The sequence below is a fragment of the Scyliorhinus torazame genome, chromosome 26 (genome assembly GCF_047496885.1).
Source record: "Scyliorhinus torazame isolate Kashiwa2021f chromosome 26, sScyTor2.1, whole genome shotgun sequence".
Lineage (NCBI taxonomy): Eukaryota > Metazoa > Chordata > Chondrichthyes > Carcharhiniformes > Scyliorhinidae > Scyliorhinus > Scyliorhinus torazame.
This window is the reverse complement of record NC_092732.1, coordinates 11,861,731-12,005,909: the sequence shown is the minus strand read 5'-3', so window position 1 is coordinate 12,005,909 and position 144,179 is coordinate 11,861,731. Positions and strand designations below refer to the sequence as shown.

The following is a 144,179-nucleotide window of genomic DNA, read 5'->3' as shown; positions in this document are numbered from 1 at the left end:
ATCTCCACCTCGGCCCCGTTGATGCTGACAGTTGTGTGTAAAGTACTTTGCTTCCTGAAGTCAATTACCAGCTCTTTAGTTTTGCTGGCATTGAGGGAGAGATTTTTGTCGCTACACCACTCCACGAGGTTCTCTATCTCCCTCCTGTATTCGGACTCATCGTTGTTCGAGATCTGGCCCACTATGGTCGTATCGTCAGCAAACTTGTAGATGGAGTTGGAACCAAGGTTTGCCACGCAGTCGTGTGTGGACAGGGAGTAGAGTAGGGGGCTAAGTACGCTGCCTTGCGGGGCGCCGGTGTTGAGGACTTTTGTGGTGGAGGTGTTTCATTCTTACTATGGAAATGGTGTCTGATGTGGACCGGTTGTAGCGATATGCGAATTGCAGTGGATTTGATTGAACAACAGTGCAAAAGTTTCGTGGGTGGAGCTGGGTTGTCTGTCCGCTTTTTACTTTCGTTTTAGGCTGTTTGCTGCAGGGTGTGTTTTAATTTCGTTTGCAGTGTTGGAGCTGAAGCCAGACCAAGCAGGTGTACGGCTGATCCCTCTGCCATCAAAAGACTATCTGTTGATCATTTGGTGATTCAGAATTATACATTGTATATGTTGTGTTGCCCTATTATGTATTTTATTTTATTCCCGTTTCTTCTCATGTATTTAATGATCTGTTGAGCTGCTCGCAGAAAAATGCGTTTCACTGTACCTCGGTACACGTGACAATAAACAAATCCAATCCAATCCATAAATGTTCTCAGTCGTGAATGTAAACCTAATGTGCTTCTGTTAAAAGGTGTTTCTCTTGTCTTCTGGATGTTGCTGGGAAGTTATTAAGCATTACTTAGTGTTGTATTCTTTGGGGTTGTATTTGATTTGATGATTGCTAAGATGTTCATTGTATGTTTTAAGAAGGGTAACTTGAGTACAGTGAGTAAACATTGTTTTGCTTTAAAAAATACTTTTCCATTTATGTTGTACCACTCCTGTAGAGTGGGCCGTTTGCTCCCCATACCACAATCTATTTAAAGTTGTGGGTCAGATTAACTCCATGATACACTTTGGGGTTTTCTAAACCCTGGCCCATAACAGGAGGATTTGCTGGTAGCGCATGAGGTAATAGTACAAGGCATTTAGGAGTAATACACCTCAATAAAAAAGACAAAAGCATATTTAATGGCCTGAACTGCATAAAGATGCAGCTGGAGCTTGTCGTACATGCCAGGTGCTAGTAAACCGTCAAGCGATAACCAAACCAACATTCAGGAATTTGAGAAACTTATTTTGAGTGTGCTGGTCGATTGAGTGGGATTCCTTCCAAAGATCAACATTTGGACACAGTATTTGTTGATCATAACTGATGTGTCCACTGGATTTCTGGAGGCAATTGCATAGCGGGATATTGCAGCTAAGGTTTTTCGAGGAATTAACTAAATCTTTCACCAGATAAGGATTCCCAAATAAATCCAAGCAGCTGAAGGATCAAATGTTATGTCGCTGTTATTCAGGGAACCTATGGAGAGCTTATCAACAAAGCAATTACAATTAGACGTGTATAATCATGATTCCCAATGAATGGTATAAATGTGGCACCCAACGTTCAAGCGGAAGCCAGCATTTCATATACCTGAATCGTTTCTTAAGGGGGAGGTGCGGTGGATGTAGGATTTTCAAAAATACTGTACTCTAAGTTTTTCTGTGATGTTTTTCAAATACCCTGGTTTGAAAACACATAGGCCGTATGTCAGCTAACGTTGGGCTTCTGGAATCGTAAATTTGAGAAGTTGTTGGATTTTTAAAAATGTACTTGTTTACATAAAGATGGCTACTCGACTATTGTTTCCGTTTACGGTGCTCACTCATAGGTAATTTATGAGGGAAAGTGGTTATTCCCAGTTTAGCAGATGATGGGACATCTTAGTCGGTTCAGACTGGAGAATGTACTATGCTGGGAAGAAGATGATGAAATTAATGGGAGGCCCAATGCCTGTCTGTAGTTTTACAGTTTGCCATAGAATTTTAAGTTGATCAGAAGTGTCTGACACGATAGAAGGATTTTCAGTTTGTTCCTGAAGCGGATTCTCTTCGATGGTCTGCACAGACAATCAGGTAACACTGATTGCGGCATTTGGCAGTAAGCAGTTTTAGAACTACATAACTGCTGGGTTGTTTTACTCGAAAATACAGTAGCAGGTGTAGATGGTGGGTTAAACTGTTCTCCTTAGAACATAGAACATTGAACAATACAGCGCAGTACAGGCTCTTCAGCCCACAATGTTGCACCGCAACAAACGCCATCTAACCTACACTATGCCATTATCATCCATATGTTTATCCAATAAACTTTTAAATGCCCTCAATGTTGGCGAGTTCACTACTGTAGCAGGTAGGGCATTCCACGGCCTCACTACTCATTGCGTAAAGAACCTACCTCTGACCTCTGTCCTATATCTATTACCCCTCAGTTTAAAGCTATGTCCCCTCGTGCCAGCCATTTCCATCCGCGGGAGAAGGCTCTCACTGTCCACCCTATCCAACCCACTGATCATTTTGCATGCCTCTATTAAGTCTCCTCTGCACCTTCTTCCCTCCAACGAAAACATCCTCAAGTCCATCAGCCTTTCCTCATAAGATTTTCCCTCCATACCAGGCAACATCCCGGTAAATCTCCTCTGCACCCGCTCCAAAGCCTCCACGTCCTTCCTATAATGCGGTGACCAGAACTGTACGCAATACTCCAAATGCGGCCGTACCAGAGTTTTGTACAGCTGCAACATGACCCCCTGACTCCGGAACTCAATCCCTCTACCAATAAAGGCCAACACTCCATAGGCCTTCTTCACAACCCTATCAAACGGGGTGGCAATTTTCAGGGATCTATGTACATGGACACCTAGATCCCTCTGCTCATCCACACTTTCAAGAACTTTTCCATTAGCCAAATATTCCGCATTCCTGTTATTCCTTCCAAAGTGTATCACCTCACACTTCTCTACATTAAACTCCATTTGCCACCTCTCAGCTCAGCTCTGCAGCTTCTCTATATCCCTCTGTAAACTGCTACATCCTTCCACACAATCGACAACACCACCGACTTTAGTATCGTCTGCAAATTTACTCACCCACCCTTCTGCGCCTTCCTCTAGGTCATTGATAAAAATGGCAAACAGCAACGGCCCCAGAACAAATCCTTGTGGTACGCCACTTGTAACTGAACTCCATTCTGAACATTTCCCATCAACCACCACCCTCTGTCTTCTTTCAGCTAGCCAATTTCTGATCCACATCTCTAAATCACCCTCAATCCCCAGCCTCCGTATTTTCTGCAATAGTCTACCGTGGGGAACCTTATCAAACGCTTTGCTGAAATCCATATACACCACATCAACTGCTCTACCCTCGTCTACCTGTTCAGTCACCTTCTCAAAGAACTCGATAAGGTTTGTGAGGCATGACTTACCCTTCACAAAGCCATGCTGACTATCCCTGATCATATTATTCCTATCTAGATGATTATAAATATTGTCTCTTATAATCCCCTCGAAGACTTTACCCACAACATACGTGAGGCTTACCGGTCTATAGTTGCCGGGGTTCTCTCTACTCCCTTTTTTTTGAACAAAGGGACCACATTTGCTAACCTCCAGTCCTCTGGCACTATTCCTGTAGCCAATGATGACATAAAAATCAAAGCCAAAGGCCCAGCAATCTCTTCCCTGGCCTCCCAGAGAATCCTAGGATAAATCCCATCAGGTCCCGGGGACTTATCTATTTTCAGCCTGTCCAGAATTGCCAACACATCTTCCCTACGTACCTCAATGCCATCTATTCTATTAGCCTGGGGCTCAGCATTCTCCTCCACAACATTATCTTTTTCCTGAGTGAATACTGACGAAAAATATTCATTTAATATCTCGCCTATCTCTTCAGACTCCACACACAACTTCCCATCCCTGTCCTTGACTGGTCCTACTCTTTCCCTAGTCATTCGCTTATTCCTGACATACGTATAGAAAGCTTTTGGGTTTTCCTTGATCCTACCTGCCAAATACTTCTCATGTCCCGTCCTTGCTCGTCTTAGCTCTCTCTTTAGATCCTTCCTCGCCACCTTGTAACTATCCATCGCCCCAACTGAAACTTCACACCTCATCTTCACATAGGCCTCCTTCTTCCTCTTTACAAGAGATTTCACTTCTTTGGTAAACCACGGTTCCCTCGCTCGGCGCCTTCCTCCCTGCCTGACCGGTACATACTTATCAAGAACACGCAGTAGCTGATCCTTGAACAAGCTCCACTTATCCAGTGTGCCCAACACTTGCAGCCTACTTATCCACCTTATCCCCCCCCCCAAGTCACGTCTAATGGCATCATAATTGCCCTTCCCCCAGCTATAACTCTTGCCCTGCGGTGTATAATTATCCCTTTCCATCATTAACGTAAACGTCACCGAATTGTGGTCACTGTCCCCAAAGTGCTCTCCTACCTCCAAATCCAACACCTGGCCTGGTTCATTACCCAAAACCAAATCCAACGTGGCCTCGCCCCTTGTTGGCCTGTCAACATATTGTGTCAGGAAACCCTCCTGCACACACTGTACAAAAAACGACCCATCTAATGTACTCGAACGATATCTTTTCCAGTCAATATTTGGAAAGTTAAAGTCTCCCACAATAACTACCTTCTATGTAAGAACTCATTAATTATTAAATGAAGAGCTATAACTTCATTGTTATCATCGTGAAATCTGTGTATATATTCAAATTTGTTTGACAATAAAATATACCTATTGGTCATGTATCATGACTCCTGTGGTGAAGCAGTCTTCTCTTTATGTCTGCAGATTACATATTGTTGGGACTCACGTGCGGAATACCAGCAACACACACACACAGACACAGCCACAAACACACACAGACACATAATCGCAGGCAGACACACACAAACCGCGCACACAAATACACCCCACATTCTCCAAACCCAATCCTTTTATTGTCGTCTTACAATAACGGAAACATTTTTCGAATTATGTACAGTACGCCTGACAATCACTTCATTGTAACTCGAGTGGCGAGTATATTTCGCAAAAACTGTCTGGCTCTCACACAAGCACATAGACACACACACACACACTCATACGCCCAAACTAATTAATTATTTGCAACTTACAACAATGCAAATATATCTAGATTTAACTATCCTAGGTTTGGCCATCTCTTTATTGCAATTTCATTGCATAATGTAAATACCAACAACAAACTGGTTGGATGGAGGGGATTAAGATTTACCATAATGATACAAAAAATGAAAAAAAAGTCAGAACACAGAACACATAACACAGAACACAGAACACAGAGGGGAACACAAAGTGGGGAATATGAAATTAAATCTGCTGCAAACGCAATCTTTGAATGGGAATGCCTCAGCGGAACATTACAGCATTATTTGCATACGGATGGGAAAAGGGCTGAGGAATTTTCTCTTATTCCAGTTAGCGTGACAAGTGATATTTGACACAAATTTAGCTGATCTGGGCAGTGGGCTGTTCCTTGTTCACTGTTTGAAATATCCGATAGCATGTACCATAGGCCTCATCCCAAAATTATCTCTATTTTATTACAAGGGTTTCAATGCACTCACCTGTGTATCCTCTTGGGTTTCACGTGTGGCTGCTGTTTGACGGTGATCTCCTGTGTGTGTAAATTGTTACGGTATGAATTGAAATGTCATCTCAGTTTATACAATCAAAAATACTTACTGAAACATTGTGGAGTAATGACCAGCAGTTAGCCAATGGTTCCAATATTGTGGGGTGGAGATCAATGAGCCACTATTCTTGAAGCACGAAGTATAATTGAAATAATGTTCCTCAGTGCTTCAGTAGAGCCCAATTCTCCAACAAGCTGCTTGTTTACTAAGACCAGTGCTTGCCGTCTATTCACCATCTGTTACATCACTGATATTACAATTCTCAAATATGTTTTCATGAGACTAATAAGACAGTGATTGTAGAGCGCGTTAATGGTGCAAAAGGCATGTCTTGGACAGAAAGAAATTGTTCACATTGTGTTTTTTTTAACTCACTCAACAAAAGAGGGGACAATCATTCGCTGGTTCATTCCCCAGTGCAATACCAGACCAATCCGTCAAACGACGTCTTTTGAATGCTACAAAATATGGGCAGTGTGGATTATTCATGCAAACGCTTAACCAATAAGAACCCAGTTGCAAAAAGGTGAATTATGTTGTCAGGAAGAATGCGCAATTGTGTCGCTTACATTTTTTAAACTTTTCTGAATTTGGCTGATTAACAGAAAACAAAAAGTTTTGGTCAGATATTCCCCCCCCCTCCCCCAGCAGTACTCAATTAATGCCTTTATTAAACTTTTGAATATCCCCATTCTGCCGTTTAATTTCCACCGACTTTTAAAATAAACTTACCCATTTGTCGCTTATTTGGGACTCCACTCTCCGTTCTCCCCTTCAAACTAAAACTGGTGGAAACAGATATACCAAACAAATGTTATACCTTAGAAATCCTAACTTACATGAAGAACATCGTTGAAAAGAGGATTGACGAAGATCTAAGTATAAATTTTAAAATATCATAGAAAATTACTAGGTAAGTTTGTGTTGGTTCGGGGGGGGGGGGGAGCGGGGGGCTGCTACACTCAGCGATCTTGCAGATGACACAAAGATTGGCCGGGCGGTTAAGAGTGAGCTTGACTGTCTTGTGTCACAGGAAGAGATAGACGGGATGGCCCATGGGCAGGAACGGAGCAGATGACATTTAACGGTGGAAAGTGTGAGGTGATAGACTTTGGAAAAAGTAAATCGACAAGAAAATATTCAATGAACGTTATGACACTGGAGAGTTCTGAGTGTCATGTGAGAGTACCTTTAAGAAATCGGTGTTCATCAAATAGCTGTAGTGGGTGTACCGTTAAGAAATGGGTGTTTATCAAATAGCTTCAGTGATGTCAGAGTGTGGGTGGAGCTGGGCTGCCTGTCTGCTTTTACTTTCGTTTTTGAGCTGGCAGCTACAGTGTGTGTTTAGTTTCGTTTTCAGCGTTGGAGCTACATCCAGCCAAACAAACTGTAACGTTGATCTCTCTCTGTATAAAAAGAATGTCTTCATACCACTTGCTAATTTAAAAGTGACAACTGCTCTCAGTAGAGAATGTAAACCTGCTGTCTTTGTTAAAGAGAGTATTTGTCTTATGGATGTTGCTATGAAAGATTCAGGGTTACTTATAGAGTACTGTAATCTTTGGGGGGAGTATTTGAGTTCATAGTTGCTAAGATGTTTACTGTCTGTTTATAACATTTTAACTGGATTCATATAATAAACATTGTTTTGTTTAAAAGTACTTTAGATCTCTGTTGCATCACACCTGTAGAGTAGGTCCTTGTGCTCCCCACAACCACAATCGATTAAAAGTTGAGGGTCACGTAAGCTCCATGATACACTTTGGGGTTCCATAAACCCTAACCCGTAATATGAGGAACAAAGGAACCTTGGCTTGTTTGCCCGTTGACCTCTGAAGACAGAAAAGCAAGTTATAGAGTGGTGCAAGATTCATGTTGGTCACTTGCCATTAGCAATCGTGGTATAGATTACAAATGCAGAGAGGACAGGGGGTCACGGTAGCATAGTGGTTCGCACAGTTGCTTCACAGCTCCAGAGTCCTAGGTTTGATTTCCGGCTTCGGTCACTGATTCTGCGACGTTTATACTTTCTCCCCAAGTCGCGTGGGTTTCCTGCGTGTGCTCTGGTTTCCTCCCACATTCCAAAGATGTGCAGATTCGGTGAATTGGCCATTCTAAGTTGCCCTTATTGTCCAAAAGCGTTAGATGGGGTTACGGGGATAGAGTGGAGGTGTGGGTTTAGGTAGTGTGCTCTTTCCAAGGGCCGGTGCGGACTCGATGGGTCGAATGGCTTCCACCTGCACTGTAAATTCTATCATCCTATGATTCTATGTTGGAGTTGCTTTGAAATTTAGTGAGCCCACAGCTGACGTAATGTCGCCAGTTCTGGTCAACACATTATAGGAAGGATGTCATCGCACTGGAGGTGGTGCAGAGGAGATTCACCAAGACGTTTCCTGGGTGGGAACATTTAAGTTATGAAAAGAGATTGGAAAGGGTAGGGTCGTTTTCGGTGCAGTCGTGAAGACTGAGAGGCGACCTGATCGAGGTGTACAAGAGTATAAGCGGTATGGATAGAGTGTGCAGGGAGCAGCTGTTCCTTTTAGATGAAGAGACAGCCACGAGAGGATACAAGTTCAAAGTGAGTGGCAGGAGGGTTAAAGGAGATTTGAGGGAAAACCTTGTTACCCAGAGAGTGGCGACGGTCTGGAATGCACTGCCTGCAAGTGTGGTCGGGGTGTGTTGCCTTTAAAATATTTGTCGCTGAGCACTTGCAAACCTGATAACTTTGAAAGCTTTGGACCAAATGCTGACAAAGGGGATTAGGTGCTTAGATCCTGTGTCGGTGCAGACTCGATGGGCCGATGGGCCTCTTCCGCTGTTTTTTTTTTGTAGCTCTTTGAAAATACTGGCAGATACTTTTGTAATCATTATTTGAAATAGGTTTAACACCTTGCAAAACAAAGAACTTGGGTCGGTAATCCACTTAGTAACTTATTTTGTGACTCACCTTTCATTCTGGCATTCTCTGCCTCTGCCCCCTGAAAGAAAAAACATACATATAACTAGCTAATCAAAACGTACGAGGAGGAACTTCAGTTGGTAAACAAGTATTAAAATGTTCCTGGTAACTATTAATCCTCACCGGATCTGCCACTTTTACGAAGCCAAATGGAAATAAGAATCAAGAGTAGAACCAGTATCACCAGGACAGGAACACCAACAGGAAGCGACAGACTGCACCATGCTATAAAAAAAACCGATTAGCCATTGCCATTGTTCAAATCATTCTTTACAGGGATTCTCAGAAGGCGAACGTGACCAAGATAAAACGTTGGAGTCACAAACTCGGAGGTCAATGAAAATGAAATCATTCTGACCGATAAGTCAACAGACAGAATGAAATCAATTGCGCAATCTTTGCGAGTTAATACAATGGAACTGACAACACTATCAGCGTTGTGCCATATCCACAGCACAGTAGGTATGATGAAAACATCATAGAAACGTCTTGTTTCAAATCTGAATCATTGAATGATAATACCCAGACAGAACCTAGTCGGTTCGCCGTTCCTGTTGTCGCTCATTGTTTGCCACACTCCATCTTCTCTTTCACCCATAACCTTCCAAACTGATCCCAATGGAGAATAAGTCCCATTCTTCTTTTGAAACTGTCTATTGAATCTGCTCACATAGCTTTTAATTGTGTTCCAGATCACAAACCCCACAGTGGGAAAAAATGATCTGGTCACATTTTTTTAACCAATAATCTTCAATACGTGCCACCCTAGTTTTTACGTGGAACGTGTTTCTCTTTATTTTCCCTCCAGCCGATAAAAATCAGGATTCTGAACAATTCGAGTGAACCTCTTATTGTCTACTCGAAGAAGAAGAATCCCTGCTTTTACCTTCTCTCCACATTAACTAATATTACTCATTCCCGGGGTGCCATTCTCATAATTCTACTCCACATTCTCTCTGAGGCCATGCGTCTCAAAGAAAATAGTGCCGGCAGCTGAAGTCAACGCTGCAAACATGGCCAACCAGTGATTAATTTACCCTCACCCTAATTCCCTAGCACGTTTCCCCAATTAATGAAGGCATTAACGCATTTTAGGACCTTCAGAAGCCATTTCAGTTACTCCTTCTATCTGCAAAGCTTTATGTAGTCACCGAATGATTACAGCCCAACCGGAAGTCATTCAGCCCATTCGCCGTCACTCTGCTAGACCAACTCACTTAATCCCATTTCTCTGTCTTTCCACTCGATTGTGAATTACTATTTCATTTCAAATAAGTTTCTGCTTCGCTGTTGTCAACTTCGAGTGTATCTGCCTCAAGTACAATCACAGATTTTGCATTTCGGATCGTAACTACTCGCTTCCCAGAAGTGATTATCAACCTGTCGCTGACGCTTTTCTGTCAGTTTATTTGACCCACCACCTATGGTTCTCTGTCCCTTTGCGATTGAAAATGGTTTAGTCCTATCTGCTCCGTCCAGGAAACTAGTTATTTTCAACACATTAATCAATTCTCCTCTCAACCTTCCCTTATGTAAAGAAAAAAGCTCCAGTTTCTCAAATCTATTAATTTCACTGAAGTTGATCAACCTGTGGGCCATATTCATCAATGCTTTACATAGATACAAAGAAGATAGGAGCAGGAGGAGGCCTTTTTGCCCTTCGAGCCTGCTCCGCCATTCATCACGAACATGGCTGATCATCTGACTCAATAGCCTAATCCTGCTTTCTCCCGATAGCCTTTGATTCTATTCTCCACAAGTGCTATATCTAGCCATCCTCGAGAATATATTCAAAGGTTTAGCATCAGCTACTTGTTTTCTTTCCGCAATACGCTCACATTGATCTGAACATTCACCGTGTTTGTAACTGAACAGGTTGAAACGTTGCTCATTGGTTCATTATATGGACCCAGAGTCGTTATTTCGAAAGTCCAGGATCCTCTGTGAGTTATTACCTGTCTTCCATCTTCAACTATTTGTGCAGGTAGATCCCCAGTTGCCCCTCATTTATTTCACTCGTGCTCAATAGAACAATTTGTTCCAATCCCAATTCTGTAAAGCTTCATTTTCTGAGGTTAATCGATGAACAAAGGAACAAAACACCATCCACCCTATTACGCAAATCCCTAGGATCGTAGCTGATCAAGAATGCGATATAAGGTTACTATTATCAGAAAGCAAATCAAACTTTCAAAAAAAGGATTTGAGGCAGTTGTCCATTGACAAATAAGCTTCCGGCGCTAAAAGGGGAAACTGAATAGGTTGTGTTTCTCAGCACACTCGTCCATGTAACCTCCTGTTTGGATTTATCTTTGCCTAAAGGCGCCTGTAGTGCAGAAGCAACCTCAACTCAATTACAAGTTATACTGCCTGAAAACAGCGGTGGAAAAAGATTCAATTATACCTTTCAAAAGGGAAATCACAAGTTGACTTGAATGACAAGTGATCACAGGGTTATGGCAAAATGGCGGTCCGAAAAGCAGAACACACTCAAAGAGAAAGCCGAGGAAGGATCGGCCAAATGAAATCGTGTTGCGTGCATCGCTCAATACGTCTGGGATATTTTCAGAAATATAAGGGCAAACAAGGAAGTTATTACCAGACACCAACCTGTTCTGGGCAGAGCGAATCCTGTTTTAATGTAACCGATTTAACAACCTAACGTACACACACACATACCCAACCTCACCAACGATATACATGGTTTCTGAAGATGCCTAAAATCTAAATATTTAATCCAACTGAGTTTAAACGCAATTCGCAATTTCACAGATCACGCACTGACCTGTCCATGTTCCTGATTCTTTGGCGAACGACACGCTCTTTCCCAATGTTTTGCCGTGGGGCCCCAATTGAACAACACACGTGCATCTACTGCCGTTTGTCCATGTTTCCGTAGACACCATGATGTGATTTCGGATGCTGTAGGTTCCGTCCGCCTCCATTGGACCGGGATCACTCAGACCCTCGGTGACCAGGCCGGAAATATTCCAGAAAACAACAATCTGGCTGGAAGAAACTCCACTGATCAAGCACACCAAGGGGATGGTTTCCGTTAAATTCAGTTCACTGGGCGGAACGAGAACCAGCAGAGCCGTCTTGTTGGTGGAAATTTCTGGACCGATAAAGGGGCAAAATTAACAGTTAATTTACACAAAATGATAACGTTGCTCACGATCTCAATTCATTTAACTTGTTCTCTTACCTCCAACCAATAGTGTAGCTGCATTCTGGAGGGGTGCGTAGCCATCTTTATCAGCACAGTAATAGGAACCCGAGTCATTCACCTGGACATTGCGAAGTTCCATTATCAATTCATGTTTGTTGTTGCCTTTTTTTAAACTGAAATTACAATCTTTCCCCTCACAGGCTGGGATATCGATTAGTTTCGGGATTTCGCCCACACGTTGCCTGTACCAGAAATAGGTAGCTTCCAATTCCACTTCGTAAATGTGGTGACAGGCTAAATACACCGTCTCGCCGACTTCAGCTGTCATTGGGAAGGGGGTCTGACAAAGAGAGGTCTCGGATTCTGTAACTAGAAAGATAATTGTCACATCACTACTAATTATCGGGATAGAGGAAGCAAATGTTGGAAGAACGTTCCCTGTAATTTAAAAACAATCTCATTAATGTCGTTCATTATTCTTGGTTGCATTTATTCTCCAATTGACCTTTTCTTCCCTTGAAAATAAGAAACATAAAAATGAATTAAACTACCTGGTCCATCCCTTTCATCCGATCACTGGGTCACATTTTGAGAGCTACAAAGCCTGATTTTGGCTGATTCCAGTATAACATTCCTAGGCGTCACTTACTCACCATAAACCCGCAGGAGTTGGAAAATCAGGAAGAGGCGTAAAGATTCCATGGATATCTTGATATAGGTGATTTCACTAGTTTGCTTCTGCAGGCTGAATGGTCGCAGACTGACCTGAGCTCAGTCCCAGTGAATTGCTCCACTTTCAGATGCGGTGGAAACAATTACGAAACATGGGGTGCAGTATCCTGTCGAAGACCACATACATTTGACATACTTTGGTCACCGTCTGCGCTTCACAGTGGTTAGGCGGCCAAATATAGATGGAGAGGCTGACTGGGCTATCATTTAGAGGTTTACATAGCATATCAATCATGTGAATGTCTGGTGTCTATTGAAGATAGTGTTTAATTAATTCTCAGAATGTGAGCTACTGGCGGGTGTGCTAACCATCCCGATGGGGCCCTTGACCGGTGGTGATGAGGTGCCTTCATCAAAAATGGCAGCCCATGTCCTACAGTGACAGTGCTATGATTGAGTGAGTTCCAAGAATGTTACACCCTGACAGTGAAGCAAATGCAATGCAGTTCCAATTCAGCTTTGACACTGGCAGGTAGGGGAGCTTTCAGGCGGTGCTGTTTCTATGCGTGTGGTGCCTTGTCCTTCTGGACGATAGACCAATGGATTTTCATGATTATCGCTAGGAATTAAGACGGGAATGTAATTGTCCACTGTATGACTATTCTGAAGAGATGATCTTCACAATTAATGACACGAACTGTGTACATAGATACTGGAAACCTGTTGGACGAATTGTGCGTGGATAGAATTGAAATGTGTGCTAGCAGCCTCAGTGCGTTATGGCAGTGTTGCGTGTGGATATATATTGTACGCAGCATTTACTGTGAGACACAAATTCTAGGAATACATCACGAGTGGGACGTGCGCATTTTCTTCAAAATGGGCATTGCTGAGTGACCTGGAGCTGCAGTCACATTTATGAGAGACTTTAAATGAGGTGAATATTACACCAGCCTGGTCTTTACAAGTTGCATCAAAACTGGGCGGCACACTTACTTCTGCTTGCGGTTTCTAGTTCTGTGCCATTGTGTAACATCTGCAGGCAATTCTGAATGCGAAGCACTTCCACTGTAAAAACAGGAAAACCACTGAGAGGTACTGGCTCAAATAATTTTCCATCACCGGCCTAAAGTGGTTAGAATCTTGACAACTATTTCTGCCCTTGTACTCTTGCACGCTGCTGAATGGGCTGTGAGCAAGCCGTCACTCTATGGTCGACAGTAGACAGGCATGGTCACAGCCAGTGGGCCTCTTTACTGCGAACACCCGTTTGACGGTGCAGGCTCGACTGACTCTCTCTCTTGTTATTCCAGGATGCGGAGATGCCGACGTTGGATTGGGGTGAGAAGAGTAAGAGGTCTTACAACACCAGGTTAAAGTCCAACAGATTTGTTTCGATGTCACTAGCTTTCGGAGCGCTGCTGCTTCTTCAGGTGAATGCCCAGGTCATGCACTTCTGATGACGAGTTCAGACCTACGTTGAAGCGCAACGCCGTCTGCTCAACTAAGAACCTATTCGACTGGAAAATCATGCTCCAAGGTTCCTCATATGAAAGACGCATGAACTCAGTATTTTGTCCCAACTTGCATTCCTCGTCATTATCCTGAAGATTGCTTGAAATGCGCTCCTGAGGAGTGTTGTGGAGAATTTGCCCCACGTGTTTCGCTGCTTTGGCCATAAGTAGGTAATTTTTCAGCAATGCAATCCCAAAACACGAATGTTTTTTTTTCACATCGGCAGTTCCAAATGTGTTTTCTCGTTTAAGACGAAACAGTTTGCTTCTTTGCGATAACTGCCAAGCTGATCCGGTTCGACACGTCATTGTCATTCTGCAGTCATTAAACAGCCTGTGAGGTCAGGACTGTTGTTTAGCGGACTGGTTTTTAAGAAACATTTGTTTAACGTGAGTTGATTTTGAATACTCGTTTGCTTTACTTGAGAAATTTGAATGAAAAATGTGTAACTGACCCATTTTCTATAGCTGGCCAGTATAATTTGCACTGTATTTAGATCTATGTCCTAACTAGTTCATCCAATACAACACGACCAGAATATTTATGCTTCGGTGCGTTCCATTGTATCTTCAAAAGGATTCTGAGACCTGTTCAGCCAGGGTGTGTATATATCATAATCAAGACCGTATTGTTAACAATTAAAAGCATTCTGATTGCTATGATGTCGAAGGGGAACAATGGCTGTTCTGCTGAGTCAGAGTTTGATGTTTCCAAATGCAATCTTCTTTTGCTAATGCTTGCTAATGTTCTGAGGTGTCAAAAAAGCAGTAAGATCGGATAGGCTATGACTTACCACAATCAATGATTAACAATCTTTCGATGTGTCATAAAATGTAGGTACAATGAACATGCAATAAGAAGGACATCTTTAAATAATATTCCCCCTTCATGAGCAGTCCAGATGGCATAGCTAATGCTATTAGCTTGGAAATGATTGATTGATTGATTTCATTTATTGTCACATGAAATGGTACTGCTCTGGTCATAAGTGCGGTTATGTAAAAATAAATCCCCCGCCCCTTACCCGTCCCACTCCCCTCTCCTCCCCAGAACACAGGGTTTCAGCTGTCTCTTTGCTTCGGGACATGACAGGACGAATTTTAAAAGAAACTTTAAGAGACTTATAACATTCTAACAGGGTCGATGCAGGGATAATGTTACCAATGATGGGTGTGTCCAGAACCAGAGGTCACAGCCTGAGGATTCAGGGTAAACTATTTCGGACAATGATAAGGAGACATTTCTTCACACAAAGAATGGTGAGCCTGTGGATTTCATCGCCACAGGAAGTAGCTGATGCTTAAATTTTGAGTATATTCAAGAGGCGGCTGGACATAGCACCTGGGGAGAATGGGATAAATGGCTATGGGAAAAAATAGGATTAGGATATTCAGTTGGATGATCAGCCATGATCGTTATGAATGGCGGAGCAGGCCCGAAAAGAAGGCTCCTCCTGCTCCTATCTTCTATGTATCTAGGTATGTATCTATTTTCATTTCATTCTGTAGGCAAGGCAGTCACATCACGCCCACGACCGTTCACTTTCTGCAGAGGGACTGGCGTACGTAAATGATCTCTCTCTTAGCAGACCGAGTGAGTTCGGCAACGGTTGTATCTGTCAAATCTTGCAACAAGTGGCCGTAAATATTTTGGGCTGAATCAAGGGACAAATAAAAGCATCAAGATGACAGTTCATTAAATTAATAAATAGTTGTGTTTTCGCAGATGTCACGATCACAGCAGGGGTAATGTTACTGGCGGCAGCAGAAATGCCTGCAGGAGACTTATTGGACGCGAGGATGCCATAGCAGAGCAGGACTAAAACTACAGTTCAGCACGCGGAAGCCTTGCAGTCAACTGATAATATTCATTTGGAAATTGTTGCTCAGGGAGATGCAATGGTGGAGGAGGGAAGGCCAATGATGGCATGTGCTGGAGGAAGAAAGTTCGGATTCAGGAGGCGAGGAGTCTGTGGCATTGGCCCTGGAAGAGCCCAGTCGTCCTGAATGGCAACTTCCACATCGTACAGGTGATGATGTCACTGATGACTTGGTTACACAGGGTCAACGGCAGGGTTCTGAGGAATGTGGAGGAACAGAGAGATTTGGGGTTCATGTCCACAGATCTCTGAACGTTGCCACTCAAGTGGATAGAGCCTATAGTGTGTTAGCGTTTATTACAGGGGGCTTGAGTTTAAGAACCGCGAGGTTATGCTGCAACTGTACATGATCCTGGTGAGACCACATTTGGAGTATTGTGTGCAGGCCTGGTCACCTCACTATAGAAAGGATGTGGAAGCATTGGAAAGGGTGCAAAGGAGATTTACCAGGATGCTGCTTGGTTTGCAGGATAGGTTTTATGAGGAAAGGTTGAGGGAGCTAAGGCTTTTCTCTTTGGATTGGAGGAGGATGACAGGCGACTGAATAGAGGTTTATAAGATAATGAGGGGGATAGATAGAGTGGACGTTCAGAGACTATTTCCTCGGGTGGATGTAGCTGTTACAAGGGAGCTTAACTACAAGATTCATGGTGGGAGGTAGGTCCGAGGTAGGTTCTTTATCCAGAGAGTGGTTAGGGTTTGGAATGGACTGCCTGCTGTGAGAGTGGAGTCGGATACTTTAGGAACTTTCAAGCGGTTCTTGGATAGGCACATGGAGCACATCAGAATGACAGGGAGTGGGATAGCTTGATCTTGGTTTCGGACAAAGTTCGGCACAACATCGAGGGCCGAAGGGCCTGTTCTGTGCTGTACTGTTCTATTCATCACCTCTTCGTGTTGAAATGGAGACGCCTGAGGATAAGTGCAAGGGCTCAAGATGATGCTTGAATGTCGTCTCCCATGAGTTTGAACCCTTAGTTGAGGTCAGTGCTCAACACATCCACATTTCTCAGCAGTTGCATGAACTTCTGAGACATCGCAACTATAGTTCATTCCACCGACATTATCTGAGACAGTGATTCGAGTCTCTTCGCGAGATTCTCAATTATTTAAGACAAATGCTGCTGCACCCTCTAGTCAGGAGCCACCTAGTTCAGAGATGGATGCTGCTGGGCAAGATGAAGAGCCAGAAGGGTTACCTTATGTTTACGGGGAACAGCAGCAATTAAGGATCCTCTACTCACTGTCCAACACTGCTAACTCTATCTCATCATGTTATGCATGTTATTATGAAGTTGGGTGGGGCAGTCCACAGACTTGATGTGTTTGATGGCAACCCTTTTCTTTGTGATTTGTGTTCATCATTAGAACATTTATGTCGTGTTTACTTCAATTATATTAGTCTTTTGCAATTATCTTATATTCAAATGAGGTATTTTGATGTTGCAAAGAGATAGTTGTAACTGTCCGGAAAGTTTAATGGAAAAGGTTTATGAACAAAAATAATGTAATAAATACAAAGCTTTGGTATAACGTTAACATTTAACTCATCGTGTAACGTTAGCCGCTGTGTAACACATTTAGTTTATCAACCAAATCATCTTTTGCTAATTTTGTTCAATGACCTTTGTTTTACTTTGACCCAACGGTCACTTTTAAAATATCAACACAGCGGTTCTGTTTTCATATTCTTTCGTAAATACGTGGCTGGATGGGGGGACGGAAGGGAAGGAAGGAAAGGGGAGGAAGGATGGGGAGAATTTGAAAATAGCGTTAATTTTCAAACTCAGTGTCCAAAAGCAGCAGCTGTCAGGGGGTTTCGACCTGCCCTTGCGCCAACTGGAGCCTGGGCTTAAGCAACTGCTCCAGGGGGTATGTTTGCGTTATGGTGCCAGTCCACCCCCCCAGCATCCCCCCCCCCCCCACCCCAACTCCACCCCCAGCCCCAGCTCTTCCGTTATGGTCGCAGGTCATCTTCCGGTTAAATATTGAGTCTTTCTGAAGGGCAAATGTGTGCAATGTGCAAAATGCTACAGCAGTGTTTTCGGCTTTCTCAGATGCATACTGGAACGTGCCTCCTGACATGTCCAGTCATCGAACACAAGACTTCTAAAAACCAGTTGTCCTCTCCACTACCTGATATATTGGTACGTGTCACCAGTTGTATCGTTCTTCTGCTTTATTGTCCATCCTCAGGGATGAGTTAGAAGCCCGATTGCCAGTAGATATCCACATAACGATCCAGTGACCATTGTTACTACCCTCTGGGATAGTGTCCCAGATTACAATTACATCCCCATTTGCCCCGAAGGCTAAACACAATTGAAATTAATAAATAATTCTTAGAAAAACACCGAAGTCTTTGGCCTTTGATTGCCCAATAATTTACGTCATCGGGTATGTAAAATTCAAAAACAGTTAACTTTATTAATAACAAGAAACATGACTAACTATGCAGTGAATACAACAGGTTAACTATGATCTAATACTTGACACCCCCGCACCCCCCCCCCCCGCCCAAATCGTTAACTCACCTCCAGACTCTGAAGACACACAAGGCAAGCAAACAAATACAGAGGAGAAACATTGGGTGTACAAATAATAAGAAATGTAAAAAGAAAAGTCTCTTCCTGCGGTTTCGGCTGTCAGTTCGAGGTTTTCGCTTTGTATTCGTTCAGGTCTTCGTAGTTTCAGAAATACATCAACTTCCCTGCAGGGAACGCGACGGAGAGAGAGCGAGTAGATCTATTTTCTCTGAGTCCAGGTCTCTAACCTCCTTTCCCTTTTCCGGCTGTCGAAAAATTCTCCCAATCGCCGCCTCTTATCGGGCAGAACACGGCCTCATGTCGAATCCCTCGACCACCAGCCAAACTATCGAACCAAGTCCCACCGATCCCTCCGAAAGTCTTGGTTCTGCAATGCAAAGCCAGCAGAGTGTTCTCTTTGGTAACTTTCCTAATTTCCCTTGCTCGACTTAAAGAGATTTGTCCAAGGATGAAAGTGACAACAACAAAAATAAAGAAATAGGGAAACGGGAATCAACAGGAAGGCCACTTGCACCATCCTGCAATTCCTCGTCTTGTTGTCGTGTCCAGGTATGTAACAATGAGTTTTCAAAGACGAAGGTCACATCACCGTTTCATTGTATTTATACTGAGCATCCTCTTTTGTAGATCACACGTCAACAGAGCATTTGAAGTATGAAACCCATTCCTGTTGATAAACGAAGATTGCCATTTCTTGGCGTCCACTATGGAATGTGCTTTCCATCGAGAGCCCTGATTATTTTCCTGGTACCAGAAATCCCGTGGACTGGGATGGAACTCTCGTTCAACGAGAGCATGTGTCAAACATAATAGAACATTGCAGCTTTCGGAAATCGCTCGTCCAGAGCTTGGGAGCACAAGCAAATGGTACGGGTGGAAGACATCATTTTAAAAAAGGAGAAAAGTCACAGAATCTGAAACATCCAAGCTGACAAAGATTAGCATCGACTTCAACGAAACTGGAAGAATATCTTTGTAAAAATAAAGAGCATTTAATTCATTGTGGCATTGATTTGATCAAAATATGCTTTCCGATTCTAAAAAGCTGAAAACAGTGAATGAGGAAAGGAATCCGAACATTTTTATTAGATTTATGGCGTGGCATGCTGGCAAGTTGACTAAAGATTTTTCCTTTAAAACCATTGAATTTTTCTGTTCCTGCAGTTTAATATGTTATAAGAAAAAAAAGTCTGACGAATTGAAAATATATGCAAATCAACTCTCTACTGACAGGAAGTACGTGCCTATTTAGTATTTGTGAATTTAGGGGGAGGAGGTGGCATAGTGATATTGACCTGGACCAGTAAGTCACAGACCCGGGATAATGAACTGGCACGTGTTGGAATTTAAATTCAATAACACATCTGAAATTCAGCACCGTGATTACCACTACTGCTTCACAGTACCAGCGGTCCGGGTTGCAATCCCGCCTTATGTCACTGCCTGTGTGGAGTCTGCACGTTCTCTCCGGGTCTGCATGGGTTTCCTCCGAGTGCTCCGGTTTCCTCCCGCAAGTCCCGAAAGAATTGCTTGTGAGGTGAATTGGACATTCTGAATTCACCCTCTGTATACCCAAACATTGCCGTAATATGGCAACTAGAGTATTTTCACATTAACTTCATTGCAGTGTTAATGTAATCCGATGCGTGACCCAAAGAACAAACAAAGAACAAAGAAACGCGCAGCACTGGAACAGGCCATTCGGCCATCCCAGCCTGCGCCAGCCATGCTGCCCGTCTAAACTAAAATCTTCTCCACTTCCAGGGTCCGTATCAATCTATTCCCACACGAAAAAATATTATTATTAGAAGTTTAATGATGACCATGAAATTATTTTAACTGTCATACAACCCACCAGGTTAACAAAATTCCTTTATGGAAGGGAATCTTCCGTCCTTACCAGGTCTGGCGTGACTCCAGACCCAGAAAAATGTGGTTGGCTCTTAAATGCCTACTGAAATGGCCGAGAAAGCCATTCAGTTGCATTGTACCGCTACAAAAACATAAAAGGGGGATGAAATCCGACCATCCGGCATCGAACCAGGGACCGGACAAAACAACTGCAAAGCCAGCAAAGTCCACTTTACTGACGTGTGGGTGCTAGTGCAAATGTTGGGAGAACTCTCTCACAGTCGATTTACACCGCAACGATTGTAGCGGTTCAAGAAGCCAGCTCACCACCACCTTCTGATGGACAATAAATGTTGGCCTAAACAGCAACGCCCACATCTGTAAATGGTTAATATATATACATAAAAATATATTCTTTTTAAAGCACAATTTAAAACCACCACTCCGGATCATAGCTGATTCTAAATTTGGAATTAAGAGAATTTATGGAAATACAATGCTATTTCAAGCAGCCACAGGGCATATATTTTAACATTTGTACGAGTAGCCCATCAGCCCACTCCTGCTAGCGGTCATCTTGCAGTCCCCGAGGAAACCTTGTCACTGAAACGGCCGCCGGCTATGTTGTCTTGCAAGGGAGACGGTCGGCGATCATGTTGAGTTGTCAGGGGATACTGTCGCGGCCATGGTGCATTATAGCGGATACGGTCGGGGGGCATGTTTAGTTGTCAGGGTAATCGGTCAGCGGTCATGTTGTGTTGTCAGGAGTCACGATCGGCGGCCATGTTTCTTTTACAGAGGTGATGGTCGACGGCCATGTTTTGTTCTCAGGGAAGTTTCGGCGGCCACGTTGTGTTATCAGGGCAGTCGGTCGGCGGCCATGTTGTGTCGTCAGGGGTGAGAGTTGGCGGCCATGTTGTGTTGTCAGGGGTAACGGTAGGTGGCCATGTTTTGTTGTCACGGAAGTCTGTCGGCGGCCATGTTTTGTTGTCAGAGGAAACGGCCGGCAGCCATGTTGTGTTGTGTTGTCAGGGGAAACGGCCTGCTGCCACACTGTGTTGTCAGGACAGAAGACTTCAGAGAGGCGGTGTTTATGCGGCACCCATAGGAAAAAAGCACGCCAGCACTGTGCATGTTATTCTTAAATGATTTAGTTAAATTTGGTATGATTATTTCCGGAATCCACTTCCGTCAGGCTATCAGTTCCCCCTCGATTCTTTGCTTTACGAATTTATTTTCGGTCCCAGCTGTTGTATTCCGGACGACCTTCGGAATTTGCGCCGCTCTGACGCTGGCATAACGTTTTCTTAAGTATTCTTTCTTTTCAAATCACCTACTGTTGGTAGTTTGGTCAGAATTTCTGTCAATTCTCCATTTATGAAGAGTTAATTCTGCCTTTTAAAAATCATATGATTTGTTTTTTTAAACGTGGGCAGGAACCTGCTGGTACAGATTTTTGGCAAGAGCCAAAAGGATTGCGTGAAATGTATGGGTAAGATCTGACACTGGCAGGAGCAACAGGAGAGCGACCCTTAGCTCCTAGGACGGGAGAAAGCTGCAGTCACGGTCCCTCACCCCAAACTCCCAGTTCAGTTGTTCAGAGAAAATAGGAGCCTGTTCAGATCGAAGCTTCAGCTTCTCGAACTCTCCCTCCCCCCCGCACTCCCACCCCCAAGCCAGAAAAACAAATGACTACGTCACTCTCTACTCTTTACTCAGAGAATGTCAGTCTGTGTTATACGCTTTCACTCGTGTTCTCTCAGATAATTTGCACTATCATACAAATGAACCTGTACAACATGCTAAATGTAATATTTATTCACGGGTACAGACAGGCGATAAATCAACAAGTTAATTTCCACCCTGAGCTATTGCGATATATTACATTATCTAATGTCACTAAAAAAACTCACAGTGAATTCACATTTTGCTAATCCTCTGCTTCTATTGAAGTCCCTGAATGACTGTAGTGGTATTGACATTCACGCTCTCTGTTTTCTACCGGTGGGAATGTGTGTGTGTGTGTCTGTGTGTGCAGGTGCCTCAGTGCGTCGATGTGTATCCGCCTGGGTGCATTGTTTGCGTGTGAGTGATGACACCATGTGTGTGCACTATGTATGTGCACGTGTATACTCACGTCTGTTTATGCGTGTGTGGTATCATAAATCAAAATCACAAATCACATTTGGAATTACATTAACCAAACTGTGCGATCAGGAATATTCCACTTCCCTGTGTCGGTTAATCTTTATCTGTTTCTTCCAGGAACATGTTTCACTGGAATCCATATTGATTGATGAAAGTTAAACTTCCTTGACAATTCTGTTTTCGCTGTTTTGAGGTTTTTAGCTGGCGGGAAAATGGCAGGGGGATTGGGGGCAAGACTTCAAAGTAATGCATTTGGATTCGAACTGAATTGGTCTCTCAGTGCTTCACCACAACGTACAGGATTGCAGAATAACAGCTCCAATTTATTGCGCTCCAGAACTGACACAATGTGAATAAAAGCGTGACGACTTGAATGTAAGTATTGTGCATATAGAGTCTCTGGATTCAGCATTTATTCCCAGCACAAAGAATACGGCGTGAAATTGATCATATTCACTTGGAACTATGTAAACATAATTTCCCAGGATCTACTGTACAGGATTGAACATTGGCAATATTTGACAGGGGGATTACAACAATTTTACCAAATGTGCACATTGCAATTCGAAATAATCTTTAGACCATACCTTCATAGGGCTACGAATATGAGAGTTCATGTTTAGTATTTGTTGAGAAAAGGTTGAATGCACCACGAGAGAACCCGCTACAAACTCTAATGCCTTTAAATGTAGTTCGATATCCAAATGTCATCAGTCGGACCCGAATGTAGCCACGTCGTTAGTTACTGAACTTCTCCGAGACTGACAAAGTCCAGCGCCTGCAGTACTTGCGAGATGCCAGCAGTGGTGGTATTATATCATTTATGTCACAAATTATATTTAAAGAGAAGAGGCGTTTGACTCTTTTTATTCATCAATTGACTGTCAACATTTCAAAGAACAAAGAAAAGTACAGCACAGGAACAAGCTCTTCGGCCCTCCAAGCCTGTGCCGACCATGATGCCCTTCTAAACTAATATCTTCTACACTTCCTGGGTCCGTATCCCTCTATTCCCATCCTAATCATGTGTTTACCCCTTAAAAGTCACCATCGTCCCTGCTTCCACCACCTCCCCCGGCAGAGAATTCAAGGCACCCACTACCCTCTGTGTAAAAGACTTGCCTCGTACATCTAGTCTAAACCTTGCCACTCCCACCTTAAACCTATGCCCCCTATTAATTGAGCCCTCTACCCTGGGGAAAAGCCTCTTACTATCGACTCTGTCTATGCCACTCATAATTTTGTCGACCTCTATCAGGTCGCCCCTCAACCACCGTCGTTCCAGGGCGAACAAACCGTGTTTATTCAACCGCTCCTCATAGCTAATGCCCTACATACCAGGAAACATCCTAGTAAATCTCTTCTTCACCCTCTCTGAAGCCCCCACATCCTTCTGGTAGTGTGGCGACCAGAATTGAACACTATACTCCAAGTGTTGCCTAACTAAGGTTCTATACAGCTGCAACATGACTTGCCAATTCTTATACTGAATGCCCTGGCCAATAAAGGCAAGCATGCCGTATGCCTTCTTGACTACCTTCTCCACCTGTGTTGCCCCTGTGGATCTGTACACCTCGATCCTCCTGACTTTCAATAATCTTGAGGGTTCTACTATTCATTGTATATTCCCTACCTCGATTAGACCTTCCAAAAATGCATTACCTCACATTTGTCCGGATTAAAATCCATCTGCCATCTCTCCGCCCAAGTCTCCAAACGATCTAAATCCTGCTTTATCCTCTGAAAGTCCTCGTCGCTATCCTCAATTCCACTAACCTTTGTCTCGTCTGCAAACTTACTAATCAGACCAATTACATTTTCCTCCAAATCATTTATATATACTACAAACAGCAAAGGTCCCAGCACTGATCCTTGCGGAACACCACTGGTCACAGCCCTCCAATTAGAAAAGCACCCTTCCATTGCTACTCTCTAACTTCTGTGACCTAGCCAGTTCTGTATCTACCTTGCCAGCTCACGCCTAATCCCATGTGACTTCACCTTTTGTACCAGACTACCATGAGGCACCTTGTCAAAGGCTTTACTGAAGTCCACATAGACAACATCCACTGCCCTACCTGCATCAATCATCTTTGTGATCCCTTCGAAAAACTCTATCACGTTCGTGAGACACGACCTCCCCTTCACAAAACTTCGACAAAACACACACCCCGACATAATTTATAACACATTTTAAGATAGTTGTGTGCAGACAATTGACATACAAGCTCGATAATTCTGATTTGTGACATGGTAAATGCCGTTGGAATCGGAGAATTAGAGAATTCCTTCAGTGCAGGCGGAGGCCATTCAGCCCACCGAGTCTACACTGATTCTGATTAAAACGACATGTAATTGCACGATATTGACATTGCAATCTCTTGCTGACCGATAGAGCATCCGTAACATCATCCAGAAAATGGAAAGTGAATGATAGGTTGTTCACGTCATTAATAGGCTGTCATTGACTTCTTCGTGGCATTGATATGTAATAGATTTTCCCGAGGGCATTTAATTTTCGGTCTGTAATCATCTGACCAGTTTTCACACGCCTCGACGTGAAATTTTGCTTTAGGCAATTGGTTAACTGGTCAGATCGATTTCATGTTTTTGACCCCAACGCACCTATATAGAATTTCTGACTATCTTTCAATCACATAATAACTAAAATAATCTCTTTGAAAGCACAGTCTAGAAAATATCCACTCATTATTACAAGTGTTTCTTTTAAGATTGTGTGATTTTTCTGAGCATCATCCTGATATTGATGTTTTAGAACAAACTCTTGTGGGAAACTTAACACACACTCTATGTATGGCAACGATTAAATGCCATCGAACTATGCTAGGTTCTATCTTTGACGTCATGGAACAGACTCTGGACATTTGTGTTGGTATCCTGTCAAGATGATGCAAAGCAAAACTTTCAACATGCCCTCTTGCGAACCAGAAGCGTGTTCTTCCTTCATCTATAAGACCATAAGATCCAATGCTCAAGTTTTACTTTGTTATTTACGTCTTGATCTGTACCTCTCAAACATACTGTCTGAGCTTAGCTCCCCACTGCCCGGACCAGTTAATCACTCATTCGATGTTAATAGTTATAATTCATAGATATGACTTCCGGTCAAACGATTATTGACTTTGCCAGATTGGGAGAAAATGACGATGAACGCCGATTAGATCAGTGTGTCTGTGCTGGCCTTCGTGTTGCGCATGGTCCAAACTATTATCTAGATGCAGTAGTTTTGATCGAATGAGCTCCAGATGTTGTGCAGCGTTGACGCCACTTGTACTTTGTGGTGCAGTTACATGTAATGACCACGTTTACAAAATCTCGGTGGTGGCAATGGGGAATGTCGCTATTGCACGTAGTTTTGAAAATATCAAGTAACTGAATCATCGATTAGTGGCAAATGATTGCCCTGCAAGATTTAATTGCCCTGCATTTGTCATCACTTCTATTCTCATTCGTTCATGGGATGAGGGTATCGCTGTCAAGGCCAGCATTTGCTGTCCTATTGTCTCTGAACTCAATGTTCTCTTCGACCTTTGTGGAGGTCCATTACGAGTCAGCCAAATCGCTGGATGATTTGTAAGAATAACAAGGGTGGTGTTAGGGGATCTAGGTTTGCATTGTTGAATATTAGAAGTAATGAAGTGGGTTTATTTTTAGTGGTCCTGTAAAAGAAAAGCAACATCCTAGTTAAATTCATTTGCGTGGGGCTTTCAATTCAAACTGTGCTTTTATTGTACTTAGAGAGGGTTACGACGCAAAAAGAAACAAAGATTGGAGAAGGAAAACGTCGTCGGTCGTCACATGTAGGCCACACCAGGTACAGAACATGGGACATAGAACGGTACAGCACTGTACAGGCCTTAACCTACACCCCTTCAATTTTACTACTCTCCATGTGTCTGTCCAAGAGTCGCTTTAATTATCCTAATGATTCAGGCTTCACCACCCCAGATGGCAGTGCATTCCACGCATCCACCACTTTCTGTGTCAAGAACCGACTTCTGACAGCCCTTATACCTTCCTCGAATCACTTTAAAATTATGTCCCCTCGTGACAGCCATTTCCGCCCTGAGGACAAGTCTTTGGCTATCCACCCTATCCATTCATCTCTTCAACTTGTCCACCTCTATCAAGTCATCTCTCTTCATTCATCATGTATGTCATGTATGAATGGCAAATATCCGTCTCCATTGCTCATGAGTGAAGCAGGTGGATTTTCAATGGTGGTTATGCATGCAATTGATTAGTTACAATTTAAATTTTAATTCCACCAGCTGACATCGTGGAAGTCACATACATGTCCCAGAGCATTACTCTGGATCACTTAATCATTAACCTAGTGAAACTATGAATTTGGAAACATCTCTTGCTCCCACCACTCACGCCATTTTATACTCCTCTGCCAACAGCCAACACTTATTGATGTTTCTATATCGCGCCCTCTCTGTCAAGGAGAGCAAAATTAATTGCATGTTTTATGCCTCATATATGAAAGACCAGTCTTATACTGTTCCTTGGGAAATAGCATCAGGACAGTCCTGATCACATTGTTAATATTTAATCATAAATTAATACACGGTGATAGCATTACATTTACAGTGAAATTGACTTGTAATTGATTTAATTCCAATCTGAATCATTGGAGCCAACTCAGCCATACAGTTGCAACTTTTCTCACTCCATCCCGAGAATAAGAACAATCCCAAGCAGGAGAATTGCGGCGAGACACAAACGAGTTGGGAATGTATTTGATGTTCCATTAAATTCTAGAAAATTATAAAGAGGTTAGAATATTAATAGACAATTCTGGTGCAGCGTTATAAATACCAATAAAGGTCCGCTCACCTCACCCCCTGTGTAGCTCAGAAAGAGACAGAGACAGAAAAGGTTAAAGGACTGAATTGCAGAGCTTAAAGGCCTCCGGAGTGATGGAATGGACGCCAATGGTGGAGCGCTGGAAATCGGGAGATGTTGAAGAGACAGGGATTGATGCAGTGCCGACACCGTGGGGGAGGGTACGGGTTTAAGGCTGCGGGAATGACACGATGCAGTGATTTAATCAGGAGAATGAGTATCGACGTGTCGATAGGGAGACGTCGAGAGTCAATGTGGCGACTTCAAAGGGCAAATGGAAATTTCAGTGGCTGTGAGTGGTTTAAATTTAGGGCGCGGCGAGGAAATGGTCCCATTTGAGCTGAATGAGGAACGTTTTAGGACTGAGATGCTGCTGGTGTTAGAGGCAATGTCGAGCAACTATCTCCAAGGGTTTATCCTTGCGGGTTATGGTATGGGCCAGCTGGTATTCTTGATGAGGTGAAGTTTACATGGGCTGGAAGGTGGTGGTCAATTTAGGAAGTGTTAGAATTCTCAAGCTTGGGGAAAGCAAAAATGCAGACACGATGGTGTCTATATCAGATGCACTGAGACATGGGCGAGTTGTGTGATACAAAGAGCAATACAGCACAGGAACAGGCTCTTCGGCCCTGCGAGCCTGTACCGGTCAAGATACCAACCTTTGCCAAAACCCTTAGCACTCCTTTGTGCCGTATCCCTCTCTCCACGCCCTATCCATATGTTTGCAAGATGCCTTTTGAACGCCGTTCATGTATCTGCTTCCATAATTTCCCGTGGCAACGCGTTCTGCCTAAAGAACACCTGCCTCGCATATCCCCACTGAACGTTGGCCCCTGGTGATTGACCCCTCCACCCTGGGAAAGAGTGCCAGCCCATCCACTCTATCCATGCACCTCCTAATCGTGTAGATCTAGATCAACCCCGACCTTCGTCTTTCGAATTCAAACTGTCCGAGTCTATTTAGCCTCTGAAATAGCTAACACCCAACCGACTAGGCAGCCTCCTGGTAAACCTCGCCTGCACCCTCTCCAAAGCCTCCACCTCATTCTGGTATTGTGGTGACCAGGATTTTGCTCAGTATTACAAGTGCGGTTCTATATACTCGTAGCATGACTTGGCAGCTTTTATACTCGATGCCCAGTCTAATGAAGTCATTTGTGTTCTTGACTGCCCGGTCCACTTGTGTTGCCACCTCAAGGATCTGTGGACCTGCACTCCCAGATCTCCCTGACTATCTATATTCCTGCTCTTCTACTCTATACTTCCCCTCTATGTTAGCCCTACCAAAATGCATGAACTCACATTTGTCCGAATTAAATTCCATTTGCCATTTCACTACCTAAGTCTCCAAACTATGTATGTCCTGCAGTAGCTTTTGACAATCCTCGATACTATCTGCCACCCCATCAACCGTGGTGTCGTCCGCGAAATTACTAATCACTCTGGCTACATTTCCCTCCAATCGTTTATGTACGCTCCAAGCAACAGAAGTCCAAGCTATCTCTTCTAAATCATCTGTATCCTCCAAATTTCAGCTACCAATCATCCCCTTCCTTTAACCATGTTTCTGTGAATCCCACAACATCATAATGCCAAGCTATAATAAATGTTCTATGTTCAGCTGCTTAGCCACTATATACTACTTGCATTGAAACAAATACACTTCAAGCGATTGCGTTTGAGCAGGCATGGTGATGTTCTGGAAGTGGACATAGCGGTAAAGATGCATCAATGTGCCTGGCTGTATTAACTGAAGGTGCATTGGACCACGAGCGTTGGAAATTGTCTCGCTAGGTCAGACTCCATTCTGGCTGGAGCCCTATCGCACTCCATATACTGCCGCGGGGCCAATATTATAGGACTCCCTCCAGAATGTTAATGTGGGGTTTTCCCAAACCACATGGAGTGCAGCATTCAAGAAAACTACTCTACACCACCTTCTGAATCAGGCAGTTATGGATGAGACAGAAATGCTGGTCGTTCCAACGACACACATATTGGAGGACCGAAGACAACAAAATGTCTTCGAACTGACAACGCGGAGTCACGTATGACGCAGAGGTGGCTGGTTAACTTGTGGATTCTCTACCACCGAAGGCAATGGAGGCGATGCCACCGAATCTATTCAAGAAGGAGATAGATAGACTTCTAGGCAGTAAAGCCGTGATCGATATTGAACGAGGCGAGACTATGTTGCTGGTACGGAAGAACATCCCTGATCGCGTTGAATGCTGAATTTGGATCTAGGGTTCGAAGAATCCTATATATTATGTTTTCCTGTGAAAACCGACATTGTGTTTCTAGATCATTGCCCAGATCATTATTGCAAGTCACTCACCTGCCATAGTCACCTGCACCGCTATGCTGCGGGGTGCGTGATAAGCTATCTGCTGTACAATTCTCGCATAGCCACAGGTGTAGTTCCATTTCCCAGTGTTAACCATGTCATTGACGATGAAGGAGGCAGCGTGCACAGCGCCGGATACATCCAATGTTCCCTTCTTGTTATCATCACGGTAGAAGTAAAATCGCCCACCAGAGGGCAGAATAGCGCCTATGCAAGTCAATCGAATGGGCTTTCCTCTGCTGACCACACCAGAGGTTGGGTCGACAGAAATCGTGGCTCTGGGGAGCTTCTCTGGAATTAAACAAATTCAGGCATCAATAGGTAACAGTACATTGGAAGAGTCATCGAACCATATAATGATGGGCATGAAAAAATATCGAGAAGGTGGGCACATATGGTATATTTTGTATTCAATTACTTTTGATAGTTCGATATCGCCTGCCCGTTTTGCTCCACCAGTCCAGCTATTCAACGTATCTTCGTCCGCCATTCCAAACAACTCAAGCATAATACCACTACCATAAACATCTCCCCCTCACATACAATGTCACCGACGACTGTCTCCTTGATGCCCTGGGCGATTCCTCGATTACCCCCCACCCCCAACCCCCTGCCATCCCCTGCCCAGTACATTTCCATGTGATCGCAGAAGGTGCTATGTTTTCCTGCTCCTCCCCACCTCTTTTCCTTCTCCTCCTTCGCAGTTCAAAGTCCCAAAGATGCTTTTCAGGTGAAACAACATTTCACGTACATCTCCTTCAATTGAACGACAGTAACCCCTGTTCCGAATGTGGTCTCCAACGCAGACGAGCTGCCTGCTTTCAGGAACACCTTGTTCGGTCGGCAAACATTACCGTGACCATGCTGTTGCTTGCCACTTCAATTCATCAAACTTCTCTCGTTACAACATATCTGTCCTTGGTCTGCTGGAATGCTCCAGTAAAGCTCCATAAAAACTGCAGGGGCAGCACCTCATCGTCTAATTACGCACTTGGAATTCTAAACTCAACACGGAATTCAGCAACTTCAAATTATGAACTCTATCCTCCATCTTGAACCTCCTTTTTCATCCGACTTTCAAAATCCATTTTCTGTCCCAACGCCAACTGTCACTTGTTCTAAAGTTTTGCTTTAACAGAGCGCCGATTTTTGCTCTGTAATTAACATATTCTGCTCTCTAACGTATCCACCAGGAGTAGCATCGTCTTTGGCATTCCAGGATGCAATTAAAAGAGTTGACAAGGGGGAAGCCAATGGGTGTGGTACATTTGGACTTCCAGATGACTTTTGACAAATCCCGCATAAGACATCAGTGTGTGAAATTGAAGTGCACGATATTTGGAGTAGTGTATTGGGATGAATTGAAAAATGGTTGGCAGCCAAGAAACAAAGGGTCGAAGTTAACGGGTCTTTTTCAAATTGGCAGGCTGTGACAAATGGCGTCCCGCAAGGATCAGTCCAAGGGCCCCAGGTATTCAGTATGTACATCAATGATTCATGGAAACAACATGTAATATCTCGAAATTGTATATGATTCCAAGTTGGATGGGAGGGTGAGCTGTGCGGAAGGTCCTTCAGTGTGATTTAGACAAGTTAGAGTTAGTCGGCAAATTATTGGTAGATGCAGTATAATGTTGATACATGCGAGGTTATCTATTTTGGCAGTAAATGTTATCTGAATGGCCAAACTTATAGCGAGGGGGAAGTCCAACGAGACCAGGAAACCAGTAACTTAAGGTAAACATGCAGGTACAGTCGGCAGTAAATAAAGCAAATCGTATACTGGCAACCCTTGCGAGAGAATTCGAGTATAGAAGCAGGGATGTCTTGCTACAATTATACAGGGCCTTGGTGAGGCCACACCTGGAATCGTGTGTGCAGTTTTCGTCACCTTAACTGAGGAAGGGCGTTCGTTGTCGAGAGGGAGTGCAGCAAAGGCTAACCAAGCTGATTCTTGGGGTGGTGGGACTAACGTATGAGGAAAGATTGAATTGGCTAGGATTGTCTTCCATGGAGTTCAGATGAATGGGAGGAATCACATAGAAACCTATAAAATTCGAACAGGATTAGGCAGGGTAGATGCGGGATGTCCCCGACGGGTGATGTGTCCAGAACCAGGGGTCACAGTCTGAGGATACGGGGTGGACATTTACAACAGCGATGAAGAGAAATGTCTTCACCGAAAGGCTGATGAGCCTGTTGAATTGTTTACCACAGGATGTAGTTGAGGCCAAAACTATGTATGTTTTCAAAACGCAGTTAGATATAACACCTGGGGCGAAGGGGGTCAACAGATTTGGGTGGGATACGGGATGAGTCTATTGAGTTGGATGGTTAGCCATGATCATAATGATGTGGAGATGCCAGCGTTGGACTGGGATGAGCACAGTAAGAAGTTAATTCACCCGAGGAAGGAGCAATGCTCCGAAAGCTAGTGTTTGGAACAAACCTGTTGGACTTTAACCTGGTGTTCTAAGACTTATTACAATTATCATAATGAATGGCGGAGCATACTCGAACGGCCGAATGACCTCCTCCTGCACCTATTTTCTATGCTTCCATGTTAATACTATAAGCTACAACTGCTCCTTCCTTCACCTGAGGAAGGACCAGTGCTCCGAAAGCTAGTGTTTGAAACAAACCAGTTGGACTTTAACCTGGTGCTGTAAGACTTCTTACTGTACTTTGTAACAAGCATCAGGGATACGCTGAATGGGGCAGCGGGCTTGAAGGGCAGAACGGTCTACCCCATCTTTTATTTCCCCCTGTTCTCATGTCTCCTCGAGCTGGTAAGTTTATTTCAGTCACGAGTGATGTGATCTCCTATCTTCCGATTGTGGCAGTTTTCTGCGCACACATTGGCCATCACGTGTGCTGCTCTGACTGATCACAGTTTTTGGGTGGCATCCCGTTGAGAAACGCGCTATAACTATGCAAACACACCTTAATTTAAACCAGGTGAACAGCACAGCAGCCATTAAGGCAAGTATTTCCCTATTTTACTCCGGCAGAGAATCAATTCATTTGATATCAGAAATGATGAGAGCACGCTGGAGCTAAATTAGCAGTGGAACCGGGAGGACCTGGCCCTTGTTTGAAATCCCAATGGGTTCTAATCTCCATTGCCCATCCTTCATTCCTTGTTATTCAGATTAACATCAGGAGTTGAAAATACTGCCAGACATTAGGTTATCCCATTGGATTAAGCGTACTATAATAATGTTAAACTGCATCCGGTGAAATGTTGGAACAGGAGGAGTCCGTTCTAATCTAAACGTTCCATCATTCAAGAATAGCATGGCGAATCATCCAATTGGTCAAAACTTCCACACTATCTCCAACATCCCGTGTATACTTCAGAACTCAGATAATCGATGGACCTCACAATCTCTGAGCGACTCAATGAATCAGCATCGACAGTTCGCTGTGAGAGAGACTACTCACAACCGTCATAGTGCAAAGCTTCATCCCAGCCTCAGTACGAAATCGCAGAACACTTAGACTGTGTGAATATAGGAACATGAATAGGCCATTCAGCCCATCTAGACTGTCTAGCAATTCAATGGCCACATTCTTGTCTTTGGCCATGTCCTTCGATATGGTTGCTGAACACAAAATATATCTGTCTCGGATTTAAAGTTAACAGCAAATCTGACTTCAACAACTGATTGTAAGAGAGAGTTCCAAACTGCGACCAAACTTTGATGGAAGAGATTCTTCCGAACATCTCTCCTGGATGGCCCAGCCTTACTTCTAGACTACTCCCTAGTCTTACAATCACCAACCAGTGGAAATAGTTTATCTTTCTCTACCCTGTCTTTCCCTGTTGATATATTGAATATATCGATCAGATTATCACTTAACCTCATACGTTCTCGCAGAATCAGGTCTATTTTAAGTTCCTGATCAGTCATCAGTTATGACTGATTACAGTCATAAACCCTGCAATCCAGGAATAATTTTGATAAACGTACGTTGGCCAAACTATTCATTCCAAAATGTGATGCCAAGAACTGCTCACAGTACTCCAGGTGGGTATAACTGGGGTTTTGTATAACATCATCACTCCCCCCCGGATATCCCCTATTGAATATAAAAGCGATCTACACAACTCCACGTCACAGAACAGCCTTCCTGTTGGAGGAATCAGCCTTGTGGTGTTTCTGGTTGCATTCTTTCTCAAGCAAGTATATGTTATTCACACTAATGTTGCAAGGGCCTGGGATCGTGAAAGAAGGATCAGCCTGGGGACAGGAACAGCAAAAGTGGAAGAGACATCAAGAGAGTCAGGAAAGCATAGAATGTCGAGACTACTTTAGTTACAATGGAGTTCGGCAAAATTGGACGGAATTTATTTCGATCAATGGAAAACATGTGGGAATGCCTTAATTGCTGTCACTTAGACATGGTTGAGAGAGGGGCAGATTCGCAGATCAATATTGCATGACACAGAAACGTCATGCAAGATTGGGAAGAAGGCCAAAGAGAAGGGGACGCTGCCATTTTGTTCAGAACAAAGAATACAGAAATTTTAACTCTGAAGGAGGCCATTCGGCCCATCGAGTCTGCACCGATCCACTTAAGCCATCACTTCCACCCTATCCCCGTAACCCTCCTAACCTTTTTGGACACTAAGGACAATTTAGCATGACCAATCCACCTAACCTGCTCGTCTTTGGACTATGGGAGGAAACCGGAGCACCCAGAGGAAATCCACGCAGACATGGGGAGAACGTGCAGACTCCACACAGACAGTGACCCAGCGGGGAATCGAACCTGGGACCCTGGAGCTGTGAAGCCACAGTGTTATCCGCTTGTGCTACCGTGCTGCCCTAAAAGAGACTGGAAATGGTGAGGGAAATAAAGGAGTTGACTCAAAGTGTGGAAACTGAGGCAATTATACCAGATGTCACCCTTCGTTTAATCCGCTTATGTTCTGAAGAGAAGCAATGCAGAGATTGTAGGGTAAAAACAGAAAATGATGGAAACACTCAGTGAGCCTAACATCACAGAGGGAGATAATCAGCAAACACCTGTGCGAGACAGATATTACGTGCAGCGAACATTTGTTAATATTATTATAATACAGCGTGCTCTCGCTAAATGTTCGATTTCTGCGAATTCTGCGTGAGAGCTTCATTCAAGGATGAAGCACTTACCGGTCACATTGAAAGTCACAGTGTCACTACGGGGCGTCTCATATTCTGTCCCTTTCACCGCTTTCACAAAACTGCAACTGTAGGTCCCGGCATCCTGTGGGGTGAGCTCCTTGATCGTGAAGATGATACTCCGCTCGAATTCTGACATATTATAGCTGTAGGTAGGCTGCTTCTGTTCCCGATACAAGTTTGAGATGTGGCTTCTGTGGCTGCTGGTGCAGTTAATGCTAACTCGCTCCCCTACTGTAAACACATGAGACACTGGCTCTACAGAAATTGTGGGTTTTGGAAGTTCATCTACAACAAATACAACAGAAGAAGTTGATGAGAACTACTGTTACAATATGGAAATACATACAGGAGGCAAAGGACAATGCCCCTGGAGCGATTGCAGAGAAGATTGCTAAAACTACTACCAAGAGTGTGGATGTCAACGCCACTTGCCTCAGTCCGAAGTGACCGGTTGACCATACCTGACGCGCACCCCCGCCCTGCATCGCCCTTGATCTGTGCTCTTTGGCCAGATATAGGGAGGGTGGAGGCAAGGATCATTTTATCATCGACCCCCATAAACATAGCACGTAATATTATCTGTGTCCAATCATAAATTCTCTCCTTGTTATTGAACTCCAGAGAATCGAGGCCCTTTCTACTAAGAAGGATGGGTGAGTAAATTTGCAGATGACACTAAATGTCGGTTGAGCTGTGGACAGTGCGGAAGGATGTTACAAGTTACAGAGGGACATAGATAAGCTGCAGCGCTGGGCTGAGAGGTGGCAAATGGAGTTTAATGCAGAAAAGTGTGAGGTGATACATTTTGGAAGGCATAACAGGAAGACTGAGTCCTGGGCTAATGGTAAGATTCTTGGCAGTGTGGATGAGCAGAGCGATCTCGGTGTCCATGTACGTTGCCAGCCAGGTTGAGAGGATTGTTAAGAAGGCGTACAGTGTGTTAGCTTTTATTGGTAGAGGGATTGAGCTTCGGAACCATGAGGTTATGTTGCAGCTGTACAAAACTCTGGTGCGGCCGCATTTGGAGTATTGCTTGCAATTCTGGTCGGCGCATTATAGGAAGGATGTGGAAGCATTGGAAAGGGTGCAGAGGAGATTTACCACAATGTTGCCTGGTATGGAGGGAAGATCTTATGAGGAAAGGCTGAGGGACTTGAAGCTGTTTTCGTTAGAGAGAAGAAGGTTAAGAGATGACTTAATTGAGGCATACAAGATGATCAGAGGATTGAATAGGATGGACAGTGAGAGCGTTTTTCCTCGGATGATGATGTCTAGCACGAGGGGACATAGCTTTAAATTGAGGGGAGATAGATGTAGGACAGATGTAAGAGGTATGTTCTTTACACAGAGTGTAGTAAGGGCGTGGAATTCCCGGCCTGCGACAGTCGTGGACTCGCCAATACTAAGGGCATTCAAATAGTCATTGGATAGACATATGGACGATAAGGGAATAGTGTAGATGGGCTTTAGAGTGGTTTACAGGTCGGCGCAACATCGAGGGCCGAAGGGCCTGTATTGCGCTGTAATGTTCTATGTTCTATGTTCTCAGTCTCAACTCGCTGGACAGCTATCGAATCCCTGGAATAAGATTTGCATTGTTCATTTGCTCCAGTTCTCTCGCATGCGAATCCGTAAGTTTTAAAGTGCTGGTGGACAAGGATAAGAGTGAATGTGCTAAATTGGGGGAAGGCTAAATATAACAATATTAGGCGGGAACTGAAGAACATAGATTGGGGGCGGATGTATGAGGGCAAATCCATATCTGACATGTAGGAGGCTTTCAAGTGGCAGTTGAAAGGAATTCAGGACCGGCATGTTCCTGTGAGGAAGAAGGATAAATACGGCAATTTTCGGGAACCTTGGATAACGAGAGATATTGTAGGCCTCGTCAAAAAGAAAAAGGAGGCATTTGTCAGGGCTAAAAGGCTGGGAACAGACGAAGCCTGCGTGGAATATAAGGAAAGTAAGAAGGAACTTAAGCATGGAGTCAGGAGGGCTAGAAGGTGTCACGAAAAGTCATTGGCAAATACGGTTAAGGAAAATCCCAAGGCTTTTTGCACGTACATAAAAAGCAAGAGGGTAGCCAGGGAAAGGGTTGGCCCACTGAAGGAGAGGCAAGGAAATCTATGTGTGGAGCCAGAGGAAATGGGCGAGGTACTAAATGAATACTTTGCATCAGTATTCACCAAAGAGAAGAAATTGGTAGATGTTGCGTCTGGAGAAGGGTGTGTAGATAGCCTGGGTCACATTGAGATCCAAAAAGACGAGCTGTTGGGTGTCTTAAAAAATATTAAGTTAGATAAGTCCCCAGGGCCTGATGGGATCTACCCCAGAATACTGAAGGAGGCTGGAGAGGAAATCGCTGAGGCCTTGACATAAATGTTTGGATCCTCACTGGCTTCAGGCGATGTTCCGGAGGACTGGAGAATAGCCAATGTTGTTCCTCTGTTTAAGAAGGGTAGCAAGGATAATCCAGGGAACTACAGGCCGGTGAGCCTTACTTCAGTGGTAGGGAAATTACTGGAGAGTATTCTTCGAGACAAGATCTCCTCCCATTTGGAAGCAAATGGACGTATTAGTGAGAGGCAGCATGTTTTCGTGTAGGGGAGGTCGTGTCTCACTAACTTGATAGAGTTTTTCGAGGAGGTCACTAAGATGATTGATGCAGGTAGGGCAGTGCATGTTGTCTATATGGACTTCAGTAAGGCCTTTGACAAGGTCCCTCATGGGAGATTAGTACAAAAGGTGAAGTCACACGGGATCAGGGCTGAGCTGGCAAGGTGGATACAGAACTGGCTAGGTCATAGAAGGCAGAGAGTAGCAATGGAAGGATGCTTTTCTAATTGGAGGTCTGTGACCAGTGGTGTTCCACAGGGATCAGTGCTGGGACCTTTCCTGTTTGTAGTCTATATAAATGATTTGGAGGAAACGGTAACTGGTCTGATTAGTAAGTTTGCAGACGACACAAAGGTCAGTGGATACAGTAGAATTTACATTGTTTGGAGACTTGGGCGGAGAGATGGCAGATGGAGTTTAATCCGGACAAATGTGAGGTAATGCATTTTGGAAGGTCTAATGCAGGTAGGGAATAAAGAGGGAATGGTAGAACCCTCAAGAGTATTGAAAGTCAAAGAGATCTAGGAGTACAGGTCCACTGGTCACTGAAAGGGGCAACACAGGTGGAGAAGGTAGTCAGGAAGGCATACGGCATGCTTGCCTTCACTGGCCGGGGCATTGAGTATAAGAATTGGCAAGTTATGTTGCAGCTGTATAGAACCTTAGTTCGGCCACACTTGGAGTTTCGTGTTCAATTCTGGTCGCACACTACCAGAAGGATATGGAGGCTTTAGAGAGGGTGCAGAAGAGATTTACCAGAATGTTGCCTGGAATGGAGGTCATTAGCTATGAGGAGCGGTTGAATAAACTCGGTTTGTTCTCACTGGAACAAAGGAGGTTGAGGGGCGACCTGATAGAGGTCTGCAAAATTATGAAGGGCATAGACAGAGTGGATAGTCAGAGGCTTTTCCCCGGGGTAGAGGGGTCAATTACTATGGGGCATAGGTTTAAGGTGCGAGGGGCAAGGTTTAGAGTAGATGTACGATGCAATTTATTTACTCAAAGGGTAGTGGGTGCCCGGAACTCGCTATCGGAGGTGCTGGTGGAAGCAGGGACGATAGTGACATTTAAGGGGCATCTTGACAAATACATGAATAGGATGGGAATAGAGGGATACGGACCCAGGAAGTGTAGAAGATTGTAGTTTAGTCGGGCAGCATGGTCGGCACGGGCTTGGAGGGCCGAAGGGCCTGATCCTGTGCTGTACATTTCTTTGTTCTTTGTTCTTTGTTTACACACAGTGGCAATAGTGTACAGCAGCACTCTAGGCGTTTGGTTTCTTTGACAGGTTCGTGTACATGAAAACATTGTTAAACAAATGTTTAAATATGATACGAATATGACGTACATCTAATTGGAGTAATAAAGCAATGCTGCCCCAAGAAATGAATGATGAGGAGCAGAAGGGTGCTTGTCACTATGAACGTGATGCTTAAGAATGATAAAATAAAGCCTTGATTTGGCAGGACGAGAATTGTGATTGATTACAAGACCGAATTTTTTTCACATTCAAAATATTGACAGCTCAATAAGTAATTAACTGCTGGGTCAATTCAAGGCCTTAAGCTATCTGATGCTCAGATAACGGGCGTTTAAGCAGTCTACAAAGGCATCTAAACAGTTAGTGTGACCGAGATAAGAGCTACAGAACGATACAGCAAGTGTAAGTTTTCATGTTACGTGTCAACACACTGCCTATATAAAATCATTAGATCACCTTGGTTCATGAAACTACGGATGTGCAAAGAATACTTCCACTTGTGGGAAGATTCAAGACGATGGGGAATTATTCACAAATAAGGTGTCGACCATTTCAGATGGAGATGAGGAAGGGTTATTTTTCCCTTTCAACGGTTAATGTATCTTTGGAGCCCTCCTCCTCAATTGGTGGTGGAAGGAATGTCTTTGAATGTTTTAAAGACGATACACAGATTTCTGAAAGGCAAAGGGGCTAAAGAGTTACGGGGCAGGCTGGATATCGATCTGTGGTTAAAATCCAAACAGTCTTTACCTAATTAAGTGGCAGAACAGGTTTGAGGGGCCGAATGGCTTATTCCTGCACCTAATTCGCATATTCGTATGTTGATATGTACGCATAATGGTTAATAACACCAGAGATGTTAACGTGATGTCCAAGGTAGTCGAATAGTATAAAGATGAATCATGCGCTCTCCAAATTTGGACTTGGTCGAGGATTATGGGACAGAGATTCATGAAATGCAATATTATTCACCAGTCACATTGAACTCCACGAAATTACTACGGGGCGACTCATACACTTTCCCTAACACGGCTTTTGAAACACTGCAGCTGTACGCTCCACCATCCATTGGGTCGACCTCTTTGATCGTGAAGATGATAGTCCTCATGGAGTCTGAGACATTGTGCGTATCGATAGGACGTCCGCCATGCTCTCTGTACAAGTGGGAGATTTGGCTTAGGTAGCTTGTGGTGCAGTTAATGTGAACTCGGTCCCCAACTGTTACCAAACCAGAGGCCGGCTCTATTGAGACTGAGGGCTTTGGAAGCTCATCTGTAACAAATAGAACACAAGGAGCAGATGAGAACTTCTGTGAATATTTTGGGGGGGGGGGGGGGGGAAGTCCTGAAATGAAGCACAAGCAGGCAATCGGACGTCATGATTGGACTCAGATTGACCTGCCTTGACCTCAGTTCAACGTCCAGCTGACTGTGCAATGCCAAGCCATATGGGAATTCCATCTTTTCATCTTTGTACCATTCGGCTACCACGTTTTAACATCTCTCCTATTGCTTTCCAATCATTGGTTATTCCATCCTAAGTTGACAGTGTGTTCACAGTACACGTACTGTTACACCTGTAGTGACACATACAACTCTCTTTCATAAATAGGTTTCCCCATTCTCTCCCTTCCTCGGCAGAATGTGATGCCGAGTTCAGAGGAACTGTGGTTTCCCTGTTTAGAACCGTTTTAATGAGGAATGGTGTGTGTGTGTGTGTGTTTGTTAGTGGGGTTGTATTGAATCCAGCCGTTCAAAATGTAGTCAATAAGGTGATACGTTTACCAGTGACAGGACAGTCAAGAAGCAGAGGACACACAGATTGAAAACAATTGGCAAAATAATGTGATGGGGATTTGTTCAGGAAACACCTTCCGGTTTTCCAACGCAGCAAGTGATCTGCAAAACCTTGTCTGACATGATGCACCAAGCTAATCGAATGGGAACTTTCAAAGAATGTTCGTACATATGTGTGGAAATTGCAGGGCAATTGAAAAAGAAAGGGGGCAGAATGCCGGAGCTGTATTGCTTGGCTCTCTAAAAAGTGAGCACTGGAATAATGGGATGAATGGCCTTCTTCTGCGATATGACATCCCATAACTCTTAGTGTTTCATTGGCAATAATAGAAGGTGTAACTTTGCATTACCTGTTATACTGAACAGCACTGGGTCACTGATTGGCGAATATGCCCAGGTCATGTTTGTCTCGAAGAACTTCTGATATTTGCAGTTGTAAGTGCTGGGCCCTTTCGAGGTTTGGGTGGCACTGAACCTGAAGACGGCGGTGTAGTTCACGTCAGTTTTCGTCATGACTCTGACTTTGAAATGCGTGTACAATTCCACACTGCAGCGCGTGAGAGGGAAATGGCAGATGAGTGAATAATTCTCTCCTGGTAGAATGATACTGGATGGTGGCTCCAGAGACAGGGTAGGTTTGGGTAAGCCAACTGGAGAATAATCAATACATCAAACATGACTTGTATGAGATAACCATTTTTATTCACGTTTCAGAATGAATTATCCTTCACATCCTCCTTAATGCCTGTCTGATAATCGCAATGTTCTCACCTAGCGGGAAACAGCGCATGGGACCTCAGAGAACATAGAACAATACAGCACAGTACAGGCCCTTCGGTCCACGATGTTGTGCTGATCATTTACCCTAATCTAAGATCAATCTAACCTACACTACTTCAATTTACTGCTGTTAATGTGTCTGTCCCAAAAGTCGCTTCAATGTCCCTAATGACTGGCTCCACGACCTCCGCTACCGGTGCATTCCACACACCACCACTCTCTGTGTAAAGAACCGACCTCTGACATCTCCCCTATACCTTCATCCAATCACATTAAAATTATGTTTTCCACCTTGTGGAAAAGTCTCTGGTTATCGACGGTATTCATACCACTCATCACCTTGTGCACCTCTATCATGTCACCCCTCTTCCTTCTTCGCTCCAGTGAAAAAAGCTCCCTCAACCTTACTTCATATGTCATGCCCTCCAGTCCAGGCAGCATCCTGGTAAATCTCCTCTGCTGGAGTGATTTGAAGGTAGAAGCGGACGTAAAAAGCAAGGACTAGGTTTCCTATCTCTTAAAATATAAGAATGGTAATAATCTTTATTGTGACAAGTAGGCTTAAATTAACACTGAGTTGCCTCGTCCTGTGGATTAGGTCGTTGTGCAGACTTAACCAGGTAATTGCGTCTAGCATATTTAGAGGGACATAGGAATTTAGGACTGAGGAGCAGGAGTAGGCCTTTGAATCAGTCGAAACCGCGCGTCCATTCAATAAATTAATCTCGTCTTGGTCTCAAGTTAACTTTCCTGCAGGCCGATACACAATCTATCTCAGTCTTGAGAATACTTAAAGAGCCCACACCACAATCTTCATGGGAAGAGAATTCGCAACAGTCTGGTTACCTTCTGAGAGAAAATAATATTCTCCACCCACTCTTAAAGGACAGTATCCCCGACTTCTAAAAACTCCCCTCAGCGCCCTACATATTCCAATACGAACACGTCATTTTATTTGTAATTGCAATGTGTATCGGCCCAACCTCTTTAATATTTTGTCATAAGATAAACCGTACAGCCCAGGAATAAATCGAACAAACGTTCTCTGGTATGCTTCTAAATCAGTTATATCGTTTTATCAAATAAGGGGCTCAGAAGCGTATAAAACAACTCACCCCAAAATGTGGTCTCAGCAGTGCCCTCAAGAGTTGCATTAAAACGTTTTTACATTTATTGTTTGTACCTTTTGCATACATGGCAACATTCCATTATCTTTCCAATTACGTGTCCAATCTGCATAATATAGTCACGTGAGTGATATATCAGGACGCTCAGTTCCCACTGTACCATTTAGTAGTGTAATCTTTCACAGCTTAAATCGTATAATGTGATTCTATTCTTGCTGCCAAAATAGACATTTCCGTCATTGGTTCGGCCAACATGTGTTGCCCATCTCTAGTTGCCCGTCAGAAGGTGATGATGAGTTGCCTCTTGAACCGCTGCTGTCTTTGAGATGTAGGTCCACCTACTGTGCTGTTAGGGAGGGAGTCCCATGATGTTGCCACAGCAACAGTGAAGGAACGGCGATATAGTTCCAAGTCAGCCTGGCGAGTGACTTGGAGGGGGACCTCCAGGAGGTGGGGTTCCCAGGCATCTGCTGCTTTTTCCTTCTATATGGTCGTGGGTTTGGAAGGTGCTGCCTAAGGAACCTCGGTGAGTTACTGTAGTGCACCTTGTAGATGGCACACGGCTGCCACTGTTCGTCGGTAGTGGAGGATTTGTATGTTTGTGGAAGGGGTAGCAATGAAGCGGGCTCCTTTGTTCTGGATGGTGTCGAGATTCTTGGGTGTTGTACTAGCTGCACTCATCCAGGCAAGTGGAGAATATTTCATGACACTCCTGACCTATGCCTTGCAGGTGGTCGACGCGCTTTTCGTTTGGGGGTGTGGGAGTCAGGAGTCGTGTTACTCGCCGATTGATTCCTAGCCTTCGACCCGCCATGGCAGCCACAGTATTAATGTGGCTAGTCCAGTTCAGTTTCTGATCAATGGTAACCCCAAGGATGTTGATTGCGGGGAATTCAACGGCAGTAATGCCATTGAATGTCAAAAGGTGGTGGCTAGGTCCTCTTTTGTCGGAGATGGTCATTGCCTGGCACTTGTTTGGCACTAATGTAAATTGCCACTTGTCAGCCCAAGCCTGGATTTTGGCATGTATTGCTGCATTTGGACATGGACTGTTTCGTTCCCTGAGGAGTGGAGAATGTGCAGAGTTCCGAAAACATCCCACATATATAAGAACATAATAACCAGGAGCCGGAGTAGGCCATTTGGCCCCTCGAACCTGCTCCACCATTCAATGAGATCATGGCTGATCTTTTGGGGACTCAGCTCCATTTTCCGGCCCGAACACAAAAACCCTTAATCCCTTTATTCTTAAAAAAACTATCTATCTTCATCTTAAAAACATTGAATGAAGGAGCCTCCACTGCTTCACAAGGAATTGTATAGATTCACAACACTTTGGGTGAAGAAGTTCCTCCTAAACTCAGTCCTAAATCTACTTCCCCTTATTTTGAGCCTATGCCCCATAGTTCTGCTTTCACTCGCCAGTGGAAACAACCGGCCCGCATCTATCCTATCTATTCCCTTCATAATTTTATATGTTTCTCTAAGATCCCCCCTCATCCTTCTAAATTCCAACGAGTACAGTCCCAGTCTACTCAACATCTCCTCGTAACCCAACATATTCAGCTGTGGGATTAACCTAGTGAATCACTTCTGCACACCCTCCAGTGCCAGTGCGTCCTTTCTCAATAAGGAGACTAAAACTGAACACAATACTCCAGGTGTGGCCTCACTAACATGTTATACAACTGCAGCAAAACCTATCTAGTCTTAAACTCCATCCGTCTCGCAATGAAGGACACAATTCCATTTGCCTTGTTTATCACCTGTTAAACCTGTAAACCAACTTATTGCGACTCATGGACAAGCGCACCCAGGTCTCTCTGCACAGCAGCATGTTTTAATATTTTATAATTTAAATAATAATCGCTTTTGCTGTTATTCCTACCAAAATGGATAACCACACATTTGTCAACATTGTATTCCATCTGCCAGGCCCTAGCCCATTCACTTAGCCGATCCAAATCCCCCTGCAGACTTCCAGTATCCTCTGCACTTTTTGCTTTACCACTCATCTTAGTGTCGTCTGCAAACTTGGACACATTGCCCTTGGTCCCCAGCTCCAAATCATCTATGTAAATGGTGAACAATGTGGGCCCAACACTGATCCCTGAGGGACACCACTAGCTACTGATTGTCAACCGGAGAAACACCCATTAATCCCCACTCTTTGCTTTCTATTAATTAACCAATCATCTATCCATTCTACTACTTTACCCTTAACGCCATGCACCATTACCTCATGCGGAAACATTTTATGTGGCTCTGTCAAAACCTTTTGGGAAACCCAGATATACCACATCCATTGGCTCCCAGTTATCTACCGCACTGGCAATGTCCACAAATATTCCACTAAATTAGTTAGGCACGACCTGCCCTTTATGAACCCATGCTGCGTCTGCCCAATGGGACCATTTCCATTCAGATGCCTCGCTATTTCTTCCTTGATGATAGATTCGAGCATCTTCCCTACTACCGAAGTTAAGCTCACTGGGCTATAATTACCCGCTTTCTGCCGTCCTCCTTTTTTAAACAGTGGTGTCACGTTTGCTAATTTCCAATCCGCCGGGACCACCCCAGAGTCTAGTGAATTTTGGTAAATGATCACTAGTGCATTTGCAATTTCCCTAGCCATCGCTTTTAGCACTCTGGAATGCACTCCATCAGGGCCAGGAGACTTGTCTACCTTTAGCCCCATTAGCTTGCCCATCGCTACCTCCTTAGTGATAACAATCCTCTCAAGGTCCTCACCTGTCATAGCCTCATTTCCATCACTCACTGCCATGCTATGTGTGTCTTCCACTGTGAAGACCGACCCAAAAAACCTGTTCAGTTCCTCAGCCATTTCCTCATCTCCCATTATTACATCTCCCTTCTCATCCTCTAAAGGACAGATATTTACCGTAGCCACTCTTTTTTGTTTTATATATTTGTAGTAGCTTTTACTATCTGTTTTTATATTCAGAGCAAATTTACTCTCATAATCTATCTTACTCTTATTTATAGCTTTTTTTGTAGCTTTCTATTGCCCCCTAAAGATTTCCCAGTCCGCTTCTCACTTCAATTTGATACTCTCCCTTATTTCCTTAGATATCCACGGTCGATTTTCCCTCTTTCTAACGTCCTTCCTTTCTGTTGGTATAAACCTTTGCTGAGCACTGTGAATAATCGCTTGGAAGGTTCTCCACTGTTCCTCAACTGTTTCACCATAAAGTCTTTGGTCCCAGTCTACCTTAGCTAGTTCCTCTCCCATCCCATTGTAATCTCCTTTGTTTAAGCACAAAATACTAGTGCTTGATTTTACCTTCTCACCCTCCATCTGTATTTTAAATTCCACCATATTATGATCGCTCCTTCCGAGAGGATCCCTAACTATGAGATCCTGAATCAATCCTGTCTCATTACACAGGACCCGATCTATGACCGCTTGATCCCTCGTAGGATCCATTACATACTGTTCTAGGAAACTATCGCGGATACATTCTATTAACTCCTCCTCAAGGCTGCCTTGACCGACCTGGTTAAACCAATCGACATGTAGATTAAAATCCCCCATGATAACTGCTGTACCATTTCCACATGCATCAGTTATTTCTTTGTTTATTGCCTGCCCCACCATAATGTTACAATTTGGTGGCCTATAGACTACTCCCAACAGTGACTTTTTCGCCTTACTATTCCTGATTTCCACACAAATGGATTCAACCTTATCCTCCATAGCACCGATGACATCCTTTACTGTTGCCCAGATGTCATCCTTAAATATCAGAGCTACACCTCCTCCCTTACCATCCACTCTGTCCTTCCGAATAGTTTGATACCCTCGGATATTTAAGTCCCAGTCGTGAAGCCATGTTTCAGTAATGGCCACTACATCATAGTCATTCACGATGATTTGCGCCATCAACTCATTTACCTTATTCCGAATACTCCGAGCATTCAGGTAAAGTATCTTATTTTGGCTTTTTTACCTCTGTTCTGAATCTTTACACCTCGATCAGTAACCTCTCCTAAGTTATATTTTCTCTTTACCTTTCTCCTAATTTTCCTTCTCGTTGAACGCAGATCGTCATGTTATAACCTGCCGCGTCGCTTACCATTAATGTTTTCACTTCCCATTTTATTCCTTTTAGTATTCCTGGTCCTATTCACTGAGCTCCCCTCAGTCACTGTACCTTGTACTGTCGCCCTTTTTGATTTTTGACTATGGCTTCTCTGCTTTACACTTTTCCCCTTACTGCCTTTTATTTCTATCGCTGTTTTACTACATTCCAACTTGCTGCATCGGTTCCCATTCCCCTGCCACATTAGTTTAAACTCTCCCCAACAATTCTAGCAAACACCCCCTCCCCCTAGTACATCGGTTCCAGTCCTGCCCAGGTGCAGACCGTCCGGTTAGTACTGGTCCCAACTCCCCCAGAACCGGTTCCAATGCGCCGGAAATTCGAATCCCTCCCTCTTTCTCCATCTCTCGAGCCACGCATTCATCCTATCTATCCTGACATTCGTACTCTGACCAGCCCGTGGCACAGGTAGTAATCCTGAGATTACTACCTTTGAGGTCCTACTTTTTAGTTTAACCCCTAACTCCCTGAATTCAGCTTGTAGGACCTCGTCCCGTTTTTACCTATATCGTTGGTGCCTATTTGCACCACGACAGCAGGCTGTTCACGCCGTTCCCCCCCCCCCCCGAATGTCCTGCAGCCGCTCCGAGACATCCTTGACCCTTGCACCAGGGAGGCAACATATCATCCTGGAGTGTCGATTGCGTCCGCAGAACCGCCTGTTTCACCTTACGATTGAGTCCCCTATCACTAAAGCCCTGCCATTCTTCTTCCTGCCCAGCCGCGCAGCAGAGCCAGCCACTGTGCTTGAACCTGGCTGCTGCTGCCTTTCCCTGGTGAGCCATCTCCCTCAACAGTATCCAAAGCGGTATATCTGTTTTGCAGGGAGATGATCGCAGGGGACACCGGCACGGCCTTCCTACTCTTGCTCTGTCTTTTGGTCACCCATTTTCTAGCTCGCTCAGTACCTTTCACCTGCGGTGTGATCAACTCACTAAACCTGCTATCCACGACATCATCAGCATCGCGGTTGCTCCAAAATGAGTCCATCCGCAGCTCCAGAGCCGTCAGGCGGTCTAACAGTAGCTGCAATTGGACACACCTCTTGCACGTGAAGGAGGCAGGGTCAGTGGACGTGTCCCTGAGCTCCCACATCGCACACGAGGAGCATTACACGGGTCTGAGATCTCCTGCCATGTCTTAAACCTTCGGTTAACTTCAACAAATACAATTTGCAAAAAATCAATAATTAAATAAACAAATAAACAACGAAGAAAAAAATAAATGAATATACCAATGAACAGAAAAAGAAAACAGAAAAACTACTACCCATTCACTTACCAGGGATAAAACGCACTTCCTCCCCACCCAGCTTCGAATTCCCACCTAGATTCAAATTCCCAAACTCACTCTTGGTTCTATCTCACTCTGGCTGTGTCTTCTATGGCTCACTGGGAGAACTCACATGGAGTGAGTTACAAGTTGCTCTTTTTAAATTGTCCTGAGTTGACTCCCCTCCCCACCTGCTTATAGATCAAGGTAGATTTAATGTGACTGACACTTAACTGCCAACCATTTATGTGAGTGGGTGGGGCAGACCTTGTTAACCTACACTGCACAATTCTAGCTTAATTTAAATTAATTTAAACTCCTGAAATTTAAAAGGAGCTGCCTTACTGATTTGATTTGATTCAATTCCCACCTAAATTCAAATTCCCAAACTCACTCCTGGTTCTGGCTCACTCTGGCTGTGTCTTCTCTGGCTCACTGGGAGAACTACTGTATATACGGTATATTTCGCCTCTATGTTAGATCTACCAAAATGCAGTACCTCACATGTGTCCATATTCAACTCCATTTGCCATTTCTTTGCCCAAGTCTCCAACCTATCCATGTCCTGCTGTATCCTCTGACAATACTCAACACTATCTGCCACTTTACCAACCTTGGTGGCATCAGCGAACTTACTGATCAGACCAGCTGCATTTTCCTCCAAATCGTTTATGTATACCAAAAACAACAAACGTTCCAGCAAATATCCATGTGGAACACTGCTGGTCATAAGCTTCCATTCAGAAAAACACCCTTCTGCTGCTACCCTTTGTCTTCTGTGACGGAGTCAGTTCTGTAACCATCTTACCACCTCACTCTGATAGAACATAAGCACATACGAATATCTGCTACATTTTTGTACCCGCTCACTTAACCATTTGCAGAATCTCCAACTCCACTTAACAGCTTTCTCTCCTACCTATCTTAGTATCATCAGCAAACCTGTATTCGCCTCTTCACACAAGGAATTGATGTAGACTGAAAATTGTTCAAGATTCAGCATTAATGCTTACGGAGCTCATGTGTTGCTGCATAATAATCAAAAACAAAGTGATTATCCCTTCTTTCTACTCCCTGTTTGCTGTCCAATTGTTCGCCAATGCAAAGAAGTTACCCACTACGACACCCGCTCTTAAGTGTGCAGTAACCTTCGATGTGGAACGTTACAAAATGTATTTTGGAAGCCCAAGTACGTCACACCTGCCTGTTTCGCTTTGTACACCTTCGTACAACACGCTAATCTATCAGATAAAGCCAATATCTCTTCAGGTATAAATGTGAGCTCTGCTTGATTATATCGTCATTTTCCAAGTATGTTAAACTTCCCAATAACTTCCAGAGAGGCATAAGCACATAGGATCCTTGAGTTGGACGACATCAGAGCAGCCTGCAAAGTTATGCCCTCAATCTACAATAGTAGATTGCGATTGATGATATTAAACCATTTCTACCAATGCCCGGAAGGTCCGTGTACAGTCCAGTGATCGGAATGTAAAACAGCTTGCAGCCACCTCAGATGTAAAATGTGTTGGTCGTTAATCTAGAAACGACGTAACTATGCAAGTAGGTGCAACCGAAGGACAAGGAATCGTCATTATTGATGTTGCTACATTGACAATCATGGGACATGGGGAGATAATCGCATAACATTGACTCAAAACCCACATCAAGAATAAGGTGTAGGAACAGGATCAAACGACAGGTCTCATCGATCCTGCCCCGATATTCAGTAGGACCATGGCTGAGCTTGGATTGAACTTTATTTTCCCGACGATGTTCGTTGTACTTGATTTCCGGGCAGACCAATAACTGTCTATTCCACCATGAATATAATGAACCATTGGGCATTCAAATCACAAAGAGTTCCAAATCTTTGACTGAGGCGTTTTTCCTCATCTCAGTCCTACATGAGCAGCCGCATTCTTAGACTGCAATTCCAGACGAGCGGAAACAACCTCTCAGTTTCTATACTGTCAAGGACCCCCACTGTATCTAACACGTTTGCGTTTAGGGGCCCTCGTCATTCTTCAAAACACGAGAAATATATGTTCGAACATACCCCTGATAGAGGAGTTGCTGGACGCGGACGACTTCGGAAGGGGGAACTGCGGGGACCTCTATAGGCGACTGATAACGGCGACACGCTTCCCGCTGGTAAAGACAAGGGAAAAATGAGAGCAGAATTCGGGATAGAAATAGGGCGGGGACTCTGGAGCGAATTATTGAACAGGTCAACGTCTACCTCCACATGTGCAAACCTAATGCAGGTGAAAGTGGTGCATAGAGCGCACCCATCCACAACCAGAATGGTTAGGTTCTTCCTCGGAGATGACGGATAAATGAGAATAGTGCCAAGGAATGCCAGCCAGCCAGACCTACGTGTTATGGGCCTCACCCAGACTTATTGGGTTATCGACAGCCTTCTTTGAGGCACTGTCCAAGGTTGTGGGGGTGAGGGTGGAGCCAATCCCGAAACTGGCAATCTTCGGAGTGTCAGACTAGACAGAACTCATCGCCTGCTATTGAATCCTGTTCGGCTGGCCAGCAGCACCACCCTAAGCTGCAGACTGGCTGATCAACCTGTCGTTATTTCTCAGACTGGAGAAAATCACATTTTCCATTCGGGGGTCGGAAAAGGGCTTTCACAAGACATCGACACAGGTCGTGCACCTGTGAAATTTTCTGCCGCAAAAGGCTGTGGAGGACAAATTATTGATTACATTTAAGAAGGAAATAAATAGACGGAAACACGTTAAGGCTGTCATGGAGTATGGAAACGGCGCTCGAGTATTTGTCTGAGGACAAGGATCAGCAATGGCCATGATCATTGGTGAAACAGGCTCTAAAGTTCAACTGGCATACTCCTGCGCCTATTTATTTGTTTCCATCCGCCATCCTTCCTTATTCTAGCTTCTCTGTGTTTCCAGCCTCTCAACATCACTCTGAAATAGCTCAGCCACATTTCAGTTATCACAGAAACCTCACCCTACGAGCTACGTGCTGTACCCGTTCAAGAAGACGGCTCAATATCAGCATCTCAAGGGGCATTTAGAAATGATCCAGACATAATATCCATGTCAACCAAATTCAAATCTCAGCATTGAATAAAAATGCATTTGAAGCCATGGGTATTATGGGACGATAGAGCACTAGGAATGTAATTTAGTCCGATTATGGGTCCTGGAAAATGCTAGGAATTAACCGACCACCCATTAATTACTTCATAGATTGATATATTTCATTTGTACCCCTTGGATAATCAGAAGTAACTTTAAAAATGTATTTATTATGAACGTTTCATATATCTGCAATGCTAGCTGATGACTATGAAGTACATAATCTGTTGGGCGATGAATGTCCAACGTTTCCAAATGCAATTTATGGAGAAATCTATTTCCAATGTCAGCCCTTGATTATAATTAACCAATGCCAGCCACTGATTTTATTTTGCATTGAGGACAAACCTTAATTGGAAAGACTTAGAGATGTTGCGTTACTCACCACTGTCAACGCCAAATGAGGCCACTGCCATGCACCACGAGGAGATGGAAAGAGATCAGTAAAGATTTCAGTTAGAACATTGCACTGACATTTTACTACACAAGCATTCCATTGAACCATAGAACACATAGTTTAAATAAATGGTGAAATGACCAGAGGGAAATGTGAGGGGCATCGGGCTGCGTTACTGCGCCAGGGACACAGGATTAAATTCTTCCCTGAGTGATTCACTGTGCAGAGTTTGCACTTTCTCCGCCTGCCTGCGTGGGTTTCCTCCGGGTGCTCCGGTTTCTTCCCACAAGCAAAGATGTACAGGTTAGGTCGAGAGTCGGTGCAGATTCGATGAACCGCATGGCATCCTTCTGCACTATAATGATTCTAATATCATATTCGAGGGGAGATGAGGAAGCTTTTTATTTACATGTAACGACATTTTGTGATCTCGTAAATGTTTCCTGAAAGGGTGGGGGTGGGGGGGGGGGCTAAATTAAAGTGGAAGATTCACAGTGAGGAATTGGATAAATAAAAAAGGGATGAACATGGTAGTAGACGGTGGCAGTTAATCAATTAACTCGTTCTTTCAATCAGCCAGCATATGAATAATTTTCCAAATGGCCAGTCTTTCTGTGCATTGTCTCTCAATGACATGATGAGTATTCTAAATTTTAGAGTCCCATTGCGCCCAGTAAGGTTTCCTTGGGAAATAACCTTTTATTGTTCGGTGAATATGACCGTAATTCGTTGGACAAACGACTGTACGGGATACAGTTTTACACCAAGGTGCTATATGGTGTGAACAATGCTATTGCACTACTGTGCGAGTGCTGTTCTATCAGTTGCGACCTCTTTCAGATAAACTGGAACAGAGTTCCATTCATATATGGACAAATCCTCACAATGTACTTGTTTGAAGATCGGAGCTGTTCTACCTCAGTTTATTCCCCAACCTCCATTTATGGATAAAATTCGCCAGACAATATATGACATATATGACCCAAGGCTAAACACCTCCACCCTATCCCCATAACCCAATAACCCCACCCATATATGACAATAAATTCCCCAAAGTAGCAATTTATCTAATCAGCGGTTAGTCTGTTCTCGAGGTGTTGAAGGAACGTGTTGGCAAGAGTTCGCATTCCAGAGTCTTCACCTAAATTGCTACTATTAATTTTAAAGTATTAACAGATAATTGTGAAATGCCGCTGTCTGGGTAGGAACATGCTTCAAGTCCAATGACAATATTCGGTGAATCGCTTGGTTGCGTTTGTTCGAAGATGGAATTCAGTGAAATGGGGAAAGACAGGCTCATGAAATTAGCAAAGCTGACGGTGTAGATAACTAAAGCAATCCGGGGTAGGTTAGGCCAGATAAACTGTACCCATATCTATATCACTGTACCATCTTTACATTAGTAACTGGGTGCAGAATCTGTAAGTGATCAAAAGAAAAAATACGGAGAAGAGCAGGAGACTTCACAATTATCCACTTATTCAGATATGGAATGTACTCGTAGAAATAATGACAGGCAGAACATGAGAAACCTTGTAAACAGACAAAGTACTTTCAACGTTTGAAATGATAAAACGCAAGCGGACATTTTGGAAAAGGGATAAATGCAATGAGAAAGAGTGGTTGTCAAGAACAGAAATATAGAATAACAGAGTAATGCGCGATACACAGATAGAGAAATCAGAAGACCAAGAGAGAAAAAGCATAAGAAAAAAAGAGAGAACAAGGGAGAGGTAGATAGAGTAAGGGAGAAAATGGCTGAGACAGAGAGAGATGGACACACATAATGAGAATATTATAAAGAGAATTGAATGGCGAGCGAGAGGGAAAGATCGAAAGAAGAGGAAGAGAGAGGATGGATTATTTCATAGAATTTACAGTGCAGAAGGAGGCCATACGGCCAATCGAGTCTGCAGCGTCACTTGGAAAGAGCACCCTACCCAAGATTAAACACCTCCATCCTATCCCCATAACCCAACAACCCCACCCAACACTAAGGGCAATTTTGGACACTAAGGGCAATTTATCATGGCCAAACCACCTAACGTACATACGAATAGAAATACACAGATAAAATGAGACTGAGACAGAAAGATAGCGATGCAGAGCGGGAGAGCGATTGAGAAAGACTGACAAAGGCATACACATAGAGGTACAAACACACACATGAACACATGATGAGACCAGACAGAGAGAGAGAGGGAGCGGAGTCCACGATGAACCATGCACAAACAATTCCTGACAAGCTCAATACTGAGAAGACATTATACTCGTGGTAGGATCTAGATCGCGGAGATACAATTTGAGAATAAGGGTCCTCCATCTAATACACAGACAAGGTGGATTTTATCTTCATAGACGTAGTTAAAGTTTGGAATTATCGAATCCAGAGGCCATTGGAGTTGGTCATAATACATATTCAAGGCTGAATCAGGCATTATTTCGATCTACAATAGGTCATGGTTATGATGGATAGAGAGGAAAGTGGTTCGGATGTCAGGGCATGATGATCCATGAACTTGTTGAATGGCTCTCCTATTCTTATATCTTGCTTTCTTCTGCGAAGGACATGTAGCAACATTTACTAACTAGAAGCAACCTCAGAGTTCATTATGTACGTTATTGATGATTGTTCTTTCAGAAAGTACAAAGTTCCAGAGACATGGCAACCTGAAACCTCAACACAATTCTTCTTTCGCAATAACTGGCTAGTGAGGTTCATTATCTTGTTCCTGACAGTTGTTCTGAGCCTACTGTTATCAATTACAGAGTAACTAATTCAGCAAAAGATCAAGGATATTTTTAGCACCCGACCTTAATAAACAAATGCTTTAGTGGCCATTACTGAAACATGGGTAAATGATGATCACGACTGGGAGTTAAATATCCAAGCGTATCAAACTATTCTGAAGGACAGAGTGGATATAACGGAGGTGGTCGAGCTCTGTTATTTAAGGATGACATCCGGGCAGTAGTGAGGGATGACATCGGTGCTATGGAGGAGAAGGTTGAGTACATTTGAGTGGAAATCAGGAATAGGATGACGAAAAAGTCACAGTTGGCAGTAGTCTACAGGCCACCAAATAGTAACATTACGGTGGGTGGGCAATAAACCAATAAATAGCTGATGTATGTAGAAATGGTAGAGCAGTTATCATGGGGAATTTTAATCTACATGGCGATTGGCTTAACCAGGTCGGCCAACGCAGCCTTGAGGAGGAGTTTATAAAATGCATCTGCAACTGTTTCCTAGAACAGTATGTCTTGGAAGCTACGAGGCAACAAGCGTGCCTAGATCTCATCCTGTGTACTGAGACAGGATTGATACATGATCTCACAGTAAATATTGGTCCTTTAGTGAATGAGAAGGGAGATTTAATAATGGGAACATGGATCATACAATGCAGAAGGAGGCCATACGGCCCATCGAGTCTGCACCAACCCACTGAAGCCCTTGCTTTCACCCTATCCCCGTAACCCAATGACCCCGCCGAACCTTTTTTTTGATCAATTTAAGAACAATTTATTATGGCCAATCCACCTAACCTGCACGTCTTTGGACTGTGGGAGGAAACCGGAGCACCCGGAGGAAACCCACGCAGACACGGGGAGAACGTGCAGTCTCGCACAAACAGTGACCCAGCGGGGAATTGAACCTGGGACCCTGGCGCTGTGAAGCCGTAGTGCTATCCACTTGTGCTACCGTGCTGCCCCAAAGAGGCAGATTAGGAGATTAGGAAATGACTGAGAAACTGAACAGGTTTTTTGGGTCTTCACAGTGGAAGACACAAATAACATGCCAGTGACTGATGGAAATGAGGCAATGACAGGTGAGCATCTTGAGGCGATTGTTATCACGAAGGAGGTAGTGATGGGCAAGCTAATGGGGCTAAAGGTTGACGGTCTCCTGGCCCTGATGGAATACTTCCCAGGGTACTGAAAGAGATGACGAGGGAAATTGCAAAAGCACTCGTGATAATTTACTAAAATTCACGAGACTCTGGGGTGGTCCCGGCGGATTCGAAATTAGCAAACGTGACACCACTGTTTAATAAAGGAGGTAGGCAGAAAGAGGGTAATTATAGGCCAGTTTGCTTAACTTCGGTAGGAGGGACGATGGTGGGAACTATCATCAAGAAAGAAATAGCGAGGCATCTGGATGGAAAATGTCCCATTGGACAGACGCAGCATGGGTTCATAAAGGACAGGACGCGACTAACTAATTTAGTGGAATATTTTGAAGACATTACCAGTTAGGTAGACAACGGGGAGCCAATGGATCTGGTATATCTGGGTTTCCCAAAAGCTTTTGACAAAGCCACATAAAAGGTTGCCGCATGAGTTAATGGTGCATGGCGTTAAGGGTAAAGTAGTAGCATGGGTAGATGATTGGTTAATTAAAGAAAGCGAAGTAAGGAATAATGGCTGTTACTCTGGTTGGCAATCAGTACCGAGTGGTGTCCCTCAGGGACCAGCGTTCGGCCCACAATTGTTCACAATTTACAGAGATGATTTGGATTTGGGGGCCAAGTGCAATGTGTCCAAGTTTGCAGACGGCATGAAGATGAGTGGCAAATCAAAAAGTGCAGAAGATACTGAAAGTCTGCAGATGGATTTGGATATTTTCAGTGAATGGGCTCGTTCTGGCAGATGGAATACAATATTGACAAACGTGAGGTTATCCATTTTGGTAGGAATAACAGCAGAAGGGATTATTATTGAAATGATAAAATGTTGAAACATGCTGCTGTGCATAGGAACCCAGGCGTCTTAGTGGGCAGCACGGTACCGTAGTGTTTAGCACAGTTGCTTCACAGCTCCAGGGATCCACGGTCGATACCCGGCTTGGGTCACTGTCTGTGCGGAGTCTATACGTTCTCCTTGTGTCTGCGTGGGTTTTCTCTAGGTGCTATGGTTTCCTGCTACAGTCCAAAGATGTGCAGCTTAGGTGGATTGACCATTTTATATTGACCTTAGTGTCCAAAAAATGTTGTGGGAGTTACTGGGTTACGGGGACAGACGTGGACTTGAGTAGGTGCTCTTTGAAAGGGGCAGTCCAGTTTCGATGGGGCGAATGGGTTCCTTCTGCACTGTAAATTCTGTGATTCTATGAGTCGCAAAAAGTTGGTTTGCAAGTGCAACAGGTGATTAAGAAGGCGAATGGAGTTTTGTCCTTCATTGCCGGAGGGATGGAGTTTGAGTCTAGGGAGGTTATGCAGCAACCGTACAAGGTCTCAGTGAGGCCACACCTGGAGTATTGTGTTCAGTATAAGTCTCCTTACCTGAGAAAGGATGTATTGGCGCTGGAGGGTGTGCAGAGGAGATTCACTTGGCTAATCCCAGAGTTCAGTGGGTTGGATTACGAGGAGAGGTTGAGTAAGGTGGGATCGTACTCGTTTAACTTAGAAGGATGGCCGAGATTTTCTAGAAACATAGAAAATTATGACGGGAATAGATAGGATATATGCGGGGAGTAAGGGCTGCACGGTGGCGCAGTGGGTTAGCACCGATGCCTCACGGCACCGAGGTCCCAGGTTCGATCCGGGCTCTGGGTCACTGTCCCCGTGGAGTTTGCACATTCTCCCCCGCGTGGGTTTCGCTCCCACAACCCAAATTATTTGCAGATTAGATGGATTGGCTTCGCTAAATCGCCCCTTGATTGTAAAAAATGAATTGGGTGCTCTAAAATTTAAAAATAAAAATAAGGGGATGGACACTTAGGAGTCAGCTTAGGAGCAGCTTCTTCACCCAAAAGATTGTGAATCTATGGAATTGCCTGCCCAGTGAAGCAGTTGCGTCTCCTTTATTATTTTTTTTTCTGTATAAAGGTAGATCGTTTTTTGAAGAATAAATGAAAAAGCGTGATTCTGTTCGGGCCGGAAAGTGGAGCTGAGTCCACAAAAGATCAGCCATGGTCTCATTGAATGGCGGAGCAGGCTCGAAGGGCCAAATGGCCTACTCCTGCTCCTAGTTCTTATGTTCTTATGTATGTTGAATGTTTTACCAGAACACGTGTTGAACATTAAAAAGCATATTTTACAGACAGAAAGAGAATACCTGTATCAGTTAAACTCGATTCGGAAGAGTATTTGACAAGGAAAATCCCCTTTCAGCGAAAAAACACAGGACAGACGGTCTGAGAAAGACAATAAGATGGTAACGTGTTTGAAGGAAAAAAATAAAGGGGCAGTCCTGAAGGCCATGAAATTATTTAATTTGTCGGTTGTGCATTGCAGCTTATGGAGGAGGTTTTGGAGATATGAAGGCAGAGGTGATGCTAAATGTATCGATTTAAACAGAATTATGACAATTGCAGGAGTTAGGATTGATTCAAGAGGGATTGAATGTTTTAACAGCCATGGAGGGCTTTGAACAGGAGTATGACAATTATTGTAGGAGGAACTAGTTACAGGGACGGGAGGAGACTGGACGAGGGACAATGGACGGAGATAGACAGATATCAAAATTGTAGCGGCTGGAAGATTAGTGGCATGAAGAAGGGGTGAGGAGTCAAGGCGGCATTTGGATAAGAGGATGGGAACTACGGGAGTTAGTGTAGATTCCATACATATACAAGGGGGGGGTGAGAACCCATGCATAGATTTAATACCATGGGGCGAACTTCACGGTCTGGTTGAAGAGTGAGCAGATAGTTGTTCGGAGAGCGAGCTTGGAGAGTGAGTTTGGAGAGGTGTTTGGAGAGTGAGCAGATAGGTGTTTGAACAAAACAAAGTGTGGAAAACGGACTCAGAGTTTTTGCAGAATTTTAAGAATTAAAGAGTGATTATTTTATGGAAAGGAATTAGGATGCTCCGAAAACAAGCAACATCGGGAACATGTATCATATGAATCCCGAATGGACAGAAAATAATGAGTTTTTGAGTTTGCAGAATTGAATAAAAATTCTTAACTGAAACTTCTTCATTTCAGAGTTTCAGAGAAAGGCTAAAATGAAAATAAAAACATCCCGGTCACTTCTATTGTTGTTAATCAAATGCCCTAATGAAGGCTGACTTACGAATCACCAGCAAGCTGGACGTGGCTGCCATCTGGATAATGCGTTTCAGGCAATAGACCAACATTGGAAAGCAATGACCCTCTGGCTGCGTCTCTGCCTGCGAGCCGGAGCTAAATATTAATCAGCCAAGACATTGTGAAATCGGGTATTAGTATCCTGGATATGACGTTATGGGTAAAGTGTCATACATTTTGTAACTTATTTTACTAAAAAAACAAACCAAATGGCCTTGTTGAGCAACTAAATCTGCAAAGTGCCTTGAGAAATAGTTTTGTGATAGTGCAGAAGACTGGCATGATGTTTGCTGCTAACATGCCGCCACCACCCCTTCAATGAGTCCTTACACACTACGGCCCAACTTCAACCACAACGCCCCCCTTCACATTATTTACATTATTTTGGCCTCCCAAAGCTGTACCAGAAATAGCATTGTTGAACCTCCCATTGATCTGCCATTTGCAGCATGTGCAGTATGTCCAGAACTTCCCCAGTAGACAATTTGAGGCTTCACAGGCCAGTTACCTTTGAATTCTGATACTCGGTAGACATTCGTCTGCCTGGAGAAGACCTTCGTCTCAGGGACCATAAGAGGTTTGTGTCCTGTGCTCTTGTTCAAGTTTGACACAATGACAGCCAGAGCACTACACAACGGTACTATCAGAGAAGGAGGCCATTCGGCTCAATGAGCCCTTACTTGATGACTGCAAGGCGAAGTTAGCTAGAGACACAGCCTTATCTTTCCATTGTAGCCCGGTAAATGCAGCTGAACCTTCCCCTACGCCGTGCTCTTACGCAATTCTCTTTTCGACGCCATAATTTAACCACCATGCACCTCAATCTCGGGCAGTGCATTCAAGGTCCTAATCATTCTGCATTAATAGATTCCGTGAGGTTCCCCCCTTCCATCAGTGGTGGTAGTTTCTTTCTATTACTCTGCCCACATCCCTCGAGATTTTGCGCACCTCAATTAATTCTTCACTTTCACTCCACCGAGAAGAACAGTGTCATATTCCCATTTCCGAAAATACTTTCACATCATCTCAGCTGCCTCTCCTTCTTTCCAACAGTGCCGTGCTCAGAACTGGGCACAATACTCCAGGTCAAGCCGAAAGTAGGTCCATTATAACTTCCCGGATTCCGCACCCTCTGTTTCTTTGTCGGAACCCCAAGGTCACTGGAGTTGCATAAATTTAGCTGCCGCATTTTTTCTGGTGCCTGCCTTGGAACAATTATTTTTGCCATGGATATTTTGTTTCTTCTTGTCGGTACATGTTAGGTTTGCAAGCTTCAGACAAAAAGGAAGCGCAACTCTGTGAAGTAAAAGTTGGTGATAGAACAATTGGTTCCCTACAATGCCAAACAACATGTCGTGTTTTATGCACCAATTTAGGAAGAGACTATTTCGGTCCTTCCAGCCTTCACTCAGGAAGACGGAAACGATTAACGCCATCTCAAGACAAAACTGACTCAAATGTATAGGCTTATGCGCAAACGAGCCTTTCCTGATATCAAACCCCAATTTGGCTCCGATTTTAATATTACGGCCCTGCATACTCGACTCCCCCACCAGAGGAAATAATGTATCTTGCTTGACGGTATTAGCTTTAGTTGAATATTCACCCATTTTACTGACAATAGTTGTTTACAATGAATCTCCGATTCTTTATACCGAAAATTAAATGATTGATACTGCCAGCAATATATCTCATTCCACCACGGCACGGTGGCACCATGTTTGACACTGCAGCCTCACAGCGCCTGTGACCGGAATCTATTCCAGCCTTCGATGTCTGTCTGTGTGAATTTTCTACGTTCTCCCCGTGTCGACGTGGGTTTCATCCGGGTGCTCCTGTTTTCACCACAGTCGAAATATTTGCAGGTGAAGAGGATTTGCCGTGCTCAATTGGCCATTACTATCTAAAGATATGTAGGTTATTTTAACGGGTTATTGGGTTAAGGGGATGCGAGTAGGTTGGCTGGTGTGCTCATTAAGAGGGAAGATAAAGGCTGGATGGATCGAATAGCCTCCTTCTGCATTGTGGGGATTCGATGATTTCGTGGCTCTCTGATTCGTTTATTCAGTCTCAATTAGGCATGTTGCTGATTTACCATTTATAAATAGAAGGAGACGAATATCAATCGCACATTTAAAATTAGATTTCGTTACATTCCTTTTTACTATCAAAGCATGGATTCTAGAATGTTTGATTGGTACATATGACGGAGAAGGAGCTTCTTCTGTTTCTGCCAGTGTCACCTTTCCCACAGTGAAAGGGAACTGTTCCCAATGATTAATCAAGTTCTGTAGCATCAGAGAATTGAAACGTGTTCAGTGGTTAGCCTATCGGAAAGTCCAAAGACTTCATAGGCAGAAGAAACAACTGTTGGCGGTTTCCAAGGGTCAAGCTCACTGGTTAGTGGCGTCAACTTCCAGCACAGCCACACTCGGACACACACGAAAACACACACTTACAGAACACGCGCACACAGAAAAAAATCTAACAACAGGGGGGAAAGCTGAGTACAAACATTTTTTTAAAACATATTTTTATTCGCCTCCTTTTTCACATTTTCTCCCGAATTTACACCCACCAACAATAAACAATAATTAGCAACAGATATGTCAATCCCCATAACAATAATAACGATCCCATCCTCCCACCAACCACCAAACATCAGCCCTCATGTTTACATAAACAAATGACAAAAAGGAATCAGGGATTACCCATAGTCACCCTTAATACACACAGCCCCCCTCCTCCCCAACCCTCCCACCCATCCACCCCCAACTAATGTTCGATGTTATGCAGTCCTTGAATAGTACATAGTGCCTTGAATAATAAATAGTGCCCATGAATTGTAGAATTGTAGAACCTCTCCGAGCATCCCCTCAGTTCGAACTTAACCTTCTCAAGGGTCAAGTATTCCAACCGGTCCCCCCGCCACGTCAGGGCACTGGGTGGAGAGGCTGCTCCCCATCCCAGCAGAATCCGCCTTCGGGCGACCAACCAGACCTCCACACCCGTTTCCAACCCTAGCTGGTCCGACACCCTGAATATGGCTGCTCGGGGACGCGCATAACCTTGGCAATTACCCAAAAAACCTCCTTCCAGTACTCCCCTAGCTTTGGACAGGACCAAAACATATGAACGTGATTCGCGCCCCCCCCCCACGCCGCGCAACGCTGACACCACCTTCTACTCCTTCAAAAAATCGGCTCATCCTCGACCTCTATATACCACCATCAGCTGTATCATCCTCAGCCTCGCACATGAGGTGGAGGCATTCACTCTCAGGAGCACCTCACACCAGCCCCCCTCCTCTATAACCTCTCCCAGCTCTTCCTCCCGCTTTGTTTTGATCCCTTCCAGTGGTGCCTTATCCTCTTCGAGAATAGCTCCGTACACCGCTGACACTGCCCCCTTCTCCAGTTCCCTTGTCGTTAGCACCTCCCCCAGCAACGTGGAGGCCGGCTCCACCGGGAAGCTCTGTATCTGATTTCTAGCAAAATCCCGAACTTGCATGTATCTAAACATTTCCCCCTGCTCCAGCCCATATTTCGCTTCCAGCTCCCTGAATCCTGCAAACCGACCCCGAAGAAACAAATCTTTTAGCGTTTTAATCCCCTTCTCTTCCCATTTCCGAAAACTTCCATCCCAGCTCCCTGGCTCAAATCTGTGGGTCCCCCGAATCGGCATTTCCCTTGACCCTGCCCCCAACCCGAAGTGTTGGCGAAACTGCCTCCAGATTTTCAATGAAGCTATTATTACCGGACTCCCTGAGTATTTCCCCGGAGCTATCGGAAGCGGCGCTGTTGTTAGTGCTTCCTGCGCCGACCCCCTGCACAAACTCTCCTCCATTCTGAACTGAGTACAAACATATAAATACAATTCAATGCACAGAAACACCATCACCTATCAGCCACACATCAGCCTGACTTGGAATTTTAGTCATCTTTAATCCACTGCAGCTGGTTTTAAACCATATGCATATCTTGGTCATATCCACATTAACCCTTACAAACTTTTACAGATGCACCATAGAAAACATCCTATCTGGCTGCATCCCAGCCTGTTATGGCATCTGCTTGGCCGAAACAAAACCAATAGTCTGGAAACTAAATAAGGATTGTTAGTCGGGCTTGAACTGTGTACCAGAAAGAACACATATCGCGCGAGGGCGCCCTGTTTTCAGAGAGAAAGATCATGTTTCGGCTGTACAACATAGAGGAACTTTATATGAGTGCAAGTCGAAAATGTTCGACAAAGTGTATTGTTTCAGCAACCCGCATATCATTCCATTATTGGATGTCAAATGGGATTTCCAAACAGAGCCATAAAAGGAATTGTATTGCTTATTTTTTTCATTCATGGGATCTGGGTATTACCCATCTGTAATTGACATTGAAAACCATGGCTAATCATTTCAGAGCAAATCACATGTCTCTGGTCATGGAGTCGGGTACCAGATAGATCAGGTAAGCGATGACAGATTTACTTCCAGAAAGGACAGCAGCATGGATTAGAACGAAATCAACAATTGTTTCATGCTCATCATTCAACTTCCAATGCCAGCTTGTGTATTGCGTTCAAATTTCAATATCTGTCGACGTGTAATTCGAACCCGGCTCCCCAGATGGTCGAACTGAGTCTCTGGATTACCAGTCTAGTGGCAAAACCACGACGGCAGCGCCTGTCCCGAATATTGAATTAAGATGATGGCAGTCGAATCCTAATTCTTGCTGTTAACTGGGAGAAACATTCCTTGCCATCTCAAACTTCGGGGCCGTTAATATATCCCCAAAGCATTACTCATTGTAAATACAACAATGAGAACTAATCGTGTTGAAGCATTGCATTACTGAGGGAGCTTTGCAAGGCAGACGTTGCAACGACAGTTTCCGAATAAGGTTTCACCCATTTATGACGGAGATTAGGAGAAATGCTCAGATGGCCCTTCATGCTTTGCATTCTCTTCCCAATAGAGAACTGGGAGCTAGGTTATTGTATGTACTCGATGCTAAGTTGGTCAAGTTTTAATGGTTATAGATAAGCGGGCAACTAGAAACATCAATGTGACATGGGTTGCGTGACAGGAAGACCAGGAGCAGTGATACATTGTTGCTTTTGAGATTGGGGTAAAGGCCTGCCGTGCAGTTTCCTGTTCAGTGGAAGGATTCATGACGTAGAATGTAATGTCCAGGACATGTTTTAGAAATTACTAGCTGATACGAAAATCGGGAACGTTGTCAATTATAGTGACAGTAGTCTAGATATTAAAAATGTTGGGGAATTGGGTAGAACAAATTGAAGACGTTCAATGCAGTGGAGACTTATGAGGTGATTTATTATGGCACTGAGAATATGGAGAGATAGTACGAAATATTTTTGAAGCTCTAAAGGAGGAGTCGGAACAAAGGGTATATCATAATGATAATAATCTTTGTCACAAGTAGCCTTACATTGCAATGAAGTTACTGTGAAAACCCCCTAGTCGGCACATTCTGGCGTCAGTTCGGGTACACAGAGGGAGAATTCAGAATGTCGTAATTACCTAACAGCATGTCTATCAGGGCATGTGAGAGGAAATTAATGGAGGAAACCCACGCAGCCACGAGGAGAATGTGCAGATTCCGCACAGACAGTGAGAGAGCCGGGAATTCAGCCTGGGACCCTGACGCTGTAAAGCAACAGTACTAACACACCGTTAACCATCATATGTGTTTCTACGATTAACATGATTTGCTAAACGATTCTAGCGTGCCCGTGAAAACGCCATTGGATTTGGAGAGCAAGTTCAGCGCGCATTTCACAAAGCACATCGTATCCACGGCTGGACTAATAGGAGCTTTGAATGCAAAAGTGCGGAGGACCTGTTGAACATGTATAAGACACGAGTGAGGTTCTCTTCGCGACTGTTATGACCATTTCCAAGCTTATTCTTGAGGAAGGATGTGAACGTATTTGGAAAGAAGACAGGAAACTAACAAGAATGATTCCAGGTATAAGCAGCTGAAGCTAAGAGGATAGACTGGAGTGGTTGCATCGTCTTTCATTGGAGAAAAGAAGAGTGATAAGAGACTTGATAGAGATGTAGGAGATGCTGAGGGGTATGGGCAGGCCAAATAGAAAGAAACCTCAGACCCAGAGTAAAAGGAGTACAAGGGATGTGAGGATTTTATTTTTCCCCAAAGGGTGATTGTATTCAGGAACCATGGTCCCGAGCGGTTGAGATATCCTGGTATTTAAAAAAAAAATGTGTTGCCAACTGAGAATATAGACTCTAAAGGGATGCGAGGCTAATGCAGGAGAGGAACACAAGAATGCACTTTTAGAGAAGCAGTATGGATCTGTGAACCAAGTAGCCACTGCAGCACTGTAAATATACTATGATTCTGTTGTATGGGTGAGAGGGGGGGGGGGGGGGGGCAGGAAACAAAACGAACTCAAGGGCACATAATTGTATGGCGGCCCAAAAAAATCAGTAAAACGGCGAAATCAGAATATGTGTCTGGACTGGCCTTGTTTCCTTCAAAGTGGAACACCAGAAACATGGGGAAATAAGAATACTGATCCGAAATGTTTTTTTCCCCTTCTGTGGCAAAGGCCATGCTGGTCACATTGACCTAATCCAGCTCCCAGTCCCCATCATTGTTTAATCCTTGCTCACCTGTGACGAACATTGAGCTGGAAATTGTCCATTTGTCTAGCAATAAAACATAATCAAATGTAGAAACATGTAAATGTCTCTACTGTACGAACGGCTGCTGTTGATTAACTGTTTTTCAGAGTGCAAATACGGCGAGAGTTAGTGATGCACGTTTAAAATGGTTAATATGTTTGCCGTTCTTTGTATAATCTATTTTTCTGAAAGTAGAAGCCGGAATTAGTACTTAAAACAATTCCGATTAAATAAATGTTTACTAAAATCGTTATGTTGAACATCAATTCTCACTCGATTAGCCGATTTAATAAAACCAAATCTTTTTGAAGATGAAAAGTACACATCGGATTATCGTGTCGGTTATGGTAAAGGAACACAAGTCATCATCCTAACAGGGAACCAAACACTGAGAAACTTTTGCAGGGTAAAATAATTAAAGATGTGCGGTCCCCTCATGGGAATCTTGACTCAGTTATGAAGTCAAAGTGGAAAATCCATGATGCCAGTTCCCTGTAAGATTCCCCACGAACCTCGGAGCGGGAATCTGCAGAATGACGAGGGACAGAAGTTGAGAAGAGAAAATGCGATAAATTCAGCTGAATGTAAAGAGTCCGATAGAATCAATAACTAGCAGAATGAGTCCTGAAATGATCAGATATTGTGGCGCTTAACAGTGTGTCTCAACCCATCCTTGAAGGACAACGTAGTGGGTCAGCGGGGCCTGGTAGTGAGTCATGCATTGGCTGTGCGCAGGATGGATTGTCAGGTGCCTCAAAAAGACGGTGGCACTGCTGCCTCACAGTTCCAGGGACGCGGGTTCAATTCCCACCTCCAGTCTGCGTGCGTTTCCTCCGCTTTCCTCCCACAGTCCAAAAATATGTTGGTTAGGTGGATTGTCTGTGATGAGTTGCCCCTGACTGTGCAAAAGGTTTGGTGGGGCTATGGGGATAGGACCGATGGGTGTGCTTAGTTAGTTGTGGTGCCGTTCCCATTGGCCTGTGCAGACCCGCTGGGCCGACTGGTCTTCTTCTGCATTGTAAATTCTATGATCTATGAAAGCCTCGCTCACAGAAACCACTTGAGACTGGAGTTGGAAAATGATGTGTGAGTCGGAAGCTCGAATTGGTGTCCCTGTTTTAATAGTTGGCGCGGCTCACCTACAAAACGTCCTGCAGAAGTGAAACATTGAGACACAATAATAAGCCTGACAACACCAGGTTAAGACCAATACGTTTTTTTCGAATCACTAGCTTTCAGAGCGCAGCTCCTTCCTCAGCTGCGCACCGGAAGCTTGGGATCCCAAGTAAATTTGTTGAAATTTAAACTTGTGTTGGACCATCCCAGCCCAAGGCCGGCATCTTCACATCATTGAGACACAAAGTTTGACAGAAGTGAATTTGCCCTCCGGGGTAGATTTAAGCGAAGAGTGAACAGGTTGTTCTATATTCAGCTCAATCACAGTGTCATCCTGAAATTGAAATGAAAATCGCTTATTGTCACCAATAGGCTTCAAATGAAGTTACTGTGAAAAGGCCCTAGTCGCCACATGCCGGTGCCTGTTCGGGGAGGTGGTACGGGAATTGAAACCGCGCTGCTGGCCTGCTTTGGTCTGCTTTAAAAGCCAGCGATTTGGCCCACTGAGCTAAACAAACCTCTAAAAACCAGTCCTCGACGTGACATTAGCTCACTGTTCACCTGTAGCATTTTAGCTTCACAGCGCCAGGATCCCAGCTTCGATTTCGGCTTGGGGCACTGCCTGTGTGGTGTCTGCACATTCTCCCTGTGTCTGCGTGGGTTTCCTCCGGGTGCTCCGGTTCCTCACACAAGCCCCGAAAGACGTGCTGGTTCGGTGAATTGGACATTCTGAATTCTCCCTCAGTGTAACCGAACAGGCGCCGGAATGTGGCGACGTGGGGCTTTTCGCAGTAACTTCAGTGCAGTGTTAATATAAACTTACTTGTGCAATAATAAAGATTATATTACCTTTGACTTCCGATATTTGAGGAAATCTGTACGATCCCAAATATGAATCACAAATTATGAACTCCCTTCATCGGTGGCTCACAGTGATTGAGGTATCTACAACCACACACAGGAACACTGACAATGCCTAGATGGACAAACACACAATTGTTTGGAACGCATTTGGACTATCTTTCCATAGGTCACCCATATTATTGGAAAAACGATGGGGACACAGGCGAAGCTGCAAACACATAAGTTGTAAAAATCCAACTGGTTCACTGATGTCCTTTCTGTAATTAATCATGCTGTCCTGACCTGGTCCGGTCTCCGTGTGACTCTAGACCCATAGCAATCTGGTTGACTCATAAATGACCGAGCATACACCTGCTACAAAAGAAACAAAAATGAAAGAACACGGACGGACCATGCGGCATTAGACCATTACACCAGAAAATGCAACTGCAAAACCACCCGTGTCAACATTGCAAAGTCATGCTTACTGACATCTGGGCGCTTGTCCATATTGGCAGAGTTGACTCACAGACTATTTATGCAACAGCTTGACATGGTTTTCCTCGCATAATCATATCCCATAGGTAATGTCCCACACAACTATTACTCTTCCTGGTTATGTTCTGCTCATTGATAGGACAGACCCAGCAGAGGTGGCTGCACAGTGTATACACAGTCGGGAAGGAGTTGCCTGGCAGTCTAAAACAACGATTCTGGACGCCATATGAGGTCTCATGGCACAAAGTCGAACTGAACAAGGAAACCACCTGCTGATTACCACGCAAAGTGCTCCCTCAGCTGATGAATCCGTTCTCGTCCACTGTGAACACGACTCTGAACAAGTATTGAACGTCCTAAAGCGCATAATATAGCCTAGATGGAGGAGTTTAATGACAACCACCAAGGGTGGCTTCGTAAAAGCACAACGGACTGAGCTGGCCGGATCCGACATCACCTAACTGCGAGACTGCGGGAGGTGCTGGCTGAACCAACATGAGGGAAAACCATTCTTGTCCTAATTCTCGCTTACCTGCATTCCACCTGTTCATAAACAGTATCGGCAGACAATAGCGGCACTTTGCTGTTGGGGAGACGAGGTCCAGTCTTCAAATTGAGAACACCGTCCATTGTGCTGTGTGGGGCTATCACTGTACTCAATAGGGTAATTGAAACATGTTTAGTAACTCAAACCTGGGCGTTCATGAGGCACTGTGGGCAAGAAGCAGCAGCAGAACTGTATTCAAGTAAAATGTGTAAGCACATGGCGTGGCACTTCCCTACACTACCATCACAGCCACTCTACCATCACCACCAAGCAAGGGAACAAAACCTGGTTCAATGTAGAGTGTAAGAGTGCATGACAGAGTATCTCCACACATACTTCGAAATGAGCTCTCAACCCACTGAAGGTACAACACAGTTGCATGCCAAACACCATAATCACCATGTAATGGACAGCTGTGAGACCAAACCAATCGTTTCGTTCTAAGCGCTACAGTATTTTCACGCCCAGCCGTGTAGTCTGGTGGACAATGAAACAGCTCAATATAGTAGGAGCCTCCAAAAATGACCTCGTCATGAATAATGTTGGGCCCAGTGCATCAATGCAAAAGATTAGGCTGAAGTATTTACAAAACCCTTATGATAGAAGTGTCGAGTGGATCATCCATCTCGGCCTCCGCTGGCGGTCGCCAGCATTGCAGCTTTCAGTTTCAGCCAATTCGATTCACTCCCGTGTTATGAAAACACTGAAAAAACTGGATAATGCAAAGGATATGGGCCTTGCCAATATTCCGGCTCCAAAATATTTGCGCTGCCAGTCAAGCTGTTCAAGTACTGGCATCTACCCGGGAATGGAAGAACTTGCCCAGATGTGTCCTATACAAAAACATTTCCAACTCGGCCAATTACCGCCCTATCAGTACTCTCTATCATCGGGAAAGTAAAGGAAGGGGTTTTCAATAGTGTTATCAAGCAGCACTTATGCAGCAACAACCTACTCAGGGAAGCTCTGTTTGGTTCTTCCAGGGTCAATCAGAACGTAAACTGGATTAGCCGTATAAATACTATGGCTCGGTAGGTCAAATGCTAGGAATCCTGCAGCGAACAACTCCTGACCATCAACGCCTTTCCACCATTTTTAACTATTAGTTCAGGAGTTCAAAGGAATACTTGTATGTATAACTGAAGCTGCAACAACAGTGAAGATGTCTAATACCATCAAGAGCAAAGCAACTCGCTTCATTTCTACCCCTTCAATAAACATTACACCCCTCCACAACCGACGAACAATGACAGTCTGTAAAAAAAATCAGCACGGATAGATGGTTGACGTTTCAGTAGGGCACCATTTTCGGAGTTGTGACCACAATTCCGAAAGTTTCAGAGCAATTTTGATGAAAGTATCCCTCGCGTTGAGGTGCGAAACTGGGAAAAGGCAAATTATGATAACATTAAACAAGCAATTGAATGGTAAATCAACATCGGAAATGCGGGAGTCTTTCAAGCGACAGTTGATTAGATTTCAGGAGCGTCAAGTTCCTGAGAGAATGAATGATAAGTATGGACGTTCCGGGAGTCTTGGACAACGACGGATATTGTGAACCTCCTGAGAAAGTTGAAGGACGTTTTTGTACGGTCTAGAAGGTTGGGGACAGTCGAAACCCTCAGGAGTATAAAATGGTAGGAAAGTACTTAAGCGGCAAAGTCGGAGGGGTGGGGGGGGGGTGTTATGAAAATTCATTGGCAAGTAGGGATAATGTGAATCCCAAAGCTGTTTTAAACATATATAAAAAGCAAGAAGGTGGCCAGGAAAATAGTTGGACCACTCAAGGACAGTAGAACATAGAACATAGAACATTACAGCGCAGTACAGGCCCTTCGGCCCTTGGTGTTGCGCCGACCTGTGAAACCACTCTAAAGCCCTTATCGTCCATATGTCTATCCAATGATCATTTGAATGCCCTTTGTGTTGGCGAATCCGCTACTGTTGCAGGACAGTGGAGGAAACCTATGTGTTGAGCGAGAGGAAAAGGGCGAGGTACTAAATGAATACTTTGCATCAGTATTCAACAAAGAAAAGTACTTTGTGGAAGATGATCCTTGGGTAGGGTCAGTCTCGAACGCGTTAACATCGAAAAGGAGGAGGTATTGGATCTTTTAAAATATATTAAGGGAGATAACTCTCCTGGGCAGGATGGAATTTACCAAAGAATGCTGAGGGAAGCAAGCGAGGAAATGTCTGGGGCCTTGACTGAAATCTTTGTATCCTCATTGGCTACCGGTGATATCCCAGAGGACTGGAGATAAGCTAATGAGGTACCGCTGTTCAAGAAATGTAGCAGGGATAACCCTGGAGACTACAGGCCGGTGAGCCTCTCGTCGGGAGTAGGTAAATTATTGGAGCGAATTCTCAGGAACAGGACATATGCCCATTTGGAAACAAATGAACTCATTAATGATAGGCAGCATGGTTTTGTGAAGTGGAAGTAGTGCCTCATTAACATGATCGAATTTTTGAGGAGGTGGCAAAGATGATTGATGAGTATAGGGCGGTGGATTTTGTTTACAAGGACTTCAGTAAAGCCTTTGACAAGGTGCCTCATGACAAACGGTGAAGTAACACAGGATCAGAGTTGAGATGGTAAGATTGATACAGAAATGGTTCGGTCACAGAAGTCAAATGGTATCAGTGGAATGGTGCTTATTTCTTAATGCAAGGTTGTGTCGAGTGGTGTTCTACGCGGATGTGCGCTGGGGTTTCTGTTGTTTGTTTGTTGTTTGTACAATATTCCCTTTTCATCCATATGTCTAACCAATGACCAGTTGAATGCCCTTAGTGTTGGCTTGTCCACTACTGTTGCAGGCAGGGCATTCCACGCCCTTACTGCTCTCTGAGTAAAGAACCTTCCTCTGACATTTCATAGAATTTACAGTGCAGAAGGAGGCCATTTGGACCATCGAGTCTGCACCGGCTCTTGGAAAGAGCACCTTACCCAAGGTCAACACCTCTACCCTATCCCCATAACCCAGTAACCCCACCCAACACTAAGGGCAATTTTGGACAATCCACCTAACCTGCACATCTTTGGACTGTGGGAGGAAACCGGAGCACCCGGAGGAAACCCACGCACACACGGGGAGGATGTGCAGACTCCGCACAGACAGTGACCCAAGCCGGAATCGAACCTGGGACCCTGGAGCTGTGAAGCAATTGTGCTATCCACAATGCTACCGTGCTGCCCCATTTGTCCTGTATCTATCTCCCTTCAATTTAAAGTTATGTCCCCTCGTGCTAGACATCGCTATCCGAGGGAAAAGGCTCTCACTGTCCACCCTATCTAACTCTCTGATCATCTTGCATGCCTCAATTAAGTTACCTCCTAACCTTCTCTCCAACGAAAATAGCCTCAAGTCCCTCAGCCTTTCCTCATAAGATCTTCACTCCATACCAGGCAACATTCTGCTAAATATCCTCAGCACCCTTTCCAATTCTATCACATCCTTCCTATAATGCGGCGAACAGAATTGCACGCAATACACCATATGCGGCCGCAACAGAGTTTTGTACAGCTGCAACATAGCCTCATGGCTTCGAAACTCAATCCCTCTACCAATAAAAGCTAACACACCGTACCTCTTCTTAATAACCCTCTCAACCTGGGTGGAAGCGTTCAGGGATCTATGTACATGAACACCGAGATCTCTCTGCTCATCCACACTACCAATAACCTTACCATCAGTCCAGTACTCTGTCTTCCTGTTATTCCTTCCAAAATGAATCACCTCACACTTTTCTGCATTAAACTCCATTTGCCACTTCTCAGCCCAGCGCTGCAGCTTATTTATGTCCCTCTGTAACTTGTGACATCCTTCCGCACTGTCCACAACTCCACCGACTTTAGTTTCATCTGTAAATTTACTCACCCATGCTTCTACGCCCTCCTTCAGGTCATTTTTAAAAATGACAAACTGCCGTGGCCCCAAAACAGATCCTTGTGGTACACCACTAGTAACTGGACTCCAGTCTGAACATTTCCCATCAACTTTTGTCTTCTTCCCACTAGACAATTTCTGATCCGAACTGCTAAATCACCCTGAATCCAATGCCTCCGTATTTTCTGCAATAGCAGACCGTGGGGAACCTTATCAAACGCTTTACTGAAATCCAAATACACCACATCAACTGCTTTACCCTCATCCACCTGCTTGGTCACCTTCTCAAAGAACTCAATAAGGTTTGTGAGGCACGACCTACCCTTCACAAAACCGTGTTGACTATCGCTAATCAAATTATTCCTTTCCAGATGATTATACACCCTAGCTCATATAAACGTTTCCAAGACTTTGCCCACAACAGAAGTAAGGCTGACTGGTCTATAGTTACCGGTGTTGTCTCTACTCCCCTTCTTGAACAAAGGATCAACATTTGGTGTCCTCCTGTCTTCTGGCACTATTCCTGTAGACAAAGATGACTTAAAGATCAAAGCCAAAGTCTCCTAGGAAAAGTCCCATTCGCCCCAGGGGACTTATCTATTTTAACACTTTCCAGAATTGCTAACAGCTCCTCCTTATGAACTTCAACCCCTTCTAGTCTGGTAGCCTGAATCTCAGTATTCTCCTCGACAACATTGTCTTTTTCCTGTATGAATACTGACGAACAATATTCATTGAGCACCTCTCCTATCTCCTCGGACTCCACACACAACTTCCCACTGCTGTCCGTGACTGGCCCTACTCTTACCCATGTCAATCTTTTATTCCTGACATACCTATCGAAAGCTTGAGGGTTATCCTTGATCCTACCTGCCAAATACTTCTCATGTCCCCTCCTGGCTCTTCTTATTTCTCGCTTCAGGTCCTTTCTAGCTAATTTATAACTCTCGAGCGCACTAACTGAATCTTCACGTCGCATCTTTACATACGCCTCCTTCTTCCTCTTGACAAGTGTTTCGGCTGCTTTAGTAAACCACGGTTCCCTCGCTCGATAACTTCCTCCCTGCCTGATAGGTACAAATTTATCAAGGACACGCAGTAGCTGTTCCTTGAACAAGCTCCACATTTCCATTGTGCCCATCCCCTGCAGTTTTCCTCTCCATCCGATGGATCCTAAGTCATGCCTGATCGCATCATAATTTCCTTTCCCCCAGATATAACTCTTGCCCTGCGGTATATACCTGTCCCTTTCCATCACTAAAGTAAAAGTACTCGAATTGTGGTCACTATCACCAAAGTGCTCACCTACCGCCATGTCTAACACCTGTCCTGGTTCCCAATCCAATATGGCCGACTCTCGTTGGCCTATCTACATACTGTGTCAGTAAACCCTCCTGCACACATTGGACAAAAACGGACCCATCTAAAGTACTCGAACTATAGCGTTTCCAGTCAACATTTCGAAAGTTAAAGTCCCCCATAACAACTATCCATTTGCTTTCGAATCCAGAATCATCTGTGCAATCATTTCCTCTACATCTGTGGAACTTCTCGGAGGCCTATAGAAAACCCCTAACAGGGTGACCTCTTCCTTTTCTGTTTTTATCCTCAGCCCATACTACCTCCGTAGACGGGTCCTCATCAAACGTCCTTCTGCCACCGTCATACTGTCCTTGACTAACAATGACACCCCGCCCCCTCTTTTACCACCTTTCCTGAGCTGACTAAAATATCTAAAGCCCGGCACCCGCAACAACTATTCTTGTCCCTGCTCGATACATGTCTCCGCAATGGCCACAGCATCGAAGTCCCAGGTACCAACCCATGACGCAAGTTCACCCACCTTATTCCGGATGCTCCTGGCATTGAAGAAAACACACTTTAAACCACCTTCCTGCCTGCCGGTACACTCCTGCAACTTTGAAACCTTACTCATGACCACACTACTCTCAACCTCCTGTATACCGGAGCTACAATTGAGGTTCCCAATCGCCTGCTGAACTAGTGTAAACCCTCCCGAAGAGCATTAGCCAATTCCCCCCTAAGGATATTGGAACCCCTCCGGTCCAGGTGTAGACCATCCCGTTTGTAGAGGTCCCATCGATCCCAGAATGAGCCTCAATTATCCAGAAACCCTAAACCCTCCCTCCTGCACCATTCCTGTAGCCACGTGTTCAATTCCTCTCTCTCCCTATTCTTCGCCTCGCTGGCACGTGGCACGGATAACAACCCAGAGACAATAACTCTGTTTGTCCGAGATCTAAGTTTCCACCCTAGCTCCCTGAATTCCTGCCTTACATCCCTATCCCTTTCCCTACCTATGTCGTTGGTACCTAAGTGGACCACGACTTGGGGCTGCTCCCCTCCCCCTTCAGTATCCCTAAAACACGATCCGAGACATCAAGGACCCTGGCAACTGGGAGGCATGGATAGAGTGGATGGGCATGCACTTTGTCCCAGGAAGGAGGGGTCAGATACTAGGGGGTATAGGTTTATAGCCCGCGGTGCAAAGATTAGAGGAGATGTTCAAGGAATTTTTTAATACAAAGGGTGGTGAGTGCCTGGAATGCGTTTCCAGTGGACGTTGTGGAAGCAGATACATTTAAGCTGTTCAAAAGGCATCATAATAAAAACGTAGAACATAGAGCATTACAGCGCAGTACAGGCCCTTCGGCCCTCGATGTTGCGCCGACCTGTGAACCCACTCTAAAGCCCATCTACACTATTCCCTTATTGTCCATATGTCTATCCAATGACCATTTGAATGTCCTTAGTGTTGGCGAGTCCACTACTGTTGCAGGCAGGATATGTGTATAGGGATATGACACAAGAAAGTGCTGCGGGTTTTAGCAAAGTTTGGTATCATGATCGGTGCAGGCTTGGAGGGCCGAAGGGCCTGTTCTTTTGCTGCATTGTTCTTTGTGCTGCATGCCACAGAATCACAAGACAATGAATTAACCAATCATTCTTGTAATAATTCCCATCGTGTTTGGCCCTTGAATGTCCAATAATAAGTCATGATGTTTGTGAGCCAAACTAGTGTTTCTTTATCATACAAATAAGGATGAAATATGCAGTAAATGGAAATAATAACAAGCTAACGTACTACCCTCGAACTGTCTCACCCTCTACCCACATACAGGACAGGCAAAGAGATGGAGGGAAAAGGTGCTAAAATAACAATGTTGAAGGCCAAATGTTTCGAAGACATTGCTTCAAATGGTGGTCCTGTAGCACGTTTGACTCGTAGCATGCTCACTGATGAAAATATGTCATTTACAGCAAGTAATGGTGTTCCATGCAGAGAAATTAATTGAGAATAGATAGTGTACTACTCACAGGCAGCCTGCTTTTAGGACACAGGCTATATTTCTGTTCAAACTGGACTTCAGTTTGAGGTTCACCTCCAGGCCTATATATTTCAGTGCAGACACTTTGTTTCATATCAAACCTTGCTTTCAGATCATGGTTTGACTGCAAAACTTTGCAATCTCGGTAGAAAATTACCGAGGCTTACTGGAGAGAAAAGCACCCCTTTCAGTGGCCTGGGTGGTGAGATCGTTTTGGAGAGAATTATTTAGAACCCTCCATCGAAGCTCCAGAATCATATGTCAAACCAAAAACACAACTTTGCACGCTCTGAGCATTCCACTGGAATCAGATCCATATTCATCATCTGTTCCTGGGCATATTACAACTTTTTGGGTTTATTCATTGGACACCGACGTAATCACTCAAACCGAGTCAGCACCATTGTCAGCCAATCTCCAATCACCAGCCTACAGCAGAAACGCCTGCTGGATCCTCCTGTTTGAATTAAAGGCACCTGCTGCTTTAACTTAAAATTACTGGTCCTTTAAATATCCGTGGATCAAAAATGTAATGGCAAAATTAAAATAAATGGATATAAGAGAATTGACAGGAAACAAACTAAAGATTGGGGGGAAGGGACAGTCAGGGAACCAAGAGGTGAAGTAATCAGTAGGACGCGTAGCTGCTTAGGAATACAAAAAAGCACGAAAAGACAGAACTCAGGAGAGGTTACAATAGTCCCCATCCCACAAAATATGACACAGTGTATGGAAAGGCTAAGTAAACCAAGGTCCACCACACTAAGAAAACAAAAAGGGACGGCCGATAGAGAATTAAAGGTGCTATATTTAAATGCCCTTTAAATGCCAGTGTACGGAACAAGGTAGATGAGCTTGTGGCACAGATTGTGACTGGCAGGTATGATGTGGTAGGCATCACAGAGACATGGTTGCAGGGGGTTCAGGACTGGCATTTAAACATCCAGGGATTCACAACCTATCGAAAAGACAGAGAGGTGGGCAGAGGGGACGGGGTTGCCTTGTCAATTAGGAATGGAATCAAATCAATAGCACTAAACGACATGGGATCGGATGATGTGGAGTCTGTGTGGGTAGAGTTGAGGAACCACAAAGGCAAAAAAAACATAATGGGAGTTACGTACAGGCCTCCTAACAGTGGTCAGGACCAGGGGCACAAGATGCACCACGAAATAGAAAGTGCATGTCAGAAAGGCAAGGTCACAGTGATCATGGGGGACTTTAATATGCAGGTGCACTGTAAATAACACTGCCAGTGGACCCAAGGAAAGGGAATTCATTGAATGTTTACAGGAGGGCTTTTTGGAACAGCTTGTGATGGAGCCCACGAGGGAACAGGTCATTCTGGACTTAGTGTTATGTAATGAGCAAGACTTGATTAAATATCTTAAAGTAAGGGAGCACTTAGGAGGCAGTGATCATAATATGGTCGAATTCAATCTCCAATTTGAAAGAAAGAAGGTAGAATCAGATGTAAAGGTGTTACAGTTAAATAAATGTAACTACAGGGGCATGAGGGTGGAACTGACGAAAATCGACTGGGAGCAGAGCCTAGTGGGAAAGACAGTAGAACAGCAATGGTAGGAGTTTCTGGGAGTAATTGAGGACACAGTACAGAGGTTCATCCCAAAGAAAAGAAAGGTTATAAGAGGGGGGATTAGGCAGCCATGGCTGACAAAGGAAGTTAGGAAATGCATCAAAGCAAAAGATAAAGCCTATAATGTGGCAAAGAGCAGTGGGAAGTTAGGAGATTCGGAAGGTTACAAAAACAAACAGACGGTAACAAAGAGAGAGATAAGGAAAGAGAGGATCAAATTTGAAGGTAGGCTAGCCAGTAACATTAGGAATGATAGTAAAAGTTTCTTTAAATACATTAAAAACAAACGGGAGGCAAAAGTTGACATTGGGCCGCTCCAAAATGACGCTGGTAATTTTGTGATGGGAGACAAGGAAATAGCCGAGGAACTGAATAAGTACTTTGCGTCAGTCTTCACAGTAGAAGACATGAGTAATATACCAACAATTCCGGAGAGTCAGGGTACAGAGTTGAATATGGTAGCCATCACAAAGGAGAAAGTGCTAGAGAAACTAAGAGGTCTAAAAATTGATAAATCTCCGGGCCCAGATGGGCTACATCCTAGAGTTCTAAAGGAGATAGCTGAAGAAATAATGGAGGCATTGGTGATGATGTTTCCACAGTCACTGGAGTCAGGGAGAGTACCAGAGGATTGGAAAATCGCTGTTGTAACCCCCCTGTTCAAGAAGGGAACAAGGAAAAAGATGGAAAATTATAGGCCAATTAGCCTAACAACGGTTGTTGTCAAGGTTCTAGAATCCATTGTTAAGGATGAGATTTCTAAATTCTTGGAAGTGCAGGGTCGGATTTGGACAAGTCAGCATGGATTTAGTAAGGGGAGGTCGTGCCTGACAAACCTGTTAGAGTTCTTTGAAGAGATAACAAATAGGTTTGACCAAGGTGAGCCAATGGATGTTATCTATCTTGACTTCCAAAAGGCCTTTGATAAGGTGCCTCACGGGAGACTGCTGAGTAAAATAAGGGCCCATGGTATTCGAGGCAAGGTACTAACTTGGATTGACGATTGGCTGTCAGGCAGAAAGCAGAGAGTTGGGATAAAAGGTTCTTTTTCGGAATGGCAACCGGTGACGAGTGGTGTCCCGCAGGGTTCAGTGTTGGGACCACAGCTGTTCTCTTTATATATTAACGATCTAGATGACGGGACTGAGGGCATTCTGTCTACGTTTGCCGATGATACGCAGATAGGTGGAGGGGCAGGTAGTATGGAGGAGGTGGGGAGGCTTCAGAAAGATTTAGACAGTTTAGGAGAATGGTCCATGAAATGGCTGATGAAATTCAACGTGGGCATGTGCGAGGTCTTGCACTTTGGGAAAAAGAATAGAGGCGTGGACTATTTTCTAAACGGTGACAAAATTCATAATGCTGAAGTGCAAAGGGACTTAGGAGTCCTAGTCCAGGATTCTCTAAAGGTAAACTTGCAGGTTGAGTCCGTAATTGAGAAAGCAAGTGCAATGTTGTCATTCATCTCAAGAGGCTTGGAACATAAAAGCAGGGATGTACTTCTGAAGCTTTATAACGCATTAGTTAGGCCCCATTTAGAATACTGTGAGCAATTTTGGGCCCCACACCTCAGGAAGGACATGCTGGCACTGGAGCGGGCCAGCGGAGATTCACACGGATGATCCCAGGAATGGTAGGCCTAACATACGATGAACGTCTGAGGATCCTGGGATTATATTCATTGGAGTTTAGGAGGTTGAGGGGAGATCTAAAAGAAACTTACAAGATAATGAATGGCTTAGATAGGGTGGATGTAGGGAAGTTGTTTCCATTAACAGGGGGAGACTAGGACCCGGGGGCACAGCCTGAGAATAAAAGGGAGTCACTTTAGAACAGAGATGAGGAGAAATTTATTCAGCCAGAGAGTGGTGGTTCTGTGGAATTCATTGCCACTGAGGGTGGTGGAGGCCGGGACGTTGAGTGTCTTTAAGACAGAAGTTGATAAATTCTTGATTTCTCGAGGAATTAAGGGCTATGGAGAGAGAGCGGGTAAATCGAGTTGAAATCAGCCCTGATTGAATGGTGGAGTGGACTCGATGGGCCGAATGGCCTTACTTCCACTCGTATGTCTTATGGTCTTATAGGATGCTTACAATTTGGAAGTGAATCTGGATTTGAGGAGACTCCCCTGAAATAACTTATCCATCCGCTTCCATTCGCCAGAGGTGGCACATCTAGCTCTTTTTAACGTATGGTAAGTTGCTTTGAATATTAAGAATACTGAATTATATTTGTGTGATTAAAACGGGACAGATACATTGAGAAAAGACTGTCGACATTCTTCAGTTTCTCACACTCTTTTCTGATGGTTCATCATCTCCAGTTACTCACATGCCGTATGTTTATTTGCAAAGGTAGCATGGAAATGAAATGCATTATCTATTGATTGTAACGACGCTCCAGACGATTGTCCTGGTCAGTAATTCATGAAAATACAATATGAGATGGAGGAAATTGTATTTTCGTTGATCGGACAATATTAGCTCAGAATTGAGATGCTGATACTGATATGTTTCTCCCTCTCAGATGCGATGTGCTTAATCATTTACTTAACTAGAACTGAGCAGTAGACGGGCCCGGGCAGCGTTGCAGAAAACTTGTGGTGGTTCAATTTTCCCTTTTCGCTGACGTGATTAATTTTAAACCCACGTGCCTGAGCCACGGGCCTACGCCATTGTGCTTCGGAAGAAGAGGTGACTTTGGATCACTGGTTTCCGAACATTTCAACCAATGGAGAATTCTCTCACCTCATGTGTGGAATTTGGTGGACAAGCTAAGAGGGATTTATTTGCGTGGGACCGATTTCGCATTGAATCATTTAATGAGTTGGATAGTGGGGCATAATCCACATGGAGTTTGATATTTTTTGATCCGTCTAGATGTTCTTATTTCCTTCACCCCACATTTCGGCATAACTTTTTAATGTATGTTATATTAAACGTGTAAAGAATTATACACCTCAGGGGAAGGTCCTTCGAATGTTACTTTCACATTGAAATGTTTATTTCATAATGAAGGGGATTGTGTAATTTGTTCCCATCGCCAGCAATTCGATTTCAGTCACCGCACATTCTCTGGCTTCATAAATGTCGAAATTATTTCCAGCCCAGGTTACTGGGATCAACTGTTTCATTCTGTTGTTACTTCCCCATTGACCCTACTCCCAACTCATCTTCACCTCCTTCCATCAACATATTCTCCTCTTCCTTCATCCCTCATGTGTGTATCCACCAAGCTGCTGAATTGCATGTCTGCTGTTAACCTCAAATACTCTCTGTGGCAGCGACTTCCATTCTCCTGATTCTCTTGGGCAAGATATTCCTCCTGAATTACTAATTGGATTTAGCAGTGGCTATCTTACAATAGTGGCCATTAGTCTGCCTGCAGCTTGACTATCTGATCTGTGTCGACGTTTTAAAATCTTTTCAGAATTTTAAAGACCTCTGTTAGCTCAACCTTCAGTTTTCGCTTTTCAAGAGAAAAGAACACCAGACTGTTCAATATTTCCTGACGTCGCAACGTCTTAAATTTTCTATTAGTTTAGTCGAACATTTCTTCTTCCGTAAAGAGAATGTGACCATGTATACCATTGCTAGAACACGATGCTCAACACCACTCCCTCTGCTCCCTGTTCTGGCAATTATCACTCTTCCATATATCCCGGCTATGCAACAACCCACAACATGATAGAAACTTTCAGATAACCCCTCCCCACATGCCAATTTATGCTGATCTATTCAGCCCACCCAAAGACGGCCGATCTGGATAAACCCTTCCCCACAGGCCGTCAACACAAATTGCACCTGGACAAACACATGGGAATAACTGGGAAAGGAAAACAAGTACCCCTGCTTCGCCAACCGGTGCAGGTAGATCATTAGTGCCAGCCCCCTATGATCCTGTGGTCGAGAGTAAACTATGCACCACACCATAGAAGAATGCTAATCCACAAATTCAGAGGAGGCCTATCCGCACTCAACACAGCAGGACGAAAATAAACTGCTTCCCTTATGGACTTTACATTTGCTAAGTAAGTAAATAAACCTGAGCATAGCTGATTCACTGAGGGTATCTGGACTGCACGATCAATCAATATTAACTCATAAACTCAATGCGATGGTTTCAAATTGGTTTAATCGATTGATAACTTGGACAAATTGGTAACTTGGACACATTGGTAACTTGTAAACGCGCTCTGCAAGGATTCACAATGAGCTTAAACAAACAAATACACAACATTAAAATAAATCATGAAACCTAACTGAAAGTTTGCAGTTCCGTGATTTGGAATTCTCTGCAAGTGCAGAGGCCTTGTTCTTGCATGGAGGCCGTCCAGAAGGTGGCAAATCAACATTCCGTTTGCTCGCCGATCACATGTCAATGTGCATGCAGGCTGTAACAAGGACATTTTCCATATCCTGGATTTCCTCCAGTGAGGACAACGCCTCGGATATTTTATACGCAATGTAAGATCCAGGAAGCAGAATTTGGCTCTCTATTTAGTTGGATATCAGAGTGCGGAGTCTGCGTTAACCACCAGACGAGCATAAATAGTCTGTAAGAAAAAACAGAAAACATTTGCATAAACCACACCAACGTCCTGGAGACAACAACAGTTATTCAGCCCTTCGAACCTGTTATGACGGTTTCATGTGTATCCTAAGCCACCGTAGCAGAGTGGTTCGCAGTGTTGCTTCACAGCGCCAAGGTCCCAGGTTGGATTCCCGGCTTGGGTAACTGTCCATGTGGAGTCTGCACGTTCTCCCTGTGTCTGCGGGGGTTCCCTCCGGGTGCTCCGTTTCCTCTTACAAGTCCCAAGAGACTTTTTGGTGAATTGGACATTTTGAATTCTCCTTCTGTGTACCCGAACAGGCGCCGAAATGTGGCGACTAAGGTCTTTTCACAGTAACTACATTGCAATGTTAATGTAAGCTTACTTGTGACAATAGAGATTATTATTATTAAGCCGATCGGGCCGGTTTAGTTCCCAAACCCATGATCCACTTCACACAAGTGAAATCAATCAATCCATGTTTTGAAATGTTGGACCGAACCATATCAATATTATCAACTATTACCGCAGTGCTATAGAGAATGTAAACTGTTTTACCTGGCGTCCACACTATGAAAATACCCATACACCCATATGCCAAGACCTATCTCTTCAAACTTGGATTAAGAATCTGAAAAACGTATTTCCACATAAAAAGAATAATTATAATCAAAGTTACCGCATTTTCCTGGGCACCTGCTCTGGAATCTTTGAGTTCTTCCCCACGTTTCCTGTTGCCTGTTAGAAAGACAAATTTGAACTGAGTCTAAGTGACCAATTTGAGCACCAAGCCGGCCGGAAGCATCAATATCCCAGGGAGAAATATGTGAATTGAGAGCGGCGGGGTTACTGGTTTCCTGTACAGTTTACCTGTCTGCCTGTTCCTACAGCGCCTTCGACCAGTCAAAACAACCATCAGCAGAAGGAGAAGCGCACACAAACTTCCGGAAAGCAGGAAAATGCAGCCGGTAAAACACGGAGAATCTGCACAGCAAAACATTCAAAAAAAATAATTGATCTAATACCATGACCCAAACACGTTGCTTCCTTCACAATGTTCAGAAGCACCAGAAGCAGGGAACCGAATAATCAACGTCAAACTTGTCAGTGTCAGTAATATCACAGGAGCAAATTTGGAAAACAGTATGTATTTGAAAAGCCAAGCCAATTTCCAATCCCAACAAAGCTGAATGGATGGATAGCGCGAGCCTGACGGGTGCAATCAGTTAGAATGGTACGAATGGAGATAGATGGATGAGAAAATATCGAGAGACAGTCAAGAAATCGTAGACAGATGGACAAATAAGATAGACGGATAGATAAACAGGTGGATGGATGGATGGATGAATAGATGGATTGATGGATGGATGGACGGCTGGATCGATGTATGAATGGATGGATGGATGGCTTGGATGGATGGATGGATGAATGGGTGGGTGGATGGATGGGTGGATAGATGGATGGGTGGATGGATGGATGAATCGATGGATCGACAGATAGATTAAAAATAGATAGATGTATAGGTAGATAGATAGATAGAGCGATGGAAAATTAGAGTGACAGGGAGATGATACTTTTCAGGTAGAATTAAAAAGAAACAGATACATGTGAGGAATACATAGAACATAGAACAATACAGCGCAGCACAGGCCCTTCGGCCCACGATGTTGCACCGAAACAAAAGCCATCTAACCTACACTATGCCATTATCATCCATATGTTTATCCAATAAACTTTTAAATGCCCTCAATGTTGGCGAGCTGACTACTGTAGCAGGTTGGGCATTCCACGGCCTCACTACTCTTTGCGTAAAGAACCTACCTCTGATCTCTGCCCTATATCTGTTACCCCTCAGTTTAAAGTTATGTCCCCTCGTGCCAGCCATTTCCATCCGCGGGAGAAGGCTCTCACTGTCCACCCTATCCAACCCTCCGATCATTTTGTATGACTCGATTAAGTCTCCTCTTCACCTTCTTCCCTCCAACGAAAACAACCTCAAGTCCATCAGCCTTTCCTCATAAGACTTTCCCTCCATACCAGGCAACATCCTGGTAAATCTCCTCTGCACCCGCTCCAAAGCCTCCACGTCCTTCCTATAATGCGGTGACCAGAACTGTATGCAATACTCCAAATGCGGCCGTACCAGAGTTCTGTACAGTTGCAACATGACCTCCCGACTCCGGAACTCAATCCCTCTACCAATAAAGGCCAACACTCCATAGGCCTTCTTCACAACGCTATCAACCTGGGTGACAACTTTCAGGGATCTATGTACATGGACACCTAGATCCCTCTGCTCATCCACACTTTCAAGAACTTCACCATTAGCCAAATATTCCGCATTCCTGTTATTCCTTCCAAAGTGAATCACCTCACACATCTCTACATTAAACTCCATTTGCCACTTCTCAGCCCAGCTCTGCAGCTTATCTATATCCCTCTGTAACCTGCTACATCATTCCACACTATCGACAACACCACCGACTTTAGTATCGTCTGCAAATTTACTCACCCACCCTTCTGCGCCTTCCTCTAGGTCATTGATAAAAATGACAAACAGCAACGGCCCCAGAACAGATCCTTGTGGTACTCCACTTGTGACTGTACTCCATTCTGAACATTTCCCATCAACCACCACCCTCTGTCTTCTTTCAGCTAGCCAATTTCTGATCCACATCTCTAAATCACCCTCAATCCCCAGCCTCCGTATTTTCTGCAATAGCCTACCGTGGGGAACCTTATCAAACGCTTTGCTGAAATCCATATAAACCACATCAACTGCTCTACCCTTGCCTACCTGGTCAGTCACCTTCTCAAAGAACTCAATAAGGTTTGTGAGGCATGACCTACCCTTCACAAAGCCATGCTGACTATCCCTGATCATATTATTCCTATCCAGATGATTATAAATCTTGTCTCTTATAATCCCCTCCAAGACTTTACCCACTACAGACGTGAGGCTCACCGGTCTATAGTTGCCGGGGTTGTCTCGTCTCCCCTTTTTGAACAAAGGGACCAAATTTGCTGTCCTCCAGTCCTCTATTCCTGTAGCCAATGATGACATAAAAATCAAAGCCAAAGGTCCAGCAATCTCTCCCCTGGCCTCCCAGAGAATCCTAGGATAAATCCCATCAGATCCCGGGGACTTATCTATTTTAAGCCTGTCCAGAATTGCCAACACCTCTTCCCTACGTACTTCAATGCCATCTATTCTATTAGCCTGGGGCTCAGCATTCTCCTCCACAATATTATCTTTTTCCTGAGTGAATACTGACGAAAAATATTCATTTAGTATCTCGCCTATCTCTTCAGACTCCACACACAATTTCCCATCCCTGTCCTTGACTGTTCCTACTCTTTCCCTAGTCATTGGCTTATTCCTGACATACCTATAGAAAGCTTTTGGGTTTTCCTTGATCCTTCCTGCCAAATACTTCTGATGTCCCCTCCTTGCTCGTCTTAGCTCTCTCTTTAGATCCTTCCTCGCTACCATGTAACTATCCATCTCCCCAACTGAAACTTCACACCTCATCTTCACATAGGCCTCCTTCTTCCTCTTAACAAGAGATTCCACTTCCTTGGTAAACCACGGTTCCCTCGCTCGACGCCTTCCTCCCTGCCTGACCGGTACATACTTATCAAGAACACGCAGTAGCTGATCCTTGAGCAAGCCCCACTTATCCAGTGTGCCCAACACTTGCAGCCTACTTCTCCACCTTAGCCACCCCCCCCCCCCAAGTCACGTCTAATGGCATCATAATTGCCCTTCCCCCATCTATAACTCTTGCCCTGCGGTGTATACTTATCCCTTTCCATCATTAACGTAAACGGCACCGAATTGTGGTCACTGTCCCCAAAGTGCTCTCCTACCTCCAAATCCAACACCTGGCCTGGTTCATTACCCAAAAACCAAATCCAACGTGGCCTCTTGTTGGCATGTCAACATATTGTTTCAGGAAACCCTCCTGCACACACTGTACAAAAACCGACCCATCTATTGTACTCGAACGATATCTTTTCCAGTCAATATTTGGAAAGTTAAAGTCTCCCTTTTTCTGTATATCACGTTCTCTCTTTCTTTTTCACATATCAGTCCTAATGGATGCTTTATGTTCCCCCAACAGCAATCCTGTGAGACAAATGGAGTCCGTGCGGAGATGCTTATAGGGTATACCTACTGCATTGTCTTTACATGTCAACTGAGGCACCGTTTGTTCAAAAAGACTTTGGTATTAAATTTGTTGTGCGTCATTACATTTCACAAAACCACGTTGACTGCCCTCAGTTATTGCACGCATTTACAAGTACTCAGGCATTTCACTTCGAACAATTGATGCACAGAATATGTCCACCATCATACAAGATGAACGAATTCATGCTTACCTGAAATGATTCATATGTTCTATCTTGGATAAAAGGTTAGGTGGACAAAGTTAGAGTTAGGGATATGCACCCACGGGAAAATAATTCTAAATCTGATACAGGAGCGGAGAGCTTGCGGTGCAGCTTCACAGATCACTGGGAGTAGCGATGCAGACCGTAAAAGCCCAATCTCCATTGGGGGTCATTTTCCATTACTGGAATACAATGTTAAACTTAGAGCAAACCTGAATCTGCCAGCAATGAAAGCCCTGTTACCAATTCCCCGACATCTGAGTATAATACAACGCTTGAGAGGCACCGGGGAAAGGGCAACAAAGGCGTTTGATTGGTACCATACCACAATGGAATGGTTCTAAATATCAGAAAAAGTTAAAGAGAACGCGACACTTTTCTTTAGAATATTGGAGGTTGATATCTGAATTAATCACATGTTTAAGATGATGATTTAATTACTGACACGACAGAATGTGGTCGATCACAATCCACCCCCCCCCCATATACGTCGATCACAACTAAACAGATATAAAGAATCAGATAGATAAACATTGCAATGACGAGATAGATGGGAGAGGAGTAACAGTTCATATAAAGTGAAGATGGATAACAAAAAAGGAGTTACTTTAATTGCACAAACAGATATTAAAAACGAACAAGCCGTGCATTAAATACAAAAGGAAACTGACAATCGATACCACTCTGAGATGAGACGCTTTCACTGAGTAGATTTACACTTGAGTTAATTTGGACAACACATTTGCAGAGAGCACCGCTGCCCCAAATCTCCGCGGGGAGAATTATCAAACTCCTGATAGTGTAGGTTCCGTCGGAACCGATTATTCCAGAATCGGTTTGTGCGCCTGTAATGTGCCCAGAAACATTCCAGAGGACGGTAAAAGAATCGGGATCCACTTTCTTTACCAAACACACCAATGGGATAATTTTCATCCCGGAAATGTCTTCCGGTGGCAGAGTTAACAGGTAAATTATTGGAGAGCCTGTGGGGTGGAAAGGTAAGATTCCATGAGGATTGGACATAACACCCTAGGTGTCTGTGTTGCAAATAATCGCAATTTTTACCTGTGATGAGCAATTTGGATCCGTTTCCAAACTTAAATGGGGCTGTGCTGTACTCCTTAGTTGCACAGTAATACACCCCCGAGTCATTGGCCTGGACACCGCTGATTATGAGAGTGTAGATAGTAGATTTATCATTTATTTCTCCAGAAAATCTCCCGCTTGGATGGTTGTAATGTGTTACAACGTAAACTAGCTGCAGATGTTTCTGGTTCTGCCGCTTATACCATTGGACAGTAGCCCATGCCAACCAACCCGTGTGACAATGCATCTTGTGGGCACTTCCAGGCGCGACACTCTGAATCGCCGGAGTTTGGAATAACGCTGCCTGCGATGCAATAACTGGAAGAGAAATAGTCATCAGCACATATTCTGTTACGGCAGGGAGAGAGAGACCCTGTTTCCTCTACCGATCCACCTGCAGCAATAAACTATAAAATGGACCATCCTCTCAGTAATTGCGCTAATTGAACAAACGCTGAGGATTACATTTGAAACGATAACAGGCCCAAAAGGGAACGAGCCGCTTTGCAGATTCGGGGACGTTGTATGACATGTCGTAGCCGTTGCATTGCAGGAGTCGCAGCAGCCCAAAGGTTTGCAAAGGGAGATCCCACAATGTGATCAGGATTCAGATCATGTTTTCATGATGTGTGTGGAGGAGTAGATATTGGCCACCAAGGCTCTGGGATGAATTCACCTTCCAGCAGCCCCCCCCCCCCCCACCCGTCCTCCGCTCTTTTGATAATAGCGACATGGGGTGTTTCTGATCGCAGAGTGGCAGATAGCGTTTTGAGGTTTAATATCCCGCCGATGTAAGGGAGAATGTTGACGTGTGAACCATTAAGATCAGATGGTTTTAATTCAGTAATTCACCATAAAATGGGCTGCTTAGCACAGGGCTAAATCGCTAGCTTTGATAGCAGACCAAGGCAGGCCAGCAGCACGGTTCAATTCCCGTAACAGCCTCCCCGAACAGGCGCCGGAATGTGGCGACAAGGGGCTTTTCACAATAACTTCATTTGAAGCCCACTTGTGACAATAAGCGATTTTCTTTCTTTCTTTCTAAAATGTTCAACATGAAGCGTGTTGGGTACCACACCTCAGGGAGGATATTTTTGCTTTGGAGGGAGTACAAGTTAGGTTTACAAATTGGCAGAATTGTGACGCAGTTGGTCGCCATGGTGCCGGGGTCCGAGGTTCGATCCCGGTTCTGGGTCACTGTCGCTGTGGAGTTTGCACCTTCTACCCGTGTTTGCGTGGGTTTCGCCCACACAACCCAAAGATCTGCAAGGTATGTAGATTGGCCATGTAAAATTGCCCCTTAATAGAAAAATAATTAATTGGGTTCTCTAAATTTATTGAAACAAAAAGCTTAGATTTACAAAAATGATACCTGGAATACAGGGGTTAAGTTACGAGGAGATATTACACAAATGTGACCTGTTTTCGCTTGAATTTAGACGTTAAAGGGCCTCCTAATCGAAGATATTAACTGGGAAGATAGGATAGATAAACATAAACTATTTCCACCGGTTGGAGATCCTAAAACTAGGGGGTACAGTCTAAATATTAGGGCCAAACCGTTCAGGAGAGATGTTAGGAAGAACTTCTTCACTAAAAGGCTCGTGGATGTTCGGAACTCTCAAACAACAGGTGGAGCTAAAACAGTTGTTAATTTTAAATCTGAGCTAGATCGCTTGTTCTTAAGTAAAGGTCGTTATGGATATCGGCCAAAGGCAGGTATATGGAGATGGCCACAGATTCGCCATGATCTCATTAAATGTGGGACACGCTCGAGGTGCTGAATAATCTACTCCTGTGGTTACTGTGAAGCTAATATATTTGACTATGACGATTGGAATAATGAGCTACATGGGTGGTTGTCTCAGTCATGTTTACCCTGCAGTTCGAACAATCTGAGAAAGGAAAATGACCCAAACCTGAAATGAGTTGAAGCAACGCACAGAACCTTAAGATCATCATGGTCTGCGATCCCAGGAATGGCTGCTGTGAGGTATGAACTGGTGTTTCTCTCAAGAGTCTCAATGTTCGCTTTCGGTGCTCAGATGAGTTGGTGAAAATGCAGACTTTTTTGCTGGGTTGACGTGTCGCATTTAAAAATAGCACAATGGAATAAAAGCAGAGCGATCTGAATCTTGCCTGAGGTTTTCCTGTTTACAGTTGGGGAGCCCACGCACAGCCCTGTCTGCAAGGGGCAAGCGTTAGATTTGGTGTTGTGCACGCGTGAAAAGCGGTGCGCAGTGCAGATTGTTTCATATTGTGAAAGAAAGGCAATAAGGCTTGTTTCAAACCAGAGTACTAATTGTGACTTACACGTGGACACAGAACAATAGACACTAATGCCGAGTGATTCGTTTAACTCATCCATAACACAAACTTGTTCTAGTTTTAACAACAACATAACAGATTAGGGGGGGGAGCTATAATTTGATGTTAATATTTCAGTGACAGTTTCACTCAATGTTGTACCACCCGTATCTATTAGTGCCAGAATTACTCCGGTGGCTCAGTGCAGAGCGTTGGTGGTGGAATAGCATTGCCACTGTCACCGTACCGATCGTTCTGGATTGAAACCCACGGTAAGTGATTACATTTACAAATCAAGTTTTCATAATGAGAACCAAACCATTGTTGTAAAAACGCATCTGCTTCGCCAACGCCACTTACAGAAGGAAATATATCATCCTTGTCCAATTTCCATGCAGCTCCAAATCTACAGTAAAATAATCGACCCTTGAACGGCTCAGCAAGCCACACCCGTCAAAGCAATTCGAGATGACCAACATGTGGCGTACATCCCATGTTATTCGCCTCAGATTAATTCACTTCCACCATGGAGTCAATGGAACATTCTTGTCGCCTACCCTGTCGAACCTTCTGAGCATATTCAAGAACTCAGGTCAAGAGGGGAAAAAACTCCCCAAAATGTTCAGTCTTTCCTGTTAGCTGCAACCTGCTAGTTGCGGGAGCAATAATGCAAACAGTTTTTCTTGCATTATCACGAGATCCCTTTTGCACAATGTGGTCGCCAGAACTGTCCACAGTGATACCAAGTGCTATCCAACCACCACGCTGCATCGCATCACAAGGTTTGCATCTAAACTGGAGGGGCAGAAATATCCTGGCCGCTAGGTTTGCTAATATCACACGGGAGGGTTTAAACTAGTATAGGGCAGCACGGTAGCATTGTGGATAGCACAAATGCTTCACAGCTCCAGGGTCCCTGGTTCGATTCCGGCTTGGGTCACTGTCTGTGCGGAGTCTGCACATTCTCCCCGTGTGTGCGTGGGTTTCCTCCGGGTGCTCCGGTTTCCTCCCACAGTCCAAAGATGTGCGGGTTAGGTGGATTGGCCATGCTAAATTGCCCATAGTGTCCAAAATTGCCCTTAGTGTTGGGTGGGGTTACTGGGTTATGGGGATAGGGTGGACGTGTGGACCTTGGGTAGGGTGCTCTTTCCAAGAGCCGGTGCAGACTCGATGGGCTGAATGGCCTCCTTCTGCACTGTAACTTCTATTATTCCAAATTCTATGATACTGAAGGGGGAAGGGGATGGAAACCGGATCAATAGGTCCAAAGGCGAAATAACTGAGGGGGAACTAGAGCGTAGTGTCAGTAAGACCATAAGACATAGGAGCGAAAGTAAGGCCATTCGGCCCATCGAGTCCACTCCGCCATTTAATCATGGCTGATTTCAACTCAATTTACCCGCTCTCTCTCCATAGCCCTTAATTCCTCGAGAAATCAAGAATTTATCAACTTCTGTCTTAAAGACACTCAACGTCCCGGCCTCCACCGCCCTCTGTGGCAACGAATTCCACAGACCCACCACTCTCTGGCTGAAGAAATTTCTCCTCATCTCTGTTCTAAAGTGACTCCCTGTTATTCTAAGGCTGTGCCCCCGGGTCCTAGTCTCCCCTGCTAATGGAAACAACTTCCCTACGTCCACCCTATCGAAGCAATTCATTATCTTGTAAGTTTCTATTAGATCTCCCCTCAACCTCCTAAACTCCAATGAATATAATCCCAGGATCCTCAGACGTTCATCGTATGTTAGGCCTACTATTCCTGGGATCATCCGTGTGAATCTCCGCTGGACCTGCTCCAGTGCCAGTATGTCCTTCCTGAGGTGTGGGGCCCAAAATTGCTCACAGTATTCTAAATGAGGCCTAACTAATGCTTTATAAATCTTCAGAAGTACATCCCTGCTTTTATATTCCAAGCCTCTTGAGATGAATGACAACATTGCATTTGCTTTCTTAATTACGGACTCAACCTGCAAGTTTACCTTTAGAGAATCCTGGACTAGGACTCCCAATTCCGTTTGCAGTTCAGCATTATGAATTTTGTCACCTTTTAGAAAATAGTCCATGCCTCTATTCTTTTTTCCAAAGTGCAAGACCTCGCACTTGCCCACGTTGAATTTCATCAGCCATTTCTTGGACCACTCTCCTAAACTGTCTAAATCTTTCTGCAGCCTCCCCACCTCCTCCATACTACCTGCCCCTCCACCTATCTTTGTATCATCGGCAAACTTAGCCAGAATGCCCCCAGTCCCGTCATCTAGATCGTTAATATATAAAGAGAACAGCTGTGGCCCCAACACTGAACCCTGCGGGACACCACTCGTCACCGGTTGCCATTCCGAAAAAGAACCTTTTATCCCAACTCGCTGCCTTCTGCCTGACAGCCAATCGTCAATCCATGTTAGTACCTTGCCTCGAATACCATGGGCCCTTATTTTACTCAGCAGTCTCCCGTGAGGCACCTTATCAAAGGCCTTTTGGAAGTCAAGATAGATAACATCCATTGGCTCTCCTTGGTCTAACCTATTTGTTATCTCTTCAAAGAACTCTAACAGGTTTGTCAGGCACCCCCTTATTAAATGCATGCTGACTTGTCCTAATCTGACCCTGCACTTCCAAGCATTTAGAAATCTCATCCTTAACAATGGATTCTAGAATCTTGCCAACAACCGAGGTTAGGCTAATTGGCCTATAATTTTCCATCTTTTTCTTTGTTCCCTTCTTGAACAGGGGAGTTACAACAGCGATTTTCCAATCCTCTGGGACTTTCCCTGACTCCAGTGACTTTTGAAAGATCATAACTAACGCCTCCACTATTTCTTCAGCTCGCTCCTTTAGAACTCTAGGATGTAGCCCATCTGGGCCCGGAGATTTATCAATTTTTAGACCTCTTAGTTTCTCTAGCACTTTCTCCTTTGTGATGGCTACCATATTCAACTCTGCCCCCTGACTCTCCGGAATTGGTGGGATATTACTCATGTCTTCTACTGTGAAGAGTGACGCAAAGTACTTATTTAGTTCCTCAGCTATTTCCTTGTTTCCCATCACAAAATTACCAGCATCATTTTGGAGCGGCCCAATGTCGGCCCTTTTGCCTCCCGTTTGTTTTTAATGTATTTAAAGAAACTTTTACTATCATTCCTAATGTTACTGGCTAGCCTACCTTCATATTTGGTCCTCTCTTTCCTTATTTCTCTCTTTGTTATCCTCTGTTTGTTTTTGTAGCCTTCCCAATCTTCTGACTTCCCACTACTCTTTGCCACATTATAGGCTTTCTCTTTTGCTTTGATGCATTCCCTAACTCCCTTTGTCAGCCATGGCTGCCTAATCCCCCCTCTGATAACCTTTCTTTTCTTTGGGATGAACCTCTGCACTGTGTCCTCAATTACTCCCAGAAACTCCTGCCATTGCTGTTCTACTGTTTTTCCCACTAGGCTCTGCTCCCAGTCGATTTTCGTCAGTTCCTCCCTCATGCCCCTGTAGTTACCTTTATTTAACTGTAACACCTTTACATCTGATTCTACCTTCTTTCTTTCAAATTGGAGATTGCATTCTACCATATTATGATCACTGCCTCCTAAGTGCTCCCTTACTTTAAGATCTTTAATAAAGTCTGGCTCATTACATAACACTAAGTCCAGAATGGCCTGTTCCCTCGTGGGCTCCATCATAATCTGTTCCAAAAAGCACTCCTGTAAACATTCAATGAATTCCCTTTCCTTGGGTCCACTGGCAGCATTATTTACCCAGTCCACCTGCATATTGAAGTCCCCCATGATCACTGTGACTTTGCCTTTCTGACATGCACTTTCTATTTGGTTGTGCATTTTGTGCCCCCGGTCCTGACCACTGTTAGGAGGCCTGTACATAACTCCCATTATGGTTTTTTTTGCCTTTGTGGTTCCTCAACTCTACCCACACTGACTCCACATCATCTGACCCTATGTCATTTAGTGCTATTGATTTAATTTCATTCCTAAGTAACAAGGCAACCCCGCCCCCTCTGCCCACCTCCCTGTCTTTTCGATAGGTTGTGAATCCCTTGATGTTTAAATGCCAGTCCTGAACCCCCTGCAACCATGTATCTGTGATGCCTACCACATCATACCTGCCAGTCACAATCTGGGCCACAAGCTCATCTACCTTGTTCCGTACACTGCGCACATTTAAATATAGCACCTTTAATCCTCTACTGACCGTCCCTTTTTGTTCTCTTAGTGTGGTGGACCTTGGTTTACTGAGCCTTTCCATACACTGTGTCATATTTTGTGGGATGGGGACTATCGTAACCTCTCCTGAGTTTTGTCTTTTCGTGCTTTTTTGTATTCCTATCCAGCTACGCTTCCCACTGATTACTTCACCTCTTGGTTCCCTGACTTTCCCTCCCCCCCCCCCCCAGTCTTTAGTTTAAAGTCCTATTGACCACCCTATTTATTCTTTTCGCCACAACACTGGTCCCAGCTCGGTTCAGGTGGAGACCATCCCAACGGCATAGGTCCCCACTGTCCCAAAACTGATGCCCGTGTCCCATGAAAAAGAACCCCTCTTTCCCACACCACTCTTTCAGCCACGTGTTAACGTCCCTTATTCTTGCCTCCCTATGCCAATTTGCACGTGGCTCGGGCAGTAATCCGGAGATTATGACCCTTGAGGACCTGTTTTTTAATTTGAATCTTAGCTCTTTATAATCTCTAAACAGGTCCTCGTTCCTAGACTTGCCTATGTTGTTGGCACCGACATGGACCACAACAACTGGATCCTCCCCCTCCCTTTCCAGTATCCTTTCAAGCCGGTCAGAGATGTCCTGCACCCTAGCACCGGGCAGGCAACATACCATGCGGGACTCTTCATCCTGCTCACAAAGGATACTATCTATCCCCCTGATAAAAAATCCCTTACAACTACAAATTGCATATTTTCTCCCTCCCCTTGAATGGCCTGCTGAACCATGGTGCCTTGGTCAGCTGACTCATCCTTCCTGCAGGCCTGTTCGCCATCCACACAGGGAGCAAGTGCCTCATACCTGTTGGACAGAGTCAAGGGCTGAGGCTCCTGAGTTCCTGACTGCTGGTTCCCTTTACCTGCCTGACTTGCAGTCACACCCTGCTGTCCCTGGCCACTGGCAGGATTTAAACTACTTACTCTGACAGGTGTGACTGCCTCCTGAAACACAGTGTCCAGGTAAGTCTCCCCCTCCCGGATGTGCCTCAGTGTTTGAATCTCAGACTCCAGCTCATCAACTCTGAGCCGGAGCTCTTCGAGCAACCAACACTTACTGCAGATGTGGTCGCTGCAGCTCGCAATGGGATCTGCCAGCTCCCACACCAAGCAGCTCAAGCACATCACCTGACCAGCCATCACTAATTCATTAATTAGTTTAATTTAAGTTTATGAGTTTAGCTGTGTTTTTTTTTAATTTGGGGCAGATTTGCTATCAACCACTCAGATCTCAGCTTCCCTCTGACGTCACTTTTGGGAAAAAAACTGGAAAACAGGAAGTTTCCGTTAGGTTTTTATACTCACAGAGACTGCTCCTCCTCCTCCGAACGGCTCCTGAAATTAGGCCCGAAGAAAGAGAGAACAAAACAGTAGGGAAAAAGCACCTCCTCCCACTCTTCACCGAATTACCTCACCGCACCAAATTACCAAATTCCCACTCGGTCTGTATCTCTCTCACTCAGGCTGTGTCTCCTTGACCTGCGCAATGCTTGCTAATGTGCGCTTTCAATGTGTACCTTTGTGCCCCTTAACAGGCCTCAGGTGACTGCCAGATAACTGCCTCTCAGCAATTAGGGTGGGGGCAGCTTCAGCCAATCAGACACTAATCTACACTGCACTTTTCACTGAAAAACAGCAAAATTAGATGAACCACTTACCTTTCCCGGTTACCTCACTGCACCAAAGTACCAAATTCTCACTCGGTCTGTATCTCTCTCACTCAGGCTGTGTGTACTTGACCTGTGCAATGCTTACTAATGTGCGCTTTCTGTCTGTCTTTTATACAGACTTTAGGATGACTCACACTAAAACTTCAAAGAGAAGAAAACAATGTGTACCTTTGTGCCCCGTAACAGGCCTCAGGTGACTGCCAGATAACTGCCTCTCAGCAATTAGGGTGGGGGCAGCTTCAGCCAATCAGACACTAATCTATACTGCACTTTTAACTGTAAAACAGCAAAATTAGATGAACCACTTACCTTTCCTGGTTACCTCATTGCACCAAATTACCAAATTCTCACTCGGTCTGTATCTCTCTCACTCAGGCTGTGTGTCCTTGACCTGCGCAATGCTCAGAGGAAGTGCAGGCAGGGAGATGTTGCTGAACACAGCGGGAGTCGTGCATGTGTTTCAATGAGAGAAGGGGAACTGGTAAGACAGCCGAACTTAGAGTTTGGATTAGTGCTTGGAACTATGATGCTGTTGCCATAACAGAAACTTGGTTTATGGAGAGACCACATTGGCAGCTTAACGTCCCAGGGTTTACATGCTTTAGGCGGCATACAGTGGATGAAAAAGAGGTGGGGGAGTTGCATGACTGCTGAAGGAGAATATCACGCTATACAGCGGGAGGACACCTCAGAGGGCTCATGCAGCGAGGCAATATAACAATAGAATAATAATAATCGCTTATTTTCACAAGTAGGCTCCAGTGAAGTTACTGTTCGGGGAGTCCAGTATTGGAATCCAACCCGCGCTGCTGGCATCGCTCTGCATTACAAGCCAACTGTTTAGCCCACAGGAATATGGAAAGTGCAGTCACAATATTGTTTTTTTTTCTATCGGCCTCCCAACAGCCAGCGGGATATAGGCGATCAGACATGAAGGCAGATTACGAAAACGTGTAAAAACAACAGGGTAGTTGTTGTAGGGGATTTTACCTTCACCTATGTTGGCTCAGACTCACTCAGTGTCAGGGGCTTGGATGGGGAAGCGTATTGTCAGGAGAATGCAGGAGGGCGTTTAGAAATAAGATGTAAATAGTCCAACTAGGGGAGGGACCGTACTGGGCCTCGTATTGGGGAAGGAGCTTGGCCAGGTGGACGAAGATTAAGCAGGAGGGCATTTCGGTAAAAGTGACCACAATTCAATCAGTTTAAAGATATGTTATTTTCAATAATCTTTATTGTCACAAGTAGGCTTACATTAACACTCCAATGAGATTACTGTGAAAAATCCCAAGACACCACATTCCGGCGCCTGTTCGGGTATACAGAGGCAGAATTCAGAATTCCCAATTCACCTAACAGCGCGTCTTGCAGGACTTGTGGGAGGAAAACGGAGCACCCGGAGGAAACCCACGCAGATACGGGGAGAACGTGCAGACTCCGCACAGACAGTGACCCAAGCCGGGAATCGAACTTTGGGACCCTTTAGCTGTGAAGCAACAGTGCTACCCACCGTGCTACCGTTGATCAATGTTATATGAAATCAATTTTTGTCACTGAACCAGAACATTTCGTTTCCACGTAATTCTTCGGGAGAACTTGCTTTCATGTTGCAGTTGCTAAGCTGCTGCACAAATACCTGCATGTATGCTGTGACCCAGACAAAATTCAGAGAACAGTTGAAGAATGTCCTGAAGTATCCCTTTACTCTGATTGTTAAATTATTTGTATGACCTGAACAGAAGAACAACCAGTTTCAATACCTCAGATCTCCAGATGTTTCAGCAACTATTTTACCTGCACCATCAGGTCAGAAGTGGGGATATTCGTTGATAATTTTACATTACTCAGACTCATTCCCGAACCCTGAGGTCCGCAGAAAAGTGTACCCACATGCTGTGAGACCTGGACAACAGTCAATTTGTGCTGGTAAGTACTCACAGTGGGTCCCCAAATACAAGGCCAGGAATATATCAACAATAGCGAATCTACACGTGTCCCTTTGATTCTGCAATGGAACATCATAGCTGAATCCCCACATGAACAACAATCTGTGCCGGATACTATTGACCAGAAACTCACTGGGTCTTCGATGCAAACATGTTGACTAGGAGTTTAGATTCGGGTACTCTGAGACAAATAACTCACCACCTCAGTCCCCAAGCTCCATCCACCATCTGCAAGGCACATGTCAGGAGTTCAGTGGAATATTCTCCACTTGCCTGTAGGAATGCAGATCCAGCAACTCTAGAACCTCTATAACATCTAGAACAAACGACCCCATTTATTTGGCACCTTCCACAAATATTTTCTCCCTATACCACTGAGTAATACTGCGAGCCATGTGTAACAATGAAAATATGCACTGCGGCGACTCACAAAGGCTCCTGTGACAGCGCCTTCCAAACACACCACTGCAACCACCTCCGAGGACAAGGGCAGCAGAAGCATGAGCATCACCAATTAGAACCTGCTCTCCGAGCAACGCGCAACCCTGTTTTACAAATATTTCAACGTTTCTTGATTTTCACAGAGTAAATTCCAGATCTCCCTTGTTAAAAATATTGTCAGTGTTCCCACAAGAGCTGTATTGCACTGGTTGAAGACGGGTTAGCACCATCATCTTTTCAATCGCAGACAGAAATTGCCCTTAAATTTACTGCTGTCCATGTGCCTGTCCAAGAGTCGCTTAAATATCCCTAATGACTCCATCTCTGCTGGAAATGCATTCCACGCACGCACCACTCTCGGTGGAAAGAACGGACCTCTGAAATCGCCCTTTACCTTCTTCCAATCACCTAAAATTATGTCCCCACGTGACAGTCATTTTCGCCCTTGGACAAACTCTCCGGCTATCCACTCTATCCTTGCCTCTCATCACCTTGTACCTGTATCAATTCACCGCTCTTCCTTCCTCTCTTCAATGATAAAAGGCCTAGCTCCCTCAACCTTTCTTCATAAATCATGCCCTCCAGTCAGGCAGCATCCTGGCAAATCTCCTCTGCACCCTCTCCAAAGCATCCATATCCTTTCTATAATGAGGCGACCAGAACTGGACTCAATATTCCAAGTGTGGTCTAACTAGAGTGTTATACAGCTGCAGCAAAATCTCGCGGCTCTTAAACTCAATCCTCCTGTTAATGAAAGCCAACATACCATACGCCTTCTTAGCAAACCTATCAACCTGGGTGGCAGCTTTGAGGGATCTGTGTTTGTGGACTCCAAGATCCCTCTGTTCCTCCACACTTCCAAGAATCCTGCCTTTTACTCTGTGTTCATTATTCAAATTCGGCCTTCCAAAATGAATCACTTCACATTTATCAAGGTTGAACTCCATCTGTCACTTCTCAGCCCAGCTCTGCATCCTGTCAATGTCCTGTTGTAAACTGCAAAAACCCTCGACACTACCTAGAACTCCAGGAACCTTCGTGTCATCGGAAACTTACTAACCCACACTTCCGGTTCCTCATCCAAGCCATTTATAAAAACCACAAAGAGCAGAGGCCCCAGAACAGATTCATGTGGGACACAACTGGTCACCGACCTCCAGACGGAATACTTTCCATCCACTAACACTCGCTGTCTTATTTCAGCCAGCCAATTCAGTATCCAGACAGCCACATTTCCCCCTGTATCCCATGCCCCCTGGCTTTCTGAATGAGCCTACAATGGGGAACCTTATCGAACGCCATAATGAAATCCATACACACCACATCCATTGCCCGGCCTCCATTGGTGCGCCTCCTTGTGAGGCATGATCTGCCCCTGACAAAGCCATGCTGACTATCTTTTATCATGAATCCTATCTCTCAGAAACGTATCCAGTATTTTGTTCACCACTGACGTGAGACTGACTGCTTTGTAATGCCCAGGGTTTTCCCTGTTCCCTTTCTTCAGCAGGGGAACACCATTCGCCTCAGTGAATCTGAGCTTTCCTGTGTGTGTGTGTTTGCGTTTGGTTGTGCGTGCGTCAGGGTTCTACGGGGTGCTGTCTGCATTAATCTGTTCATACGTATGTGACACGTGTTTTTGTGCTGATGGTGTGCCTTCGTGAGTGTGCGAGAGCTTGTGTGTGAGAGTGTAAGACGCAGAGTGTGTTTGTGTGCAAGCAAAAGTTTCATAGAACCATAGAATTTACAGTGCAGAAGGAGGCCATTCGGCCCATCGAGTCCGCACTGGCTCTTGGAAAGAGCACCCTACCCAAGGTCAACACCTCCACCCTATCCCCACAACCCAGTAACCCCACCCAACACTAAGTTTGTGTGCGACTGTGTGTGTGCGACTTTGTGTCTGTGAGGGTGTGCTTTTGTGTATTAATTTCTGTAAGTCTGTATGAGCCTGTATGATTGTGTGTCTGTGTATGTGAGCATTTTTTACTCTGAATGTGCGTGTGTGTATGAGGCCTGGGTGTAAGCCTGTGTGAGGGTGTGCTTGTGTGTTTGATTCTGTGACTGTGTGTGTGTCTGTGAGCGTGTGAGCGTGCGTGTAAGTGAGAGCGCATGTGTGTTTGCTTGATCATGTGTGAATTTGTGTATGCGTTAACGTGTGTTCGTGTGCTTGAGGTTGCGTGTGTATGTGTATGCTTCATTGTGTGTTCATGAACATGTGTGTGTATGCGTCTATCGGGGGAATTGTGTGTGTGCACATGTGTGTATGAGAGTGTGCACGCTTTAGCGTGTGTGAATGTGCGTATGAGCATAGTTGTATGAGCATGGATAATTATAAGTGTCTGTTTGTGGGCAGCACGGTGGCGCAGTGGGTTAGCCTTGCAGCCTCACGACGCCGAGGTCCCAGGTTCGATCCAGGCACTGGGTCACCGTCCGTGTGGAGTTTGCGCATTCTCCCCGTGTTTGCGTGGGTTTCGCCCCCACAACCCAAAAGATTTGCAGGCTAGGTGGATTGGCCACACTAAATTGTCCCTTAATTGGAAAAATGAATTGGGTACTCTCATTTTTAAAAAAAAAGTGTTTGTGTGTGCATGTTTTTGACTGAATGTTTCTGCGTTCGCGTGGTTTATTTGCATGTGTAACTGAGTGTGCGTGAGCGTGTGTGTGAGAATGTGTGTTAGCGTCTGCATCTGCTTGAGTATGGATGTGCGGGCAGTCCGATAGCACAAGTGGCTAGCACTGTGGCTTCACAGCTCCAAGGTCCCAGGTTCGATTCCCTGCTGGGTCACTGTGTGTGCGGAGTCTGCACGTTCTCCACGTGTCTGCGTGGGTTTCCTCCGGGTGCTTCGGTTTGCTCCCTCAGTCTAAAGACGTGCAGGTCAGGTGGAATGGCCATAATAAATTGCCCTTAGTGGCCAAGAAATGTTAGGAGTGGTTATTGGGTTACGGGGATAGGGTGGAAGTGAGGGCTTAAGTGAATAGGTGCAGACTCGATCGTCCCAACGGCTTCCTTCTGCACTGTATGTTCTATATTATATGTATGTGAAAGTATGTGCGCTTGGGCGTGTGTGTGTGAGAGCATATGTATGTTATACAGTTAGTTTCCAGCAGAGGGAGATGTCTGATGGTGAGACTTTGTGTGCGATTGTGTGTCTGTGTGAGTGCGTGGGGGGTGCGGCAGAACGTGGGGTTGTGTGCGTGTGTCTGTGAGACATTAAGGTTTCAGCACAGGGACATTGTTCAGTGTGAGACTGCGTGTGTGAGTGCGTGTGTGTTTTAAAGAGAGTGATCAACAGTGGAAGGTTGCTGAAAGTGACAGACTGTTGGGTGAGTGTCTGTGCGTGCGTAACAGATCGAATCTAGCAGTGGGGGAACATTTCTAGGTGAGTTTAGCTGAAGTCAGAAGCTCATTTGAATATTCTGAAGAAAAACAGTCAGAGTATACTTCTGTTAATCACTTTTACCAACATTAGGCCACATTCCAGTTCAATGGTGGGCAAGCTTGAAGAAGAAACTCGACACCATCCAGGACAAAGTAGCGCACTTGATTGGAATCTCTCCCACAATCCTTTCTCAAAACTGCCAACATGCGAGGCAGCACGGTGGCGCAATGGTTAGCACTGCTGTCTCACTGCGCCGTGGTCCCAGGTTCCGTCCCGGCTCTGGGTCACTGTCCGTGTGGAGTTTGTACATTATCCCCGTGTTTACGTGGGTTTCGCCCCCACAACCCAAAGATGTGCAGGGCAGGTGGATAGGCCACGCTAAATTACCCCTTAATTGGAAAAAAAATGAATTGGGTACTCTAAATAAAAAAAAAGAGAATAAAAATCTTCCAACAGGTTGAACAGGCGTGTCCCACTTTTTTGCGATGTTAACACCTCTGCATTCGAGTCACACCACTAAGCTCATTTCCTTTCGTTCAGTAATAAGGAGAGGGACTCGGAAAGCTGCCGGCTATCCGTTCCTTACCTCACAATTGATAGATCAGTTTATAATTGCCATCCATCATTGCTGGCTACATGGCGGTTATAGCCAATTGTTCCTCAAGGTGGCCTCTGATCACAGAATGTCGTGAACATTAAATTATTCCAAGAGAATTACTTCTCTCAGAGCCGCATCGGCACTTTGAACCCCCAATCATCATTTCCACCTCTGAAAATTGACCTGCTTAACCCTTTCAAATACAGCATAAGTCGGTCTCAGACATTTCCTTAAATTTCGCCAATGTGCCTTCGGAACTAATTAATTTGTATCTCGGTTAGCTTTTGTCGACTTTCAGTGGGGCCATGAGCTGAGCAGTCGCAAACAAGGTGGCTCTCGTTTATTAACTTTGGTTAAGACCCTTTAACCCCATAATATGGGCCCCAAAATGATAGAAAAATCCGCCAAACCAACCCCGTGTCAACAGCAGTGCCATGCAACATGCCGTGGAACAAGCAACCCGTTCGGAAAAGCGGCAAAACCGAGGAAAGAAAAACCACAACTTTGGAGAAGTTAATAAACGAGAGCCAAATTGTTTGCGACTGCTCAGCTCATGGCCGCACTGAAAGTCGACAAAAGCTAATGTGTCCAACTAGAGGATATGGAGCGGACACTGAGGTTGGTGCTAAGCACGAAAGCGTGCAATTGGAAAACACAATCCATCCGTTTTTTCCTGGATATTGGAACAGACCTGGCCAAGCGCAGGTCAGAATTTAACAGCTCCAAATCCTGGCTGTATAACACCAAAGGCAGTTTGACATGCTCTATCCCGCCAAACTATGGGTCACCTACCAGGGCAAGGTGCACTATTTCGCCAACTCGGAGGAGGTCACCAAATTGTAAAAACGTTAAATGGGGAAGCAGAAGTGACTGATTGTAGAGTGGGATTTAGGGGCGGAGAGACAGAGGCTAGCAGATGCGGGGGTGCGGAGGGGAGAACGGGTGAGAAGTAAACGGCGTTATATGCTGATGTCACAAAATTCAGGTCAATCGACACTGGAGGAAAGATTTGCCTTTTGTCAAGAAATTGCTACCCGTGTTAAGACGTTATTACTGTTGGGAAAGATTGGACAGGCTGGAGCTCTAAAATCTAGGAAAGATAGGCTGACGGGCTCCCGAATTGAGGTGTTGGAAATTCTGAAAGAGCTGAAAGCGGATATAGGGAAAACAATAATTCCACTTGTGGGGGAGACATGAGTAAGCGCCCATCAATACCATAGAGACACTAATATATCCAATCGCGCCAAGTCAGGTGAAATGTGTCCAACTAGAGAATGGGGAGAAGGTTGATCGAGCTCCCACAGACAGAGGTCCTCGTAAATAGCAAAGGGGAAGCCGGATAAAGACATGGAGGAATGTATTGAATGTATATGTTGATCGGTTGAGATGAACAGGAGGTGAAGGAGTTTCCTGGTTGATGGGAAATGTTCAGACTGGGGTCCAGTTAGTAGTGGTGTACCACAAGGATCTGTTTTGGGGCCACTGCTGTTTGTCATTTTTCTAAATGACCCGGAGGTGGGCTCAGAAGCATGGGTGAGTAAATTTGCAGATGACACTAAAGTCAGTGGAGTTGTGGACAGTGCGGAAGGATGTTACAAGTTACAGAGGGACATAGATAAGCTGCAGCGCTGGGCTGAGAGGTGGCACACGGAGTTTAATGCAGAAAAGTGTGAGGTGATTCATTTTGGAAGGAATAACAGGAAGACTGAGTACTGGGCTAATGGTACGATTCTTGGCAGTATGGATGAGCACAGAGATATCGGTGTCCATGTACATAGATCCCTGAAAGTTGCCACCGAGGTTGAGAGGGTTGTTAAGAAGGCGGACGGTGTGTTAGCTTTTATTGGTAGAGGCATTGAGTTTCGGAACCATGAGGTCATGTTGCAGCTATACAACACTCTGGTGCGGCCGCATTTGAAGTATTGCGTGCAATTCTGGTCGCCGCATTATTGGAAGGATGTGGACGCATTGGAAAGGGTGCAGAGGAGATTTACCAGAATGTTGCCTGGTATGGAGGGAAGATCATATGAGGAAAGGCTGAGGGACCTGAGGCTGTTTTCGTTAGAGAGAAGAAGGTTAAGAGGTGACTTAATTGAGGCACACAAGATGATCAGAGGATTGGATAGGGTAGACAGTGAGAGCCTTTTTCCTCGGATGATGATGTCTAGCACGAGGGCACATACCTTTAAATTGAGGGGAGATAGATATAAGACAGATGTCAGAGGTAGATTCTTTACTCAGAGAGTAGTAAGGGCGTGGAATACCCTGCCTGCAACAGTAGAGGACTCGCCAACACTAAGGACATTCAAATGGTCATTGGATAGACATATGGACAATAAAGGAATAGTGTAGATGGGCGTTGGAGTGGTTTCACATGTCGGCGCAACATCGAGGGCCAAAGGGTCTGTACTGCGCTGTAATGCTCCATGTTCTATATTCCTATGTTCTATAGGAAAATTGTGTTTTATCAATAGGCTGCAGTGATGTCACTGTGTGGGTGGAGCTGGGCTCTTCTCTACTTTCAGTATAGAACTGAAACCTTCTGTCTTTGTTAAAACGTGTATCTGACTTATGGATGTTGCTTGGAAACGTATTAAGGGTTAACCTACAGAGTATTACATCTGATAGAGGTTCATAAGATGATCAGGGGAATAATAGAGTAGACAGTCAGTGACTTTTTCCCCGGGTGGAACAAACCATTACAAGGGGGCATACATTTTAGGTGAATGGTGGCAGATATAGGGGGGGATGTCAGAGGTAGGTTCTTTACCGACAGTAGTGGGGGCATGGAATGCACTGCCTGTGGAAGTAGTTGAGTCGGAAACATTAGGGACCTTCAAGCAGCTATTGGATAGGCACATGGATTGCGGTAGAATTATATATTGTAGATTAATTTGTTCTTAAGGCCAGCACGGTGGAATTGTGGATGGCACAATTGCTTCACAGCTCCAGGGTCCCGGGTTCGATTCCGGCTTGGGCCGCTGTCTGTGCGGTGTCTACACATCCTCCACCTGTGTGCGTGGGTTTCCTGCTGGTGCTCTGTTTCCTCCCGCGGTCCAGGGAGGTGCGGGTTAGGTGGACTGGCCATGATAAATTGCCCTTTGTGTCCAAAATTGCCCTTAGTGTTGGGTGGAGGTGTCGACCTTGGGTAGGGTGCTCTTTCCGGGAGCCGGTGCAGACTCGGTGGGCCGGGTGGCCTCCTTCTGCACTGCAAATGTAATGATTGCTACAACATCCCCGTGCTAATGAAATGATTCACTCCGGCAATATTGCAAGGGATCACTACTCTTTTCAGCGACTTCAGAGTATTATCATCCCCAAACCTGAAACTTGTGGAACTTTCAAATTCCTTAACCTTGTTACGATTTTCAGCATTCAACGAGTCCAGGTAACATTTTAACCAGTCAATTCCACACACTAGATGTGCAGCCACTGTCCAATACAGCACAGTTGAAGGATTCTGCAACCAACACACTCATTATCGGCGTAAAACTGCTTGTCAATAGGACAATGCCTTCTTTCATGTCGCTATCTTTTTTTTTTCCTTCTCACTCACTCCTTTATTTGATCAGGAAAAGTTGTATCTTTCAAACCTTTACATTTGCACAGCAACCATCCTCTGCTACCATTATTAGGCGTTTTAGTTGCTGTGAAATGAAGAGTCTAAAGTTCTTGTTCCTTTTCACCAAACACCATTTATTTCACTTCCACAGCCTCTGCACAAAACTCTTAACGATACACCACCTGACAGAGGCCACCTGAAGACCCTTTGCATATCGGTGTCAATTAATGGATACTTAACATAAATGAGACAACTAATTGAAATGTCTCTTAACCCATTACTGAACACATCGACGATCTGGTAAATTTCAGCAAGACACGGACAGAACATTTGTAATATCCGATGGAGTTATTCGGTCAACCTCAGGAGGCAGGTTTGGTGATAAACCTAGCCAAAAGTGAATTTGGGAAACCCCAGGTCACTTTCCTTGGCCATACAATCGGACAGGGTGGAATGGTCACAAGGGATGTGAAACGAACATTTATTGAGGAGTTTCCGATACCCTCAAGACGACGGGAAATAATGCGATCTCTTGGCATGAGTGGATTTGATCGAACATTTGTGCAAACATTTTTTAGCGTAATTGCTCCACTGATGGACTTGCTGAAGAAACGTCAAAAATTTCAGTCGACAGCGGACTTTGAACAGGAATTTGACGGCATGAAAGCTGTGATAACTAATGCTCATGTTTTGGAGAATTGAAAGGGACGCTGTGATCAGATTGAACGAAAGCATCTGATTTTAAAGCGAAATGCCGAGTCGTAGAGAAATGGACGGATCGTGCAGAGACCGTATTGTTCAAAGAGACTGTCAATCGAGAAGGATTTCAGGTGGAGGAGGAAAAAACATAAAATGGACTATATTGTGGAACCTGTTTGCGTGTGTTGTTTTTTTAAACAAAAACGTATATTTACTGTGTGCATTTCTTAAAGGTTAGTGAAAAGATGAAAAATGAAACCATCTTGAAGTTGATGGTTTATTGTTTTTCCTTGAAGGAGGTGTCATGTGAGAGTACCTTTGAGAAATGGGTGTTTAAGAAATGTACCTTTAAGAAATGTGTGTTTATCAGTGATGTCAGAGTGTGGATGGAGCTGGGCTGTCCGTTAGCTTTTTTACTTTCTTTTTAGGCTGTTTGCTGCAGGGTGTATTTTAGTTTCGTTTTCAGTGTTGGAGCTGAAGCCAGACAGAGCAGGTGCAATATTAATCTCTCTGCCATGAAATGACTATCTCTTGATAATTTGGTGAATACAGAATTATAAATGTTCTCAGTAGCGAATGTAAACCGAATGTGCTTCTGTTAAAATATGTTTCTTTTGTCTTCTGGATGTGGTTTGGGAAGTTATTAAGGATTACTTAGTGTTGTATTGTTTGGGGGTTGTATTTGAATTGATGGTTGCTCAGATGCAACCTGTAGTTTTAAAAAGGTTAACTTGAGTTTAGAGAATCAATATTGTTTTGCTTTAAACAATACGTTTCGATTTCTGCTGTACCACACCTGTAGAGTTGGCCGTGTGCTCCCCATACCACAATCTATTAAAAGTTGTGGGTCAGGTGAACTCCATGCTACACTTTGGGGTTCTCTAAACCATGGCCCATAACATGTGCCTGTGGTTGTGTGTGTGCAGAGTGTGTATGTGTGTGTGTATGTTTGTGTGCGTGTGTGGTGTACGTGTGTGTATGTGTGTGTTTGAGTTCATGTGTGTGTGTTGCGTGTTTGTGTGTGTGCATATAGATGTGCGTGTGTGGGTATGCATGTGTATGTATGTGTGCGTGTGTGTGTATCTGGGATGTGGGTCACGGGGGGGGGGAAGAGGGGGAGTGCTGGAGGGGGATTCTACCGGTATCACAGGATGAAAGATTGTCTCTCATCACAGATCGCTAAAAAGATTACCTGGGCCATCAACAAGTTGTCGATTGTGAACTCTTGCTTGGCCGTCATTTGTTTTCGCCTTTCCTCCCATTGCAACATCGACTATATTTTCATAAATCATGAATGGTGTCACGTGCCCTCTTTCTCCTGGTATTGATTCAAATGTAGCCCTCGGCATTTGAGTGAACTTAGATTCATTAATGAGGGAATAGTTTATTTTATAATTTACTCTTGCACATCATCCTTCATTGGGAATATTGTCTCTTTCCCTGCTACAACAGAACCGCTTGTTCTGACTCTAACAGTTATTGTGCCTCAGACAGTTTTGTCCCAGACTGCGGCAATTCTGACTCTCTGGCTGCAAACCCCCGTAAATGTGCGCTGTTTCAAGGCGTGTTTGGCAGCATGTCCGATCTGCTTGTATGAACGGCAGCACCGTGAGTAATCTAATAACAGAACAGACGGCTTGTTATGAACCCATTGGCTTGTTATGAAACAAGGGGACAACATTAGCAATTCTCCAGTCCTCCGGAACCTCACCAGTGTTCAAGGATGCCGCAAATATATCTCTTAGGGCCGCAGCTATTTCTTGTCTCACCTCCCTCAATAACCTGGGATAGATTCCATCCGGACCTGGGGACTTGTCCACCATAATGCCTTTTAGAATACCCAACATATCCTCCCTCCTTATGCCGACTTGACCTCGAGTAATCAAACATCTATCCCTAGCCTCAACATCCGTGATGTCCCTCTCCTCGGTCAATGCCAATGCAAATTACTCGTTAAGAACCTCACCCATTTTCTCTGACTCCACCCATAACTTTCCTCCTTTGTCCTTGAGTGGCCCAACCCTTTCTCTAATTACCCTCTTGCTCCTTATATATGAATACAAGGCTTTGGGATTTTCCGTAACCCTGTTTGCTAAAGATAATTCATGACCCCTTTTAGCCCTCTTGATTGTTCGTTTCAGATTGGTCCTACATTCTCGATATTCTTCCAAAGCTTCGTCTGTCTTCAGTCGCCTAAATCTTATGCATGCTTCCTTTTTCCTCTTAGCTAGCCTCACAATTTCACCTGTCATCTATGGTTCCCTAATCTTGCCATTTCTATCCCTCATTTTCACAGGGACATATCTGTCCTGCACTCTAATCAACCTCTCTTTAAAAGCCTCCCACATAGGAATGTGGATTTACCTTCAAACAGCTGCTCCACAGCAACATTCCCCAGCTCCTGCCGAATTTTGGTATAGTTGGCCTTCCCCCAATTTAGCACCCTTCCTTTAGGACTACACTCGTCTTTGTCCATGAGTATTCTAAAACTTACGGAATTGTGATCACTATTCCCAAAGTAATCCCCGGCTGAAACTTCAACCACCTGGCCGTGCTCATTCCCCAACACCAGGTCCAGTATGGCCCCTTCCCGAGTTGGACTATTTACACACTGCTCTCGAAAGCCCTCCTGGATGCTCCTTACAAATCCTGCTCCATCTAGATCTCTGACACTAAGTGTATCCCAGTCAATGTTGGGAAAATTTAAATCTCCTATCACCACCACCCTGTTGGTCCTACATCTTTCCATAATCTGTTTACATATTTGTACCTCTATCTCACGTTCGCTGTTGGGAGGTCTGTAGTATAGCCCCAACATTGTTACCGCACCCTTCCTATTTCTGAGCTTTGCCCATATCGCCTCACTGCTCGAGTCCTCCATATTGCCCTCCTTCAGCACAGCTGTGATATCCTTTCTGACCAGTAATGCAACTCCTCCACCCCTTTTACCTCCCTCTCTATACCGCCTGAAGCATCGATATCCTGGGATATGTAGTTGCCAGTCATGCCCTTTCCTCAACCAAGTCTCAGTAATAGCAATAACATCATACTCCCAGGTACTAATCGAAGCCCTAAGTTCATCTACCTTATCTACTACACGTCTTGCATTAAAACAATTGCACCTCAGACCACCAGTTCCTTTGCGTTCATCGTCTGCTCCCTGCCTACTCTTCCCCTTAGTCACGCTGACTTCATGATCTACTTCCTTATAGGCTTTAGTTACTACCTCCATACTGTCCACTAACCTCCTTATTTGGTCTCCATCCGCCCTGCCACATTAGTTTAAACCCTCCCGAATAGCGTTAGCAAAAGCACCCCAAGGACATTGGTTCCAGTCCGGCCCAGGTGCAGACGGTCCACCTTCCCCAGAGCCGGTCCCAATGTCCCAAAAATCTGAACCCCTCCCTCCTGCACCATCACACAAGCCACTCATTCACCCTGCCTATTCTTTCAATTCTACTCTGACTACCTCGTGGCACTGGTAGCAATCCTGAGGTTACTACCTCTGAGATCCGACGTTTTAACTTGGCTCGTAACTCCCTAAATTCTGCTGATAGGACCTCATCCCGTTTTGACCTACACCATTGGTGCCCATATGCACCACCACAACTGGCTTTTCACGCTCCCCCTTCAGAATCTTCTGCCGCCGATCTGAGACATCCCTGACCCGTGCACCTGAGAGGCAACATGCCATTCGTAAGTCTAGTTTTCGACCACAGAACCGCCTATCTACTCTCCTTACAATTGAATCCCCTGTGACGAGAGCCTTTCCACTCTTTTTCCCGCCTTTCTCTACAGCAGAGCCAGCCACGGTGCCATGAAACTGGCTCCTGCTGCCTTCCCCTGTTGATCCATCTCCCCCAACAGTATCTAAAACGGTATACCTGTTTTGGATTGACATGACCGCAGGGGACACCTGCACGGCCTTCCTGCTTTTTTCTGCCTTTGGGACACCCATTCCCTTTCTCCTTCAGCAATCCTAATCTGTGGTGTGACCAATTCGCTAAACGTGCTATCCACGACCTCCTCAGCATCCAGGATGTTCCAAAGTGAGTCCATCCGCAGCACCAGATCCGTCATGCGGTCTAACAAGAGCTGCAGCAGGACACACTTCCCTCACGTGAAGGAGCCAGGGACATCAGCCACGTCCCTGAGCTCCCACAGTGAGCAAGAGGAGCATAACACGGGTCTGAAAAATCCTGCCCATGTATTCACCTTAAACTTAACTTAGTCCAACTATGATATCAAATAATAGATAAATGAAAACGTTTTTAAAAAAGGAAAATTGTTACCAATCACGTGGTAAAGAAAAATAGATATAGAAAAACCTTACCTTCTCAACACACGTCAGGGAAAAGAAAAACTACTTACCAGTCACCAGCCAATCACTTACCTGCTGGGTGTGACGTCATGGTTCAACATCTTTCTCCTTCTACCTGCCCTCGAGTCTCCCTCTTGATCTTTACTCGGCAGGGATCATTACAATGATTGGGTTTTTTTGGTTAGAGGAGGAGATAGGGAGGGAAACACTGAAGACGTTGATGGGGTTTAACTGTCACTTGACAACAGCTCCTCCACAAACCACCTTCTGGATACAGTGACTGCAATGCACTGATGCAAATTTTCCCCGCAACAGTCAATCAGCGGCTCCGCTCTGCTGCCCTCTCCTGGATGCTTGCCTTCACTTTGAACACGGAGGGTGGCTTGCTCAGGCACACCTTCTGGATGTAGTGACCGCAATGCACTGATGCGATTCTTCCGCGCAACAGCCAATCAGCGACTCCGCTCTGCTGCCCTCTGCTGGACGAATTGTCTTGCATCTTTGACTTTGTCTACATTTATAATTCTGGAATCCTCGTCTTCATTCACCTGAGGACGGAGCTGTGCTTCGAACGCCAATGATTCGAAACAAACCTGTTGGACTTTAACCTGGTGTTGTAAGAATTCTTCCTGTCCTCACCCCAGTCCAACGCCGGCATCTCCAAATCAAAGTAAAATTAAACAGTGCCGCACAGTATGCAAGATAAAATTAAACAGAGCCCTGCAGTAAACGAGGTATAATTAAGCAGAGCCCTCTAGAATAGAGGAAAATAAAACAGAGCTATACAGTTAACAAGTAAAAATACACAGAGCAATACAATAAACATTGCAAAACAAACAGTGCCCTACGAAAAACAAGGTATAATTAAACAGAGCACTACAGTAAACAAGAAATATAATGCTGAACCCTACAGTAAACAACGTGAAATTAAACAGAGCCCGACAGTAAACAAGGTAAAATTAAACAGTGTCTCACAGAATACGACGTAAAATTCAACAGAACCCTACAGTAAAGAAGGTAAAATTAGCGGAACTCTACAGTAAGGAAAGTGAAATTAAAGAGAGCCCTACTGGAAAAAAGGGAAGCTTAAACAGAGCCCTACAGTAAACATGGTAAAATTAACAGAACCCGACTGAAAAAAAGGTTAAATTACACAGAGCCCTACTAAAAAAAAGGTCAAATTAAACAGAGCACTACTGAAAAAAAGGTAAATTTAAACAGAGTACTACAGAATACAAGGTAATATTAAGGAGAGCCACCGAGTAAACCCGCTAAAATTAAACCGTGTCCAACAGCAGACATGCTAATATTAAGTAGAGCCCTAGAGCAAATATGGCAAAATAAAACTGAGCCCGAGAGTAAAGACGGTAAAATAAAAAGTGACCGACAGTAAACAAGGTAAAATTCAATAGTTCCATACAGTAACCCTTGGATTAATGTCGCATTCCATTCACCCCGCCCCCCCCCCCCCCCCCCGCCCACCACCATCTGCCCTGGGCTTGCGAAATCCAACGAACCGAGAAGACAGCCAGAGTGAGACAGTTAAGAGTGAGTTTGGGAATTTGAATCGAGGTGGGAATTGAATGGAATTAAATTGAATCAGTAAGGCAGCTCATTTTAAATTTCAGGAGTTTTAATTAATTTATATTAAGCTAGTATTGTGCAGTGTAGGTAAACAAGGGCTGCCCCACCCACTCACATAACTGGTTGGCAGTTAAGTGTCAGTCACTTCAATCTACTTTGATGTAAAAGCAGGTGGGGGAGGGGAGTCAATTCAGGACAATTTAAAAAGAGCCACTTGGAAACTCACTCCCAGTGAGTTCACCCAGTGAGACAGAGAGGACAGCCAGAGTGAGACAGCTAAGAGTGAGTTTGGGAATTTGAATCGAGGTGGGAATTCAAAGCTGGGTGGGGAGGAGATGCTTTTTGTGACTGGTAAGTAGTGTTTCTGTTTTTCTGTTTCTTTTCATTGGTATATTTATTTATTTTTTTCTTCATTGTTTATTTATTTATTTAAATTCTTTTTTTGCGGGGGGGAAATTGAAATTGTTGAAGTTAACCAAAGGTTTAAGACATGGCAGGAGATCTCAGATCCGTGTCATGTTCCTCGTGTGCGATGTGGGAGCTTAGGCACACGTCCACTGTCCCTGGCTCCTTCACGTGCATGAAGTGTGTCCAGTTGCAGCTCCTGTTAGACCGCTTGACGGCTCTGGGGCTGCGGATGGACTCACTTTGGAGCATCCGCGATGCTGAGGACGTCGTGGATAGCACGTTTAGCGAGTTGGCCACACCGCAGGTGAAAGGTACTGAGGGAGATAGTAAATGGGTGACCAAAAGACAGAGCAAGAGTAGGAAGGCAGTGCAGGTGTCCTCTGCGGTCATCTCCCTGCAAAACAGATATACCGCTTTGGATACTGTTGAGGGAGATGGCTCACCAGGGGAAGGCAGCAGCAGCCAGGTTCATGGCACCGTGGCTGGCTCTGCTGCGCAGCTGGGCAGGAAGAATAATGGCAGGGCTATAGTGATAGGGGACTCAGTTGTAAGGGGAATAGACAGGCGGTTCTGCGGACGCAATCGAGTCTCCAGGATGGTATGTCGCCTCCCTGGTACAAGGGTCAAGGATATCTCGGAGCGGCTGCAGGACATTCTGGGGGGGGGGGGGGGGGGGGTGAACAGCCAGCTGTCGTGGTGCACATAGGCACCAATGATATAGGTAAAAAATCGGGACGAGGTCCTACAAGCTGAATTTAGGGAGCGAGGAGTTAAACTAAAAAGTAGGACCTCAAAGGTAGTAATCTCAGGATTGCTGCGAGTGCCACGAGCTAGTCAGAGTAGGAATGTCAGGATAGAGAGGATGAATACGTGGCTCGAGAGATGGTGCAAGAGGGAGGGATTCAAATTCCTGGGACATTGCAACCGATTCTGGGGGAGGTGGGACCAGTACAAACCGGGCGGTCTGCACCTGGGCAGGACTGGAACCGATGTCCGAGGTGGGGTGTTTGCTAGAGCTGTTGGGTAGAGTTTAAACTAATGTGGCAGGGGGATGGGAACCGATGCAGGAAGTTGGAAGGTAGTAAAACAGGGACAGAAATAAAAGGCAGTAAGGGGGAAAGTGTAAGGCAGAGAAGTCATAGTCAAAAATCAAAAAGGGCGACAGTACAAGGTACAGTGACTGAGGGGAGCTCAGTGAATAGGACCAGGAATACTAAAAGAAATAAAACGGGAAGTGAAAACATTAATGGTAAGCGACGCGGCAGATTGTTACAGGAAGATATGGGTTCGACGACAAGGAAAATTAGGAGAAAGGTTAAGAGGAAATATAACTTAGGAGAGGTTACTGATCGAGGTGTTAAGATTCAGAACAGAGGTAAAAAAGCCAACATAAGTGTACTTTACCTGAATGCTCGTAGTATTCGGAATAAGGTAAATGAGTTGATGGCGCAAATCATCGTGAATGACTATGATTTAGTGGCCATTACTGAAACATGGTTGAAGGATGGTCATGACTGGGAGTTAAATATCCGAGGGTATCAAACTTTTCGGAAGGACAGAGTGGATGGTAAGGGAGGCGGTGTAGCTCTGTTATTTAAGGATTACATCCGTGCTATGGAGGATAAGGTTGAATCCATTTGGGTGGAAATCAGGAATAGTAAGGCGGAAAAGTCACTGATAGGTTTAATCTATAGGCCACCAAATAGTAACATTATGGTGGGGCAGGCAATAAACAAAGAAATAACAGATGCATGTAGAAATGGTACAGCAGTTATCATTGGGGATTTTAATCTACATGTTGATTGGTTTAACCAGGTCGGTCAAGGCAGCCTTGAGGAGGAGTTTATAGAATGTATCCGCGATAGTTTCCTCGAACAGTATGTAATGGAACCTACGAGGGAACAAGCGGTCCTAGATCTGATCCTGTGTAATGAGACAGGATTGATTCAGGATCTCATAGTTAGGGATCCTCTCGGAAGGAGCGATCACAATATGGTGGAATTTAAAATAGAGATGGAGGGTGAGAAGGTAAATCAAGCACGAGTGTTTTGTGCTTAAACAAAGGAGACTACAATGGGATGAGAGAATAACTAGCTAAGGTAGACTGGGAGCAAAGACTTCATGGTGAAACAGTTGAGGAAGAGTGGAGAACATTCCAAGTGATTTTTCACAGTGCTCAGCAAAGGTTTATACCAACAAAAAGAAAGGACGGTAAAAAGAGGGAAAATCGACCGTGGATATCTAAGGAAATAAGGGAGAGTATCAAATTGAAGGAAACAACATACAAAGTAGCAAAGATCAGTGGGAGACTAGAGGACTGGGAAATCTTTAGGGGGCAACAGAAGGCTACTAAAAAAGCTATAAAGAGTAAGATAGATTATGAGAGTAAACTTGCTCAGAATATAAAAGCAGACAGTAAAAGTTTCAACAAATACATAAAACAAGAAAGAGTGGCTAAGGTAAATATTGGTCCTTTAGAGGATGAGAAGGGAGGTTTAATAATGGGAGATGAGGAAATGGCTGAGCAACTGAACAGGTTTTTGGGTCGGTCTTCACAGTGGAAGACACAAATAACATGCCAATGACTGATGGAAATGAGGCTATGACAGGTGAGGACCTTGAGAGGATTGGTATCACCAAGCAGGTAGTGATGGGCAAACTAATGGGGCAAAAGGTAGAAAAGTCTCCTGGCCCTGATGGAATGCATCCCAGAGTGCTAAAAGAGATGGCTAGGGAAATTGCAAATGCACTCGTGATAATTTACCAAAATTCACTAGACTCTGGGGTGGTCCCGGCGGATTGGAAATTAGCAAACGTGACACCACTGTTTAAAAAAGGAGGTAGGCAGAAAGTGGGTAATTATGGGCCAGTGAGCTTAACTTCGGTAGTCGGGAAGATACTGGAATCTATCATCAAGGAAGAAATAGCGAGGCATCTGGATGGAAATTGTCCCATTGGACAGACGCAGCATGGGTTCATAAAGGGCAGGTCGTGCCTAACTAATTTAGTGGAATTTTTTGAGGACATTAACAGTGCGGTAGATAACGGGGAGCCAATGGATGTGGTATATCTGGATTTACAGAAAGCCTTTGACAAGGTGCCACACAAAAGGTTGTTGCATAAGATAAAGATGCAAGGCATTAAGGGGAAAGTAGTAGCACGGATAGAGGATTGGTTTATTAATAGAAAGCAAAGAGTGGGGATTAATGGGTGTTTCTCTGGTTGGCAATCAGTAGCTAGTGGTGCCCCTGAGGGATCAGTGTTGGGCCCACAACTGTTCACAATTTACATAGATGATTTGGAGTTGGGGACCAAGGGCAATGTGTCCAGGTTTGCAGACGACACTAAGATAAGTCGTAAAGCAAATTGAGGAGAGGATACTGGAAGTCTGCAGAGGGATTTGCATAGGCTAAGTGAATGGGCGAGGGTCTGGCAGATGGAATACAATGTTGACAAATGTGAGGTTATCCATTTTGGTAGGAATAACAGCAAAAGGGATTATTATTTAAATGATAAAATATTAAAACATGGTGCTGTGCAGAGAGACCTGGGTGTGCTAGTGCATGAGTCGCAGACAGTTGGTTTTCAGGTGCAACAGGTGATTAAGAAGGCAAATGGAATTTTGTCCTTCATTGCTAGAGGGATGGCATTTAAGGCTAGGGAGGTTATGCTGCAATTGTGTCAGGTGTTAGTGAGGCCACACCTGGAGTATTGTGTTCAGTTTTGGTCTCCTTACTTGAGAAAGGCACTGGAGGGTGTGCAGAGGAGATTCACCAGAGCTGAAGGGGTTGGATTACGAGGAGAGGTTGAGTAGACTGGGACAGTACTCGTTGGAATTTGGAAGGATGAGGGGGGGGGGGGATCTTATAGAAACATATAAGATTATGAAGGGAATAGATAGGATAGATGCGGGCAGGTTGTTTCCACTGGCGTGTGAAAGCAGAACTAGGGGGCATAGCCTCAAAATAAGGGGAAGTAGATTTAGGACTGAGTTTAGGAGGAACTTCTTCACCCAAAGGGTTGTGAATCTATGGAATTCCTTGCCCAGTGAAGTAGTAGAGGCTCCTTCATTAAATGTTTTTAAGATAAAGATAGATAGTTTTTTGAAGAATAAAGGGATTAAGGGTTTTGGTGTTCGGGCCGGAAATTGGAGCTGAGTCCACAAAAGATCAGCCATGATCTCATTGAATGGTGGAGCAGGCTCGAGGGGCCAGATGGCCTACTCCTGCTCCTAGTGCTTATGTTCGTATGAACTGTCCCGGCTTCAGACAATTCACACAATTAACCTGTGATTGTCCCTCTCTCTAGTTGCTCCGTCTGGACCTGTAAAGGTGTAATTTCCTATAAGAGTCGCATTCAAAGTATCGTCTTGGATCTTTGACTTTGTCGAAACATATGTTTCTGGAACCGACGTCTTAATTCGCCTGAGGAAGGAGCTGTGCTGCGAAAGCCAGTGATTCGAAACAAACCTGTTGGACTTTAACCTGGTGTTGTAAGACTTCTTCCTGTGCTAACCCCAGTTCAACGCCAGCATCTCCAAATCAAAGTAAAATTAAACAGTGCCGCACAGTATGTAAGATAGCACGCAAGACAGAGACCTGCAGTAAACAACTATAATTAAGCGAAGCCCTCGAGTAAACAATGAAAAAAGAAACAGAGCTTTGCAGTAAACAAGGTAAAATTAAACACAGCCCTACAGTAAACAAGGTAAAATTAAAGTGTCCAACAGTATGCGAGATATAATTAAACAGTGTTCCACAGTAAACGAGGTAAAACAAAAAGTGCTCTACATTAAACAAGATACAATTAAACAGTGTCTCACACCATATGAGGAAATTTTAAACAGAGACCTACAGCAAACAAGGTAAATTAAACTGTGCCCCAAAGTAAAAACGCTAAAATTAAACAGTGCTCTAGAGTTAACAAGGTAAAATTAAATAATGTACCTCAGTACAGGAAGTAAAATTAAACAGTGCCCTACGGTAAACAAGGTCAAATTAAACACAGCCCTACAGTAAAAAAGCTAAAATTAAACAGAGCCCTGCAGTAAACCATGAAAAATTAAACAGAGCCCTGCAGTAGACAAGGTCAAATTAAACACAGCCCTACAGTAAACAAGGTAAAATTACAGTGTCCAACAGTATACGAGATAGAATTAAACAGTGTCCCACAGTAAACGAGGTAAAATAAAAAGTGCCTTAAATTAAACAAGCTAAAATTAAAGTGTCTAACACCATATGAGGAACATTTAAACAGAGACCTACAGCAAACAAGGTAAATTAAACAGTGCCCAAAAGTAAAAACAGTAACATTAAACAGTGCCCTTCAGTAAACAAGGTAAAATTAAATAGTGTCCCACAGTACAGGAAGTAAAATTAAACAGTGCCCTACAGTAAAAAAGGTGAAATCAAACAGTATCTCACAGTATACAAGATAGAATTAAACAGTGCCCTCCCTGTCATAAACAAGGTAAATTTAAGCAGAGTCCCACAGTACAGCATGTAAAATTAGAATGTGCCCGACAGTAAACAAGGTAAAATTAAACAGAGCCGAACAGTAAACAGGGTAAAATAAAACAGATCCCGACAGTAGACAAGGTAAAATTAGCCAGTGTCCCACAGTAGACGAGATTAAATTAAACTGTGCCCTGCAGTAAACGAGGTAAATTAAACAGTGCACTGCAATAAACAAGGTAAAATTAAACAGAGCCTTACAGTCAACACGGGAAAATTAAACAGTGCCCTTCAGTAAACAAGGTAAAAGTAAACGGAGCCCGACAGTCAATAAAGTAAAATTAAACTAAGCACTACAGTAAACATGGTAAAATTAAACAGTGATTTCTGATTTACCAAGCATTTCCCCATGTGGAAAATAGTCTATGCCTAAACTCCTCCATCCAAAGTGCATAACCTCACACTTTTCCACATTGTATTTCATTTGCCACTTCATTCCCCACTCTCCTATCTTGTCCAAATCCTTCTCCAGCGCCCTTGCTTCCTCAATAGTACCAGGCCCTCTACAAATATTTGTACCATCTGCAAACTTAGCAACAGTGCCTTCAGTTCCTTCTTCCAGATCCGTATTGCATATTGTGAAAATCTGTTGTCGCAGCACAGACCCCTCAGACACACCATCAGTCATCGGCTGCCATCCTGAAAAAAAACCTTTATCCCCACTCTCTGCCTTCTGCCAGTCAGCCAAATCTCTATCTATGCCAGGATCTTACCATGAACACCATGGGCTCGTAACGTGTTTAACAGCCTCCTATGCGGCACCTTGTCAAAGGCCTTCTGGAAATCTAAATAAATCACGTCCACTGATTGTCCTTTGTCTAACTGCCTTGTTACCTCCTGAAATAAGACTAACGATTTGTCAGGCACGAACTCCCTTTGACAATGCCGTGCTGACGCAGCCTATTTCACAAAATACTTCCAAGTACTTCATGATCTTATTTTTAATAACAGTCTCTAAATTCTTAGCAATGACCGAAGTCAGGCTAACCGGCCTATAATTTGCCGTCTACTGCTTTCCTCACTTATTAAACAGTGGTGTTACATTAGCCACTTTCCAGTACTCTGGGACCCTTCCTGCCTCCAGTGATTCCTGAAAGATCATCACTTATGCCTCCACAATTTCTTCAGCTATTTCTTTTAGGACCCTGGGGTGTAGTCCATTCGGTCCAGGTGACCTATCCACCTCAGACCTTTGGATTTCCCCAGAACCTCCTTAGCAATGGTTACTGCACTCACCTATGCACCCCCCCCCCCCCGTTAACCTGGAGCTCTGGCATCCCACTGATGTCTCCCACCGTGAAGACTGATGCAAAGTAACTATTCAGTTCGTCTGCCATTTCTTGGTTTCCTATTATTACTTCTCCAGCCACATTTTCCTGTGGTCCAATGTCTGTTTTTGCCTCTCTCTTACAACTTATATATTTTAAAAAACTGTTCCTACCTTTCTTTATAGTGCTAGCTAGCTTGCACTCATACTTCCTCTTCTCCCCTTATTGATTTTTAGTTTTCTTCTGCTCGCTTTTAAAGGCTTCCCAATTTTTGGCTTCCCACTAATCCTCGCCACGTGAATTTCTTGAATTTCTGTTGTGCCTCCTTAATAACCCCCAAAAGCTCTTGCCATTGCTGTTCCACTGTCTCCCTACTAGGCTCCTTTTCCAATCAACTCTGGCAAGGTCCTCACTGATGTATTTGTAGTTACCCGTATTTAATTGTAATACCGTTACAGCTGATTGCAGCTTCTCCCTCTCAAACTTGCAGGGTAAATTCTTTCATAGTGTGGTCACTGCTCCATAAGGGTTCCTTCAGCTTTGTTCCCGAATCAGGTCTGCGTCATTACACATTACCAAATCCAGAATTGCCTGTTCCATAGTAGGCTCTGTCACAAGCTGCTCCAAAAACGCATCACTTAGACATTCCACAAATTCCTTTTCTTGGAATCAACTACCAACCTGATTTTCCCAGTCGACCTGCATATTGAAGTCCCCCTGAATATTGTAATATTGCCGTTTTTACATGCCTTTTCTATCTCCTGATTTATTTTCTGCCCCACATCCTGACTACTGCTAGAGGGCCTGTACAGCATTTGGCCGACTGCGGCGTCACGGAAGTCTCGTATAACTGAAGTCAATGCGAAACAGTGGTACAACTCTCCACTGTTCGAGCCATGCTAAACGCAAATAAATGAGCCTGTAGTTCTTTCAAGACAAGCATCTGAGCCAGAACACATTACTGGAGGTATTTATCAGAGTATAGTTCACGAGCCGGGCAGCACAGTGGCGCAGTGGTTAACGCCTCATGGCGCCGAGCCCAGGTTTTATCTCGGCTGTGGGTCACTGCCCGCGTGAAGTTTGCACAATCTCCGCGTGTTTGCGTGGATTTCACCCCCACAACACAAATATGTGCAGGGTAGGTGGACTGGCCACTCGAAATTGCCCCTCAATTGGAAAACAAATAATTCGTTACTATAAATTTAAGAAAAGAACAGAGTATTGTCCAGGGGTCAAGAACCTTCAACTGTTTCATCAATGATATTCACTCTCAAACAATATAAGGAAGTGGGTATTTTGACATGAAACGAAATGAAATGAAAATCGCTTATTGTCACGAGGAGGCTTCAATGAAGTTACTGTGAAAAGCCCCTAGTCGCCACATTCCGGCGCCTGTTCGGGGAGGCTGGTACGGGAATTGAACCGTGCTGTTGGCCTGCCGTGGTCTGCTTTAAAAACCAGCGATTTAGCCAAGTGTGCTAAACCAGCCCCTTTTCGATGAATATCGGGCTCTATTCAATTCTAGAATTTGTAGGTACTGGAGTTTCTCGTGCCCATATGCAACAATCCATGCACATAATCAAGTATTGGGCGCAATAGTCAAAACTAGCATTTGTGCACCAGAAATACCAGGGAATAATCATTCTGAAATGGATGGAATCTCACCATCTTGCGGGAATTCAAATTCATTCGCATCGTTTAGCGCTTTACCAGACATCCGAGGCGGAAGCAGGAACGAAAATTTTAGAGTAATAGGCCCAAGGCTGTGAATTATGCATTTATTAAATGTCCACCATCGACAAAGCACAACTGAAAGAGGCACTCGCACGGATGACAACAATGAAAAAAACTGATGACTCCCCACAAAAAAAGAAGCACTGATCTTCCTTGAGATATTGTATGCCTCGTCAAAAAGAAAAAGAAGGCATTTGTCAGGGCTAAAAGGCTGGGAACAGACGAAGCCTGTGTGGGAAATAAGGAAAGTAGGAAGGAACTTAAGCAAGGAGTTAGGAGGGCTAAAAGGGGTCACGAAAAGTCATTGGCAAATAGGGTTAAGGAAAATCCCAAGGCTTTTTACACGTATATAAAAAGCAAGAGGTAGCCAGGGAAAGGGTTGGCCCACTGAAGGATAGGTAAGGGAATCTATGTGTGGAGCCAGAGGAAATGGGCGAGGTACTAAATGAATACTTTGCATCAGTATTCACCAAAGAGAAGAAATTGGTAGATGTTGATTCTGGAGAAGGGTGTGTAGATAGCCTGGGTCACATTGAGATCCAAAAAGACGAGCTGTTGGGTGTCTTAAAAAATATTAAGGTAGATACGTCCCCAGGGCCTGATGGGATCTACCCCAGAATACTGAAGGAGGCTGGAGAGGAAATTGCTGAGGCCTTGACAGAAATCTTTGGATCCTCACTGTCTTCAGGTAATGTCCCGGAGGACTGGAGACTAGCCAATGTTGTTCCTCTGTTTAAGAAGGGTAGCATGGATAATCCAGGGAACTACAGGCCGGTGAGCGTTACTTCAGTGGTAGGGAAAGTACTGGAGATAATTCTTCGAGACAGGATCTACTCGTATTTGGAAGCAAATGGACGTATTAGTGAGAGGCAGCATGGTTTTGTGAAGGGGAGGTCGTGTCTCACTAACATGATAGAGTTTTCCGAGGAGGTCACTAAGATGATTGATGCAGGTAGGGCAGTGGATGTTGTCTATATGGACTTCAGTAAGGCCTTTGACAAGGTCCCTCATGGTAGACTAGTACAAAAGGTGAAGTCACACGGGATCAGGGGTGAGCTGGCAAGGTGGATACAGAACTGGCTAGATCATAGAAGGCAGTGAGTAGCAATGGAAGGATGCTTTTCTAATTGGAGGGCTGTGACCAGTGGTGTTCCACAGGGATCAGTGCTGGGACCTTTGCTGTTTGTAGTATATATAAATGATTTGGAGGAAAATGTAACTGGTCTGCTGAGTAAGTTTGCAGACGACACAATGGTTGGTGGAATTGCAGTAGCGATGAGGACTGTCAGAGGATACAGCAGGATTTAGATTGTTTGGAGACTTGGGCGGATAGATGGCAGATGGAGCTTAATCCAGACAAATGTGAGGTAATGAATTGTGGAAGGTCTAATGCAGGTAGGGAATATACAGTGAATTGTAGAACCCTCAAGAGTATTGAAAGTCAAAGAGATCTAGGAGTGCAGGTCCATAGGTCACTGAAAGGGGCAACACAGGTGGAGAAGGTAGTCAAGAAGGCATACGGCATGCTTGCCTTCATTGGCCGGGGCATCGAGTATAAGAATTGGCAAGTCATGTTGCAGCTGTATAGAACCTTAGTTAGGCCACACTTGGAGTATAGTGTTCAATTCTGGTCGCCACACTACCAGAAGGATTTAGAGAGGGTGCAGAAGAGATTTACCAGAATGTTGCCTGGTATGGAGGGCATTAGCTATGAGGAGCGGTTGATTAAACACGGTTTGTTCTCACTGGAACGAAGGAGGTTGAGGGGCGACCTGATAGAGGTCTACAAAATTATGAGGGGCATAGAGAGTGGATAGTCAGAAGCTTTTCCCCGGGGTAGAGGGGTCAATTACTAGGGGGCATAGGTTTAAGGTGAGAGGGGCAAGGTTTAGAGCAGATGTACGAGGCAAGTTTTATACGCAGAGGGCAGTGGGTGCCTGGAACTCGCTACCGGAGGAGGTGGTGGAAGCAGGGACGGTAGTGACATTTAAGGGACATTTTGACAAATACATGAATAGGATGGGAATAGAGGGATACGGACCCAGGATGTGTATAAGATTGTAGTTTAGTCGGGCAGCATTGTCGGTACGGGCCTGGAGGGCCGAAGGGCCTGTTCCTGTGCTGTACATTTCTTTGTTCTTTGTTCTTTGTCCTCTCATTTAACATCATGATGCTCCGATGCCGCAAACACTGACGCAGGAACGCTGCAGTCTGTATCACATGCAACATGTGTTGCTGTTGCTGAGGAATTTTTATTTGGGTATGCTGCACTAGTCAGTGCATTGCGCCCTCATTGGAAATATATCATTCATCCTTCAATGTTGCGTGTTTAAAAATACGTAATAATAGCAACTGAACATAGAACATTGAACATTACAGCGCAGTACAGGCCCTTTTGCCCTCGATGTTGCGGCGAACTGTGAAACGACTCGAAAGCCCACCTACACTATTCCCTTATTGTTCATATGTCTATCCAATGACCATTTGAATGTCATTAGTGTTGGCGAGTCCACTACTGTTGCAGGCAGGTCATTCCACGCCCTTACCACTCTCTGAGTAAAGAATCTATCTCTGACATCTGTCTTATATGTACCTCCCCTCAATTTAACGGTATGTCCCCTCATGCTAGACCTCACCATCCGAAGAAAAAGGCTCTCACTGTCCACCCTATCCAATTCTCTGATCCTCTTGTATGCCTCAATTAAGTCAGCTCTTAACCTTCTTCTCTCTCACGAAAACAGCCTCAAGTCCCTCAGCCTATCCTCATAAGACCTTCCCTCAATACCAGGGAACATTCTGGTGAATCTCCTCTGCACCCTTTCCAATGCTTCCACATCCTTCCTTTAATGAGACGACCAGAATTTCACGCAATAATCCAAATGCGGCCGCACCAGAGTGTTGTATAGCTGCAACATGACCTCATGGCTCCTAAACTCAATCCCTCTACCAATAAAAGCTAACACGCCGTACGCCTTCTTTACAGCCCTCTCAAGCTGGGCGGCAACTTTCAGGGATCTATGTACATGGACACCGAGATCTCTCTGCTCATCCACGCTGCCAAGAATCTTACCATGAGCCCAGTACTCAGTGTTCCTGTTATTCCTTCCAAAATGAATCAACTCACACTTTTCTGCATTCAACTCCATTTGCCACCTCTCAGCCCAGCGCTGCAGCTTATCTATGTCCCTCTGTAACTTGTAACATAGAACATAGAACGATACAGCGCAGTACAGGCCCCTCGGCCCACGATGTTGCACCGAAACAAAAGCCATCTAACCTACACTATGCCATTATCATCCATATGCTTATCCAATAAACTATTAAATGCCCTCAATGTTGTTTTTGCACTGAGTGCTGAATTTGGTGCTTTTTGAGTGCGATAGTGAGAGTTTGGTGGCCGAGGGAGTATAAGGCTTCATTTTTATCTAAAGTTTAGTCTTTCTTTTATTTAGTTAATTAACTTAAAAGTTGCTGTTTGGTTTAGAAGAAGGTGAATTTTCAATCAGCTTTAAACAGGCTTCTCCTCCTAGGCACTTGCAGCTGGAGCTTGTTAATTAGTTAATTGGATTAGGCCAGTTTTTCAGAGGCTAGATTCACAGTATAAAAGTGATCCCCTACAGTGCAGACTTTGTTTGCACTGAGTGCTGAATTTGGTGCTTTTTGAGTGCGATAGTGAGAGTTTGGTGACCGAGGAAGTGCTGAATTTGGTGCTTTTTGAGTGCGATAGTGAGAGTTTGGTGACCGAGGGAGTGCTGAATTTGGTGCTTTTTGAGTGCGATAGTGAGAGTTTGGTGACCGAGGGAGTGCTGAATTTGGTGCTTTTTGAGTGCGATAGTGAGAGTTTGGTGACTGAGGGAGTTAGGTGAGGAGGGAGTAAGGTGCTCCTTTCATTTTGTTTCCGACATTTCCGCAAAGAGTGAGAAGAGAGCCAGGAGTTTACAGAAAGTGTAGCTGACTGGAGCAGAGTCAGAGGGCGGAGATCTAGTTAGTCCACAGGGCAGCTATATTCTGTCAGGTAAGAGGGGATGGAGGCTAGGCCAGTTGCATGCTCCTCCTGTAGGATGTGGGTGGTGAGGGATACCACCGGTGTCCCCGCTGACTATACCTGCGGGAAGTGCACCCAACTTCAGCTCCTCAAAGACCGTGTTAGGGAACTGGAGCTGAAGCTGGATGAACTTCGGATCATCCGGGAGGCAGAGGGGGTGATTGGGAAGAGTTACAGGGAGGTAACCACACCCAAGGTACAGGACAAGAATAGCTGGGTTACAGTCAGGGGGAAAAAAACAAACGGGCAGACAGTGCAGGGATCCCTCGTGGCCGTTCCCCTTCAAAACAAGTATACCGTTTTGGATGCTGTTGGGGGGGATGACCTACCGAGGGAAGGCCCTAGCGGTCAGGTCTCTGGCACGGAGTCTGGCTCTGGGGCTCAGAAGGGAAGGGGGAGAATAGAAAAGCAATAGTTGTAGGAGATTCAATGGTTAGGGGAATAGATAGGAGATTCTGTGGTCGCGAGCGAGACTCCCGGAAGGTATGTTGCCTCCCGGGTGCCAGGGCCAGGGATGTCTCGGATCGTGTCTTCAGGATCCTTAAGGGGGAGGGTGAGCAGCCAGAAGTCGTGGTGCACATTGGTACCAACGACATAGGTAGGAAAAGGGGTGTGGAGGTAATAAACAAGTTTAGGGAGTTAGGCTGGAAGTTGAAAGCCAGGACAGACAGAGTTGTCATCTCTGGTTTGTTGCCGGTGCCACGTGATAGCGAGGCTAGGAATAGGGAGAGAGTGCAGTTGAACACGTGGTTGCAGGAATGGTGTAGGAGGGAGGGCTTCAGGTATTTGGATAATTGGAGCGCATTCTGGGGAAGGTGGGACCTGTACAAGCAGGACGGGTTGCATCTGAACCAGGGGGGCACCAATATCCTGGGAGGGAGGTTTGCTAGTACTCTTCGGGAGGGTTTAAACTAATTTGGCAGGGGAATGGGAACCGGATTTGTAGTCCAGCAACTAAGGTAGCCGATATTCAGGACGCCAAAGCGTGTAATGAGGCAGTGGGGAAGGGAACACTGACAAAGGAGAGTACTTGCAGGCACGGAGATGGGTTGAAGTGTGTATACTTCAACGCAAGAAGCATCAGGAATAAGGTGGGTGAACTTAAGGCATGGATCAGTACTTGGGACTACGATGTGGTGGCCATCACGGAAACTTGGATAGAAGAGGGGCGGAAATGGTTGTTGGAGGTCCCTGGTTATAGATGTTTCAATAAGATTAGGGAGGGTGGTAAAAGAGGTGGGGGGTGGCATTATTAATTAGAGATAGTATAACAGCTGCAGAAAGGCAGTTCGAGGAGTATCACCCTATTGAGGTAGTATGGGTTGAAGTCAGAAATAGGAAAGGAGCAGTCACCTTGTTAGGAGTTTTCTATAGGCCCCCCAATAGTAGCAGAGATGTGGAGGAACAGATTGGGAAACAGATTTTGGAAAGGTGCAGAAGTCACACGGTAGTAGTCATGGGTGACTTTAACTTCCCAAATATTGAGTGGAAACTCTTTAGATCAAATAGTTTGGATGGGGTGGTGTTTGTGCAGTGTGTCCAGGAAGCTTTTCTAACACAGTATGTAGATTGTCCGGCCAGAGGAGGGGCAATATTGGATTTAGTACTTGGTAATGAACCAGGGCAAGTGATAGATTTGTTAGTGGGGGAGCATTTTGGAGATAGTGACCACAATTCTGTGACTTTCACTTTAGTAATGGAGAGGGATAGGTACGTGCAACAGGGTAAGGTTTACAATTGGGGGAAGGGTAAATACGATGTTGTCAGACAAGAATTGAAGTGCATAAGTTGGGAACATAGGCTGGCAGGGAAGGACACAAGTGAAATGTGGAACTTGTTCAAGGAACAGGTGCTACGTGTCCTTGATATGTATGTCCCTGTCAGGCAGGGAAGAGATGGTCGAGTGAGGGAACCATGGTTGACAAGAGAGGTTGAATGTCTTGTTAAGAGGAAAAAGGTGACTTATGTAAGGATGAGGAAACAAGGTTCAGACAGGGCATTGGAGGGATACAAGATAGCCAGGAGGGAACTGAAGAAAGGGATTAGGAGAGCTAAGAGAGGGCATGAACAATCTTTGGCGGGTAGGATCAAGAAAAACCCCAAGGCCTTTTACACATATGTGAGAAATATGAGAATGACTAGAGCGAGGGTAGGTCCAATCAAGGACAGTAGCGGGAGATTGTGTATTGAGTCTGAAGAGATAGGAGAGGTCTTGAATGAGTACTTTTCTTCTGTATTTACAAATGAGAGGGGCGATATTGTTGGAGACGACAGTGTGAAACAGATTGGTAAGCTCGAGGAAATACTTGTTAGGAAGGAAGATGTGTTGGGCATTTTGAAAAACTTGAGGATAGACAAGTCCCCCGGGCCTGACGGGATATATCCAAGGATTCTATGGGAAGCAAGAGATGAAATTGCAGAGCCGTTGGCAATTATCTTTTCATCCTCACTGTCAACATGGGTGGTACCAGGGGATTGGAGAGTGGCGAATGTCGTGCCCCTGTTCAAAAAAGGAACGAGGGATAACCCTGGGAATTACAGGCCAGTTAGTCTTAGTTCGGTGGTAGGCAAAGTAATGGAAAGGGTACTGAAGGATAGGATTTTTGAGCATCTGGAAAGACACTGCTTGATTAGGGATAGTCAGCACGGATTTGTGAGCGGTAGGTCTTGCCTAACAAATCTTATTGAATTCTTTGAGGAGGTGACCAAGCATGTGGATGAAGGTAAAGCAGTGGATGTAGTGTACATGGATTTTAGTAAGGCATTTGATAAAGTTCCCCATGGTAGGCTTATGCAGAAAGTAAGGAGGCATGGGATAGTGGGAAATGTGGCCAGTTGGATAACAAACTGGCTTACCGATAGAAGTCAGAGAGTGGTGGTGGATGGCAAATATTCAGCCTGGATCCCAGTTACCAGTGGCGTGCCGCAGGGATCAGTTCTGGGTCCTCTGCTGTTTGTGATTTTCATTAATGACTTGGATGAGGGAGTTGAAGGGTGGGTCAGTAAATTTGCAGACGATACGAAGATTGGTGGAGTTGTGGATAGTGAGGAGGGCTGTTGTCAGCTGCAAAGAGACATAGATAGGATGCAGAGCTGGGCTGAGAAGTGGCAGATGGAGTTTAACCCTGAAAAGTGTGAGGTTGTCCATTTTGGAAGGACAAATATGAATGCGGAATACAGGGTTAACGGTAGAGTTCTTGGCAATGTGGAGGAGCAGAGAGATCTTGGGGTCTATGTTCATACATCTTTGAAAGTTGCCACTCAAGTGGATAAAGCTGTGAAGAAGGCCTATGGTGTGCTCGCGTTCATTAACAGAGGGATTGAATTTAAGAGCCGTGAGGTGATGATGCAGCTGTACAAAACTTTGGTAAGGCCACATTTGGAGTACTGTGTACAGTTCTGGTCGCCTCATTTTAGGAAGGATGTGGAAGCTCTGGAAAAGGTGCAAAGAAGATTTACCAGGATGTTGTCTGGAATGGAGAGTAGGTCTTATGAGGAAAGGTTGAGGGTGCTAGGCCTTTTCTCATTAGAGCGGAGAAGGATGAGGGGCGACTTGATAGAGGTTTATAAGATGATCAGGGGAATAGATAGAGTAGACAGTCGGAGACTTTTTCCCCGGGTGGAACACACCATTACAAGGGGACATAAATTTAAGGTGAAAGGTGGAAGATATAGGAGGGATATTAGAGGTAGGTTCTTTACCCAGAGAGTAGTGGGGGCATGGAATTCACTGCCTGTGGAAGTAGTTGAGTCGGAAACATTAGGGACCTTCAAGCAGCTATTGGATAGGTACATGGATTACGGTAAAATGATATAGTGTAGATTTATTTGTTCTTAAGGGCAGCACGGTAGCATTGTGGATAGCACAATTGCTTCACAGCTCCATGGTCCCAGGTTCGATTCCGGCTTGGGTCATTGTCTGTGCGGAGTCTGCACGTCCTCCCCGTGTCTGCGTGGGTTTCCTCCGGGTGCTCCGGTTTCCTCCCACAGTCCAAAGATGTGCGGGTTAGGTGAATTGGCCAATGATAAATTGCCCTTAATGTCCAAATTGCCCTTGGTGTTGGGTGGAGGTGTTGAGTTTGGGTAGGGTGCTCTTTCCAAGAGCCGGTGCAGACTCAAAGTGCCGAATGGCCTCCTTCTGCACTGTAAATTCAATGATAATCTATGATTAATCTAGGACAAAGGTTCGGCACAACATCGTGGGCTGAAGGGCCTGTTCTGTGCTGTATTTTCTATGTTCTATGTTCTATGTTGGTGAGTTCGCTAGTGTTGCATGTAGGGCATTCCACGGCCTCGCCACTCTTTGCGTAAAGAACCTACCTCTGACCTCTGTCCTATATCTATTACCCCTCAGTTTAAAGCTATGTCCCCTCGTGCCAGCCATTTCCATCCGCAGGAGAAGGCTCTCACTGTCCACCCTATCTAACCCCCTGATCATTTTGTATGCCTCTATTAAGTCTCCTCTTAACCTTCTTCTCTCTAACGAAAACAACCTCAAGTCCATCAGCCTTTCCTTATAAGATTTTCCCTCCATACCAGGCAACATCCTGGTAAATCTCCTCTGCACCCGCTCAAAAGCCTCCTCGTCCTTCCTATAATGTGGTGACCAGAACTGTATGCAATACTCCAAATGCGGCCGTACCAGAGTTTTGTACAGCTGCAACATGACCTCATGACTCCGGAACTCAATCCCTCTACCAATAAAGGCCAACACTCCATATGCCTTCTTCAAAACCCTATCAACCTGGGTGGCAACTTTCAGGGATCTATGTACATAGACACCTAGATCCCTCTGCTCATCCACACTTCCAAGAACTTTACCATTAGCCAAATATTCCGCATTCCTGTTATTCCTTCCAAAGTGAATCACCTCACACTTATCGACATTAAACTCCATTTGCCACCTCTCAGCCCAGCTCTGCAGTTTATCTATGTCCCTCTGTAACCTGCTACATCCTTCCACACTGTCGACAACACCACCGACTTTAGTGCCGTCTGCAAATTTACTCACCCACCCTTCTGCGCCCTCTCTAGGTCATTGATAAAAATGACAAACAGCAACGGCCCCGGAACAGATCTTTGTGGTACGCCACTTGTAACTGAACTCCATTCTGAACATTTCCCATCAACCCCCACCCTCTGTCTCCTTTCAGCTAGCCAATTTCTGATCCACATCTCTAAATCACCCTCAATTCACAGCCTTCCTATTTTCTGCAATAGCCTACCGTGGGGAACCTTATCAAACGCTTTCCGCATTCAAAACATCTTTCCGCACTGTGCACAAATCCCCCGACTTTAGTGTCATCTGCAAATTTAGCCACCCATCCTTCTACGCCCTCCTCCAGGTCATTTATAAAAATGACAAACACCAGTGGCCCCAAAACAGATCCTTGTGGTACACCACGAGTAACTGGACTCCACTCTGAACATTTCCCATCAACCACCACCCTTTGTCTTCTTCCAGCTAGCCAATTTCTGATCCAAACTGCTAAATCACCCTGAATCCCATGCCTCCGTATTTCCTGCAGCAGCTTACCATGGGGAACCTTATCAAACGCTTTACTGAAATTCATATACACCACATCAACTGCTTTACCCTCATCCACCTGTTTGGTCACTTCTCAAAGAATTCGATAAGGTTTGTGAGGCACGACCTACCCTTCACAAAACCGTGTTGACTATCTCTAATCAAATTATTCCTTTCCAGATGATTATGCATCCTATCTCTTATAAACATTTCCAAGATTTTTCCCACAACAGAAGTAAGGCTCACTGGTCTATAGTTACCGGAGTTATCTATAGCTACCGGGTTTATCTCTACTCCCCTTCTTGAACAAGGGGACTACGTTTGCTATCCTCCAGTCTTCTGGCACTATTCCTGTCGACAAAGATGACTTAAAGATCAAAGCCAAAGGCTCAGCAACCTCCTCCCTAGCTTCCCAGAGAATCCTAGGATAAATCCCATCCGGCCCAGGTGACTTATCTATTTTCACACTTTCCAGAATTGCTAACACCTCCTCCTTATGAACCTCAAGCCCTTCTCGTCTAGTAGTCTGAATATCAGTATTCTCCTCGACAACATTGTCTTTTTCCTGTGTGAATACTGACGGAAAATATTCATTTAGCACCTCTTCTATCTTCACGGACTCCAAGCACAACTTCCCACTACTGTCCTTGACTCGCCGTACTCTTACCCTAGTCATTCTTTTATTGGTGTTCAAACAGGAGGTGTTCAATACCGGCTCAGCACATCCCTGTGGAGGGCAGCTGGTCCATAAAAAGTGATTAAAACAGAACAGGTGACTTCGTATACATTATGGGAAATATCAGGCTGATTAGATCTACCGAATAGAACATAGAACATACAGTGCAGAAGGAGGCCATTCGGCCCATCCAGTCTGCACCGACCCACTTAAGCCGCTTCCACCCTATCCCCGTAACCCAATAACCCCTCCTAACATTTTCAGTCACGAAGGGTAATTTATCATGAGCAATCCACCTAACCAGATTTTCGACTATGGGAGGAAACCGTAGCACCCGGAGAAAACTCACGCAGACATGGGAAGAACGTGCAGACTCCGCACAGTCAGTGACTCAGCGGGGAATCGAACCTGGGAGCCTGGCGCTGTGAAGCCACAGTGCTATCCACTTGTGCTACCGCGCCGGCCATACTGACCAGTATATTCACATTTTAATTCAGGAAGCAAAAGAGACAAATTATGGATATCTATCAATTGAAATTCATTTCTATGTATTCACTTCCAGGAATTTCGAACCTTGTTGCTTCCAGCTATGGTGGTGTTGAAGAATGATGTCAGCACCACTGTTTTGGCAAACAATATTCATTCACTGCATGCAGCCTATCTGCAGCATCCCCGACGAAATTTAGTGATCTTATTGTTCTCCTCCCCTAATTTTCTAAAACATGTTTTGTTTTCAGGGCTAGGACATTTAGGACCTTAAGGCAAAATGCGCTGCATGACAGCTAACTCTGTCCATCTCGGAATGTAACTTCGAAGACTCGGATACTCCTGAATCATATTTTGACGGAGGACTGATCTGACTGAACTGCATGAACGGAACAAACGCTCAAATCTGGGAGAAATTCCAATGAAGCACCCATTCTTATTCGAGGTTGAGTGCACCAAGTAGAAATGATGGGAGTTCCCGTTTAGCTAAGAGCCTACATTTTCGTCTGAGCTTTAGCATTATCAACTTTTTCAAAAGATTTCATGAAATGAAACCGGGTATCATTCGAACCACATGTCTTGCCTTCGTTATTCCACCTTTGTGTTCGTCTGCAAATACAGATCTAATATTTAATAGGACATTTCTGAAAGAGCCACGAGCTATCATGATTGAGGCACACTTACTGCTAGAGGCATGGACGGAGGATAATTTCTTTGGAGCGTCCAGGGGGCTTTCTGGAAACAATATGCAAATCGCCCAAACTGGGAAGTGACCTTATTAGATCTGTTGCTGGTGAATGAGTCCGACGTGGTGATCAATGCTTCCGTATGAGATCATTTCGGGAAATGTGATTATAATTCTGTAAGTTTTAAGCTACTTATGGATAAGGACCCTGGATAACCCTGGATCCCAGTTACCAGTGGCGTACCGCAGGGATCAGTTCTGGGTCCTCTGCTGTTTGTGAGCATTTGATAAGGTTCCCCATGGTAGGCTTCTGCAGAAAGTAAGGAGGCAGAGGATAGTGGGAAATTTGGCCAGTTGGATAACGGACTGGCTAACCGATAGAAGTCAGAGAGTGGTGGCGGATGGCAAATATTCAGCCTGTATCCCAGTTACCAGTGGCGTACCGCAGGGATCAGTTCTGGGTCTCCAGCTGTTTGTGATTTTCATTAATGACTTGGATGAGGGTGTTGACGGGTGGATCAGTAAATTTGCAGTCGATACGAATATTGTTGGAGTTGTGGACAGTGAGGAGGGCTGTTGTCGGCTGCAAAGAGACATAAATAGGATGCCGAGCTGGGCTGAGAAGTGGCAGATGGAGTTTAACCATGAAAAGTGTGAGGTTGTCCATTTTGGAAGGACAAATATGAATGCGGAATACAGGGTTAACAGTAGAGTTCTTGGCAATGTGGAGGAGCAGAGAGATCTTGGGGTCTATGTTAATACATCTTTGAAAGTTGCCATTCAAGTGGATAGAGCTGTGAAGAAGGCCTATGATGTGCTAGCGTTCATTAACCGAGGGATTGAATTTAAGAGCCGTGAGGTGATGATGCAGCTGTACAAAACTTTGGTGAGGCCGCATTTGGAGTACAGTGTACAGTTCTGGTCGCCGCATTTTAGGAAGGATGTGGAAGCTTTGGAAAAGGTGCAAGGAGATTTACCAGGATGTTGCCTGGAATGAAGAGTAGGTCTTGTGAGGAAAGGCTGAGGGTGCTAGACCTTTTCTCATTGGAACGGAGAAGGATAAGGGGCGACTTGATAGAGGTTTATAAGATGATCAGGGGAATAGATAGAGTAGACAGTCAGAGACTTTTTCCCCGGATGGAACAAACCATTACAAGGGGACATACATTTAAGGTGAATGGTGGAAGATACAGGGGGGGGGGATTTCAGAGGTAGGTTCTTTACCCAAAGAGTAGTGGGGGCATGGAGTGCACTGCCTGTGGAAGTACTTGAGTCGGAAACATTAGGGACCTTCAAGCAGCTATTGGATAGGTACATGGATTACGGTGAAATGATATAGTGTAGATTTATTTGTTCTTAAGGGCAGCACGGTAGCATTGTGGATAGCACAATTGCTTCACAGCTCCAGGTTCCCAGGTTCGATTCCGGCTTGGGTCACTGTCTGTTCGGAGTCTGCACATCCTCCCCGTGTCTGCGTGGGTTTCCCCGGATGCTCCGGTTTCCTCCCACCGTCCAAAGATGCGCAGGTTAGGTGGATTGGCCATGATAAATTGCCCTTAGTGTCCAAAATCGCCCTTACTGTTGGGTAGAGGTGTTGACTTTGGGTAGGGTGCTCTTTCCAAGAGCCGGTGCAGACTCAATGGGCAGAATGGCCTCCTTCTGCACTGTAAATGCAATGATAATCTATGATTAATCTCGGACAAGGGTTCGGCGCAGCATCGTGGGCCGAAGGGCCTGTTCTGTGCTGTATTTTTCTATGTTCTATGTTCTAAGGACAAGAGTTGTCCTCAGGTGAAGTTGCTTGACTGGGTGTAAGCTAATTACAACAGCATTAGACAGGATCTGGAGAATGCTGATTGTGACATGCTATTTGAGGGAAAATCAACAGCGAGGTTTTCAAATGTCAGTTGATTAGAATACAAGACCGGCACGTACCTGTGAAGACGAAATATAAGTGTGGCAGGTATAGTGAACCCTGGATAACGACGTATATTAAGAAACTTGTCAAAGGCGAAAAGGAAGCACTCGTATGGTCTCAAGGCTTTGGTCAGATGAAGCCCTTGAAGAATATAATAAACTAGGAAGGAACTTAACATAAGAACTTGGAGCAGGAGTAGGCCATGCCATCTGGCCCGTCGAGCCTGCTCCGCCGTTCAATGAGGTCATGGATGATCTTTTCGGGACTCAGCTCCACTTTCCGGCCGGAACACCATAACCCTTAATACCTTTATTTTTCAAAAAACTATCTATCTTTATCTTAAACACATTTAATGAAGGGGCTTCAACTGCTTCACTGGGCAAGGAATTCCATAGATTCACAACCCTTTGGATGAAGAAGTTCCTCCTAAACTCAGTCTTTAACCCAGGGGCTGGTTTAGCACACTGGGCTAAATCGCTGGCTTTTAAAGCAAACCAAGGCAGGCTCGCAGCACGGTACGATTCCCGTACCAGGCGCCGGAATGCGGCGACTAGGGGCTTTTCACAGTATCTTCATTTTAAGCCTACTTGTGACAATAAGCGATTTTCATTTCATTCATTTCATGAATCTACTTCCCCTTATTTCTGCTTTCACCCGCCAATGGAAACAACCTGCCCGCATCTATCCTATCTATTCCCTTCATAATTTTATATGTTTCCATAAGATTCCCCCTCATCCTTCTAAATTCCAACGAGTGCAGTCCCTGTCTACTCAACCTCTCCTCGTAATCCAACCCCTTCAGCTCTGGGATTAACCTAGTGAATCTCCTCTGCACACCCTCCAGCGCCAGTACGTCCTTTCTCAGGTAAGGAGACCAAAACTGAACACAATACTCCAGGTGTGGCCTCACTAACACCTTATACAATTGCAGCATAACCTCCCTAGTCTTAAACTCCATCCCTCTAGCAATGAAGGACAAAATTCCATTTGCCTACTTAATCACCTGTTGCACCTGTAAACCAACTTTTTGCGTCTCGTGCGCTAGCACACTCGGGTCTCTCTGCACAGCAGCATGTTTTAATATTTTATCATTTAAATAATAATCCCTTTTGCTATTATACCTACCAAAATGGATAACCTCACATTTGTCAACATTATATTCCATCTGTCAGACACTAAACCATTCACTTAACCTATCCAAATCCCTCTGCAGACGTCCAGTATCCTCCGCACTTTTTGCTTTACAACTCATCTTAGTGTCGTCTGCAAACTTGGACATATGGCCCTTGGTCCCCAACTCCAAATTATCTATGTAAATTGTGTACAATTGTGGGCCCAACACTGATCCCTGAGGGACTCCTCTAGCTACAGATTGCCAACCAGAGAAACACCCATTAATCCCCACTCTTTGCTTTCTATTAATTAACCAATCCTCTATCCATGCTACTACTTTACCTTTAATGCGATGCATCTTTCTCTTACGCAGCAAACTTTTGTGTGGCACCTTGTCAAATACTTTCTGGAAATCCAGATATAGCACATCCATTGAGTCCCCGTTATCTACCGCACTGGCAATGTCCCCACGAAATTCCACTAAATTAGTTAGGCACGACCTGCTCTTTATCAACCCATGCTGCGTCTGCCCAACGGGTCATTTTCCAGCCAGATGCCTCGCTATTCCTTCATTGATGATAGATTCCAGCATAATCCCGACTAACGAAGTTAAGCTCACTGGCCTATAATTACCGCATTTTGCCTAATTCCTTTTTTAAAAACAGTGGTGTCACGTTTGCTAATTTCCTATCCGCCGAGACCACCCCAGAGTCTAGTGAATTTTGGTAAATTATCACTAGTATATTTACAATTTCCCTAGCTATCTCTTTTAGCACTCTGGGATGATTTCATCAGGGCCACGATACTTGTCTACCTTTAGCCCCATTAGCTTGCCCATCACTACCTCCTTAGTGATAACAATCATGTTACGATCCTCTTCTGTCATAGCCTTATTGCTATCAGTCACTGGCATGTTATTTGTGTCTTCCACTGTGAAGACCGACCCAAAAAACCTGTTCAGTTCCTCAGCCATTTCTTCATCTCCCATTATTAAATCTCCCTTCTCATCCTCGAAAAGACTAATAGTTACAATAGTCACTCTTTTTTGTTTTATATATTGGTAGAAACCTTTACTATTTGTATTTATATACTGAGCAAGTTTACTCTAATCATCTATCTTACTCTTCTTTATAGCTTTTTTAGTAGCTTTCTGTTACCCCCGAAAGATTCCCCAGTCCTCGAGTCTCCCACTAATTTTTGCCACTTTATGTGCTTATTTCTTCAATTTGATACTCTCCCTTATTTCCTTAGATATCCACGGTCGATTTTCCCTCTTTCTACCGCCCTTCCGTTTTGTTGGTATAAACCTTTGCTGAGCACTGTGAAAAATCGCTTGGAAGGTTCTCCACTGTACCTCAACTGTTACACCATAACGTCTTTGCTCCCAGTCTACATCAGCTAGTTCTTCTCTCATTCCATTGTAATCTCCTTTGATTAACACAAAACACTAGTGTTTGATTTGACCTTCTCACCCTCCATCTGTATTTTAAATTCCACCATATTGTGATCGCTCCTTCCGAGAGGATCCCCAACTATGAGATCATTAATTAATCCTGTCTCACTACACGGGACCAGATCTACGACCGCTTGTTCCCTCGTAGGTTCCATTACACACTGTTCTAGGAAACTATCGCGGATACATTCGATAAATTCCTCCTCATGGCTGGACCGACCTGGTTAAACCAATCGACATGTAGGTTAAAAGCCCCCACGATAACTGCTGTACCATTTCTACATGCATCAGTTATTTCTTTGTTTATTGCCTGCCCCACCATAATGTTACTATTTGGTGGACTAAAGACTACTCCTATCATGACTTTTTCGCCTTGCTATTCCTGATTTCCAACCAAATGGATTCAACCTCATCGTCCATAGCACCTATGTCATCCCTTACTATTGCCCGGATGTCATCCTTAAAGAACAGAGCTACAGCACCTCCCTTACCATCCACTCTGTCCTTCCGAATAGTTTGATACCCTCGGATATGTAACTCGCAGTCGTGACCATCAGAAAACCATGTTTCAGTAACGGCCACTAAATCATAGGCATTCACGATGATTTGCGCCATCAACTCATTTACCTAATTCCGATTACTTCGAGCATTCAGGTAAAGTGCACTTATGTTGGCTTTTATAACTCTGTTTTGAATCTTAACAACTTAATCTGTAACCTCTGCTAAGTTATATTTCCTTGTAACATTTCTCCTAATTTTTCTTGTCGTTGAACCCATATCTTCATGTAAGAACCTGCTGCGTCGCTTATCATTTTGTTTTTACTTCCCGTTTTATTCCTTTTAGTATTACTGGTGCTATTCACTGTGCTCCCCTCAGTCACTTGTACTGTCGCACTTTTTGAATTTTCACTATGGCTTCTCTGCCTCCACTTTCCCGCTTTTGTTTCTGTACCTGTTTTACCACTTTCCGACTTCCTGCATCGGTTCCCATCCCCCTGCCACATTAGTTTGAAACCTCCTCAACAGCTCTAGCAAACATCCCCCCAGCTGCAGCCCGTCCGGTTTGTACTGGTCCCACCTCCCCCTGCACCGATCCCAATGCCCCAGGAATATGAATCCCTCCCTCTTGCACCGTATATCGAGCCATGCATTCATCCTATCTATCCTGGCATTTCTACTCTGACTAGCCCGTGGCATTGGTAGTAATCCTGAGATTACTACCTTTGAGGTCCTACGTTTTAGTTAAACTCCTAACTCCCTGAATTCAGCTTGTAGGACCTCGTCCCGTTTTTTAACCATATTGTTGGTGCCTACGCGCAACACGACAGCTGGCTGTTCACCCCCCCCCCCCCCCCCCCCAGAATGTCCTGCAAGAGCTCCGGGACATCCTTGACCCTTGCACGAGGGAGGCAACATACCATCCTGGAATCTCGACTGCGTCCGTAGAACCGCCTGTCTATTTCCCTTTTAATTGAGTCCCCAATCACTATAGCCCTGCCATTCTTCTTCCTGCCCTGCTGCGCAGCAGAGCCAGCCACTGTGACATGAAACTGGCTGCTGCTGCCTTTTCCTGGTGAGCCACCTCCCTCAACAATACCCAAAGCGGTATATCTGTTTTCCAGGGAGATGACCGCAGGGGACACCTGCACTGCCTTCCTACTCTTGCTCTGACTTTTGGTCACCCATTTTCTATCTCCCTCAGTAACTTTCACCTGCGGTGTGACCAACTCGCTAAACGTGCTATCCACGACGTCCTCAGCATCGTGGATGCTCCAAAGTGAGTCCAGCTGCAGCTCCCGAGCCGTCAAGCTGTCTAACAGGAGCTGGAACTGGACACACTTCTTGACCGTGAAGGAGCCAGGGACAGTGGACGTGTCCGTGAGCTCCCATATCGCACACGAGTAGCATGACACGGTTCTGGGATCTCCTGCCATGTCTTAAACCTTAGGTTAACTTATACAACTACAATTCCAAAAAACGAAATAAAGAATAAATAATAAATTAGACAATGAAAAGTAAAACTACTTACCAGTCATTTACCAGGTTTAAAAAGCACCTCCTTCCCACCCAGCTTCGAATTCTCACCGAGCTTCAAATTCCCATACACAGTCTTTGCTATCTCACTCTGGCTGTGTCTTCTCTGTCTCACTGGGAGAACTCACTGGGAGTGAGTTACAAGTTGCTCTTTTAAATTGGCCTGAGTTGACCCCCCCCCCCCCACCCCACCTGCTTTTAGATCAAAGTAGATTAAGGTGACTGACACTTAACTGCCAATCAGTTATGTGAGTGGGTGGGGCAGCCCTTGTTAACCTTCACTGCACAATTCCAGATTAATTTAAACTCCTGAAAGTTAAGAAGGAACAGTCTTACCGATTGGATTCAATTCCCACCAAGCTTCAAATTCCCAAACTCACTCTTTGCTGTCTCATTCTGGCTTTGTCTTCTCTGGCTCACTGGGAGAACTCGAAGTTCGGAAGGCTAAAAGGGGTCATGAAATGTCGTTGGCAAACAGAATTAAGGAAATTCCTAAGGCCTATTATACATATGCAAAGAACAAGAGGGTAGCCAGAGAAATGATTGGTCCATTCCAGCATACTTAAGGGAATGTATGTATTGAACTAGGGGAAATGGACGGCATACTAAATAAATATTTTGCCTGAGTATTCACCAAAGATAAGGACTTGATGGACGAGGAGTATAGGGTGGAGTGTGTAGATATTCTGAGTCATTTTGAAATTAATAAAGAGGAGGTGTTGGACATTTTAAAAAGCAATATAGTAAATCATCCTCAGGGTTTGGTGGGATCTTCCCCAGAATGCTGAGGGAAGCAAGGGAGGAAATTGCTGGGGTCTTGACAGTAATCTTTGTACCCTAATTGGCTACAGGTGAAGTTATAGGGGACTCGAGAGTACCAATGTTGTTCCATTGTTTCAGAAGGGCACCAGGGATAATCAAGAAATTCTAGGCTGGTGAGTCGTACGTCAGTGGTAGATAAATTATCGGAAAATATTATTAGAGACCGGATTTACTCACATTTGAAAACAAATGGGCTTATTAATGCTGGACAACATGGTTTTGTGAAAGGGAGGTCGTGCCTCACTAATTTAATCGTTTTTCGAGGATGTAGTAAGGATCATAGATGAGGGAAAGGCTGCATAAATGGACTTCAGTAAAGACTTTGCCATGGTACCTCATGGTAGACCGGTACAAAAGATGAAGTAACGTAGGTTCAAAGGAGAGCTGGCAATTTGGAGACAGAACTGGTCTGGGCAAGGAACACAGAGTGTAGCAGTAGAATAGTGCTTTTCTGAATGGAAAGCTGTGACTAACGGCGTTCCACAGGGATACCTTCTGGGATCTTTGTTCTCTGTACTGTATATGAATGATTTTGAAGAAAATGTAGATGGTGTGATTAGTAAGTTCGCAGACAGCACAAAACTTGGTGGAGACGCGGATAGTGAAGGGGATTGTCAGAGGATCCAGCAAGACATAAACTGCTTGGAGACTGGGGCAGAGAAATAGCAGATGGAGTTTAATCCGGACAAGTGTAAGGTAATGCACTTTGGAAGGTCAAACGCATGCAGAAATTAAGCTAGAACTCTGCGAGTATCGACAGGCAGAGAGATCTGGGCATGCATGACAACCGATCACAGAAAGAGTCAACACATGTAGATAAGGTCGTCAAGAATTGAGATGGTAATCTGGCCTTCATCGGTCTTGGCACTGAATATAAAAATTGGCAAGACAGGTTGAAGGTGTACATAACCTTCGTAAGGCCTCACTTTAAATACTGAGTATATTTCTGGTCGCCTCACTACCAGAAGGATGAGGAGGCTTTGGAAAAGGCACAGAAGCGGTTTACTGGGATACCTTCTGTTATGGGGGGAATTAGTTCTGAGGAGAGGTTAGATACACTCGAACTCCGGGAGAAATTTAACTCTTCGTGGGTTGATAAGTATTGTGATGGGTAAGTAAAATCCTTCTTTCTTCCACTTATTCATTATTTGATAATATATCTGTAATCAGTTAAGGTAAAGTGTAAAAAATGGCATGAGATCCCAGCCCCGTGTTATGCTCCTCGTGCTCAATGTAAAAGTTCAGGGACGCGGTCGATGCCCCTTACTCCTTCAAGTGCGCGAAGTGTGTCCAGCTGCAGCTAGCTCATGTTAGACCGTATGACGGCTCTGGAGCTGCGGATGGACTCACTTTGAAGTTTCGGCGATGCTGAGGAGGTCGTGGATAGCACGTTCAGTGAGTTGGTCACATCGCAGATTAGGGTTGGTGAGGGAGACAGGGATTGGGTGACCATAGGGCAGAGAAAGAGCAGGAAGGCAGTACAGGTGTCCCCTGCGGTCATCTCCCCCCAAACCAGGAATACAGTTTTGGATACTGTTGGGGGAGATGACTCACCAGGGGAAGGCAGCAGTAGTCAGGCTCATGGCACCGTGGCTGGGTCTTCAGTACAGAATGGCGGGAAAAAGACCGGCAGGGCTATAGTCATAGGGGATTCAATCGTAAGGGGTGGGCAGGCGTTTTTGTGGTCGAAAACGAGACTCCCGAATGGTATGTTGCCTCCCGGTCACGGGTCAGGGATGTGTCAGATCGGCTGCAGGACATACTGAAGGGGGAGGGTGAACAGCCAGTTGTCGTGGTGCGTATAGATATAGGTAAAAAACGTGATGAGGTCCTACAATCAGAATTTAGGGAGTTAGAAGATAAGTTAAAATTAGGACCTTAAAGGTAGCGATCTCAGGATTGCTACCAGTGCCACGAGACAGTCAGAGTAGAAATTGAAGAATAGTCAGAATGAATACGTGGCTTGAGAGATGGTGCAGGAGGGAGGGGTTCAGATATTTGGGACATTGGAACCGGTTCTGGTGGCCGTGGACCATTACAAATCGGATGGTCTACACCTGGGCAGGACTGGAACCAATGTTCGAGGGGGTGCTTTTGCTAACACTGTTGAGGAGGTTTTAAACTAATGTGGCAGGGTGATGGGAACCAGATTAGGAGGTCAGAGGTCAGTAAAGATGTAGCAACTAAAGCCAGCAAGGTACTAGATAATAAACTCAATGTTACTAAAGCGAAGAGTAGACAGGGAAGAGATGATGAACGCAAAGGGACAGGTGAGGTGCATTTGTTTCAATGCGAGAAGTGTAGCAGGTAAGGGAGCTGAACTTAGGGCTTGGATTAGTAGCTGGGAATATGTTGTTATTGGTATTACGGAGACTTGGTTGAGGGAAGGCAAGGCTGGCAACTAAATATCCCAGGGTATAGATGCTTCCGGAGGGATAGAGAGGGAGGTAAAAGGGGTGGAGGAGTTGCATTCCTGGTCAGAGATGATGACACAGCTATGATTAAGGTGGGCACGATGTAGGATTCGAGCACTGAGGAAATATGGGTAGAGCTAAGAAATATGAAGGGTGCACTAGCATTGTTGGGACTTTACTACAGGCCTCCCAAAAGCGAGCGTGGAGGAACAAATATGTAGACAGATTGTAGAAAAACGTAAGAGCAATAGGGTGGTCGTGATGGGAGATTTTAACTTTCCCAACATTGAATGGGACTCATGTAGTGCTGGAGGCATAGATGGAGCAGAATTTGTAAGAGGCATCCAGGAGAGTTTATTAGAGTAGTATGTAAATAGTCCAACTCGGGATTGGGGAATGATCCCGGCCAGGTGGTTAAAGCTTCAGTAGGTGATTAATTTGGGAATAGCAATCACAATTCCGTAAGTTTTAGAAGACTCATGGACAAAGACGAGAGTGGTCCTAAAGGAAGAGTGATAAATTGGGGAAAGGCCAAGTGTAACAAAATTCGGCAGGAGCTAGGGTATGTGGATTGGAGCAGCTGTTTCAGGGTAAATCCATATTTGAAATGTGGGAATCTTTTAAGGAAAGGTTGATTAGAGTGCAGGACAGACATGTCCCCGTGAAAATGAGGGACAGAAAAGGCAAGATTAGGGAACTATGGATGACGGGTGGAATTGTGAGACGAGCTAAGATGAAAAGGGTAGCATACATAAGATCTAGGCGACTTTAATCTGATGACGCTTTGGAGGAATATCGGGAAAGTAGGACAAATCTCTAACGTGCAATAAAGAGGGCTAAAAGGGGTCATGAAATATATTTGGCTAACAGGGTTAAGGAAAATCCCAAAGCTTTTTATTCGTATATGAAGAGCAAGAGGGTAACTAGAGAAAGGATTGGCCCACTGAAAGACAAAAGAGGGAATTTATGCGTTGTTTCAGAGGAAATGGGTGAGATTCTTAATGAGTACTTTGCATCGGTATTCACCAAGGAGAGGCAGATGACGGATGTTGACGCTAAGAATGGTTGTTTAAATACTCTAGGTCAAATCGGCATAAGAAAGGGGAAAGTTGTGGTTATTCTAAAAGGTATTAAGGTGGACAAGTCCCCAGGTCCTGACCGGATCTATCCCAAGTTACTGAGGGGAGCGAGGGAAGAAATAACGGGGGCCGAAACAGATATATTTGCCGCATCCTTGAGCACGGGTGAGGTCCCGCAGGACTGGTGAATTGCTAATGTTGTCTCTTTGTTTAAGAAGGGTAGCAGGGATAATCCAGGGAATTATAGGTCTGTGAGCTTGACGTCAGTGGTAGGCAAACTGTTGGAGAGGATACTGGGGGATAGGATGTGTTCACATTTGGAAGAAAAGAGACTTATCAGTGATCGGCAGCATGGTTTTGTGCAGGGAAGGTCATGTCTTAAAACCTAATAGTATTCTTTGAGGAAGTGACAACGTTAATTGATGAGGGAAGGGCTGTAGATGTCACATACATGGACTTCAGTAAGGTGGTTGATAACGTTTCCCATGGCAGATTGATGGAAAAAGTGAAGTCGTATGGCTCAGACCACTGTTGTTTGTGATATACATAAATGATCTGGAAGAAGGTATCGGTGGTCTGATTAGCAAGTTTGCAGATGATACTAAGATTGGTGGAGTTACAGATAGCGAGGAGGACTGTCAGAGAATACAGCAAAATATAAATAGATTGGAGAGTTGGGCAGAGAAATGGCAGATGGAGTTCAATTTTAGGCAAATGCGAGGTGATGCATTTTGGAAGATCTAATTCAAGAGCGGACTATACGGTCAATGGAAGAGTCCTGGGGAAAACTAATGTACAGAAAGATCTGGGAATTCAGGTCCATTGTACCTTGAAGTTGGCACCGCAGGTCTATATAGTGGTCAAGAAGGCATACAGCATGATTGCCTTCATTGGACGGGGTATTGCGTACAAGACCCAAGTCGTGGTCCACATTGGCACTAACGACATAGGTAGGAAAGGGGACAAGGATGTCAGGCAGGCTTTCAGGGAGCTAGGATGGAAGCTCAGAACTAGAACAAACAGAGTTGTTATCTCTGGGTTGTTGCCCGTGCCACGTGACAGTGAGATGAGGAATAGGGAGAGAGAGCATTTAAACACGTGGCTACAGGGATGGTGCAGGCGGGAGGGATTCAGATTTCTGGATAACTGGGGCTCTTTCTGGGGAAGGTGGGACCTCTACAGACAGGATGGTCTACATCTGAACCTGAGGGGCACAAATATCCTGGGGGGAGATTTGTTAGTGCTCTTTGGGGGGGGGGGGGGGTTAAACTAATGCAGCAGGGGCATGGGAACCTGGATTGTAGTTTTAGGGTAAGGGAGAATGAGAGTATAGAGGTCAGGAGCACAGATTTGACGTCGCAGGAGGGGGCCAGTGTTCAGGTAGGTGG

General features: G+C 44.6%; 3 protein-coding genes across 5 annotated transcripts; all 3 read right to left on the bottom strand.

Annotated features, from left to right (window-relative positions):
* Positions 1 to 8,645: 8,645 nt before the first annotated feature.
* LOC140402841 (immunoglobulin kappa light chain-like) lies at positions 8,646 to 12,619 on the bottom strand. The gene is made up of 4 exons (XM_072490463.1): positions 12,484 to 12,619; positions 11,867 to 12,199; positions 11,447 to 11,776; positions 8,646 to 8,680 (listed from the first exon to the last, which is right to left on the bottom strand). Exons 1-4 carry the CDS (start codon positions 12,530 to 12,532, stop codon positions 8,646 to 8,648), a joined length of 747 nt encoding a protein of 248 aa, XP_072346564.1. The 5' UTR covers positions 12,533 to 12,619.
* A 14,342-nt stretch (positions 12,620 to 26,961) lies between these two features.
* Positions 26,962 to 59,386, bottom strand: LOC140402903 (immunoglobulin superfamily member 1-like). 3 transcript variants are annotated; one of them, XM_072490534.1, is made up of 8 exons: positions 59,301 to 59,386; positions 58,339 to 58,448; positions 51,309 to 51,332; positions 40,855 to 41,154; positions 39,681 to 39,980; positions 34,820 to 35,116; positions 29,652 to 29,951; positions 26,962 to 27,225 (listed from the first exon to the last, which is right to left on the bottom strand). In XM_072490534.1, exons 2-8 carry the CDS (start codon positions 58,400 to 58,402, stop codon positions 27,134 to 27,136), a joined length of 1,377 nt encoding a protein of 458 aa, XP_072346635.1. In that variant the 5' UTR covers positions 58,403 to 58,448; positions 59,301 to 59,386; the 3' UTR covers positions 26,962 to 27,133. The 3 variants fall into 3 exon arrangements, with proteins under 3 accessions (XP_072346635.1, XP_072346637.1, XP_072346636.1); XM_072490536.1 differs by lacking the exon at positions 39,681 to 39,980; XM_072490535.1 differs by lacking the exon at positions 51,309 to 51,332.
* Positions 59,387 to 80,985: 21,599 nt separating this feature from the next.
* Positions 80,986 to 87,140, bottom strand: LOC140402840 (immunoglobulin lambda-1 light chain-like). Its single transcript, XM_072490462.1, has 5 exons — positions 86,873 to 87,140; positions 86,479 to 86,790; positions 82,283 to 82,396; positions 82,092 to 82,150; positions 80,986 to 81,415 (listed from the first exon to the last, which is right to left on the bottom strand). Exons 1-5 carry the CDS (start codon positions 87,138 to 87,140, stop codon positions 81,371 to 81,373), a joined length of 798 nt encoding a protein of 265 aa, XP_072346563.1. The 3' UTR covers positions 80,986 to 81,370.
* Between the last annotated feature and the right edge of the window lie 57,039 nt (positions 87,141 to 144,179).

Excerpts from the sequence above, each read along its gene's own strand:
- LOC140402841 (XM_072490463.1), bottom strand. The coding sequence starts at position 12,532 with ATGGAATCTTTACGCCTCTTCCTGATTTTCCAACTCCTGCGGGTTTAT. Across the intron at positions 11,777-11,866 it reads AGCTACACTATTGGTTGGAG|AAATTTCCACCAACAAGACG; the intron begins GTAAGAGAACAA and ends TTATCGGTCCAG. Across the intron at positions 8,681-11,446 it reads AGAATCAGGAACATGGACAG|GGGGCAGAGGCAGAGAATGC; the intron begins GTCAGTGCGTGA and ends TTTTTCTTTCAG.
- LOC140402903 (XM_072490534.1), bottom strand. The coding sequence starts at position 58,402 with ATGTTGGTCTATTGCCTGAAACGCATTATCCAGATGGCAGCCACGTCC. Across the intron at positions 39,981-40,854 it reads AGTGCTGTTCAGTATAACAG|ATGAGCTTCCAAAGCCCTCA; the intron begins GTAATGCAAAGT and ends TATTTGTTACAG. Across the intron at positions 29,952-34,819 it reads TGTGACTTTCAATGTGACCG|AGAAGCTCCCCAGAGCCACG; the intron begins GTAAGTGCTTCA and ends GTTTAATTCCAG.
- LOC140402840 (XM_072490462.1), bottom strand. The coding sequence starts at position 87,140 with ATGCATTGTCACACGGGTTGGTTGGCATGGGCTACTGTCCAATGGTAT. Across the intron at positions 86,791-86,872 it reads ATCCAAATTGCTCATCACAG|GCTCTCCAATAATTTACCTG; the intron begins GTAAAAATTGCG and ends TCCACCCCACAG. Across the intron at positions 81,416-82,091 it reads CAGGTGCCCAGGAAAATGCG|ACTATTTATGCTCGTCTGGT; the intron begins GTAACTTTGATT and ends TTTTTCTTACAG.